The sequence below is a fragment of the Ursus maritimus genome, unplaced genomic scaffold, assembly GCF_017311325.1.
Source record: "Ursus maritimus isolate PB19 unplaced genomic scaffold, ASM1731132v1 scaffold_1, whole genome shotgun sequence".
NCBI lineage: Eukaryota > Metazoa > Chordata > Mammalia > Carnivora > Ursidae > Ursus > Ursus maritimus.
In genome coordinates this window covers 52,996,679-53,138,813 of record NW_024423343.1, presented here as the reverse complement: position 1 = coordinate 53,138,813, position 142,135 = coordinate 52,996,679, and the positions used below count along the sequence as shown (strand labels likewise).

The 142,135-nt window shown below is 40.5% G+C and overlaps 5 protein-coding genes across 17 annotated transcripts in view; 2 read left to right on the top strand and 3 right to left on the bottom strand.

Annotated features, from left to right (window-relative positions):
- Positions 1 to 30,176: 30,176 nt before the first annotated feature.
- Positions 30,177 to 49,369, bottom strand: PRKRA (protein activator of interferon induced protein kinase EIF2AK2). 3 transcript variants are annotated; one of them, XM_040643410.1, is made up of 8 exons: positions 49,157 to 49,369; positions 48,437 to 48,606; positions 45,236 to 45,317; positions 43,056 to 43,134; positions 41,911 to 42,028; positions 39,770 to 39,864; positions 33,813 to 33,987; positions 30,177 to 30,882 (listed from the first exon to the last, which is right to left on the bottom strand). In XM_040643410.1, exons 1-8 carry the CDS (start codon positions 49,219 to 49,221, stop codon positions 30,725 to 30,727), a joined length of 942 nt encoding a protein of 313 aa, XP_040499344.1. In that variant the 5' UTR covers positions 49,222 to 49,369; the 3' UTR covers positions 30,177 to 30,724. The 3 variants fall into 3 exon arrangements, with proteins under 3 accessions (XP_040499344.1, XP_040499346.1, XP_040499345.1); XM_040643412.1 differs by lacking the exon at positions 48,437 to 48,606 and adding an exon at positions 44,036 to 44,145 and having other exon boundaries at positions 49,157 to 49,324; XM_040643411.1 differs by lacking the exon at positions 48,437 to 48,606 and having other exon boundaries at positions 49,157 to 49,316.
- A 342-nt stretch (positions 49,370 to 49,711) lies between these two features.
- PJVK (pejvakin) lies at positions 49,712 to 59,397 on the top strand. 2 transcript variants are annotated; one of them, XM_008687194.2, is made up of 7 exons: positions 49,712 to 50,113; positions 51,524 to 51,591; positions 52,842 to 53,037; positions 53,817 to 53,958; positions 55,070 to 55,187; positions 56,585 to 56,683; positions 56,898 to 59,397. In XM_008687194.2, exons 1-7 carry the CDS (start codon positions 50,100 to 50,102, stop codon positions 57,188 to 57,190), a joined length of 930 nt encoding a protein of 309 aa, XP_008685416.2. In that variant the 5' UTR covers positions 49,712 to 50,099; the 3' UTR covers positions 57,191 to 59,397. The 2 variants fall into 2 exon arrangements, with proteins under 2 accessions (XP_008685416.2, XP_008685415.2); XM_008687193.2 differs by lacking the exon at positions 49,712 to 50,113 and having other exon boundaries at positions 51,028 to 51,591.
- Positions 59,398 to 59,935: 538 nt separating this feature from the next.
- Positions 59,936 to 70,671, bottom strand: FKBP7 (FKBP prolyl isomerase 7). Of its 2 annotated transcripts, none has more exons than XM_008687195.1 (4): positions 70,364 to 70,671; positions 68,944 to 69,095; positions 63,932 to 64,065; positions 59,936 to 60,263 (listed from the first exon to the last, which is right to left on the bottom strand). In XM_008687195.1, the coding sequence occupies exons 1-4, from the start codon at positions 70,570 to 70,572 to the stop codon at positions 60,102 to 60,104; spliced, it is 657 nt and encodes a 218-aa protein (XP_008685417.1). In that variant the 5' UTR covers positions 70,573 to 70,671; the 3' UTR covers positions 59,936 to 60,101. The 2 variants fall into 2 exon arrangements, with proteins under 2 accessions (XP_008685417.1, XP_008685418.1); XM_008687196.1 differs by having other exon boundaries at positions 63,932 to 64,062.
- Positions 70,672 to 72,624: 1,953 nt separating this feature from the next.
- On the top strand, positions 72,625 to 97,754 carry PLEKHA3 (pleckstrin homology domain containing A3). Of its 5 annotated transcripts, none has more exons than XM_040643380.1 (8): positions 72,625 to 72,982; positions 76,844 to 76,960; positions 82,668 to 82,781; positions 85,347 to 85,483; positions 87,225 to 87,389; positions 90,609 to 90,652; positions 93,007 to 93,122; positions 95,714 to 97,754. In XM_040643380.1, the coding sequence occupies exons 1-8, from the start codon at positions 72,943 to 72,945 to the stop codon at positions 95,839 to 95,841; spliced, it is 861 nt and encodes a 286-aa protein (XP_040499314.1). In that variant the 5' UTR covers positions 72,625 to 72,942; the 3' UTR covers positions 95,842 to 97,754. The 5 variants fall into 5 exon arrangements, with proteins under 5 accessions (XP_040499314.1, XP_040499313.1, XP_008685419.1 ...); XM_040643379.1 differs by having other exon boundaries at positions 72,629 to 72,982; positions 82,626 to 82,781; XM_008687197.2 differs by lacking the exon at positions 72,625 to 72,982 and adding an exon at positions 80,151 to 80,323 and having other exon boundaries at positions 82,626 to 82,781.
- Positions 97,755 to 112,539: 14,785 nt separating this feature from the next.
- The window catches only part of TTN (titin), a 266,895-nt gene continuing 237,299 nt past the window's right edge, over positions 112,540 to 142,135 (bottom strand). For all 5 annotated transcript variants that reach the window (XM_040643349.1, XM_040643355.1, XM_040643369.1 and 2 more), the window contains 35 exons: positions 140,877 to 141,164; positions 140,481 to 140,780; positions 139,917 to 140,219; positions 139,515 to 139,820; positions 137,631 to 139,397; positions 137,028 to 137,321; positions 136,049 to 136,336; positions 135,632 to 135,931; positions 133,483 to 135,549; positions 133,084 to 133,386; positions 132,673 to 132,978; positions 132,282 to 132,572; positions 131,888 to 132,184; positions 131,455 to 131,760; positions 130,079 to 130,384; positions 129,716 to 129,997; positions 128,948 to 129,541; positions 128,541 to 128,828; positions 128,144 to 128,443; positions 127,394 to 127,696; positions 126,538 to 126,840; positions 125,842 to 126,426; positions 125,408 to 125,713; positions 124,993 to 125,292; positions 123,756 to 124,331; positions 123,341 to 123,646; positions 122,393 to 122,986; positions 118,538 to 122,256; positions 116,606 to 118,504; positions 116,329 to 116,485; positions 115,701 to 115,831; positions 115,059 to 115,619; positions 114,799 to 114,952; positions 113,974 to 114,276; positions 112,540 to 113,841 (listed from right to left, as the gene is read on the bottom strand). In XM_040643349.1, the coding sequence (XP_040499283.1) occupies positions 113,543 to 113,841; positions 113,974 to 114,276; positions 114,799 to 114,952; positions 115,059 to 115,619; positions 115,701 to 115,831; positions 116,329 to 116,485; positions 116,606 to 118,504; positions 118,538 to 122,256; positions 122,393 to 122,986; positions 123,341 to 123,646; positions 123,756 to 124,331; positions 124,993 to 125,292; positions 125,408 to 125,713; positions 125,842 to 126,426; positions 126,538 to 126,840; positions 127,394 to 127,696; positions 128,144 to 128,443; positions 128,541 to 128,828; positions 128,948 to 129,541; positions 129,716 to 129,997; positions 130,079 to 130,384; positions 131,455 to 131,760; positions 131,888 to 132,184; positions 132,282 to 132,572; positions 132,673 to 132,978; positions 133,084 to 133,386; positions 133,483 to 135,549; positions 135,632 to 135,931; positions 136,049 to 136,336; positions 137,028 to 137,321; positions 137,631 to 139,397; positions 139,515 to 139,820; positions 139,917 to 140,219; positions 140,481 to 140,780; positions 140,877 to 141,164 (19,682 nt within the window). In that variant the 3' untranslated portion in view covers positions 112,540 to 113,542. The remainder of the gene's footprint in view (positions 113,842 to 113,973; positions 114,277 to 114,798; positions 114,953 to 115,058; positions 115,620 to 115,700; positions 115,832 to 116,328; positions 116,486 to 116,605; positions 118,505 to 118,537; positions 122,257 to 122,392; positions 122,987 to 123,340; positions 123,647 to 123,755; positions 124,332 to 124,992; positions 125,293 to 125,407; positions 125,714 to 125,841; positions 126,427 to 126,537; positions 126,841 to 127,393; positions 127,697 to 128,143; positions 128,444 to 128,540; positions 128,829 to 128,947; positions 129,542 to 129,715; positions 129,998 to 130,078; positions 130,385 to 131,454; positions 131,761 to 131,887; positions 132,185 to 132,281; positions 132,573 to 132,672; positions 132,979 to 133,083; positions 133,387 to 133,482; positions 135,550 to 135,631; positions 135,932 to 136,048; positions 136,337 to 137,027; positions 137,322 to 137,630; positions 139,398 to 139,514; positions 139,821 to 139,916; positions 140,220 to 140,480; positions 140,781 to 140,876; positions 141,165 to 142,135) is intronic.

Here is a 142,135-nt window from a genome sequence, read left to right as displayed (position 1 = left end):
CGTTATGCACGGTTGCAGGGAACCACTGCATTTAGCCTCTGGAAACACTATTTAATGTTCATGGATTAAAAATTGCCCCAGAATTATGTATTATTCATTTCCTTGGTTTCTTCAGATTGGTAGGGAAAAAACATAAAACAATTTCTTATTTTCTGCAATTTTTTCCTATTATGCCTGCCTTCTAACTATAAACTAGGGCAATGGTGATGAAAAAAATCCTGAGTTTTCAGAAAATAAGGTATAATTCTATTTGAGGCCACCTGTTTCTTCGTACTTTAAGCTAATAAGGTAAGCAACAACTTAATACTGTTAACTAGAAGACTGCTGAAACTATGACTTCTTTTATCTTAGGCACCAACTTCCCTGCACCCCCTATTTATCGTCATCCAGTTATTTCTTTAGGAGATGATGTAGTTGTTAGAAACTTTTTCCAGTCATTTCCAGCTTATTGAGATGGGGCTAGCATAAACATTCCATATATGAATGAGTAATTTGATACATTTTGACATATATGTACACTTGACACCATCACCACAATCACAGTGATGAACTCCATCACCACCAAACATTTCCTCTGCCCCTTTATCATCCCTCTCCTGCCCCTCCCCATCTGCCACACCGAGGCAATCATTGATTTGCTTTTATTACTTCTTAAAAATCTGCATAATTTCTTGTATTTATTGCATATGGGACTTTTCTAGAAGACTGTGTGCCTATGGTAGACGCGTGCCTCCAAACTCCTGAGCCGCGATCCCGGTATCCACCACCAATACTAACATATTATAAGAGGATCTCATTAAGTTCTAGGTCTGGTAGCCCAGTAGAAATTTTAGATTTTTAAATAGTTAGAAGATAATAAACTATTTTTCATATCAAAATGGCCGTGTAAGTTAATGAATTCATTTCCATCTTTGTGGTGGTGATGGGGGGGGGGGGTTCCAAAAGAATGGTAACAAAGAACTTGTTGGCAGTGTTGTGGAAACCCTGGGAAGGGTTTTCCTCTTGTTTGTAAGGAACGCATCACTGACAAAGCCGTGGGAATCCAGAACGACTGCTCTCGAAATGATGGCGTCTTGATAATGATGACGAAGGAAGCAGGATTTGCTTCTTTCCTTATTTGCCACCCTAGCCCCACTTTTGGGTCACAAACGTTGGAAAGCGCCAGGGCTCAAAAAGGCTGCCTGTCCATCTTTGCTAATGCACGCAGTCCTCATGTGAAGATCAAGTTGTTAAACGTAACTTTCAGGAGGAAATGGAAATGAATAGCTGCAGTCCAGGGAGCGTCTCACCACCGGCCGCCGTGCAAGGTGAAAGCTTAGTCCTACTTTCCTGCCCCGCAAATCCTGTTGCTCAAAAGCAGAAGACTTTTCCAGAGACTGTCAACTGCAGCATGATTGACATGAAATGCTAATGAAGGAAAAAGCCAAGAATGAATAAAAGAGAAATGGGATCTGAGAAAGAAAAGTAGGCTCCCTAAGTGGGGCGAGGGTCATGTTCCTTCGGGGGCGTGTGGATGGATTCCCAAGGAGCCAAGTTATTGCCTTGGATGTTTATTTACAGGCAGATTTCTGAGCTTCCCTCTGTAGATTCTGAGTCCCTAGATCTCGGGTGTGGACCATGAGTCTGCATTTTGCCAAGCACCCTTGGCCCCCAAGAAATTTTGAGGCAGATGGGAAACCTCCGTGAGCGTGGGCTGGCCCAACCACCCACTCCCTGGTCCCTGCTCCAATCTCAGGATTTTGTTTTTCGTCGTCTCATTGCAACATTTAGGAGTCAACAAGAAAGTCGACTTCCAGAATAAAAACCGACTAGAGCTTGGTGATTTGTGACTCACCCTGCCATGCGTGACTTCTTGTCACTTTGATGACTTCTGTCCCGAGGCCAGTGCTGTGATACAGAGGTGAAGAGGAGGGAGGACAGAACTCTGAAGCCTGAAAGATGAGACTGTGTTAACTAGGGATGGTAAAATCTGTTCTGGGGGCATTCTAACCAGCCCAAGTAAACAGAACTTCTCCTCTTCAAAGCCATGGATCAACCCCTCCTGCCTTCCATTCCCTCTTAGACCTGGTTCATGCCTCCAAGGGAAGTTCTAAAATTGGGCTGAGGGGGGGCCTCCTGGCTGGTGGAAGGCCACAGGGAAATTCCGTGGCGAAGCGCGCTCCTGGTCACCTGACAGATTTTCGATACAAGGTAGAACCACCACCTCTTTATCCACATCAGCTTCTTCCCTGAAAGTACTATATTTTTAAAATTTTCATTTGAAAAAACTCCACTGTGAAATTATTCTGCTTATAATTGAACGTATAAAGGCAATAGTCATACTGTTAGTTTGCATATGGTCATTTTGAGATAAAAAAATTAAATTTTATCTTATATTAGGAGTAGAATTTCAAGCAACTTTCTACAGGAAAAAAATAGCTTGTAGTTAAATTTCCTACTGAAAGAGTGATTATTCACTGAAAAATATTGTCTAATCTGTGCCACCTCGAAATAAGAATTGTGCCTCTTCAATGAATGTTGTGTACCAGAATGTTACATTTGTAAGAGCACAGGAAACTCAATAAATTTTAAACTACGTAAAGAGGCTTGAGTTTTGTGTGTGGCATGTTCTTATTTTTTTTTTTTTTTTTTTAAGATTTTTTTTTTTTTTTTTTAATGATTTTTTATTATATTATGTTAGTCACCATACAGTACATCCCCGGTTTCCGATGTAAGGCTCGATGATTCATTAGTTGTGTATAACACCCAGTGCACCATGCAATACGTGCCCTCCTTACTACCCATCACCGGTCTATCCCATTCCCCCACCCTCCTCCCCTCTGAAGTCCTCAGTTTGTTTCTCATAGTCCATAGTCTCTCATGTTTCATTCCCCCTTCTGATTACCCCCCTTTCTTTATCCCTTTCTTCCCCTACCGATCATCCTAGTTCTTATGTTCCATAGATGAGAGAAATCATATGATAGTTGTCTTTCTCTGCTTGACTTATTTCACTTAGCATTATCTCCTCCAGTGCTGTCCATGTTGTAGCAAATGTTGAGAACTCGTTCTTTCTGATAGCTGAGTAATATTCCATTGTATATATGGACCACAACTTCTTAATCCAGTCATCTGTTGAAGGGCATCTCGGCTCCTTCCACGATTTAGCTATTGTGGACATTGCTGCTATGAACATTGGGGTGCATATGGCCCTTCTCTTCACTACGTCTGTATCTTTGGGGTAAATACCCAGTAGTGCAATGGCTGGGTCATAGGGTAGCTCAATTTTTAACTTTTTAAGGGACCTCCACACTGTTTTCCAGAGTGGCTGTACCAACTTGCATTCCCACCAACAATGTAGGAGGGATCCCCTTTCTCCACATCCTCTCCAACAATTGTTGTTTCTTGCCTTGTCTATTTTTGCCATTCTAACTGGCGTAAGGTGGTATCTCAGTGTGGTTTTGATTTGAATTTCCTTGATGGCTAATGATTTTGAACATTTTTTCATGTGTCTGTTAGCCATTTGTATGTCTTCATTGGAAAAGTGTCTGTTCATATCTTCTGCCCATTTTTTGATTTGTTTATTTGTTTCTCGTGTATTGAGTTTGAGAAGTTCTTTGTAGATCTTGGATACCAGTCCTTTATCTGTAGTGTCATTTGCAAATATATTCTCCCATTCCGTGGGCTGCCTCTTAGTTTTTCTGACTGTTTCCTTGGCTGTGCAGAAACTTTTAATCTTGATGAAGTCCCATAAATTCATTTTATCTTTTGTTTCTCTTGCCTTTGGGGATGTGTCATGAAAAAGGTTGCTTTGGCCGATGTCGTAGAGGTTGCTGCCTATGTTCTCCTCTAGAATTTTGATGGATTCCTGTCTCACATCGAGGTCTTTCATCCATTTGGAGTTTATTTTTGTGTATGGTGTGAGAGAGTGGTCAAGTTTCATTCTTTTGCATGTAGCTGTCCAATTTTCCCAGCACCATTTATTGAAGAGACTGTCTTTTTCCCACCGGATGTTTTTTCCTGCTTTATCAAATATTAGTTGCCCAAAGAGCCGAGGGTCCATTTCTGGGCTCTCTATTCTGTTCCATTGGTCTATGTGTCTGTTTTTGTGCCAGTACCATGCTGTCTTTGTGATCACAGCTTTGTAGTACAGCTCGAAATCCGGCATTGTGATGCCCCCAGCTTTGTTTTTCCTTTTCAACAGTTCCTTGGAGATTCGGGGCCTTTTCTGTTTCCATACAAATTTAAGGACTATTTGTTCCAGTTCTTTGAAAAATGTCCTCGGTATTTTGATCGGGATAGCATTGAAAGTGTAGATTGCTCTGGGTAGCATGGACATTTTAACTATGTTAATTCTTCCAATCCATGAGCATGGAATATCTTTCCATCTTTTTATGTCTTCCTCAATGTCTTTCAAGAGTGATTTATAGTTTCTAGAATATAGGTCCTTTACGTCTCTGGTTAAGTTAATTCCAAGGTAACGTATGGTTTTTGGTGCTATTGTAAATGGGATGGATTCCCTAATTTCTCTTTCTTCGGTCTCGTTATTCGTGTATAGAAATGCAACTGATTTCTGAGCATTGATTTTGTATCCCGCCACGTTACTGAATTGCTCTATAACTTCTAATAGTTTGGGAGTGGCTTCTTTTGGGTTTTCCATATAGAGTATCATGTCATCTGCAAAGAGAGACATTTTGACTTCTTCTTTGCCAATTTGAATACCTTTGATCCCTTTTTGTCGTCTGATTGCTGTTGCAAGGACTTCTAGTACTATGTTGAATAATAGTGGCGAGAGTGGGCATCCTTGTCGAGTTCCTGATCTTAAGGGAAAGGCTTCCAGCTTTTCCCCATTGAGAATAATATTTGCAGTAGGCTTTTCATAGATGGCTTTTATGAGATTGAGAAATGTACCTTCTATTCCTACACTCTGAAGGGTTTTAATCAGGAAAGGATGCTGTATTTTGTCAAATGCTTTTTCGGCATCGATTGAGAGGATCATATGGTTCCTGAGTCTTTTCTTGTTGATATGATGTATCACGCTGATTGATTTGCGAATATTGAACCACGCTTGCATCCCAGGTATGAATCCCACTTGATCGTGATGGATAATCCTTTTAATGTACTGTTGGATTCTATTAGCAAGTATCTTGTTGAGGATTTTGGCGTCCATATTCATTAGGGAAATCGGTCTGTAATTCTCCTTTTTGAGGGGGTCTTTGCCTGGTTTGGGGATCAAGGTAATATTGGCCTCATAGAATGAGTTTGGTAGCTTTCCTTCTGTTTCTATTTTTTGAAATAGCTTTAGGAGAATAGGTATTATTTCTTCTTTGAATGTTTGGTAGAATTCCCCAGGAAAACCGTCCGGGCCTGGAGTTTTGTTATTTGGAAGGTTGTTTATCACTGACTCAATTTCTTCATAATTAATTGGCCTGTTTAAGGAATCAATTTCTTCCGGTTTCAATCTTGGTAGTTTATAGGTTTCCAGGAAGGATTCCATCTCTTCCAGATTGCTTAGTTTATTGGCATATAGCTGTTGATAAAAATTTCTAATAATCCTTCCAATTTCAATGGTGTTCGTCGTGACCTCTCCTTTTTCATTCATAATTTTAATAATCTGGGTCCTTTCTCTTTTCTTTTGGATAAGTCTTGCCAGTGGTCTGTCAATTTTATTGATTCTCTCAAAGAACCAGCTTCTAGTCCTGTTGATCTGCTCTACTGTACTTCTGGTTTCTGCTTGATTGATTTCAGCTCTAATTTTGGTCAACTGCTTCCTCGTGCGTGGATTAGGCCTGTCCCTCTGTTGCTGTTCCAGCTTCTTGAGGTGAGAATATAAAAACTGCATTTTAGATTTTTCTATTCTTTTGAGTGAGGCTTGGATGGCTATGTATTTCCCCCTTAGGACTGCCTTTGCAGTATCCCATAGGTTTTGGACTGTTGTATTTTCATTCTCATTGGTCTCCATAAATTGTTTAATTTGATTTTTGATTTCCTGGTTTATCGAGTCATTCCTGAGCAGGATGGTTCTTAGTCTCCAAGTGTTTGAGTTTCTTCCAAATTTTTCCTTGTGGTTGAGTTCCAATTTCAGAGCGTTGTGGTCTGAGAATATGCAGGGGATAATTTCAATCTTTTGGTATCGGTTGAGACCTGTTTTGTGTCCCAGAACATGGTCTATTCTTGAGAATGTTCCATGGGCATTAGAATAGAATGAGTATTCTTTGGTTCTGGGGTGTAGTGTTCTATATATATCTATGAGGTCCAACTCGTCGAGTATGGCATTCAAAGCCTTTGATTCTTTGCTTAGTTTTTGCCAGGGTGTTCTGTCTATTTCTGAGAGTGGAGTGTTGAGGTCCCCTACTATTAATGTATTTTTATTTATATGTCTCTTTATTCTGGTTAAGAGTTGGCTTGTGTATCTTGCTGCTCCCCTGTTGGGGGCATATATATTTATAATTGTCATATCCACTTGTTGAATACTTCCCTTAAGAATAATATAGTGCCCTTCTGCATCTCTAACTATAGTCTGTAGTTTAAAATCCAATTTATCTGATATGAGAATTGCTACCCCAGCTTTCTTTTGAGGTCCATTTGCGTGAAAGATGGTACTCCATCCCCTTACTCTCAGTCTGAATGCATCTTTGGGTTCGAAATGAGTCTCTTGTAGACAGCAAATGGATGGGTCATTTCTTTTTATCCAATCTGCAACCCTGTGGCGTTTTATGGGATGGTTCAAACCATTTACATTAAGACTGATTACTGAGAGATATGATTTTAATGTTGCCATGTTGCCAGTAAAGTCTTTGTTTGTATTGGCTGTGACTTTCTGTTCTGTATCACTCTTGGGGCCTTTTTACTTTTATAGAACCCCCCGTAATATCTCCTGTAGGGCTGGTTTCGTGGTTACAAAATTGGTTAGTGACTGGCGATTCTGAAATGTCTTTATTTCTCCATCAATTCTGAATGACAGCCTTGCTGGATAAAGGATCCTTGGCTGCATGTTTTTCTCTGAAAGAGCTTTAAATATGCTCCCCCAACCCTTTCTCTCATTCCAGGTCTGTGTAGACAGGTCTGACGTAATTCTGATGCTTTTGCCTTGGTACGTGAGAAATTTCTTTGCCCTGGCCGCTTTCAATACTGTATCCTTGCATCTAATATTTGCGAATTGCACTATGACGTGACGTGGCGTAGGTTTGTCGTGGTTGAGCTTGGGAGGGGTCCTCTCTGCCTCTTGGACACGAATGTTTGTTTCCCTTGCTAGATTAGGGAAGTTTTCAGCTACAATTTGTTCAAATATCTCTTCTAGACCTCTGTTTTTCTCCACCCCCTCGGGGATGCCGATGATTCTAACATTGGATCGTTTCATTGAGTCAGTAATCTCCCGTAACCTACATTCGTGGGCGTGGATTTTTTTAAGACCATCTTCTATTTTCATTTTTTCCTCTATTAACCCATCCTCCAATTCACTAACCCGTTCCTCTGCTTCTGCGACCCTGGCCGTCAGAGCCTCTAGTTTTGCCTGCATTTGGCTCATAGAATTTTTAATTTCTGTCAGATTCGCTCTCATTTCTGTCCTTAGGGATTCTATATTCTCAGTAACCTTTTCGTTAATAGTTTTTTCAATTCTACTCATCATTTTGACCATCGTTACTCTGAATTCCATTTCTGATAATTTGGTTACATCCATATCCATTATTTCTGTGGCAGAGGCCACAGACTCACTGTCTTTTCTTTGCTGGGGGGGGCTTCTCCTTCTTGTCATTCTGATGAAGAGAGGTTGCGGGGTTTCCAGAGCCCAAATTATTGACTGGGTCCCAGGCCGTGCCCCTTGTTTTATAGGGATCTTAGGGATGTGGGCTTCTTCTTTAAAGATTTTATTTATTTATTTATGTGGCAGCCAACCAGCGAGAGAGGGAACAGAAGCAGGGGAGTGGGAGAGGAAGAAGCAGGCTCCCAGCGGAGGAGCCCGATGAGGGACTCCTTTCCGGAACGCCGGGATCACGCCCTAAGCCGAAGGCAGGCGCTCAATGACTGCGCCACCCAGGCGCCCGGGTTGTGGGCTTCTTGATTTTTCAGCCTGCCTTCTGTGTTCTGGGGGAGGGGCCTGCCGCGCCGATACTCAGGCAGCCCTGTTTGGGTAGAGTCTCCGCGTCCCCTGCGAGGGGGGATGGGGATGGGCACTCTCTGAGCCGGTATTTCCAGGCTTTTGTTCTCTGGCGGCTTTCCCTGGCGGTTTGCTGTGCCTCTTCTGAGAGTCAGAGCAGCAGCGGCCACATTTCAGCCTCTGTCACAGAACAGAGGGATCGCGCGCCTCTTACCAATGTTCTGGCCACTTTAACTCTGTTTCTGTTGGTGCTGCTCAACCCTGCAGCGTCCCGGGATGTGCGCCCCACACCCGGCGTCCCAGCCCTCACTTCCAGGGCCGGCGCGTTTCTGTCCTTTGTGTTTCTAATGCCGCCAGCCGCCAGCCGCCCCGCGCACGCTCCCGGATCTCCCGGTCTCAGTCTAGATCCAGTGAGCGCACCGGGACTCCGTACCATGAGATGCCTGGTGGCGCGCGCACCCGGCTCACGGTCTCAGTCTGCTGTTTTGTGGGTGCCGTCCGCGAGCCCCGCCCGCTCTCCCGTGCAAGTGGCTACCGCTTCCCGGTGCCCGAACGCGGCGGCTCCCTCCCCCTTCCGTTTATCTTCTGATATCTGTGCACAATTTCATGGCTCCCCGCTTCGTACCTCAATACTCAGCGCTGGAGATGTTCATTTGTAGAGATCCAGATGCGTCTTCCTGCGTCTCAGGCTGGTTCCGTGGTTGTTTAGGCTGGTCTGGTACCTATCCAGCTCGACTCGGAGGACCGGCTGAAAGCGGTGTCTCCTACTCCTCCGCCATCTTAACTCTGTGTGTGGCATGTTCTAATGACTTGTCCACAAAATGAGTAAATAGTTGTATCTCCAGCAAGAGACTTCAAGTTGAGTTTAAAGAAAATTGAACACTTATTCTGACTACATTCCCAGCTCTTTCTTCGTGTAGTAGCAGTGCAGAAACTGTTTTCAAAACAAATGCTAGGACAGAGGACTTCTCCCTGAATATCGAACTTACATGTATGAAGACTTAGGAAGCTGGTTTCAGTTTTCTATTTTATCTCTTGATTATAGGAGTAAAACTGTGTGTAGTTCTTAAAGGTTGCAGGGAAGTCAAGTCCTCACAGATGAGTTTTCCCATTGCGGGCCTCTTGGGAAAGCCTCTAGGGAATGGCTTTTCTTCATCCAATAGTCTTCCCTCAGAAAGAGACTGTTCATAGGGAGTAGTTTCTGTCACTGAGGAAAATAAAATATAACAGTGACAGTGTATTTTTTAATCTTCATACACATCGTAAGCAGAAGATTTATCAGTCTTGACCTCCAAGTCTCTAATTTCTTATAAAGAGGTGGAGGAAGAAATATTTTCAGAGGCGGTGTCAAAGCAATATGCCAAACCTTCAGTCACTAGAATCCCCAAATCGGTTTCCTCTAAAAATATTGGCAGTCAGCCTCTTTCGATCCTGCTAGAATATGTTAAGCGCATAGGCCCTGGGGCCTTGCATCAGCCCGGTTCACTGTGGAGCGGTCAACCACGGAGTCCTGGAGATGGGGTCCAAGGATTAAAGTGAGAAACGTCCCTGTGGCTGGCAGGAGTGCACAAAGAAATCTTCCCTTGCGTCCTCTTCTGCGTACACACCAGAAGTTCTTAAAGAGATGGAGGGAGGGAGGAAGAGAGGGAGAGACAGACTGAGAAAATAAGAACTCCAGATGCCAAGCATATGCCCCTCCCCTTGGTGTATGGAGTAAGCAATGGGAAAGCAAGTGGAAAATAAGCAGCAAAGAGACACAGTAGCTGAGACTTTTATTGCATCGTTTGTGATTATAGAATCAAGGTTGCCATGTCACTTCCCTGGTCCAAGGATGAAATCATGCCAGACAAGGAACCTCTTACGAGTACACATAGTCCCAATTACATGACACTATTGTGGGTTTGTAGGTAGTGATTTCTTGGTTTCCTTTTAGCTTCCTGGGTACAAAATGTGGATGCACACTGGGTAAGTACAGACTAAGTAGGCCGTGTCGCGGTATCTGAGCACGGGAGGCTGGCAGGGCTGCAGCGCCCCCAGCGTGGCTTTTCTCAGCTTTGTGGTCTCAGCCTTGAGTGTTCAAACTCATTTTCTAAATTCCTCACAAATTTGCCAGACACAGTTAATGATATTTAACGGAACATTCTAAACTTACTTTGTGCAGAAAAAGATGTTTTTCCACAGGCAGTCCAGCTCAACTGATGAAAATGCCTAAAGTCAGCATGGTTAGAAGCCCTCAGATTATTCATTATTCATGTAGATGCTTTAGTTTTAATTTGTTAGCATTTGGGGCAGATCCTGATGACAAATCTCTGTAGGTGGTATTATCCATGCTTTAACGTTGACAATTCTGGGAGAGCCTGTCTCTCCGGCGCGCCATCTCGCCTGATGCTGCCTTCCCAACAGATTTGGGGAACCACAAGAAAGAAATTTCCTTCTTTCTAGCCAGTGGGGGAAATTTGCAAAGCTGCTAATTTATGAGCAGCATTAGTGATTTTAGAGATACCCCAGACTCTACTTTTGTGAGTCACAATTATGAATTCTAAAACCTAGACCTGTAGCTGTATGAGTTTCCTATTGGTGCCTTAACAAATTACATAAGCTTCGTGGCTTAAAACAATGGATATTTATTCTCTTACAGGTTCTGGAGGGGGAGGAGTCCAAAATGAGTATTGGCCAAGCCGGTCTGCTCCTCGTCTCTTCCAGCTTCTGATGGAGGCCTGCATTCCTTGGCTTGTGGCCACATCCGTCTTAACCTCTGCTTCTGCAATCACACGGCCTTCTCCTCTCATGTAGTCAAATCTCCCTCCTTGCTTTTATTAGAACACTGTGGTTATATCGAGAACCCGCCCAGATAATCCAGGATAATCTCCCCATCTCGAGATCTCTAATATAATCAGATCTGCAAAATCCCTTTTGTCATATGAAGTAACATTCACAGATGCAGGAATTAGGACATGAACATCTCGGGGCCATATGCAGCTACCATAATGGATGGACAAGCAGGAGGTGGTGAGTTGCACAATGCAAATGCAAGGGAAGTAAAAAAAAACTGTCATTAAATAGCATAGAATTTAGTAAGTAGTTGCTCAAGTCAAGACATCGAAAGCGATCCTTTTACAAATCTACCACCTTTATCTTAAATAGTGCTTGGCATATTGTAGGTGTGCAAGAAATATTTATGAATGAATGAATGGATGAATACGGCTCCCTATGGAGATTGCAGACAGAAGAAAATGAAAGTCTCTGAAGAAAATAACTTTGAATTTTTTTCATTACATTAAAAATAAGCAAGTATGCGTTGAAACCTTTTTTGTAAAAAGGATTTTCCAGTTCCGTGAAAGTGACTGATTCTGTTCATTACATGGGAAAATGAAATAGGGAGCTTCGGTAGCACACATTCCTGAGTAGACTCATTCAGTAAGACAAACACCTCTAAAGATAAAGTGGGAACATAGAACACCCCATTTTCAGGGGGACCATCTTGAACAATGGCCTGCCTCTAGCCTTTTCTTCGGGTTCTCCATCATACCGTACTGCATCTGGCCACTACGCTTATGAGGGTGAGTGACTAGAGCTATCTTCTAGACTGAGACTCACGTCATTGCAATGACTGGATGACTTCATATGTCACTAAATAGATCTGACTTCGGAATAGCCAACTCCTATCTCAATTAAACCCTGGTTTAACGCAGAAGGAAAACCAGACTCCTCTAACAAACTTAACTTGAAAAGAGAAAAATGTTTGTTTGAATTGGAGAAGTCCCTTTGTTTGTAAAGGAGAAAACACTTCTCTCAGCCCTCCTCTCTAAACAGACTCACTTCCTATTCTCATGGACATGTGAGCTTGTTGCCTAATGAGACAGTGGAGATTGAAAGGTAATTTACCAATCCCGTTCTTGGGGAGCAGAAGGAAAATGTCACCAAAAAAAATCACAAAAGGGCCTGTGTGAACTTTAAATAAAGCCCTTGTAAGTGAGAACATAAAGGTGGTACGGAAACCCCGTGCGAGCAAGTACAGGCCTGTGCACTCAGTCAACCGCATCCTTACGCAAATGAGAATCGACAGCGCGTGTGTTCTGTGCTAAGGCCAGAACCGGGAGTGGTTCGTGTCGAGCTAGTGGCATCTGCTGTCTAATCACCAGGAGCAGAAATCTGAACAATTCTGCCGGTACAGATGGGTTTTGTTTTGATAACCTGTTGGTGAAACAGAAATACTGATGTTTCAACATAGTGGGTTTTTTCCTTTTATGTTCTTCCCTTGGCAAAAATCCAAACAAGGCAAGAGCATTAGAAAATCAGTTTTGAATAACAGGGGCACCTGGGTGGCTCAGTCCGTTAAGCATCCAACTCTTTTTTTTTTTTTAAGGGAGGTTTTCCTTCTTTTTTTTTTCCCCCTAAGATTTTACTTATTTATTTGTCAAAGACAGAGAGGGAGAGCCCAAGTAGGGGGGGCTGCAGGCAGAAGGAGAAGCAGGCTCCCCGCTGAGTAAGGAGCCCAATGTGGGGCTCCATCCCAGGACCTGGGATCATGGACCTGAGCCGAAGTCAGATGCTTAAACAACTGAGCCACCCAGGCGTCCCACCATCTGACTCTTGACTTCAGCTCAGGTCATGATCTCCGCACCCTGAGAACAAGCCCCAGACTGGCCCTGGACTCAATGCAGAGTCTGCTTGTTCCTCTCCCTCCCCTGCTTGCCTTTGCATGCACGCTCTCTCTCTCCCTCTTAGATAGATAGATAGATAGATGATAGATAGATAGATAGATAGATAAAATCTTTAAAAAAATGATGACAGAGAATGCAAGTGTCTGTGTATTTCTTCTCATCCCCACTACCTTTACCACCTGGAGCCATTGTACTGATATATTTCTCTGTGGAGTCTCTTTATTCCAAGTGGTGTCTTTTCCTCAGTGAGCAGTCAAAACATGAAATCAGCATTTCTCTTTCTCAGGAAATTTGATGAAGAATATGTGACTTGCACAAAATGTTTATCAGCATTTATCATCCACCATTGGCAATTTCATCCACTGCGATGGAATCAATGAGCACGTGTGGAAACAAGTGAAGACCACGCACGTGAGAACAGAGGCTATTTACTCAGAGCTCGCTTTAGCAAGGGAGCCACCATCACTCGTGTTGGGCAGAGACTGACTCAGAGGGAGTTGGAAAGTTCTATATCGAAAAAACTTTCCTATATGCCTAGATGGAAAGCTGTTGGTATGGGGAAGATGGAGGCAGGCTCTCTAGAAGCAACAGAGCTTCATTGGTTTGGGGAGCATATTTGGCTTTCTCTGGTCTCAGTTGGAAACTGAGGCAAAAATAGGGAAGCTGGAGCCGTTGACTAAGTCCTGACAGTTCTGGGCCAATTGGGCTGATGGCTGCAGAGGTTCTGGGTGAGAGTTCTATTGTCATATACGGTCTGGCCATCCTCCGTACGTTCTGGTCTTTCAACCAGATTATTAAAAAAACAAGAACAACAAAGCAAAACTCCAGAAGGTTCAAGTCTGCTGAAGAGGCATCAGCATATACTTGAAAAGTGATTAAGAACATTGAGGCTGAAGGTCTGATCGAACCATCGGGCAGCAGAAGGTACGTTTTCATCCTCTGTGAAGCACAGCCTTTCATTCAGGCCACGCGTCTCTACTTCTAACTTACTTTTACTCGTTGTGAGCCCAACTTTCTGTGTGCACGTTCACGTGAAGCAACAGCTGTTAGTGTGTTGGCATCGTGAGCTGTGCCAATTTTATACCACTGTCATAAGATGCTTCAAGTAGAAAATCAAATGAAATAATTCCAAAAGTAGTTCAATTTTTTTAATTCAATTCATATGATTGAAGTAAAGCTTTTAGGAGTTAATTATGTCAAAAGTGAAATATCTGACCCCCATTTTTGTGAATGTTACCATAAATTCCGTTTTAAAATGCCATTTTCCTATACAAGGAAAATATTAGGGGTTATAGTATTGTGGTGACAAAAATGTTCTTAATAAGAAGAAATCGCCACAGTACAAATATGCTAGGAATTGGCTAGAGTACAAACACAGTTTATAATTGTGTTCAAACACGCTGAGAAATCTTACCAATTAGAGTTGTCAAGTTAACAAATATTTATATAAACCCAGTTAAAGTACCTGAATTACAAAATTTTTGTAACAAAACTGATGTTGAATTTTTAAAAAATCTACAGTATTCAACAAGGTTATATGCCATTTACTATCAGTCATCAGTTGAATTTTAAAATGTCTGGTACTTTGAAGCACTACTTTGTAACAATCATTCTAAGTATCCTACAATGCATTGAACATTTTGAACATTGTAACAAGTTCTCTAAATTTTGGTTGCAGTATGCTCAAAATAAATTGGAAATGATTCATCTAAATATTCAATGAGTAGAGAGTCAAAAACTTCAGCTTTTGAAGTTTTAGTGAGTTGTAATTATTGAAAACAAAATTTCCAAACAGGAAGACACTGAATTTTATCCCTTCAAGCGCAAGGTAGGAACTGAGCAAATTTAATGATGAGAGCTCAAACAATGTAGGTGTAATCCTTAAATTCTCCAACTGAGCTTTGGAATATCTAGACTAATAAGAAGAGTCTTTTGATGGAATTCCTATTTTTAATTGGATAAATGTTTATTCTTTACTTGAATGGAATGAACAGAAACACCCAATGGTTTTGCAGCATCTAAATTTGGCAAAATATTCGAAAGAATCATAAATAGAAACAATTTGACACATTTTGTCCTGTAAAACATTTTTGTAGGCACGCCTGAATGGCTCAGTCCATTGAGCATCTGACACTTGGTTTCGGCTCAGTTCACGATCTCAGGGTCATGAGATCAAGCCCTGGGCTCCACACTCAGTGTGGGATTCTCTCTCTCCCTCTGCCAACATCTCCCCCAACCCCCACTGCAACTTGTGCATGCTCTCTCTTAAAAAAAAATCAAAAACAAAACAAAAAACACCCCACCACCTTTTTGTTGCTTATGGCACTCAGATTGACGGCAAAGGGACAGTATCTGTGAAAATATTTGGGCTGAAATTTTACACATTTCGCAACAAAGAAGTATTCGATCTTAGAATATCCTTCATTTAGCAGAATTTACCCCAAATTTACCAAGTTCCTTAACACTTAGAGAGAAAGAAGTTTCTCAGTTAAAAATATTATGGTCTATCAAGGAGAAGTAATTGAAGATTTCAATATAATCGTAAAAAATCTACAACTTCACAGAATACTGTAGGCAATTTTAAGGGAAAAAAAAAAGAAAAGAAAAAGAATAAGACCATACTAAAAAATATACACTTCAGAAAATGCCAGTGACCCACTATTAGAAAGACAAATGTTTAAGAAACTGATTAATGTACACAAATATATGCCCAAAATAATTATTCTGATGAGTTTTTTAATATGCAGATAATCAATATGAAGATATTTTTAAATCTTTTTATTTTAAAGTACTTAGATATGTATTTTACTGTATAAAGAATGTGTAAACTGTTCTAGATTTTTATTTTTAAAAAGAATTTTATCTTTGAATTAAAATTTTAAAAAATTTTTACAAGTTTCAATATTATAGAAAATACCATTTAGAATATGGGAAAAAGCTGGAAATAACTATGCACATAGAATTTAATTACAAATATGATTTTAAAAATTGAAAAAAGACTTCCTGGAAGTATACAAAAATATTCATTATGATTTTCTCGAGGTGGAAGATTATTTGTTTTTAAATTGTTATTGAGTAGGGGCACCTGGATGGCTCAGTTGGTTAAGCCTCAGACTCTTGACTTCATCTCAGGTCATGTGATCTCAGGGTTTCAGGGGCTTGAGATCAAGCCCCATGATGGGCTCCATGCTCAGTGTAGAGTCTGCTGGAGATCCTCTCTCTCCTTCTCCTGCTGCCCCCTCTGTAGGCTGGCGTGTTCTCTGTCTCTCTCAAATAAATAAATCTTTTAAAAAATTGTTTTTGAGTAGAACTACTTTATAGGTCCACCAATACAATAAAATGAATTTGTTGGTCAATAAATAAACATTTCAAAAAACATATAATTGTAATTATTTTTAGCACTCCCTTCTCAAATACATCTTGGTTTGGACAATAAATTATATAGTTACCCTATATATTTGTATCCCCCATTCTTTCCAAAATCAGGTTCCTTGAAGCCTTTTCTTCCTGCTGGCCTTTGGTTTTCTGAGGAGTTAGGCCTAAAATGAGGACTTTTTAAAGATAAGAAACGGGCAAAGGACTTGAATAGACATTTCTCCAAAGAAAGTACACGAATAGCCAACAAGCACATGAAAAGATGCTCAGCATCACTAAATAGAGAAACGCAAATCAAAACCACAAGATACCATATTCCACTTATTAGGAGGGCGATTCTTAAATAAAAAATAAAGACAAAATAACAAGTGTTGACAAGGATGTAGGGAAATTGGAACCCTTGTACACTATTGGTAGGAATGTAAAATGGTGCAGCTGATATGGAAAATAGTATGGGAATTCCTAAAAAAAAAATTAAAGTTGAATTACCATATGATCCAGCAATTCCACTTCCGAGTATATACCTGTAAGAGTTTGCCGTGGCCGCCATAACAAAAGGCCACAGACTGAGTGTCTTAAACAACAGAAATTTGTTTTCTTATGGTTTTGGAAGCTGGAAGTCCAAGATCAAGGCACAGGTGGGTTTGGTGTCTCCTGAGGCCTCTCTTGGCTGACAGATGGTCACCCTCTTGCTGCCTCTTCACATGTGGGTCTCTCTGTATATGCAAGCAACTGCTGTGTCTCTCAGTGTGACCAAATTTCCTTCTTAAAAGGAAGCCAGTCAGGTTGGATTAGGGTTCACTCTAAGGGCCTCATTTACACTTAGTCACCTCTTAAAAGGCCTTTTCTTCAAATACAGTCACACTCTGAGATACTGGGGGGTTAGAATTTCAACATATGAATTTGAGGGGGACACAATTCAGCCGCTAACAATACGCAAACAATTGAAATCAGGGTCTCAAAGAGATATTTACGCATCCATGTTCATAGCATTATTCACAGCAGGTGGAAGCAATGCAAGGGTCCATCGATAAATGAACTGATCAACAAAACGTAGTTTACACATAAAGTGGAATATTATTCAGCCTTAAAAAGGGAAGACATTCAGATATATGCTAGGACATGGATGAAACTTGGGGACATCATGCTAAGTGAATTAAAACAGTCACAAAAAAAGACAAATACTGCATTCTACTTCTATGAGGCACCTGTAAAATTCATTGAAGCAGAAAGTACAAGAGTGGTTGCCAGAGGCTGAGGGGAGGAGGAATGAAGAATTGGTGTTTAATGGGTATAGAGTTTCAGTTTTGCAGGATGAAATAGTTCTGGAGATCAGTTGCATAGCAATGCAAACGTACTTAACACTATTGAACTCTATGCCTAAAAATGGTTAAGATAATACAGTTTATGTATATCTCACCACAATTAAACATTTTTTAGATAATAAAATGACACAGATGTATACAAACCTTGTACCATTGTTAAATTTCCTTGATTTGGTATTGTACAATAGTTACGTAAGATGTAACCCTTTAGGGACACTAAACCCTTTAGGGTGAACACTACAGGGAACCTCTCTGTACTGTCTTTGCAACTTGCCCTAAATCCATAATTAACTCCAAAGCAAAAAGTTGTTTTGAAAAATTGCACTCTTGTGTTTAAGAAGAAGGAAGTTATAGATCGCCAATTCAATCTCTTGGACCAGCATAACAGAACTTCACGGAGACAGAGATTAAAGAGTCTATTTAAGCACAGCCTGCCCATGAGGGTAACTTTGATCGGAAAGAAGCTCACAAGCTGGGACCCAGCAGGACCAAGTAACCCATGTAATGATTATTACAAGTTATTAGCCATCAAGGGAAGGAGGATTAACATGCTTTCTCACTGGCATTGGAGGCTTGGTAATGGCTTCCTACTGAGAAGAGTCCCCAACAATAATTCCGCATGTCGAATGCCTTGTTTACCCAACAGTAAACCATGAGCTATAGCCCAGATTCTGTTCACGTGCCTCACTCAATATCACAGTGTGAGGGCACAAACGGTAACATGGTTTCTAGCCAAGGCCAAAATGCAGGGCCAGGGTTTTCCCTCCAAACTCAGACACAAGATCTACCCTTTCTCTTAAAAGAGAGTTAGTTTCCCCTCCCCCAAACTGGGGTCTAGAAATGTCTAAAAGTTATGGGTGCGATCTGTCTCAACTACCAACTTTCTCAGTAGGGGCAGTTCCGATTTTTTTAATGGCAGAATCGGAGATGTTATCTAGGACTTTATCTAGTTCTTTCACCTATGATTCAAATTTCACATTCTCCACTGTAATGACTGCTTCTAGAAGAAATATTCCCCGTTTCCTGGCTCTGAAAAGAACTCTGACATAGGGCTAGTTATAAAGAAAACTAAAGGAAGATCTCTTCCTTCAAGGCCAAGTAACCAGGGTCATTTCAAGCATATGAAGGAGAAACATACTTCCCCATACCTCCTAATTCACCATGAAAAACATCACTGTAAAGGGCCATTTTAGGGCTCGCTATATGGATTAGGCTTCCTTATCTTTCCATCTTCCAAACTAGGGTCCCCCATGCATGGCATTCAATATTTATACAATAATAATGATGATTATTAAAAAGCCTTCTCTGCACCAAGTGCTTTAAAACATTATCTCTAATGCTCCAACTATATACGTGGGAGGTAGCATTACTCTAAAGTCATGGAAACTGAGGCTCAGGGAACTCAGTTGCCCAAGTTCAACAGCAGAAGAAAATTCAACAAGAAAACAAGTAAGGAAAATAGAATTTTTAAAAAAGATTTTATTTATTTATTTGAGAGAGACTGAGAGAGAGAGAGAGAGAGCATGAGCTGTGGGGAGTGGCAGAGGGAGAGGGAGAAGCAGACTCCCCGCTGAGTAGGGACGAATGTGGGGCTCAATCCCAGGACACCGAGATCATGACCTGAACTGAAGGCAGATACTTACCAAACTGAGCCACCCAGGCGCCCTGGGAAATAGAATTTTTTAAATGGTATGTATGGATATGGTTGCAACAAAAAGAAGAAAAACCATAGATGTAAAAGGAGACTAAAATTTTAAGTGTAAACAGTGGCCATTAGGAAAGGGTTTTTTGTTTTCCATTGTTGCTATAGAAAAATTGCCACAAAAGTAGTGGCTTAAAACCACACACGTTTGTTATCTTACAGCCGTGTGGACGAGAGGTCCCAGGAGATCTCACTGTGCTGAAACCAACTTATCAGCAGGGTTCATCCCTTCCTGGAGCCCCGAGGGGAGGATCCACTTCCAGGGCCTAGAGGCAGGCCCCTTTCCTTGGCTCATGGCCCCCTTCTTCCATCTTCAGCCAGCAACAGTAAGCCAAATCCTTTTTGTGCTACGGTCTCCGTCTCATTCTCTCTCTTCTGCCTCCTTCCTCTTCGAGACCCCTGTGATTACGTCCAGCGCAGCTAGATAATGCAGATGCATCTTCCTGTTTGAAAATCAGTTGACTAGAAGCCTTAATTCCATCTGCAACCGTAATTCCCCTTCACCATGTAACCTCGCATTTTCGCAGCTTTAGTCCTGTCCGCATCCTCGAAGGGCCATGAGTCTGCCTACCGCGGAGGGGCTTAAAGACCGTGGAATCGGTTCACGCTAAACAGACGAGCGGCCGTGGGAGTTCACTTTTCCATTCTACCATTACTTATGGAGTACTTGCACGGCGTCGGGAGCTCTTCGGGCTGTGAAACCAGGCACCAAGCTAAAGGGTTAACAGCGCTAATAAGTGCCGCTGCAACGTTTGACTCTGACCCTTTCTCCTTTGCCTTTAAAGCACCTGGACGTGTGGCTATAAAGGCCCGGCCGGAGCAAGCCGGGCCTTCGCGCCGGGCTATCACATTGGGATGGACAGGTCCTATCAGAGCTGCGTGAAGAAGTCACTGGAAAGGTAAGATGGGACCTTTGGGCAGATAGGGAGCCGGGATGACCCAAATCAGCGTATCCCCGACTCTCCCCGTTCGGGGAGGCCCGCGCTCCGTCTCCTCCTCAGGCTGCCTCTCAAGTAGCCGGAGTCCCCGCTGCCTACGCCCCGTCTCCGAGATGCCTCCGCCGCCTGGCGGCTTCAGTCACAGGCGCCGCAGATGAAAGCGAGCCCGGGGCGGATTGTTCTCGGTTTTCATTGGGTTTACAGTAGAGTGCCCATATACTGGTACCACATTTTTTAAAAATCCCTGTTAAAATGAAACAGCATAGCAATAAAAATGACTTTTACTGAAAATCTTTAGCCCCCATGGGTTCGTAAGAGAAATCGTCTGTAACTGCCTTTTCTTATCCTGTCTCGATTTGATTTGATTTCAAGGTTACTTAATAGTAGTTGCCCCACGGGGCGCCTGGGTGGCTCAGCGTCTGCCTTCTGCTCTGGTCACGATCTTAGGGTCCTGGGATCGAGCCCTGCATTGGGCTTCCTGCTCAGTGGAGAGCCTGCAATCTGCTTCTCTCTCTCTCTGTCTCTGCGCCTTCCCTCCGGTCATTCTCTCTCTGAAATAAATGAATAAAATAGTAAAAAAAAAAAAAAAAAAAAAAAAAAAAAAGTATTTGCCCCAGAATAGTAGTTGAATAGATTCCTTCTATTTTCTGGAATGATTCTTATAAAACATTTGTTCTCTGAATAAAATTATTTGTTGAAAATTTGGTTGAACTCATCTCTAAAATTGTTCAGGCCTGGGTTTTTGTTTTGTTGAGCTTTTCATTCCCAATTCAATTTCTTTAATGGTTATTAGTCTATTCAGATTTCTGGGATTTCACATGTTTTGAATATTTGTCAATTTTATCGAGGTTTTGAAAGTTACTGCTGCACCGTCGCTCGTAATATTGGTTTATTATTTCTTAAAATTGGCTGTGTCTGTAATTACTTCCCCCTTTTTATTATCCATTTTGTTTCTGTGCATTTTCTCTCTCCCGGTTGGTTTGTTGGTTTTTCTCTTAAATTCCGTCAGAGGTCTATGAGGGCTGTCTTTGGTTTCATGCATAATCCCCAGGATTTTTGGTTTCCTTAATGAATTTCTTTGCCCTTATGGTTATCATTTCCCTCCTTGTTTTCTTTGCTGTATTTGTTGGCCTTTTGTAATCTCATTTCCTAAGCTTATTTCTTGTGTTTTCAGTCAAATATACGCTTTAGGTACTGCTTGTTGTGTTGCACGAATTTTCACACAGAGTACTTTCATGTCACCTGCTCCAAATATTTTGAGATTATCCTCCTAATTTTGTCTTTAACCCAAATACTATATCTTTAAATTTCTAGACGTGTGAGATTTAGCTTTCAACCTGCTGTTGATTTCTAGTTCTATTTCATCATAGTCAGAAAGAATAGTTTACGTGATGCTGATTCAAGTCATGATCTCAGGGTTGTGAGATGGAGCCCCCATGGGGGGGTGGGGGGGTCTGTACTCAGCCAGGAGTCTGCTTGAGATTCTCTCTTTCGCTCTCCCTCTGCCCCAGTGCTTTCTCTTTCTCTCTCTCTTTCCCTCTCAAATAATAATAAAAAAAAATCTCTAAAAAATTTAAAAAAAGAAAAAAAGGAGAAGAATGTCACATGCACAAGAGGCGGGACTGTGCCGTGGTAGCTAAAGAGTGTGTAGGAATTTGAATTCCTGTTTTCTTACGAGGAATTTTCAGGAAGAATTCTCTTCACCGTGAAGTAAGTGCAGTAAATTTCAATATTGTCCTGACAGTAGCAGATCACTATAAAGTAGCATCAACAGGGGTTTTCCTTCAGACTTTATGACACTATACAAGGGTCAGTACCAATCCTTCGATGGGAAATTGCTTCACAAAAGTACCTGTGTGGTTGTCGATTGATACAGTAAGGTGCGTTACCTTGCCTTACCCAGCGTGGCTGGTGTTGAGCCTCTCTGGCAGGGCTTAGAGTGAAAGACTCATAATAACTACCCTTTTAAAAAGATGAAGGTCTGAGATTTGTTCTCTGATTTATAGAGCGTACAGGAATGATCAGTGAGAAGATATACCAAGTTTTTACTCAACTATAAGAAAGGATTTACCATTTTAATAGCCCTTTCATTTAACTAACCTGGAGGAAAGACTGAGTTCTCTTTCTATTCTGTCTATAGAAAATATTGCAAAACTGTGGTCATACAGTGGGTTGTTTCCGTGAGGGTTCAGACTGAGCCTGGGAGATTTGATGATGTGTGGTAAACAGAATCCAAACATGAGATTGGAACTATACCTGATAACCTTTAAGTTAATAATTCAGAGCACTGGCTCAGAAATAAAACATACTCTGTCCAAAAACCTCTGCCACTTTCTATCTATCATGTATAATTTTTAAATAATTTTCACTCAGTGAAAGAGACTACATATGTTGTTACTCTTTTCATTTTAATTGTGATGTTAATCATTTTTATTTAATGTAAGTATTGATATGGTTGGATTTAGTTCTACAATTTTATTCTGTGTTTTTTGTTTGTTCCATCTGTTTTTTGGCCTCTGTTCTTCTTTGCCTTATTTTGGGTTAATTACACATTTGGCCAAATACTAAGCTGCATATGTGCAAGCTGAGATTCTGTAGGTCCAGCAGAGAGCAGCTGCTGGGGTGGGGGGGCGTGGCAGAACAGAGATTCAGAGGTCCCCCAGTGCTAGGAGACATAGACATTTAGACCAGCCAGAATGGGGAGACCTCACAAAACACCAGGCAGTTACTTGGCGTCTTGGAGGGACTATACTTTAGAAGTAAGATTTAGAAAAGACCCGTGTTATCAAAGCTTTATAACAGCCTCAAAAGAATCAAGGTGATACATTAGTAAATTAACTGCTTTCTGGGGGTGGGGGGAACCATTACTCTCAAAAGGAAGACAACAAAATCCAGATTCATTGCAGCATCATCCATGTCCAGTGAGAACTGCAAAATCTTGGCACGAACAATTTCATCCAAGCACCCATCCCCCTTCGCCGAGAGACCTGACCCAACTTTATCATGACTTGTGGCATCCCAAGGCCTTGGCCCTGGAACAACCTAGAAGGCCTTGGGTGCCTGTCTGGGAAAACTCATGGATGCCACCAAAAGAATTTCTTCTCTGATGCAGCTAACACCTGACAGAGGCGCCTCTGACCCTTTTCTTAGAACATTTTTTTAGAAAATTTACAAGGTGGGATCCTTTCTCTGTCCCTTTGAGATGTATATGAATCTGCTAAACCCCAGAGGGTGTCTTTTTCAAGGACCCGAGAGCCATTCCTTGGAAATGTCATCATGGAGAAGGATAGGGCCCCTGTCTCCCAGGCCCTGCACCCGGGTAAGGGCCTCTAGCAGCAGACACAGACAGCGAAGCGTGGCCTTAATCTCCTCCAGCGCTTTGCCGTCAGCACACGCCGGTGTTTACGAGGCCTTCAGGTTACACTAGCGTCACCTGCTAGGGCAGTAGTATGAATAAAATCTGTCTTACAGCCTTTAACTAGTGTTTGAGACCCTCATTTAACAACTAGCTTTGTTGCTCTTTGACAGCAGCATACTCTAGATTAAAAAAAAATGATAAGAGAGGTTAAAAAAAAAAGGCAGGAAATTGTGACCCCTTCTGAATATGTGTCACATATGCAAGCCAGTGTTGACCACCAATGGTTGTTTCCCAGCCCTGGAAAACCTCTGCAATCCCCCTTCTCTGCTCTGCCAGGGCCTCAGGGAATCTTACCCGGCACATGGACGCCTTGGTGCTTCGGTCCCTGTGCAGGATTCGGAGGCTTCTTTCTACACCTCCCTTCCCTCTGGTACCTGGCCCTCCAAACGCTCACCAACTCAGCATCTCTTAAATCTCCCAGACTCAGGGCATCTCCACACTGCAGTCTGGAATGTACCCTCCAGCAAAAGGCTAGAGCGCCTGGGGCTCCCTTCCTGCATTTCCCCCTCTCAGGTTAACAGTCTGTGCCGTTATCCAAGGTCTGAAAGCAGCCTTGGGTCTTCTGTGCAGTGTTATAGTTGCTTGCAGTGAGAAGGTTAGGCCAGAACCTGTTACGTCATCATGCTAGAAGTGGATGTCAACTTCTCTTACAGTACAGGTGAGAAAACAGAGGAAGGTAAGGTTAGGCAGCTCATCCGAAATCACGCAGCAGTTTACGCACTGGAGCTGGAATTCAAACCCTGGGCAGCAGTCTGCCTTCAGAGCGGCTCACATAATTGCTGCGTGACAAATGGCCTTCTATAGGCATGGTAGATGTTTGGTTCCGTGTCAGGAAGCATAGTATGTCCTTAATAAAGTCTAGTTGCATTAGTCTTAAAATTCCCAAAGCTCAGTATGAATTTGTATCAAGCCTAGAGCTTCAAGGCAGAAGTTGATCAATAGGACATTAGCACTGCTGCATGAACTGTTTCTTGATTACCAGGAATCTTTATTACTGTCCTACCATTAGTAAATGAAAAGGGGGCATTTGCTTAAGTCCTTTATTGCTTGAGTCCTGTTTATTTGCATGAACAAAATACTAAATCCTTAGTCTGCTTTCTTTTGCCATTAAACTCTACCTTTATTCATTAGAAATATAAAGCAAAACAAACAAAACAAGCCATCAGGCGTGGATGGGGACTCCTATCAATTTCTGAATTTCAAATCACTAAATACTGTGCAGTAACACCCCCATCTGGCCATGAAGGAGATTGCAGCAGAGGGAAGGCACAAGCTCCCGAATAGGAATGCAAATATTTGTAATAAAACCTTCCTCTTAATCTACCATCTAATTCTTAATTCTTAATCTACCACCTAAATGAGCTCTAATTTTCCATCTTATAAAAAATTATGATGAGACCTCTTTAAGCCCCTGCCTTTCTTCGGTTTTAGCCCATGTACTTGTAAACAGTTTGCAGAAGACACGAACAGACCTTTCTCCAAAGAGGACATACAAATGGCCAAGAGACACATGAAAAGATGTTCAACATTACTCATCATCAGGGAAATGCAAATCAAAACCACAATGAGATACCACCTCACACCAGTCAGAATGGCTAAAATAAACACGTGAGGAAACAACAAATGTTGAACGGTGAGGATGTGGAGAAAGGGGAACCCTCTTGTACTGTTGGTGGGAATGCAAGCTGGTTCAGCCACTCTGAAAGACAGTTAAAAATAAAAAGTTAAAAATAGAGCTATCCTACGACCTAGCAATTGCACTACTTTGCCCAAAGGATACAAATGTAGTGATCTGAAGGGGCAGCTGAACCCCAATGTTGATAGCAGCAATAGCCGCAATAGCCAAACCATGGAAAGAGCCCAGATGTCCATTGACAGATGAATGGATAAAGAAGATGTGGTGTATACATATACGACGGAATATTACTCAGCCATCAAAAAATCGAAATCTTACCATTTGCAATGACGTGGATGGAACTAGAGGGTATTAAGCAAAATAAGTCAATCGGAGAAAGACAATCACCATATGATTTGATTTCACTCATCTGTGGAATTCAAGAAATAAAACAGAGGATCATAGGGGAGGGGAGGGAAAAATAAAATAAGATGAAATCAGAGAGGGAGACAAACCATAAGAGACCCTTAACTACAGGAAACAGGGTTGCTGTAAGGCTGGCGGGTAGGGAATGGGGTAAATGGGTGATTGGCATTAAGGAGGGCACTTGATGTTATGCGCACTGGGTGTTATATGCAACTGATAAATCACTGAATTCTGCCTCTAAAACTAATAATACACTATATGTTAATTAGTTGAATTTAAATTTTAAAGCTTGCCTCTGTCTTCTGCCTCTTCCCCCCCCTCCCGCCCCCAAAGATACACGTAAATTTCTTCCACACTTCAGTTACATCTACTAGCACAAGATGCAATAGACACGTTGCAGGTGTGCACTCAGTCTGATTAACCTAGGAAGAACTAGCTTGTTCAGGTCCTCTTTCCACGCCGTTCTTGCCCCAGACCAAAAAAACCCAAACAAGCAAACAAGCATATATTTCTTTCTATTGACTCTGGCCTTTCTGATGTACAGATTAACTGAGTAGCACCTGTCTAATTATTGCACATGTTCTCTGTAAATGACCTTTTGATAAATCCTAACCTTAAAACAATTACAAAGGGAAATGAAGAAATCAGGAAATGTTAAATTAAATACATTAAATCAAGGCTTGCTTTACTGTTATCTTCCAACAAACCCAAACTTCCCTTTCTATTTTTCTTTGCTCTTTTTTTAAATTGCAGTATAATCAACATATATTATATTCGTTTCAATGTATGGCATAATAATTTGGTATTTGCATATGTTGCAAAATTATCACAATAAGTCTTGTTAATATTCATCATCACGCATAGTTACAAATTTTTTCTTGTGATGAGAATTTTTAAGATCTCCTTTCTAAGCAACTTCCAAATATAGAATACAGTATTCCTAACTATAGTCCCCATGTTGTACCTTACATTCCCATAACTTATTTATTTTATAACTGGAAGTTTATAACTTCTGATCCCCTCATGCACTTCACCCACACCTACCCCCCACCTCTGACAACCCACCAATCTGTTCTAGGTATCCATGAGTTCGACCAAACCTCCCTTTTTTGATACTGGCTTTATCTGGGGGCAGAAAGCCATCATGATTGCCTCTCTGTGAATAATTCTGAATAGGATGTCAAGCTAATAAAATGTTTAGAGTGGACCATACCTTCAATAATTTCCACACGTTTGCAATTTTTCAGGTAAAGCTGTACTTCAATGTGTTCAAATAAATTCATTTTTCTCTCCATCTATTAAGAGCTGCTGCTGCTTTGTTCTAATATTGGAAGCTTTCAGGCTGGGAATCTGTACTTTTTAGAACTCATGGTACAATATGGGCGCTTTCATGATTTTTAACTGTTCTTTGGCCTTTGAAGTACACTATTATTCTAGATGTAGGCTTACCCATGGTGGGCTTTGTCCTTAAATTAGGATAATTTATATTTCATTTCCTACATATCCTTTTAGATGTCCGGAGGAATCTTTTCCAAATGCAAATATGCCTTGCCACTGGAGAACATACACAGACCACCCACAGAGGCCCACAAAAGAGAACACTGCCTACAAATTCACAACCAGCCCTCTCTCTAGAAAGTTTAATAAAAGGCAAAAGATATGTCTAAAGAGAAACTATAGTATCTCAGAGTTGTAATTTTGTGTGATTTGTAAATTATACAATTGATCTGATTTTTTTCCTATTAATATCTTTTCTCACTAAGCTATACTCTCTATCTTTAGTTGGGCTCCTGAGGGGGCAGACGCTGAGAAGGAGACAGTGGGGCTGGAGAGGGAGGTTTATTTAGCAAATGGTTTTGGGATCACCATCCATGGAAAGAATGGGACGAAATGGAGCATTGGACAGAGGAGCCGGCTTGTAATGTAGTCTCAACCAAATTCTCAGTTGACCCTGTGAAAAACTCCGAAGCTGAATGGCCCTTGAGAATTGTCCCAAATTAGAGCTGGAGGGTCAGATCTTTGTTTGCCCATCATTGGATTTAGCCTGCCAAAAGAAGGGGATGTGGCCACCCTTGAATGAAGTGACTCTTTTCACCTTCTGAATGACTTCCCAGGGCTGATAGCCCCGCGGTGCCGCGGATGTGTGACTTGGATAGTTACACAGGGATCCATGCTTACAAAGGCCTCACCCTTTGTTTAATACTCTGCTGCCTCTGTCTTAAAATTCTTCATTTAATTGCCAATTAATCACCCTTTCTTTTGTTATCTTTTTCCAAGACGTCATTTGAGCTTAGCAGTCACAGTCAATTCTATTGTCCTTAGTTACTGTTTCACTTCCTGTTTCTCAACTGTCTGATACACTGTGCCCACCACTGGCATCCTATCCCCGTTCACTACTGGTCAAACTGTTAACAGCTGCACTGTCATGTGTGCGAGGGGATATCTGTGTCCCACCTACCACCATGGGGGAGGGTGGTTGTCTCATCCTGTAAGCCAAGGGGCAGAAGAACCAGCTCCAAAACCCAGTTCTAGTATCTGCTTTCTTGTATCACTTCTGGTACAGGTGTCATAGGTTGGGTTCCCTGGAAAGCAGATTCGGGGGTAGAGATTGGTGGGTAGGCAGTTTATTGGGGAGTGCTCTTGGGATTGCCACCTGGTGGGGGTGGGGGAGGAAGCTCCACTGGGCAGAGGGAGAATATGGGCTATGATGCAATCTCAAGAAGGCCTCAGCCGACCCTGTGGGGACGGGACCTCTGAAACTGGATGGACTTCCAGATTGTCCCCAAAGGGATGAGGGGACCATTCTTTGAATGCAGGCTACTAGGAAGGGAGTGTGACACTGGGCGTGAGGGGATTCTCTGAATCAGAGATCTGACAGCTGCGGGTGGTCTGCCAGCAGCCCTCCCAGGGCAGGGGAAACAAGCCAAGTCCTGGAGGGGAACCTGCGTGGCAGATCACAGTACTCCCTGAGAGCAGGGAGGGGGGCTTTCTCACATCATGTAATGTCAGTCCACACTGTAACCCAGAAGCCTGTTATAGCGCTGGGCACACTCGTGTTCATCATTTATTGAACCCATAGTATCATCATATTGGACTATTGCTATCTTTATCATTTATTCATCACCTGGTGCCCGTCACGGGTTAGAACTGATGCCACGAGGATGTTTGTGGCAGAGCTGCTGTTCAAAGCCTATTTGGAAAATTCATCTAATGTGTTTAACGGGCAAGAATGATTTGATAGGTTGAGAGCCTTAACATAGGGGTGAGCGAGAAATGCTATTAAAGATCACCTGCTGGTGTAGCTAACACCCTAGAAGTTTCCAACAGAGGTGACATTTGAACAGTATCTTTAAACATGCATATTTCCTCCAGAGCCAGAAGCAGGAAAAACCTAGGCAGCAGGAAGAGTAGGACTTCTGGGCGCCTTAGACTCAGAGACTCATTTCATCAGTACTGTTTAGAACTGAATTACATTGTCCTTTCCCCCACTTGGATCTCCTCTTCTTCCAATGCCTTATGAAAGCTTTCCTCAATATATCCTTTCCGAAGTCAGCATTTTACTGTGCAGAAGTCTGTCATCTCTAGAGTTCATTACGCCCTTTCTACATTCCAGAGCATTCATAAAAACCTAAGATCAATCCAATCTTAATGACCTACGAGCTTCTGTTGATGCCTAAACTTTGTTTCCAGTCTGTGTAATCCTTAACATCATCAAAAATAGCACCTAAAATTCCATGATTTAATACAGATGATAACGTGAAACTAAGTGCTCTTCAGAGTTTTAAATAAGTTACATGCATTGGTTTTCCTTTATGATGTTGTTTTATTCTTCTCAAAGGATTCCACTCAAGTATGACTTTTTTTCCAGACAGAAAAATACTTGTCATATACTTCTGCTGGATTAACACTTGAGATTGTCAAAACCTGCCTTTATCATTCAGAGCTCTCTGAAGTGTTCCGAGTTCTGAAAACAGGCCTGAGACTTCCATCTAATCTACAAAAGTAGCACTGTCGCCTGGTGCTGGCAGAGGGACCACTGGAGGGGTTCCAGGATGATAGAGGGAAACAGAAAAGCAAAAGTTAAAATTTGCTCCTGAGGCTGATCTCCTATCCTTCCAATCACCCATTGTTTTGCTTGAAACACTTGTAACTGAACTGAGTGCACTGGGAAGTTTTGTTTTTGTCATTTTACTAATGCTTTTTCACTGCTAACTCCTGTATGAGTGGTTATGTCAAAGAAAAAGACAACGTTGCATTTGCTTGGAGAAAATATGGAATGGACTCATCACATATATATTTGTACGTTTTTGCTTAGGCCATGGGTGTTTTTTTATTTTTTGAAGATTTTATTTATTTGACAGAGAGAGAGAGAGTCAGTGAGGCAGGGAACACAAGCAGGGGGAGTGGGAGAGGAAGAAGCAGGCTCCCAGCAGAGACCAGGGAGCCCGATGCAGGGCTCGATTCCAGGACTCTGGGATCATGCCCTGAACCGAAGGCAGATGCTTAAGGACTGAGCCACCCAGGCGCCCCCATGGGTGTTTTTTAAACTTTGACTTTCAGAAGTACCCTAGGGATAGGTGAGTACCAGAGCATCCATATCATGGCGCTCCCAAGAATGGCTACAAAGAAGGGGCCACGGTCAGGTCAGTAACACTTTAATAAAACGAGCAGAACCCGTTACAACAACAGCTCTTTATTACATGGATTCAAATGCACACCAGACCAATCCTGTTCCCTGAAATTCAGTAATCACATTCAATAAACGCCTGTGAGCGCGTTCTTCCAAACTCTAAGGGGCTTCCTCCGAATTCCCTGTACAAAGCCTTGCGCGAAGAAGAGGTTAAAGCACCAGTAAGAACGCCTGTTGCTAGCAGTAGTTTTGTCTCTTCGCCGTCTTCATCATCAACATACATGCAGTTTCTTCCCTGTGTGTACGTGGCGTTGTAACATGGGCGCTACACTCTGCCTATGGTACAAAGTTTATAAATTCAATATACCAGTACAAAGTTGAAGCCGTTAAAAAGAGCTTGATAGCTACCAGGAGATGATGAAATCTGGAGTGTTGATGGAATCCATGAACGGATGCAGAAACAACACACAAACGCAGACGTCGTCAACATATTCCTTGGGAAGGGACGGAAGGGATGCTGCTTCTGTGCTCCCGAGGGCTTCCGGAGCTGCGCCCGGTCACTTCCTCTCCGCTATTATCTTTAAATACTGCAGAGCGTTGTGCGCCGCGTCGCTCTGCGCGTTGCCGCAGGAGATCCCGGAGCCGTGGCAGACCGTGATGGGGCTGGTGGAGAGCTCGGCGAGACACTGATACTGTCCGTTGGCGCTCAGTTCTTCTGTAATCATGGGTTCAAACGTGACAGTTAATGCCAAGTGTATGGAAAGCGGACCCTTTACGGCAACAAGTTTCTACGACAGTCCTCCTGGACTACAGACGAAATCTATGGTATGCTACTGCACTCCCTCACCATCTTTATCGTTCTTCTCCAATCTAAAACCAAAACACAACTGCTCAGCGCTGTGGTTCTGAAACACAGCTGCGCTTCAGAATCACCTGAGGGAACGTGAAAGAAATGCAGGTGCCTTGGCCTCACTCCAGCTCGCTCACTCAGAAACCCAGGGATGGGGTGGGAGTAGCCGGATTCTTGCCTTTTCTTTTTAAAGCTCCCAAGACCATTCTAATGAGGCTAGCTGAGCAGGCAGTGTTTGCAAATTGAACCATAGCCAACTTTTTTTTTTTTTTTTTTTTTTTTTTTAGAGGGGAAGAGACCATTTGGCTAGAGAACTGGAGAGACTGTTTTTCACTGTGAAGTCTAGGGTCACTGTCGGGAGACATCTGAACCAGGAAATACATAGCTCAGGGCAAGACCTCTCTTCTGCGTTCATGTTCTTGCGTTCTACATCTGCGCAGATAGCCTAGTTCCATACTGTATACCCAATACCTAAGCTCAGGAAACAAACGTTCTTCTCATCAACGGATGAGTCCCTGTCACTAAAGATGGCTGGATGACGTAGGGGAAAGAGGCAGAAACGGATGAGTTACAATACGTTAAAAGTGGCCATGATTCAATGTTATTTCTACCAAAGTCAATATAATAGGAAATATCCAGATACAGTGGAGGTGCTTTAATGTGTGAAGAGGCTTTCTAGTTCTATCACCGAGATTTTTTTTTCCTTTTAAATTGAGGTAAAATTCACATAACCTTAACCATATTAAAGTAATATTTAGTCCATTCACACTGTTGGGCAACTGCCACCTCTATCTACTACAAAACATTCTTATCATTTCATTTTCCCAAGAAGAAACACCATGCACGTCGAGAAGTTGCTTCTTCTCTCCCCTCCCCTGCAGCCCCCTGGCAAATACCAATCTATGGATTAAACTATTCTGGATATTCATTTAAGTGGTATCATATAATATAACCCTTTTGTGTCTCGCTTTTCACTTAGTATGTTTTTGAGGTTAATCCACGTTGTAGCGTGTATCAGAATTTCATTTTCATTTCTTTTCATGGCTGAATATTTAATTGCATGTATATATGACAACTGACTTATCCATTCATCCACTGATGGACCTCTGGGCTGTTTCCACCTTTTAGCTATTGTGAACAGTACTACTATGAACATGTGTGTATTTGTCTGAATACCAGTTTACAATTCTTTTGAGTATACATCTGGCAGGAGAGTTGCTAGGTCATACAGTAACCCATTTGAAGAGCTGCAAAACTCCTGTTTCCCACAGCAGCTGAACCATTTTACATCCCCACCAGCAGTGTGGGAGGGCTACAATTTCTCTACATCTTTGCCAACATTCGTTATCTTCTATTTTCTTCATCACAGTCATCCCAGTGGTATGAACTGGTACCTCACTGTGGTTTTGATTTGCATTTCCCTGATGACTAAGAATAGTGAGCATCTGTTTGTGTGCTTGTTGGCCATTTGTGCATCTTTTTTGGAGGATGCCTAGGTTCTTTTGAAGGTAACTGCATAGAAGTTAGCTAAATTAGCTGATTGTGGTTTTTAGACTGCTGTTCTATATTGAGAAGAACTACTTAAAATTGGTAAGATGCATTTCAAAGGCCCATCTCAAGTTTCTTTCTTTTCCCAGATTCACCCATCCATAGTCCTGTTCATGACATGGCTTATTCATCTCTCTGTCTTAAAAGCCTTAAAAAATGTGGGTACTTAATAAATATTTACCGAATGGTCTCCCCTCAGCCGCCTCTTCTGACCACGTGTCTGTATTAAATTCCCAGGTTCTACATCATTCTCAGTATATTAAGACATTGCACCTGACCCATCATTCAATCCCAAAGTAGCAGAGAAAACCAGAAATTCTTTAAGCACCTAAACACCGGAGCTGGCAGCTCCTTCAAGCTGGTCCCCACAGCCCACCGAGGATGGAACAAGGGATATCAAATTCTTCACAAATTACACTGATGTAATCAGTTAAAATCAAGACACCACACATGCGTGTGCACGTGCCAGCTTTATAAAGCAAATTAAAATCCAAAGTGACTTGCTTTCTAATCTATCCACATTTGTCTACCTAAACAATTAAGGGCTAGAGGAAATATAGAAGAGGACAGCTGGGGTGGAATAAAGCTATAAAGTACTTGTCCCACTGATCTCCTTAAATTGGCAAACAGTGACAAAGTGGAGAGAAGTGGTCTGGCCCCACAAACTTAGTGCTTGTTCCAGAAATGAGGCTCCTTTTTATTTGTCAAACTCTCCATGAGGGCTAGTTTAATAGACACTGTATCTGTAGGGACTCTTCCCCTGATTGGATTCTACCGCTAACCAGCTGCGTCCTCGCAGGCAAGTTTCTGAACCTCTCTGTGCCTTCCTTTCTTTCCTTACATGTAAGGATAATAAACCTACTTCACAAGATTACTTTGAAAATTCAGTGAGCTGAAATATGTAATATCCTTAAAACAGGGCCTGGCCTATAGTAAAACTATAACTATTAGCTACTGTTTTTTATTATTATAACTGTTTAGATGTTAACTATTAATATGTATAAGAATGGGACAGATCAGTGATATTACTGCTCTAATTTCATATATATAAATATATAAAAATATTATATATGTACATATATAATATGTGTGTGGGAGAGGGGTGTGTGTGTGTGTGTGTATTTATCTATCTATCTATCTATCTATCTATCCTTGGTCAATGAAATAAATTGTAATACAGGCTTTGTTTCTGAAATACATTTTAAAAAGAAACCAGTTTTGAGATAAGCCAAAGGAAAAAATCATACCTATATCCAAATACGTTATATTAAAACCTTGTTCCTTGGCGATTTCACTAAGTAGCTGGATATAATCTGTATTTGGAATACTGAGAAGGCTCCTTTTCAGTAAGTTGATCTTTTCACCAGGAGAATTCCTCAAGGAATGCCAAGTACATCCTAAAGAATGTCCTACTACATTTGTCTGAAAAACAGAGATGAAGATTAAGACTCGTAACTCAGCCTGAGTTCTAATGCTATGACATAAGTAAAAGTATTTATTAGACACTCACATTTAATCCTCTATAATGCCTCTTTAAATGGATACCATTTGGTTAACTTTCCCATTTTAAATGAGATCACGCTAATAAGCACACATTTAACAAACACCGAGACGTCAGAGAAAAAAGAAGCCCATGCAATAATATACCAGAAGTACTTAAAAATACTTCCATATAGGACAAAGGTCTCTCAGTCAAATTTTCTGATGACCACATTCAGATGTAGAAGATATTTTAAAAAAGATATAGAGGATATTTAAGAGCAGGATAAACCAACCTATAAATAACTGAATCTGCCTAATGGAGCAATTTACAAATTAAAATATAAAACAATTTTATCTTTATGACTTCTTGTATTAAGTACCAATCACTCTGACAGCTCTGATGCAGAAGACAAAGAAACCATAGAAAAGGTGCAATGTACAAGTTAGGTGTGAGAAGAACAAGTCGTTCAAATGAATGGCAGGACGTCATAAAGTTCTTACCAGACTTTTCCCGGAACCCAATAGAACTTTCTCCTTTTTCTCTTTTCTTTATTCTCCCCTATACCCTTCCCTTTCTACCTCTGTTCTTAGAATGCTTTACATTCCATGTCAGTTTATTTTTCTCAAATTGCCTTCATATATTATGCCAAGAAACCCCACAAACAACAACAACAACAACAACAAAACTATGGCCCTCTGAAGTAGGGCAACCTATCCACAGTCTTATTTATTAATGAGACGGACAGAGGTTAAGGGATTTTCCAAAAAAGATCACAAGGATGGCCAATATACAGAATAATCTGCAAAATTTGCAAACCAGAATGTTGTATTCCTTGGTTGGAACTTTAAAACATTTTGTTTTTTAAAAATTGTAATTCACTGGGGCACCTGGGTGGTGCAGTCGTTAAGCATCTGCCTTCAGCTCAGGGCGTGATCCTGGGGTTCTGGGATCGAGCCCCACATCAGGCTCCTCTGCTGGGAGCCTGCTTCTTCCCCTCCCACTCCCCCTGCTTGTGTTCCCTCTCTCGCTGGCTGTCTCTGTCAAATAAATAAATAAAATCTTTAAAAAAAATGTAATTCATTGATAGAGTAATTGCAATAAGAACAAATAAATAATGAAGAATAGTCTCTTTTCCTTACCACTCCTTCCCAGAAGACATGTTTCACTCCCAAAAGGTACTTACTGTGAAAACTAGTTCTTCAATATCCTTCTATAATTCTAAATTCAAGCACACACACATAATCTTTTTATTTATTTTACTTCTTAACTTCCCTTTTCCTCCCTCACCCCCACCTTCTTTCTTTGTAGCTCCACACCCAACCTGGGGCTTGAACTCAGGACCCTGAGATCAAGAGTCATATGCTCTACTGACGGAGCCAGCCAGGCGCCCCCAGTCTTTTTAAACAAAAATGACAGCTTCCTCTTCTATATCTTATTTTGCTCATGTCAATGCATGTATAGGCACTATATTTATCTTAACCAGTTTTCAGTTATGGCTTTTGGGTTATTTCTGACTTCTTGCTTTTACTAACAATGTTACAATAAAAATCTTTTGCACTTGGATGACTTTATCTGTAGAATAATTTCTAAAAGTAGAACTGAGTCAAAGAACACGTATGCTTTTGATTTTGATAAATATTTCCGGACTGATTTCTAAACCAATTTATACTACCATCAACAGTCTAGGTGGGTGCTTGTTCTCTGATACCCTCACCAACACCTGGGACTATCAAACTTTGTAGGTTTTATCAGTCTAAAAGGTAAAAATAATATCTCTTTAATTTCCATGACTGAAGCTGATCGTTTTTTTTTTTTTTAACTACTTGTATCTCTTCTACAGGGTTATCATTTTTTATTGATGTGTAAGAGCTTTTTATGGGGTACTGAAAACAGTCCATTTACAGACCTGTGTTAAAAATAATTTCTTCTTTGTTTTGATTCTTCATTTTATTTACAGATTTTTTTTTTTTTGCTGTGTAATGGGTTTTATGGAGTTAAATTTATCAGTCTTTTATTACTTTACATCTTCTAGGTTTTAAGTTATACTAAAAAGGTTTCCCCTATGCTAAGAATTTTAAAAAAGAAAGTTCTTCCGCATTTTCTCATACTTGGTTTTAATTCTTATGTTCAAATTTTTGATCCATCTGAAATTTATTTTGATATAAGGAGTAAGGAAGCAACGTAAATACGTCACACACATACAGATATATACATCCTCCCCTCCCCTCCACGCCACTGCAAATGTGGCTGTAAGTTGTTTCTACATTATTTATTGAATAATCCATCCGTTTGCCCACTGATCTGAAGTCTCACTGTTGTCATATACTCTGCTTCTATGTGGATTATTGTCTATACCTGGATTCTTTGGTGTGTCTTCTATCCCTGTACCCGTACATGTTTCAAAACACTGTAGTTTTAGAGTATGTTTTATTCTCTGGTAGGTATAATCAGTTTTCTTGGCTATTCTTGAGAGTTTATTTTTCCAGATAAACTTGGTAAAGCTGTATCAAGATCCAAGATGAATTCCGGTAGGTTTTGAGTGAGACTACATTACAATACATTTTCATATATTTTACAATATTGAGTCTTCCTACTGAAAATAGGTAGCTTTACATTAATTCAATTTCTGTTAAATCCCTCAGGAGAGTTCTGAAGTTTTTTTCACATGGGTCTGCACATTTTCAGTTTATTCCCCAGCACATCATCCTCTTTTCTATTATTGAAAATGAGATCTTTTTCATTCCACCTCTTAATATTTGTAAATAGAAAAACTATTGATTTTTTTCTAGTATACTTTTTTAGGACAGATTTTTATTTCGCTATAAAATGATCAGTGTTACCTAGTTTCATAAATTTTGTTAACACAACATATACCACAAAAAGTCAGAGAGTACAGAATTATAAAAGCAACAATCTTGAGCCTCCTTCCATCCCTACCTTCAGTCCCCTTTCCAGAAGCAATTTTTAACTCTCTTCTTTAATTATTCTAGTGGTTACCTTCATAATCCTAAATACAAAAAAGCTATTGATTTTATATATTAATTTTATGATCAGTTACCTTGATGAATTCTCTTATTCTAGCAGTTTTTCTTTTACAGGGACACAATCATATTATTTGTAGTTAACGATCATTTTTATCTCTTCTTTTTAAATTTTCAACCTCTTATTGTTTTCTCTTGTCTAATTATATTGATTGGTACTTCTAGAACAAGATTTAAAAAATGGTCTCAATGAATACCCTTGTCTTTCTTCTGAAATTAATGGGAAGGGATGTAATATGTAAACATGTAACTATGATTCTGATTTTTTTTTCTGAGGTATATATTTTGAATCACAGTAGGGAGATTTAAATTTAAAATTTTTTATTTAAATTCAATTTAGTTAACATATAGTGTATTATTAGTTTCAAGGGTAGAATTTAGTGATTCATCAGTTGTATATAACACGCAGTGCTATGACATCATGTGCCTTCCTTAATGCCCATCGCCCAGTTATCGCATCCTCCCCCCCACCTCCCCTCCAGCAACCCTCAGTTTGTTAACTACAGTTAAGAGTCTCTTATGGTTTTCCTCCCTATTTTTTTTTTTAATATTTTATTTACTCATTTATTTGTCAGAGGAAAGAGCGCACAAGCAGGGGCGGCAGCAGGCATAGGGAGAAGCAGGCTCCCTGCTGAGCAAGGAGACTGCCTTGGGACTCGATCCCAGGACCCTGGGATCATGACATGAGCTGAAAGCAGATGCTTAATTGACTGAGCCACCCAGGCATCCCCCTCTCTATTTTCATCTGATTTTACTTTTCCTTCCCTTCCCTTCCCCTATGTTCATCTGTTCTACTTCTCAAAACAACAGCGATATTTTAAAAGTGTTTACCAATGATTGCCAAATATCTTTTTGGCATCCATTGACTCTTTTTCTCCTTTGACCCATTAAGGTGATTAATTATAGTAAGAGATTTAGAGAACCTATCCTTGCATTCCTGAAATGCAACAGAAATATCCTTGCATTCCTGAAATAAGCCCAACTTGTCTATGGTGTATTATTCTTTTACTGTTCTACTAGATATTTTATTAAGGTGTTTCACTGTAAGGGAGATCCATAATTTTTTCCACTGGGATTTGCTATTGTCAGGTTTTGGTGTTAGTGTTATGTTGGTTTTGAAAAATAAATTTAGAAGCTTCCCCTATGTTATATATGCATTGCCCAGAAGAGTTTAAATAGCATTGGAAATGATTTCTTCCTTGAGGATTTAACAGAATTGACCTATAAAATCACTTATAAATCTATCTGTGCTCTGTGATTTTGGTGTCATCTCTGACCCAATGTTTTATCTTTTTCTACTAAGAAGGTAAAACCAAAATTATATTATTGTGTACAGTCTTTGACTTTTTTTCCTACAGGATGAGTCCTTATTTTATTATCATAAACCAGGACACCGCTATAGCCCTCACTTCTCATTCCCCACCTAATAAATCCTCAGATAATGTACGAGATGTACCTATCTATGAGCATCATAATCTCAAGTAATAGGTCATGTGGAGCTCAAGCTTTAAGCTCTATATTTGTTTGCCCAGCTGCCTACTCAGTATCTTAACATATTCCACAAACACTTCAGATTCAATATACCCTACTCAGTGTAGGTATTAACTCATTGTAGATATTAACTCATTATCTTCTCCCCCTCAAATCCCACTCACCTTCTGCGTTCCCCACATTATTGAATGGTACCACCATCTACTCAGGTGCCAATCTAAAAATGTTTATTTTCTCCTTTTTCCTTACTCCCCACATCCAATCAATTACCTTGCCCTATTCACTCCAGTTTTCTAAATAATTTTTAAACTAACCATGTCAACTGCCACTAGCTTAGTATAGGCCACCATCATTTCTCATCCATTTTCTGTAACCACATTCTATAGGTCTCTGAGTCTAAGACTCATTCACTCACAGTAGTCCAACCCCTTCTAATCCTGTCCTTCCCAGATTAAAATTCTTTAATGACTTTGCTCTACTCTCAGGATAAAGTTCAATCTCTTGACTATAGGAGTCCTGTCCAGATTTAATCCCTCTTTGCCTTTCTGGCCTCATTGTTTGAGACCCCCCTCCTCCAACCCTATGCTCTAGCCACCGCAAAACCATTTAGGATTTCTAGATGGCATATAATGTTTTACTCCTGGTCTTTGTAGGTGTTCTTTTTTCTCTTTGGAATTCTTTTCCTCTGTTGTCATCAAGCAGGTCTTGGCTTAGATATTACCTCATCTAAGAAGTCTTCCTGAAATTCCCAGTCTTGGTTGGATCCTTCTATGTTCCCAAGCCCTCTCTGTAAGGACCAGTCTCTCGGGTTCTTTTCTCTTTCAGTAGGCTACGAACTCTCTAGTGGCAGAGACTGTCTTACTCACAGTGTGCACAGAACCTGGCACAAGTCTGGCACACAGTGTGAGCTCACTAAATGTTTGCTTTACTGTCAAAGTGAAGGCAAAAATGGCACTACTGGCTTATCATCTTTAGATCCCATTATGTGATTCTGAATTTGTGTCTCCCAAGGCCTCTTACCTGGTCACCTTGTGATAGCTAAAATTGGGGTCATGTACATCTGAACAGCGAAGAGAGTTTTTAAAATTACAACTCTAGAGTGTCTATACGACAAGGAATCTAGGGAAGTTTCCTACAGCAAGAGATGCTTAATCACGTTGACATCATAGGTGTCTTGATCATTACTCACTAAAGAAATGTGGTTCTCTGGAGAAATATTACTGAATTTGGCAAGAAATTTCTCAGCAGCGTTTCTCTTGGCTTGTTTTTTTGATGCCCCCTTTCCTAAATAAAAAAAAAAAGAAATGGTAGGTTTAGAGAAGAGATTAGATGCATAAAGTTTTTTTTTTTTTTAAAGATTTTATTTATTTATTTGACAGAGAGCCAGCCAGCAAGAGAGGGAACACAAGCAGGGGGAGTGGGAGAGGAAGAAGCAGGCTCATAGCAGAGGAGCCTGATGTGGGGCTCGATCCCATAACGCCGGGATCACGCCCTGAGCCGAAGGCAGACGCTTAACGACTATGCCACCCAGGCGCCCCCATAAAGTATTATTTTTGATCAGAGAACAATTTCATGATTTTTATATACTATACTTTCGCTGATCTGACATCTTTGCTTATTGTGTTTCATACAACTATTAATTTTTTCTAAAGATTTATTTAGAGAGAGCGCATACATGAGTGCGGGGGGAGGGGCAGAGAGAGAGAGAGAGGGGGAGGGAGGGTCCCAAGCAGACTCCATGCTGAGTGCAGAGACTGATGCAGGGCTCGATCTTACAACCCTGAGATCACGACCCAAGCTGAAACCAAGAGTCGGGTGCTTAACCAACTGTGCTGCCCAGGTGCCCCCATACAACTATTAATTCTCACATTTTTGAAGGCATTTCTTTGACAGTTTATCTTTAATAGTTACACTTTTTGTTTTTAACAGGTATATTTCCCTGTCTAGCTTTAATGAATCATATTTGGTTTAATTCTGACCAAGTATTCAAATTTATCAAGGTACATTTGAATTACAGCTCTTATCTCTTAAAGTCTACTTCTTGCTTACAAACTTCTATAAACTGATAGCTATGAGGAATTTTTCTTTAACGTGAGTAAGACACGCAAAGGAGATACTGCAGTTGAAAGACACTATAAGTATCATCTGCGTCCATGCTTTTTGTTTTACAGATTTAAAAACTGAGGCCTGGAGAGACTAAGTAATTTGCCTACCCCCACAAACCAAGGGTGCATCAAGAATGGATGCCAGGTGGGGTGCCTGGGTGGCTCGGTCGCTTAAGCGTCTGCCTTTGGCTCAGGTCATGATATCAGGGTCCTGGGATCGAGCTCCATGTCGGGCTCCTTGATCAGTAGGGAGCCTGCTTTTCCCTCTCCCTCTGCCCAACTGCCCCCCCAACACACACACATGCTCTCTCTCAAATAAATAAATAAAATCTTTAAAAAAAGAATGGAAGCTGGGGTTCCCACTTCCGGTCCAGTGCTTTCTGCATTGGCCCGCACTGCCTCTCAGGGCAAATGGATGCTGATTACTTGAAACAGATATCTAGCCTATTCCATTTCATGTCATTTTAAGAAAGCTAGAGAAGTTACAATAGGGACCCTCAGTTAGTACTCTATTAAGTGACTTTTTTTGCATAGTTTCTGGCCCTTACAACATGGAAGTTGCTATCATTCAAAGGGATAATTTCTACTTTATTTTTATCTCATGCTATTTTTTGCCATCTAGCCTCTTACTAATCATCTTGTTTTCAAATGTGATCTTCTAGTCCTCCAATCTTCTAGAACAGCTGTTGAAACTTCCAAGAAGAGATTTACTATTGTTTTTTAAGTCACTAACACATCAATGCAGGCTATGTAAAGTCAATTATTTACTTCTTTCTGTTAACAAGCTTTTCCATGATTTTTAAAAATATCAAATTAAGAAGCATAAGTATTCTTTTTTTTTTTTTTTCAAGATTTTATTTATTTATTTGACAGAGAGAGAGACAGCCAGCGAGAGAGGGAACACAAGCAGGGGGAGTGGGAGAGGAAGAAGCAGGCTCCTAGCAGAGGAGCCTGATGTGGGGCTCGATCCCATAACGCCAGGATCACGCCCTGAGCCGAAGGCAGACTCTTAACCGCTGTGCCACCCAGGCGCCCCAAGAAGCATAAGTATTCTTAAGCCAAATATTTATACTTATTCAACTGTAGAAAGAGTAGAATAGGAGTGTATCAATTTTTCCCCCCAGAAATATTTGAAAGGATATCACAACAGAACTTTCTATGTTCATTCATCATCTGAAAATATTTCAAATGTCTTCAGGTTATGAGAGTAAAAAGAAGTAATTACCAGTTTCCATAAATGACTCTAGCCTGCAAATTGTGGTATATTCTCTCTTATGTGCAGGTCCTCCCTCTTGGGAAAGGGTATATTCAGGAAGTCTCCAGCCATGATGAATAGCCAACTCCTAGAAAATTCAGATGAGGCTTTAGTAGTAACTTTTATTATGCAATGGCTTAGTCACATAAATGATACTCTTTCATGATGTTGATCCCATTTCTATTTCTATGTTTGAAAAGAATAATGATATTCTGCAATGGAAAAATGGGGGAAGACCTTATATTCCCCATAAATATTCCTGCATCTTATATCTTGCAAGCTCACAATACCAAAACTGAAGCAGTTTACTGCTAGGATGGGAATGGTGTTCTTCCATTAAGACATAGTGAGCAAATATCAAAGAGTCAAAGAGAAAGAGGAGCTACTATCGCCCTCTTGGGGAACATCTACAGGTCTCACTGTCATCAGTTCCTAATGCCTCTCCCTCCTAGTTGCAGACTTCCTGCCCACAGCCGGCTAACTACTGCACTGGAACAAGAGCAGAGAGCAAAGGCAGCAAACAAACAGACTCGGACAAAGCGAGGACAGATCAGGGGAAGAAAACTAAACAAAAAGACAGCAAGAAAGGGACCAAAGGACGGGCTGGATAATGGGGAGGGGAGTTGTTCAACAGAGCACATGGATAATCTGCAAGAAGGATACTCTGCATGCAAGATTCAAAGCCGATTTTTTTTTTCCTGTAGAATAAGCAAATAGACTACTACTTTCTTGAGGCAGGTTACCCAATTTGGGTTCTTCATAAAATCTTCTGTCTTAACAGAAGTAGAAAGAGGTTTGTCACAAGAGTGGCAAGAAATATTCTTAAAGTATAAAACACTCTACCCATGTGCACTGGGGTCCTGTTGATCTCAAATGAGAATTCCACAAACCAAAGGCAGATACTGTATATGGAAGAAAATCCAAAACGTAAATAAATAGGAAAATAATTTCAAGTTAGTGCTGTAATATCTAATGATCATAACCAGGAAAACAAAATATTATACCATCTTATCTTTAAAAAATTCAGTCCTTGTTTCAGCCTTATCATATTATCAATTTATGACCTCTTTCTTCAACAGACAAAATGTTATGTAAGGAAAAACCGTGTGACTTACCTGTAATGAACCAATAGGGTTAAGCTGGTTCTTTGGTTGCTTAGAAGGGTCAGGCATTAAGGGGTCAGGAACTGCAAAGCTAAACATTTTTTAAAATGTTATGAAACAAAATAATTTCCCCAAAACCATTCAATAATGACAAGCATTTCTTATTTAATCCTCGATGCCTCTGCTGTTCTCCATGGAATGCCCTTCTCTCCCACTTCTATGAGAATATGACCTACCCACTATCCAAGGTACATCTCATATGCCACTTCCTCTAAGAAACCTATCCTGTTACGTGAATGGAACATAATTTCTCCCTCCTTTGAACCATTATTAATATTTAGGTTGACCCTTTCTTAGGCAAATTATTTTACTGTCAGTTATACACTCTTACAAATACCTGTAACTTGTCCATCCCTCACCACACCTCTCCTGTGTTCACACTGTAAAACCCTGCATCACTTACCTTCATAAGCCTTTCAGGACTGTGCATATACAATAGGTGCTTCATCAAAACGTATTTAAATAAAGCATACTACTGTTACAACTACACAAAAAGGGAAGACTAATAATTGGGAAATTTAGCCTGGTAATGTGAATGATACAGATTATAAAGTTGTTTTTTCACTCAAATAATTATGGAAGAAAAATCTGTTTGAGCTATCATCTGTTCTATGCTAGAATAATCCTCCTAAGATTTGTATGTATCCTGCATCAAATAGATGGCCTGCACGAATCTGGTTCCAGCATGTGGGGACTATGATTAGGGAAAAAGAGAACTATGTCTTCTAACTAGTCTGAAATTACTAATTAGTGAGGTGATGACTGGTTAACACTGAGTAAAGCTACATTCAAGGTCACTACCACTAGGCGACTGAAGAGTCACTTCTTCCATGACCAAAGAGGCTCAGTTATTGCCGTTTCTTCAGGTTGTTTTTCCACCTGCCAGGATTTCAAGCTTTACGTAGGCTGATGAGATATGAATATTCACTTACAATGCTGCACGCCGAAGCTACCCAAATAATTGTGATGGAGATGTGAGAAAGTCTCTGTATTAAATCAGGCCACTTTAGGCCTGATTACAGCTTAGTAATTCCCATCTTATCTGTCAAGAAGCACAAATATATAGTAAAGTTTGTTAGCCTTTTTTGCTGACAAAGTGAAGTGCTCATGTGCAGAAAGGACACTCTGTACGCTCATTTCTACAAATATACTCAACACTTCGGGTTGACCTTTGGGCTGCACAGAAATAGCATGGTCATCACCAGCAAGGGGGGAATCCAATACCTGCCAGGCCATTTGGCATGTCTACAAAGCCAGCATAAATCAACTATAATGTATGACCCCAGAGAATCAAGCATCATTTTGTGAGATCCAAAACGTGTCAACGCTTCATTCTAAACTACTCAAATGGTTTGGAAGGGCTTAGAAAGGGGGAGGAACACTGCATGAGAACCTAAGTACATGCTAGACCGAAAGTGTTGAAGCTGGAGAAAAACCCTCCTAAATTCCCACGGGCCTCTGCTGTCAGCTCTGAGCAGGTACACCAGACTGTACTCCAGGAATAACTGAGTGCATGTAAAGAGAGGAATTTAAAGGCTCAGCATGCTCCAGAATGTGTCCATTAGAAACCAAAGACGGCATTCTATGATACATGAGATGCTCCAGGACCAACATTCTCCAAAAGCACCTGAAGTGACAACAAATTTATTTTGGAAAAATACCATCAAGCGTTAACATCCCACTAAACACCACTTAACATCTTCTTGTATTTTGTATACATTCTATAATAAAAGGAAATCTCTTTGTCTCCTTCCAAATTAGAATCTTCCCAAGAATATTTTCCACTGATCTTTTTCCACTTCATAACTTATTTTATGTAGTGCAGAAATTATTACAGTCTTAACACAGTAAGCTATCTGCCAGAAAAACTGGGTTTTTCTACTGTTGCATCCCATTGAGGGGGAAAAAAAGCCTAGTTCCTGAGAGCTTTCATTTAACAGTTAATTGCCGGATTGAATTTCTTAAGGATAAAGTTGTCTTTAACAGATGACAGGTTTTCACAAGGAAATGGAATTTTAGAGCTAGATACTAACAACTATTCACTTTGTTGCTTTTGTGAGCATGTTCAAACTTTTAATCTTACCTCAGCCATGATATTTTTGAGCTGCAGAATATAAAGAAATTTAGCTCACCAAATACTTGCATTGGCTTTCAAAATGTTTATGGCAGCCTCTGCAGCTCTGTGTTTCGCCAGCTTCTTACTTGTACCTTCACCTGAATTAAGGTTAAGAAAAAAATGTCTTTATGTGCTGTGAAAATGTGAGGCTTGCAGAGACATTTGGATAATGCAAAGCAGTCACTACAGTTCTTCTATACATACACACACAAAGGTAACAAAAATATATACTATGTACTGTAACAAAATATTCACCACAGGAAATTCATACCTTAAAAACCCACAATTTTAAGTTTTATGTATCGAATTCTACATACACCTATATTAAAAAATCCTTGTGTATATTTGTTTATTACATACAATGGTAATAAAGTAGACCATGTCATACTTCCTGAAAAAACTGCAACTTAGTATTTTACTCCTCCTTATTCCTAGACAGAGAGGAACTTCTTCCGCGACAAGAAGTCTCCTTTAAGGGAGCCACTTATAGCAACACTGTTTGACAGCAAAATGTGCACAATTTTATTCTAATCGTCTATCGTATACTGCATTAAACCCCTCTGTTTGGCTGAGCAGTCCTGGCTACATGTTGGTACAGTGGCAGAAGGTCTATATACGGAACGTGAGCCATTACGTTATGTGTCTTCCATACAATCTATATCCCTTACCTAAGTAGCTAACAGGGAGGCAGGGGATAGGCCTGACTCATCACCGAAACCGCAGCCTAATTTCAGTAAGCCATCACACCTGTTAAATGGTAAATTTAATCTTTTTCCTTCTGAGTTCAAGCTAGGTGCTGAGCACCTTTCAAAAGTGGTACCAGAGTGCTGATGTCCATTTCTCTGGTGTGGAGGAAAGAAACAGGATATGGGATAAATTTCAGCCGTGACTCTCAAATGTCAGAGGACATACAAACTATACGTGTTTATCCACTAACCTAGGGACTTAGGGCTACAGAGCAGTATGAAACAGAATCCCTGCCCTTCAAGAGCACACAGCCTAGTGCGGGATTTTGTAAAGAGGCATCTGAAATACAGTCGTATGTGTTACAATCGGCCTAAGTACAGGCTGGAGGGGAAGGACACCAAAGGGGCAGCTCCCCTCCTCTTGGCAAGGATTCAGAAAGGTTTCAGGAAGGAAGAGATAACGGAACGAAGACATAAAAGAGCAGTAAAAGCTAGTAAGGTGAAGAGAGTTGGGGGTTAGGAAGAGCATTCTAGGCAGAGAAAAGAGCACCTGCTAGGGCTCAGAGGCAACACCAAGCTTGGTGTTCTCAATACCTCCAAGCAGCTGGGGAGGTAAGAGCTTAAGGAAACGAGTTTCAAGGTAAAAGGCTACAGGGTTAGCAGGGTAGGAAGAGAGGTCAAACAACAGTCTTCTAAATTTGTGCTTCTCAAACTTTACTATGCATAGGAATCGCCCGTGACTTTTGTTAAAATGCATCCTCTGATCCCACAGGTCCAGTGTGGGGCCTGCTATTCCGGAGCGTTTGCATCAAGTGCCCAGGTGACAGTGATGCTGTCGATCACATCTCAAGAAGCAAGGTCATTAAGTCATATTAAGAAATCTGTATTAATCAGAGGGTGATGGGCAAACCACCAAACGGATTTTAAGAGCAAAAAGCACATGAACAGATCTGAATGTCAGTGTCATACGGAGAATGGACAGCTGGAGACTAGAAGCTGAGAGAGCAGCAGCAACACAGCAGCTGTGGTCCAAGTGCGAGACGACGGCGGCCCAGACAGCAGCAGTGGGAAGACAAGCAGAGCAGGCAGATGCCAGAGCTGCTTAAGAAGTAAGACTTGGTGGAAGAGTGGGCAAGAGGCAGAAGAAGGAGTTACGAAAATGAAATCCAACTTTCTGTGAGCAAATGGGTGATGGTGGTGCCTTTAGTGAGCTAGGGAATGCCAGGGAATTGACTTGCGGGAAACGAGAGGGATTCAGTCTGGGACAGTGAGAAGCTGAGGTGCTTTTGGGTCATCCAAGTGAAGATAACCAGCAAGCACGGGTGGATGGACTGTTCCATAACCGGACCTGGGCTGAATGAAGACAGATTTCAGGATATTCGGCCTTTAGATAGCATGTGAAGCTGCTATCTAACCTCACGTAGGAAGTCAGGGCAGTGCAAGGACAACAGGGGACCGAAGCTGAACGCTGGTTGCCATAGGTTGTTAATCCCTGGCCTAAAACACTTTGAAGGGAAAAAGACTACTTCGTTTCCTAAATTTTCACTGAATATTTAAAACTAGACCTGCTAAAGGTGTAATGCAACGAGTCCATGGTTCATTAAACTTCCAGCTAGCACCTACAATCCACCTGCCTCCTATAGATAAAAAAGAGCCTCAAAATTTTCTTAAAGTCGTTTCAAAGAAAATAGTGGAATCCAGATTTTCAGGGACCTAAACAAACGATGCCTTTAGATTACCAGATGGTGCAACTCCAGCGTTCCTGTTGAATTGTTTTCTCCGCATTCTTCCGAATTAAATTTAGTATTCATCATTTTTTGTGTTTGCAGTTAAATAGGTACATAAGAAACAAAATGCCTACATTTACAAATGGCAACTTTAGTTATCATTTGTTCAAGCTCACAGACCATAAGGGGAGTCTGAACTCTGAAACTTCATTGCTATGTGACTTTGGACGTGTTAACTGATAATCTCTCTGAACCTGTTTCCTCATGTATAAAAAAGGAGATGACTTCTTACTAAAACCCGTACAGTGTTAGGAACTAGATGGTGCTATGAAATATGGTACTTGAGCCGTTGTCCTCATTTTGCCTGGATACAGAATCAAGTGTGGTACAATGGGCCCAAAGTGCCAGATGAGTCCATACAAAGAGGGGAGAGATTCAGAAAATTCTGGGCTCATGTCTCCTGGCATCTTCTATAATCTATGAAACTATGAAACTTGTCAGCACCTACTCATCCAGCTATGGTTGCTCCAAGAACCTTTCCTGATTCTCCCTAATTCTTGAAAGAACCCTAGGAGGATCCTAGGGCATGTTTCTGAGCTTCTCTTGGTATCTGGAGAAGAGAAAATTAGGGAGAGAAGCAGATGAAGTTGGAAAGTCTCCATGACCTGAGATGAGAGGTCTCAGTTTCAAGAGCCTGCTCCTCACAGCTGTCCCTGGTAAAAAGGGCACTTTTCCGAACTGAAAAGCAATACCAAGTCTTGCCGGCCAACCCACATGATCATGGGGTTAATTGTGCATACACACCTGTGCAGGTTATGTCACCAACGGTTACTCTGAAGGTGAAAGTGGGTACGTGTATTTGCACATTCGATCTTTCACATTCATAAACCGGGATGTTCTTGGTCTTCATGCCGTATTCGTGTAATACCTGAATTGGTGTTTTCCCTGGCTTAGCTGTAATCATCTTCCCCAAACTGCAAAAACCAGAAAAGTGTGCTCTGCATGCCAAAGCGGGGAGGAAAGCAGAAGCATACAGAGGCTAGTTTTGACTGTCACCAACACTGATGCGGGAGGCGCCGAATCTCCTCTGCGGCCAGCGCCTGAGATGGCAAAGCGCACCAGTCTCCCGGCCCCGCTGCGGCGGGCAACCGGCAGGGTGAAAGAGGGCTTTAGGGAGATAACTTGAAGGCGGGTAGGAGGGATACCCCGGGGTTTCGGGTGCTGCAACCTCTCAGGACCAGGTCCACATAACCCCCTTTCCGGGTGGCGGCGGCGCGCCACCTTCGCCCACCCCGCGCGCAGCCCGAGGCCGCAAGAGGGGCGGGGCCAGGCCACAGACCCCAGACCGCGCGCGGCCGAGAGGGCGGAGCCGAGTGCCCCCGGGTCCGCCCGCAGCCGCGGGGACAAGAGCTACGGGAAGGGGCGTTACCCAGAATGCCGCTGGAGAGCGGGCTCCCCCGCCCCGCCTCTCGGCCCACCACTCCCGGCCCTGCCCGGCTCTGCCCCGACTATTCGGGTGCTGACCTGAAGGTCCCGCTGTCCTCGCGCTCCAGCGGCGAGGCCGCGGCGCGATGCCTGCTCTGGGACATAGCGAGAAGGGACAGCTTGGCGGCAGGTGGAAGAGCGGTGCGGAGAGATGTCCTCACTCCCCGGGTCGGCCGGTGCCCAGGAGGAGCGCTCCAGCGCCGCCGCCGCCTCCTCGACTCCCTCTTTCCTCCCGGCTTGCGTCCCTCTTGCGAAGGGGCCGGACGGAGGCGGAGTCTCGGTGCAGTAGCGCCGTCCACGCCCCCTCGCTGCCGGGCAGCTGGCCATACTCCAAGCCGGGCCCCGCCTACCGGCCCTCGGGTCTTCTGGGCGCCGGGCCCCGCCTCTCCCTTCGAGACTCCGCCCCTTTCCCAGTTCCGGCTCTTCTCGCTCTATCCGGTTCCCAGCCTTCGCCCCGCGGATTCCCAGCGCTTACCCCCCACCACTGCCTCGGCGTGGCCGCACTTCTGCGTCCTTAAAAGGAGGCGGTTTCCGGCCCCGAGAGGCGGCTTGTTGGGAGTCCAGCTTCACAGTGTGTGAGGCCTGAGGCTCAGTTTCTTTTTCCGTAGTGGGGCTGAGGGAGGTTAGGGATGGGGCTGCGTCACTTTAAGAAAAAGATTTCAGAATTCTAAATGCAAAATTGCTGCGGAACGTCCCTGAACCTGGCCCCGAAGCTTGGGACTCGCGGTATATCCGCTTTGGGGGCTGCAGTGGGCTCTTCTGGTCTGAGCCCTACCTTGAGCTCGCAGGAATGTCCGGGGACCCCACTCCCCCAACCCCCACTTCTCTCCCGCCGGGTGGTTTTCCATTGTCTCTAGGCTTTCTTCGCGTTCGCGAGCGGATCTGAGCAAGGCTTCGGTGTAAACGAAGGCTTTTCTGTGGGCTCCAGTTAAATGCTGTTTCTGTACACCTGTGTTGTTAGTCGTAATTGCGTTTGCCTGGGATGCACCACCTTAGGTGGGGATCAGACAGCGACGGTAGATCTGTTGCTTAGGGGTTTGCTAGCCACTTGCAGAAATGACTCCCTGTGCTTTCTCTGCGTCGTGGAAGATTGCACAGTGCTGTTCACACAAAGGGGCGTTATTAAAAACTTTTTTTGGTTTTTGGGGTTTTTTGTTTACACGAGAGCCTTGGATACTTGCAAGCAAATGAAAACAGCTGAATCTTGAATCTAGTCAAATTGATTTATGGTATTAGAGGCTTGAATTAGGCCTATTCTTCTTCCCACTATCCCTTCTGTACATGTATTGCGATTACTACCATTATGTTTTAATGAGTATGTTACTGTAAGTGCACATAACCACTTTTTCAAAATAGAACATCCACATAACTATGGCAATACAATATTTCAAGCATTCAGATTTGTTTCTAAAATTTATTTTTTGCCCTGATATCTTAAAAACAAGCCCAAACTTGATATAGCTCTCTTGAAAAGTTGAGTAACTGAGGTAATAACGATGAAACAAAATAAATGCAGCACTATTTCAAAGAGTTGTCTATGTGCCAGCTACAGAGTAAGAAACCCCTAAGTAATAGTTTATAGTTATTTATATATGTTAGTATTATATAGTTATTTCTTCATTTATATATGCAATCTGGCTTTCATTTGTTATCTCATAAAAATCTGCATACAGTTGCTTCTCTATATTCTGTGAATTTATGTTTTATATTAATCACTTGGTTTTGTAGCATATAAGAAGGAAAATGAATGAACTGTATACTACAAGGATTCAAAAGAGCACTTTACTGTTGCCACAATTGGCATGGTGAAGTTGTGAAGGAATTCCCTTTGGACTAGGTCCACTGTAGGTGGTATCCAGGGCTAATTTTAGTGTCTAAATTGCATTGTTCCCGTAGAGCTATAGGTTTCCTCAAAACTGGCAAACTACTATCAACAGTAACCCTCATCAAGGACACTGGTAGTATTTTAAAATTAGTAGTTTTCTGCATATGTTTTAGTGCTTATAGACCGCAATTCCAAATTGACTTTCTCTTAGTATATCATTTAACACCGTTGATCTATAATTCATTGCCTGAGCACCCCAGGAGAGGCAGTGTTGTGAATTGTACACTGGTAAGCTACTTGGTGAAACCATGCTTTGTATTTTTAATGTGTTCAATTATATTTAAAATCGAGCAAGTCTTAGGTTTGTGCCTGGTTTCTTTGAAAGTATGGATTGTTATCTGAGGGTTGCAGTAGATGACATTTTCATATCATATTAATATGTTTGCTGCTGCTACCAAGAGCTTTGTCAAGCAAGTTGGAGATGGAGGGAGATTAGTTCCTGTTCCAAGCCTCAGTGAGGCTGACAAATACCAACCTCTAAGTCTGGTGGTAAAAAAGAAGCGATGTTTTCTCTTTCCTAGATATAAATTTACCTCAACACCTTTTACACTGAAAGATATTCTTCTAGGAGACAGAGAAATTTCAGCTGGTAAGTTTAAATACCTGTTTGGGAGTAACTACTCATTCAGCTATATTATTGACAATCCAAACTTCGGTTGTATATACTAATATTTGTAATATTTGCACATTGATAAAAGCAACTTATGATAGTAGTAATAAGATTAATAATACCTAAATTTGTATAGTATCAAATCTCTTATTTGTTGAATGATTTTCCAACCTAGTTTGTGAAATTACTTATTGTATAATTTTATTTCAATTATGTTATAGACTGTTTTAACTGAGCCAAGTTAGAATATGACAAAATAATATATTTCTTCATCTATAAAATGGGATACTACTTAATCTTACCCATCTTACAGAGCTAAATGAGATGAAAGTAATTTACATTTATTTCTTATGACTCAGTTATTGCAATTGATAAACTGAAATGTATTTTACAGGCTAGATTAGAAAACAAATTGACATTTTGACAAATTATTTGTTATAAACACTTGTTTTTCTTTCAACTACTCAGTGGATCTTACAGTGTACAGAGTTCTTTTGGTGGAACAAAGAGCTTGAGTTTTTTTTTAGGTACTCTATTTTTTTGTTGTTAAATTAATTGAGTTGCTATTTAATTAAAATTTTTTTTAGTTAATGTTTTAGTAGTATTATATGGTGACAGATGGTAACTACATTTGTGGTAAGTATGGCATAGCACATAAATTCGTCCAATCACTATGTCGTATATCTGAAACTCATATAACATTGTATACTTCCTACACTCAAATAAAAAAATTAATTTTTAAAGAAAGAGTTCATTTTCTAGCAAGAGGGATATTTTACATGTTTTAAGATGTTTACATGTTTTGGGGAGCCTGGGTGGCTTTGTCGGTTAAGCGTCTGCCTTTGGCTCAGGTCATGATCCCAGGGTCCTGGGATAGAGTCCCGCATGGGGCTCTCTGCTCAATGGGGAGCCTGCTTCTCCCTCTCCCTCTGCCTGCTGCTCCCTCTGCCTGCCACTCCCCCTTCTTGTGCTCTCTCTCTCTCTGTCAAATAAAATCTTAAAAAAAAAAAAAATGTTTACATGTTTTAACAATAAAGTCATAATTCATGCAGATATATTTATTTTTTTTTTAATTTAAATGAGTTGCTATTTTAAATCTTGGCTTGAAATGTCACCTTTCTCAACTTTGGTGTAATGGAGTCTTAAATAGTAAATTAATGCATTACTATATGTAATCTATACTAGATGAATTTAAGACATTTAAAAATATTGATTTCCTTTTCATAAAGGTATTTCATCTTATCAGTTACTGAATTATGAAGATAAATCAGATGTTTCACTCTATGGAAGGCGGGGCAACCATATTGTGAATGATGTTGGGATTAACGTCACTGGATCAGATTCTGTTGCAGTAAAAGCCTCATTTGGTGTGGTAACCAAACATGAAGTGGAAGTATCAACATTACTCAAGGAAATTACTACCCGGTCAGTAGAATAATACTTAATCTACTTCAGTGTTTTCATTAAATATTTTAATTGTATAAATTTCATTACAAAGAATGCTGAAAACATTCAGGTTATATATATTGTCTAACATAATTTATTTTTTTTATTTGTTTGAACTACTACAAATTAGCAATATATGCAGACTTTAGGTAAGGGTAGATATCCAAAATCAGTTGGTTTAAACAGAAATTTTAATTGTACCACAAAATTGCTTTGGCCCTGTACACATTTACTAAGTTATTAGATTAAAAGAATACACGGGGGTGCCTGGGTGGCTCAGTCAGTTAAGCGGGCAACTCTTGATTTCAGCTCAGGTCATGGTCTTAGGGTCCTGGGACTGAGCGCTGTGTCTGGCTCTGTGCTAGGTAGGGAGTCTGCTTGAGGGTTCTCTCTCTCTCTCTCTCTCTTCCTCCTTCCCTCTCCCTCTGGCCCTCCCCTTGCTTGTGCACTCGCTTTCTTTCAAATAAAAATAAATAAATCCTTAAAAAAAAAAGAATACACTAATCTGCTTGCAACAAATATACTAAGGGAGTATCTTCCAACAGACTCCTATAATAAGCATGTTTTAAGAAAAGAGAAAGGAGAGGCAGATTATTAGTGGCTATCGAGCATACTTTCTGATTCGTATTAGACCTGCCTTGATTTACTTTTTGTTAAGGTGGACCATGAATGAGTAACACATGACAGCAAAAAATGTACCCTATTATATGTAATCAGATGTGACAGATTCTTGTGAATATCTCTGTTCTTTATTCTAGAAAAATTAATTTTGACCACAGCTTGATACGTCAGACAAGGAGCAGCAGAAAGGCAGTATTGTGTGTGGTCATGGAAAGCATTCGAACCACACGACAGTGCTCACTGTCTGTGCATGCTGGAATTCGCGGGGAAGCCATGCGGGTAAACCACGCTCATTAGGTTTCTCTTACTAAAAATGTGCAATGGGAGTTTTTAACAAGTACTAAATTTCTAATGAGATGTGTGTATTTTGTCAAATGTTAAGATTAAAGTGGTACAAGTGTATATAGGATTTTGCACAGTAATGGTTTTGTTTTAGAATTTTTAAAAAATCCAAGAAAACTGTGATTCTCAATGTGTAATATGATGCAAAAAAACCCCACTAATCTTTATGAAATAATGCATCCTAGAGTCCCTCCTATGACTATTTAAATGATGTTTTATGAATAAATTTGAATGCTTATATTGAATTCTTGATTTCATTTTTCAGTGATGTACTTAATACTCGAATTTTTGAAAGTTGATTTTATAATATTTTAATTTTTACAATAATATTGTGCATAGCCAAACATGCTTCATTCAACGTTAAATTCCTTCAAAAAACAAAAAAAACAAAAAAACCCCACAAAAACCTCTTGGAAGTTATTTGTGTTTCGTTCTTAGCTTAGTATTATTTGTCTTTGTCATTCACATAGTTAATGACCCATAATCATAACTTGACTGGTTTTATTAAAATGAATTGTTAGAAAGATAGAGTTCAATGAAAAACTTTTGGAATCTTTGCAAATAAAAGTTCTGTTTAGTGGCTACCCTTAGCTGTCCACCAAGTTGTTTAACACTGGATCATTCTGGGGGCACAAAGTGAAACATTTATTTAATTGTTGGAGATTATTTTGGTAAATAAGTTGATGATTGCTTTGGAAAGCTGCTGAAAACTCTGGGGGCTTTGGAACAATAGAGTAGGCTAAAAACGACTGTAGCACTTAAACAGTTGGTTTGTGGTTGAAAGAAAAAGTTGTCCTAGAGCCTTACTGTTGTGGTAGCACTAATCTTTGGCCCCAGTACCAATGTTAGTGAGAAAGTGGTAAGTGGTATTCCCTAGATCGTGAGACCCAGTGGACCACGTGGACTTCTGGTATGAACAGTTAAATTCAATGGGATAATTCATTTGTTTTTGTCTTAATAGTAAGGTTGTACGAAATGTTTTGTTTCTCCAAAAAGCTATCCTTACATGGTATGCTCCTTAATAATGTTATTTACTTATTTACTATAGTTTCATTTTATGGATGAACAGAATCCCAAGGGAAGGGACAAAGCTATTGTTTTTCCAGCACACACAACCATCGCTTTCAGTGTTTTTGAACTCTTCATTTACTTGGATGGTGCCTTTGGTAAGTGAATGATTTGCATGAAACACTGAAATAATTATACTTTTAAGAAGAATTTAATGGGAAACAAACACGTACACACTCTCTCTGTGTAATTGTGGAAGAATGATACTCTCAGTACTGTCAATCTTACACTTGGGTAAAGTAGCTGGGAAAGACCCTCTGGTTGCTACTCGTACCCACTACCTCTTCTCTGCTTCTTGGTGAAAGCTGCAGACTCCCCTCCACTGCACTTTTGATTATAGATAAGAGCTTAAGTGCAATCTACTGACAAGGTATTCCTTGACGTTTTTGATGATGGCAAATAGAGGAATGGGTAGATAGTTAAGACGCCTGTCGGTGTCAGGGCGTCCAAACTAAGATAAGACAAGCTTTTTTCAGTTTTACCTCTCACAGACTCAGCTTCCCCCCAACTCTCCCTAAAAAATAACTTTGACAGTATAAACGCTTGCCCTAAAATTGTCTTTATATACCTTACAGAATACCTTATATACCTTATATCTCAGTGCAGCTCACTTTAGACTTTGACATTTCACAGGTCTTTAAGATTAGGAGATCAGCCACCTCAAAGGACTAGGCAAGGGAGCCCCCTAGCCATGGTAATTTATAAACATTTTTAGACCTGTTTTTGTTTCTGTAATTCTGTGGGAGGAGAGAATAGGAAATCCAGAAACATGACAAAACATGCTAATTACAGGCCATTTGGGACACTTCAGATATAGGTTTTTACGATTATATTGATTCTTAGGAGGGGTATAAACTGATAGAACTGATATATCCATCAAAATTTAAAATGTGCATACGCTTTTGGGAATTTATCCTAGAGATATACTTACACGTATGGGAAGTGATACGGGTATAAGGATATTCGGTTTGTAATAGCGAAAGGTTGGAAATAACCTTAAGATCTATTATCAGTAACTAATTGAATAGTGGTGCATCCATAGCTACGGAATGTTATGAAGCCATTAAGAAAATGAGGTATGGACCCTGACATGGAATAATGTCTAAGAGATATTTTAAAGAAATGTGTGTAGCATATAACTATTTGAGCCTAAATAATTTTATGTACATACATACATACATATCTATTCCTTCATGCTTAAAAAATAATATGGAGTATTTCTGGAAGTACACTCAAGAAACTTGACAGTGGTTATTCCGGGGTGGAAAACTGAGGCTGGGGTGCAGGGTAGACCGGAGACTTATTACTGTGTCCCCCTTCTGTAGTCTGGATTTTGTACCATGTAAATGTTAGCTTTTCGAAAAATATATAAAATTTAACTTAAAAAATACAGTGAATGGCATGTACCAGAATTCATCAGCCACAACTAAAACTCCCAATAAAATATGAGTTGTTCAAGTTATAACATCTTCTAAAAATTATTTTTTTTTTATAGACCTTTGTGTCACTTCAGTGTCAAAAGGAGGATTTGAGAGGGAAGAAACCGCGACGTTTGCGCTGCTGTACAGATTGAGGAATATACTATTTGAGAGAAGTATGTCCGTTGAGGAGTATTTCAAATGTTTTTTTCTTCTTGGATTAACGCTTGAGTTTATCCAGTCAGGACTCCTGTCTGTTAAGGAGGAATTTAAATCCAAAAGCCAAATCATTTCATGACTCAGGGTTTAGATTCATGTATGTCTGAATGCGGTGTGGTTATGTATTTCTTATGGGACTTCTAACACATTTCTCTGTTTTTGTGCTTTCAGATAGAAGAGTAATGGATGCCATTTCTCGTTCACAGCTTTACTTAGATGATCTTTTTTCTGACTACTATGACAAACCTCTCAGCATGACTGATATTTCTCTCAAAGAAGGGACTCATATCCGAGTTAACTTGCTTAATCACAACATTCCAAAAGGACCTTGCATACTCTGTGGGATGGGGAACTTTAAAAGGGAGACAGTTTATGGGTGTTTTCAGTGCTCTGTCGATGGGCAGAAGTATGTGCGACTTCATGCAGTTCCTTGTTTTGATGTCTGGCACAAGAGGATGAAATAAAACGGAAAGTGAACATAGTGTTTTAGGTGCAACTGTGCCACACACCTTTCCAAAATCATCTAGGTATGCTTTGCTGAATTGTGGCGAATTAAAGAGGGAGAGGCAAGAGAAATTAACCCATCAGGGCATCGATTTCTTCATCTATAAATGTGGAGATGATAATAGTATCTGCCCTATAAATTGTCATAAAGATTAATATTGTTTATGTGAAAAAAGGTTTAAATATAAAATTCAAAATATAGACGTTCCTTCATGATATCTACCAGTTACTTTAGAATTATATTTGGGATTTGGCTATAATTTTAGATAACTTTACGTAGTGATTTTTCTAAATATCAATTTTATCTTTAATTGACTTTTAATTCAACATTTAAGAATGACAAGAGGTTAAAAGTGGTGACTTTATGGTGCTTTAACCATTGCCTTAGGTCTGGTAAAATGAGAAAAATGTGTTAATAATTCAATGTAATCCTAAATGTTTAATTGTGGTATCAAATGAAAAGCACACGGAGCTCAGTGTGGGGTTTTATGGACACAGTTCACAAGGTGACTGATAGCAGTTTCCCTTTGTGTGACGTACACATGCTCACTAGTTTTGTCTTTATAAAAACTCACTACTGTCATTTGAAAGTTAAGGCAGCTAGGACACCTTTATCTTTCTCCTTTGAAAATGTTTAAAATATTTAACATATTCAGTTTGAGAGATCTTTTTCATCTACTCTATAAGACGTCTGAGATTTTTCATAAACAACCTAAATTATTAATTTATTATATACCCTTATTAAAATAATTGCAAATATAATGCAAATTCTAGAACCCAAAATGTAGGAACAGCACTCTCTACTAGGTATATGCCTGTGAAAGCATAAAGCAATCGTGTAACTACGAAATACCTGATTATGTATGTAGGATGATTAAAATTTTATTTATTTGTGATCAGAGTTTTAGAATCAATCTCCATTTTACATCATCTATAATTTTTAAAAACATAAGTTTAAAAGCACTTGGAAAACAATGGGACAGAAAGGATAGAATTATGAACAGTTCGTACTTGGAATGAGTTCCACGTGTATCTTCTTCTACTATATTTGTGTTTTGAGCAGAATATATGAGTCAAATGCAAATATGAGTATACTGATTACAAAATGCTCTAGCGACTTTTTTTAATGTAGAGAACAGGGGCAGTTTCCAAACCAAAACATAATATTGAGTCACCAATGGAGCAGGTTTTCCTGAGGGAAGTCAAGGAACGAGAATTGGCGATTGAGCAAGGGAGGAGTTACAAAATTGGGTACAGCCACGAAGCCCTCTTGGGAGGAAAGGATAGACAGCAAAGGCTTTGGTTTTATGAAGTGTCAAACTCTGTGCTATGCATACGTGATATCCGTTAATCTGGTGGTTTTTTTTTTGTGTTACCCCTGAACTTTGAGATAATAGAATTTCTGGCAGTGTATCTAAAGAGCGTATAACAGATGAACACTGAACAATGGTTTGGAAAGAGCTTTGGTTTGAACTCACTTGTTTGGAGCAGAGCTATTTAGTGCCTGACCATACTTTTCTACATACGCAGTGGGCAAAACCTTACAGGGTCCAATAAATAACGTGCATTTTCTTTGACACCAGTGTGAGATATCTTCTACAGCACCTCTTACCTCCTATTCTCAACAAGTCGGATGTTATGATTTGACCATGACACAAAACTGCCATGGCAGTGTATTCCCTGCTTGTATCCTCATGAAATGTCCTCACCTATAAAATAAATTCTACAAATTTTCAAAAATTTGATGGGGTGCCAGTTTGCAATGCTCATTCATGATCAACAACAAGAACACTGTAAAATGAAGTGACCTAGGATAGAGGTACATAGAGAAAGGGAACCGGAAACTAAGAAATACCATGGCATTAATTTAAAACTATCAAGACAAAAAGTTAGGGATGGTAGATCCAAAGGCCTGCAAAAGGGAAGAGGAGGTAGCACGTTGGTAATGATATCTGAAGGAGTATGGACTCAGAGCAGTGTAGATTTTATTATGTCTGTTAGGTAAGAGGCACGAAGTCTTTTGTCAATTATCTTTAAACATTTCCCATTAGAATAATGACCAAAGGCCAGAGCTTGCATCAAAAAGTACAGAGACTGTGGGGCGCCTGGGTGGCACAGCGGTTAAGCGTCTGCCTTCGACTCAGGGCGTGATCCCGGCGTTGTGGGATCGAGCCCCACGTCAGGCTCTTCTGCTATGAGCCTGCTTCTTCCTCTCCCACTCCCCCTGCTTGTGTTCCCTCTCTCGCTGGCTGTCTCTATCTCTGTCAAATAAATAAATAAAATCTTTTTTTTAAAAAAAAAAAAGTACAGAGACCGTGTTAAGGTGCTCTGTGGGACAGAACTGTACAACGAATATTTTCCAGTGTGCATACAAAAGGAAGATTTGTTTAGTCCTGTGATTTTATATCCTTCTACTTGTAATGCTGGGAAATGTATAAACAAATGAAATGTTAATTCTTGGGTCCTATTGAATATTTTCACTACATGGGACATTTTTACAATTAAAATGTTAAAAATTCGATATTTAAATATTTATACATGTTGTTAAGGTTAGACCTGGGAAGAACTTGTAGATTTTGACCTAGGTGTCCTATTTCCTGATGGGGGAGAACTACCCACTGGGACATGGAGGTCTATTTCGTGGTGCTGCAATTTGTGTTCACAGAATAAAGCAATAGGAAACACAATTATAGCTTTCCTGAAGGTTAAATTTGCAAAATAACACATTTATTTTGTCAAAATTACATGTATCGAGGGGATCAAAATATGTCCTCGTGGGAGGAAAACAGAAAATATAAGTTCTAGAAAAGTGACCTTGTTTTATATATAAAGTACAGTAAGTAGCTAAGAAAATTTAGAAATAAAAATATACTATAGTTCATCATGTTGATACACGTTGTATTCCTTGGAAGAAATGAAGCCATCACCATCATGGTCATTCTTCTTAAAAATATCTTCTAAAACTGCATTCTGATAGGACTTGTCATGTGGCTTCTCATCTTTTTCAAATTCCCTTTTCAGGTAGTGATTTATCTAGAAGGCCAAAATAATGTCTTTAATAAAAAGGTACCACAGTAAATTTCAGTAACTTGAAAGAAATGTTTACATAAGGAAACTCAACTCTAAGGCTACTTATCGTAAGTGATATAAAATTTTTAAAAACTGTTTGAGGTTTTATCCTTTTAACATTTGAAGCAATTTTTCTGAAAAGGAACATCTTCAAATTAGGTTCCCCTGAGGTTATAGGTGGTTAGTGGTACATACTCAAAGATTAACATCTGAATTAAATTTTGTGGAAACTAAGTGTTTTCCAATAATCTATACTGTCTATGTTATGAAAGGAAAATCAGGAAAATCATTCTTGAGGATTTCTATTAGTGAATAAAACCCAAATTGGCATTTTTATAATCTCTAAAATTACTGCATATATTGTATTATCAATAAAACTCAACCATAGGTTTTGAAATAAAATTTAATTTTCTTAATTTTCCTATGCTTCTATAACTCTCCTTCAAATCTACATAACTATGTCAATCTCTATGATAATAAGGTCAAATAAAAAACAGGTATTAAGTATTCTTTCTCTGTGTAATATGACATTTCTCCTAGCCACATGGGACTACTAAGCACTTGACATGCAGCTAGATCAAATGGAGATACGCTACTCTAAGGGTTAAATACACAACAAATTTTTAAGACAATAAAAAATACTGATAATTTTTTACATTGATTTCATGTTGAAAGGGAAATATTTTAGATATATTGAGTTAGACAAAATAGTATTAAAATCATTTCACCTGTTTCTTTTTGCTTTGTAAGATGTGGCTACTAAAAGTTTTAAATTATATCTGTGATTCAATTATATTTCCATTGGAAAGTGCTGATATATATATATAATAACTAAACAAAGCAATGTGCAATAATCTGGAGATACTGTTCAGCAAGGCTAGGTATTTTAAAGGCAAGAGTATTTTTGAAAGCTAAAGTTGAACTCTCAGAGGTTTTTAGCAGTATGTATCCAAACTCAGTCCATCATGAGTAGACTTTATTTTAGAATGATCGATGGATCTTTTTTTTTTTTAAGATTTTATTTATTTATTTAACACAGAGAGAGACAGCCAATGAGAGAGGGAACACAAGCAGGGGGAGTGGGAGAGGAAGCAGCAGGCTCCCAGCGGAGGAGCCCAATGCAGGGCTCGATCCCAGAACTCCGGGATCACGCCCTGAGCTGAAGGCAGACGCTTAATGACTGAGCCACCCAGGTGCCCCTGATCAATGGATCTTAATGAAGGATAGACCAACTGTTCTCAAGTGAGACTTCAGTCCTATTGAGGGAGATTCATTTTTTTTTCTTCCAGTTGAGCCTTAGTAATCTGGTGTAGGTGAAAAGAATTTTAAAGAACCTCAAATATTCCTCAGTTTCTAAGTAAATATATTTTCATAACCAATATTACTGACTCTTCTAGTACAGCGTAGTGGAGAGGTACAAAGAGGCAGCAGGTAAGAACATAAGCTTAATTTTGCTAGCAATGAGTTCCACACTATTTCTACTTCATAATTTAATAAAAATACTGTGTTCCTCTTCTTTCCTACCTTGTACTAAAGAAATAATTGACTCAGTCTTTCTGATGATGAAGGGAGGTAGTTTCTTTTAGTTCATGTTTCAAATCTAGTCTTTGTCACGTACTCGCTGTGTGGTCTTGGACAAATAATTTAACCTCTCTGGACCTCAATTTTGTCATCTGTAAAAGGAGGGAAACAGTATCTCTATGGTAGTATTGATGTGAGGATTAGAGTAACATTTATAGATGTCAATGAAAGATAGCTATTCTTTTCAAGCATGTGAAAGTCACTCTTACCATTTAGTGATAATGCAGCTGATACCTGAGAGACATCTGGACAGACTGTTGCTAAGCAGGTCACTGTTTTGGACTTTCTCTACTTTTATTTTCCAGAAAGAACTAAAGATCCCATAAGGGCTACTGAAGAGTATTCACACTGCAGAATGTGCCTCTTCGTGTGCATTTGATAGCGAATGGTCTGTGTGCACAGGCTGAGCTCTTTGGTGCTACGTGAATTCCTCTGCTGTTGTTCACTCTGAAACTCGTAAGGAGTCAATGCAAAGTACGTACTGGGATGGATTTGCCACCCCTCTAATTGTCCTTCTTAAGGAACGGGGGATATTTTCATTCACATATCTGTCTTTCTCTGCTGAGCAACCAAGGAGCTTCAGGGGAAAGTCCTTACTAATATCCTGGAGGAGGAAGTAGAATCAGGGTGGGGGAAGGACTGGAAAGGGAGAGGAAAAAGAAACAGAGAAAGGGGGCTTACTTGTCTCTTGAAATCAATGACTCAGGTACCTTTTGTTACTTAGGTGGTAGAGTCGTATGTTAAACTGTCTCCAAGCAAGAGGGTGGCAGACAAATGGGTTACTCGATTTAAGCAAAAAGGGTCGAGTCAGTGGGACTCAGCCAGGCACCAGCCTTCAGCAGTACAAACATTAGCCCTGAAACATCCATGCTGGAAATTCCCTGAAACAGGCAGGGCAGGCCATGGTTAAGAGCAAAGTTGCAGGAGCAACTGGGTAGCACAGTTGGCTAAACAGCCAACCCTTGGTTTCAGCTCAGGTCATGAGATTGAGCCCTGGGTCAGGTTCCATACTCTGCACAGTCTGTTTGAGTTCCTCTCTCTCTTTCTCTGCCCCTTCCCTCCCTAAAATAAATAAGTAAATCTTAAAAAAAAAAAAAAAAAAAAGCAGCAAAGTAGTGGAACCAGACTGCTAGGTTGTAGTCTGATTTTGCCACTTGGAGTGGTATGACCTTAGGCCAGTTACTTAACCTTTCTGGGCATCATTTCCCTCTTCTATGGCATAGAGATAATGACAAACTGTCATAAAGATTAAGTGAGTTCACATGCTAATGTGCCTACAGTAGTACTTGGTACTGAGAAAGTACAAAAAAAAATTACTATTATTGTTCCGACATCTTTATTAATCCCTCAATTCATATATAAGACTAACTGGAGGGATGCCTGGGTGGTTCACAGTCAGTTAAGCATCTGCCTTCGGCTCAGGTCATGATCCCAGGGTCCTGGGATCGAGTCCCACATTGGGCTCCCTGCTCCGCTGGAGCCTGCTTCTCCCTGTGCCTCTGCCTGCCGCTCCCCAGCTTGTGCTCTTTCTCTCTCTGACAAATAAATAAATACAATCTTAAAACAACAATAACAACAACACAAAAACCTAACGAACACAGAAGCTAGTTAGTGACCTCCTGGCTCCTGCTTACAATTTTCTAATGCACACAACTCAAATTCTTGCTATCTCTTTTCATAATCTCATGTAATCCCCACAACCTTGTGAGGTAGAAATAATTTGCACTGTTACAAATTCCTACGGTGCTGCTCGAACAAGCTCTGTTCTTGTAGTCTAGAAGCTGTAGTCTAGAATGCCCTATAAGATTAGCTTGGTATTTTAATGACCCTCTGGCAGGGAGAAAGGCAACTGAACGGGATGACTCAGTTACAAGTTTTATATTGAAAAAGCACATTTTCTTCTTGGAGTTTAGAGTTTTTAGTAACCAGCTCTATAAAAGCAAAGTAATCAGCCCATGCTTGGTAGAACTAAAAAATAACAGATGTAACAGAGATGTATTTAAATTGTGATGAAAAAATTAGACTGCACATATGGAATTTGTTTGAATTACCTCAGCTTTAGAGAGTTGCCTGTCATTGTCCGTGTCTATCTGTTTAAATGTTTCAATGCTTCGTGGTCCTTTGGTCACAGCATAAAGTTCAATCTCAAAAATCAATGTTGCATCAGGTGGAATCTTGCCTTCTGCTAAAGGTATAATTTTTAACAGTTTAACTTACATGAAGATAGTGTTCAAATATTTATTCACAAATAGCCATTATAGCATTATGATTAGATTATTTCATATTTGTAAAAACCACTTACTAAACACTTTTAAGAAAATTTTTTCCACGTTTTTAAACCAAATCAGTTTTAAGGACCTAGTGCGCCATTATTTCCTGATTGAATTAAAATAACGACAACTGGTGTAATTTTTATTAATATACCCCATCATTATATAGGAGAGAGCTACTGCAGAGAAGAAATGCATGGGCAGAAAAATGTCAAAGTGTTAATGTGTAATCTTTTAAAAAATGATATTCTATAGTTATTTGGAAGTATAAATAAAACATACGCTTCAATATAATCATCTTTCCAATCCTTTATAGACATTACAAAATAAGTACAATGAGAAAATAACACCGTAACAATTTTATGAAATCTCTAATAACAATAAAAAAGTTAAGTATTAAGTTGAATAGTCCTCTTGAATAAAGTTAACCTATTCACTCACTTGTGATGTCACAGATGATCTTAGCAAGCTATGGGCTATTTCAGATGACCATTTCATAAAAATAACCTACAGAAATGACGTGCTAAGAGGCAGGGGTTGGCTTGTGTCACCAGTATTGCCTAGATACTCATGATAGGCACTCAAATATTTGTTGAATGAATGCCCCTATGGTTTATTTTTAAAAAGCCTGTTTGTTCTCTGAAGGAAATAGTAATTTCTTTAATGAAACAGTGGAGAATTCTTGCTGAAGTATTTATATAACCCAAAGAGAAAAGAGCTTGAAAGTTATAGCCAAAAGGAGAACTGGATCAGTTATCTCCAAAGCTAGGACATAGAAAAATCTACTCATGCATTCTATGACTAATGAAGTTGTAAGCAATGTAACCACCTATCACCTGACTTCAGAGTAAAAAGTGGTAGAGATTAATTCAATGATAATTTTTATAAAATCCATTCTTATTCTGTCCAGTTACAATCTCCTTACAACATGGAAACAACTAATGATAATAAAGACAACCTCAAAACACAAATTCAAATTTCTTAAGAAAAAATATTACAATTACCTATGAACTTTCTGAATAATTCTGTAAATACAGAAAATATTGCCAATTAGGTTTTGTCTTACAAAGATATTAGAGCATAAAAAGGAGAAAAAAGTGAATTTGCATAGAATTACTTGTATTTAGAGAAGCAGATCAAAGACGTAGGAGTTAATGTAAGGAATCTGTACGTACCACGTGTACTGTTAATTAAAGCACTGAAAAGTCATGCATTTCAAGACATGCAGGGTGCTCTGTCACACGAAGCAAGGATATTGCACAGAGAAAGCCTTCTTCAAGTGCTACCTAAAATAAAGTTATAGCTGATGTTAGGGCTCGATAACAACTCATTTAAAAGAGCTTATTTGACAGGACTCCTAGGTGGCTCAGTCAGTTGAGTGTCTGCCTTCAGCTCAGGTCATGATCCCAGGGTCTTGGGATCGAGTCCTGCATCGGACTCCCCGCTCAGCTGCTCCCCCTGCTTGTGCTCTCTCTCTCTGACAAATAAATAAATAAAACACTTTTAAAAAAAGAGCTTATTTGACAAGAAGTGGTTTGTTAGGCAGTTACAAAAGGTCTCCACTGCAATTTTTATGTAATCTAATCTTACCTATTGTAATGCAGGTAAGCCAGCAATTAAGTATGTTCCAAAGAACATACTTTTGCTGGGCCACAGTTTCCTTAAAACAAAAGTGCTGGTGGTGTTACTAATGAGATTCATCGTTTTTAGGTTTATTGGGGACACCTCAAATTGAATGTGAACTAACTTCTTCAAAGTTAAACTTGTACCTCTCTGCAGCAAGGGTCTGGATTCTTAATAGCTTAGGCAGCCTGGGTAGTCATTCATAGCTAAGCATAACCTAGTTTACAAAAAGGAAACTAAGTGGTCATTTGCTATAGGGGAAGGGGGCCCAATAGGATGGATGAGTGCCTCTTGGTGCGGGATATGGTTACAATGAGATTGAAGAGTCTAAAAGGCAAACTTTGCCTGTCTCATCTTGGCTAGAATCGGCCTCAACATATGACAATATTTTTGGGCAAGTACTACATTCAATTAAATTTATCTTCAATTTTTTTTCTCTCCCAGATTCCTCTACAACTAAAAATAGGATATACAAATTACGTACGGTTCCATGGGAGCTATTTTGATGGGACCAAATGATTGGCCAAGAGCATTGAGAATGAAGCTGTAGTTACCTGAAACTGTCTCTTTAGGAGTTTTCAGTCTGATTGGGTTTGCCTTGTGCCACTAACCTCCCTGCAATCCAATTTGGGGCAGTGATCCTCTGCTCTTGCTGGAAAGAAAAGGTGAGGGAATCGCTACTATTAATGAGTTAATAACACAGCCTCAAAGAGATAGGTATGCCATTCAACGAAATATTTGGGAGTAATGACAAGATTTAGAAAAATAATCTTTAGTGACTTTAATTACATACTAAATATTTCAAACAGGTGGAGTTAGCAAGGATTCTAAATAGTATGAGGAGGGAATGATTATAGTCTTTACACAGCAAAAGAGAGCAAGGATCTAATTGAGAATGCAAAGTAAAAACCATCCCTCTGCCAGGCTGACCATTTTCCCCCTTTTAAAAACTTTCCCTCTTTATTCAGCTCCACTTTTAACTTTGGCAATTTAAAAAATTTTTGATTTTAGAAAAATTGATACATGCCCATGGCAAAAAAATTAAACAGTACAAAATATTAGAGAGTAAGAAGAAATCTCCTTACACTTGACCCTCAGGTTTCCTTCTCGGAGCACATAATGTCATCAGATGACTGTGTATCCTTCCACGTATAATCTGTGTAGATTCATGATGCATGAACCCCTCATAGGTAAGATCTCTGAGGAGAGGAAATTGTTTCTTCTTTGTACATTGGCTTTATGCTCGATGCCTGGAACAGGGCCTGGCATTGATGCTCAATAAATCTTCCTTGCATGAATATTCTATCCCACTTTCTTTATTTTATTTTAATTTTTTAAAAGACTTTATTTATTTATTTGAGAGAGAGAGAGCAGGAGCAGGAGCCGGGGAGGAGGGGGTGGGGAAGAGGGAGAGGCAGAAGCAGACTCCCTGATGAGCAGAGAGCCCGATGAGGGGCTTGATCTCAGGACCCCAGGATTATGACCTGAGCCGAAGGCCGAGGTTTAATCAACTGAGCCACCCAGGCACCCCATCTCACTTTATTTTTAGCATATTAATACATATGGCTCTATGGCATTCTTTTTATTGGTTGCACCATAATCCATTGTATAGATATACCATATTTAACTAATTCCCTATCGATGGATACTCAGGTGGTTTCCATTTTTTTCTACAAAATAAAAATCTGTAATGAATATTCTTTTATATATACCTCTGTGTACATTCCTGTAAATGGAACTATGGGGTCAGAGGGTATGTGCTTTTAAATCTTGATAGAAATTGCTAGAAAGGTCGAGTGACTTACATTCCCAACAATAATGCATGAGAATGCTGGTTTTCTATACCTGTGCCAACTTTCATGCCTTTGATAATCTGATGAGTGAAAATGGTGTCTCATTTTGTTTTAATATCCCTTTCTTTAAATTAATGAAACTAAGTATTCCCATAGATTTAAAGGCCATTTGTATTTTCTTTGTTAGTGGGCTGCTTGCCTATTTCTAGGGCTAGGTTCATTTTTATTATTGATTAGTAAGAGTCTTCATGGTAGCTGCAAAAATTTTCCCCATTTATCTGGTTTACCTGGGTTCTCAGATCTCACAGTAGGATTTTAAAAATAGGTAAGATATTGAAAGAAGCAGTTCATTTCTTCCACATTTCAAGGCTGCTCCTGAATTTGGGTAATAGTGACTGACAGCTTTTTATATTCAGATGCTCTTTTTACTACGTTCCAGTGCTATCCTTTTACTTTAAGATCATGTTGCAGTTTCCCGAGTTTTATGAATTTGACTTTGGTACTGCTTACTGAGGGTATTTGCTATAGACATTTATGTCATAATTAATAAAATAACATGTACTAAAGTAAAAATGACTAAGGTAGAGCTTATAGAATATACAGGATCTTTATGAGTACTGCCAATACGTGAGGGAAAGAACCTCTGGCCAGAGAGATGTCTTCCAATGATGTCTTATTTTCTTTATATGTAAAAAGTGGGGACACAAAGCTGGATTGGACTAGATACAACTAATTTATTGGACCTTATGATTCTGTAACTATTTCCTCTGTGTTTTTTTATTTTACTTGGTTTTTTTTAGTGATTCAAAAATTTTTAATTGTGGGAAATACATGTAACATAAAATTTACCACTCTAACCATTTTAACTGTATAGTTCAATACAATTAAATATATTCACATTGCTGTGCAACCAGTCTCCAGAACTATTTCATCCTGGGAGAGTTGAAATTCTATACCCATTAAACCAATTCTACCTATTCCACCCTCTCCCCAGCACCTTGGCAACCAGTTTTCTTTGAATTTGACTGTTCCACATACCTCATACAAGTGAAATCATACAGCGTTTTTGTGTGATTGGCTTATTTCACTTAGTGTAATGTACTCAAGGTTCATCCATGTTGCAGCATGTAGAATAATTTCTTTCCTTTTTAAGGCTGAACAATATTCTATTGTATGTGTACACATGTTGTTTATCCACTCATCTGTCAATGGACACTTGGGTTATTTCCACTTTTTGGCCATTATGAATGGTGCTGCTATGAACATGAGTATACAAATATCTCGTTGAGATCCTGCTCTCAATTCTTATGGATATACACCCAAAGCTGTGATTTATTTTTCAATATAACTTAGAGATATAATACTAAAACACCTTACCATAGCCTTCCTTTCCATATGCAAATGAAGGAGGTATAATCACTTTCCGCTTCTCTCCAGGGCACATATCCATCATCGCAATGTCTAGGCCTTTTATAACTTGTCCAACACCAAGAACAAACCACTTGGGGTGGCCTTCATTTTGTGTCCGGCTACAATATAAAACAACACTTAGGTAAGCTGATTTTAAGAAAAATGAAATCAAACTTTAAAATACACCTGGACACGATGCCTGGATGGCTCAGTCAGTTAAGCATTTGCCTTTGGCTCAGGTCATGATCCCACGTTACAGGAATTGAGTCTGGCATTGGACTCCTTGCTCAGCTGGGAGCCTGCTTCTTCCTCTGCCTGCTGCTCCTCCTGCTTGTGCTCTCTATCTCTCTCTATGACAAATAAATAAAAAATCTTAAAAAAATAAAATACACCTGGACATGAGGTTATAATTTAAAATTGGAGTCCTCTCTCTTTTCCCATATTAGTATTCATTCTGAACCCCCTGGTGGGTTGTTTGGCTCAAACTTCTTTCATAATAGCCAGAAAGAAGTCTGATTTGCCTAAAGCTAGTCATTAGGAGTCATGTCATTATCTTTTTTTATTGCCATCTTGCAAAAACTATTCAATAGTTACCTTTTTAATGGGTCTCCGGCCTCTAAGTAGCTTCATGGTCTATCCAAAAACTCATTTAACCTTTCTGAGTTTGTTCTAAAAAATGATGGTGCAGGTTTAGCCTCAAAAAGTCATTTGAACAATAATTAAAATTTGTATCTTTTCTTATTAAATTTATGTATTTTCTTCCAAATGGAAAGAACTAATTTTACCCAATCCTACCTTTATAGGGTAATAGCACAGATTAAGAAAAGCCATTCTTCCTCTGAGTAATAAACGATCAATTAAATCAGAGCAGACAGTGGTGAGATGAGGGGGCAGATGGGAGAACATAGGGCCCAGAAGACGCCAGGGAAAGATACTGTTGTGGTTTTTGGATACAGTTGAAAAGTGGCCCTCAGTCTGTAAATATCATGCTTCTGGAGGCCAGATAAAATCTCTTAAACTACCCTAGCTAATCCTCTGTAAAGAGACTCCAACAAACAGAAAAAAAAAAAAAAATGGTGAGAACATCCTTACAGACAGTACCATCACTTACCCTTGTATAGATCCCAAGAGTGGTGGCAGTGGTCCGGGTGCCTGTGTATGTAGTGTATTTCTGATAATCTCTTGTTTAATAATTTAAAAAGTAATAGTTCACCAGGGAACTACTGAATTTCAGTAGGAATTTTCCCCCCTAGGAATAAAAGGCTCAGCTCTTACTGTTAAATAACAAGAACAAACCAATCAACCAACCACTTAGTTTCTGGTTGATAGAGGGAGCCTAGATTTCATGCATCAACTGGATGCCGGAGCAGTTCATAGCATTTCCTACCTGCAGTAGAATTTCGAACCATCTTTAGCCAAGTAGCCGTCGTAATGGGCATTTAGCAGGTCTCCCTTCTTGCTCGTCTTAGAACAGTTTTCTGGACGATGCAAAACTTCGATTTTCACTTCTTCTATGCTCTCCTCTTCCTTTTGTCCCAGAGCAGTAAAAATGCCCGATACATAAAAGAAAACGATTAATCTTAATAAGAACTGCATGGTTCCTGAAGTTGGCCTCAGATGACCACGGCGTTCCTTCACGCGTGTCACTTGTGCCCCCGCGCTGCGAAAGCTGCTGAGTTCCGACGCGTGGCAGGCATTGTTCTACGTCACAAAAGGCCCGGGGCGGGGCGGCCCATGGCCCCGCCCTCTTGGGTTTCGCGCTCAGCCACAGAATTTTCGTCTCTCGTCTTGGGTTCTGCCCCTCTGGTACCCGGCGCTTTGGATGGCTGTCATCAGTGGTTAAGGCAGTACTGAACACAGCACCGCTTCTCGTTAAATCCGTACATTTTACAGAAGGTTTCCTCAGGGTTCGCTGGAAATGATCGCGTTTCCTAAAATGAAACCCGCAAAAGAAATCTCCTGGGAGTGGGATGTTGTAGTCAGAGAATACGGCTGTCATTTCTGGGCGTAAAAGGTTTCTCCTCAGACCTCTAGGGCACTGGCGGGCATCGAGGGAGGCATTCTGCTTCTGGCGTGTCCTTGAAACACCGTCTCGGGGTAGAGTCCCGCATTAAGAGGTTCCAGGCTAAGCCACACACAATCTGACGGCCACCTGGTTGCGAGTAAACAGAAGGGCTGCTGCTCCTCACCCCCTTAAAGGCGATTCCCACCAGCCAACTCGAGCGATTTGGGACCTGCTGCTGGTGTGTGTTGCTCTCTCCTCGCCCCTCGGGGCCGCTCTCGATCTGAGGGCCCATGGGAGTTGGGGGAAAACCTGACGGTGTCCCTTCTCTTACCAACTCTGCGAGACGGGGAGATTGGTAACCATCCGCTGTGCACAGATGGGAAAATGAATTTATTTGAGTATTGGGGCCTTTTGTTCCAGTCTCCCAGCCAATACGCAGCAGGGATTTGACCAAGTGTCACACAAAACCAGCCTTTGCCCCATCCAACATTTTGGGTTGAAGTTGAAAAACTTTCAAACATACAGAAAAATTGAATTTTATTTACCCCATCACCGCGGCCTTCAACCATCACTTGGATTCTATCATTAACACGTAACTATATTTGACTTATTACTCAACCACCTACCCATCTCTCTACCCATTCACCAGTTCGCCTGATTTCCAAGTGAATATCCAAAGACTTTTTACCCAAATCAGAAAAGCTTCAGCGCAGGCCTGGATTTGATTCTGGAAACAGTGTTCGTTCTTCCTAGTCTACCTCGGCTATGCTAAGCAAAACCGCAGCACTGAGCCTGCTTTGCTTAAAGCCTGCAGCATTTCATAAATCTGAATTATTGTCATTATGTAAGATGACCATTTCCAAACAGGATTTCTTAAAATCATAAAAGCTAGGGGAAAGCCCTTATTTCTAGAATAAAATAAATCTCAAAGTTTGGTTCCATGTTTTATATTGTAAATGAAGTAGTGGCTATCTAAGGTTGATTGTCAGCGTGGTGACTGTTCTTGGGGTCCCTCGCGGTTCCCTGCTGGAGGACTCTCAGAGGCACACTGAGAGATACCTTCCGCAGAGATAATTTCTTGCGCCCCTTGAATGTGGGGAGGGTACGAGGGAAACAGAAATGGGTAGTCTTTTACGTTCTTGAAACAACCACCGGAAGGACCTGAGGCTTAGCAATAGGAAAACCTGAGCGGCCCACGTCTCCCGCGGGACGAGTGCGCGAGCAGCTAGTCCTCGGGGCTGCGGGGGGCTGAGGGCGCCGCGGGGTCCGAGTCCGCAGGCCCGGGCTCGGAGGCTTAAACCCCACGGCGTGGTAGGTCCGGGCCTCTCCGGGGCTGGGGGAGAAGTGTGGGGAGCCCCGGGAGCGCCGGCCGAGGGCCTGAAGGAGGGTGAGGAGGAGTCTGGTAGCCTGGCTGGGAGGCCAAGGGTGCGCGGCGCCCGCCAGTCCCCTCCCGCAGCCTCTAGTACCGCGGCTGGGCGGCAGGCCGCGCCCGCTCCTTCAGCCCCGCCGCCGGGGAGGGGTTTCCCGGGACGAGCCGGCCCCTTTCATCCAGGAAGTGATAGCGACGTCGGGGTCAATGAAAACAAACGGGGAGCCCGGGGGGAAGGAAGGCGGGCGAGGAGGAGGGAGCGCCGGGACGCGGGAGGGAACAGCTGTGTGGGTGAAAGCGCGAGCCGAAGGCCGGTTGCGGTCGTGATTTTGTCGCCGCCGCCGCCGAGGCTCGCCCGGGGATGTCTGAGACCACGCCTGACGGCCCCCGAGCTCCACGCGGCGGCCGCCGCCCCGGCCTCTAAGGGCCGCCACGTCCCGGCGGCGCGCGCGCGGGCTGAGGGCGGCTAGGTGCCGGCGGGGTTGCCCGGGGAGTGCCCGGGCGGGCCGGGAGGGGCTGCCCAGGCTCCGCGCCTACCCAGCACCGCGGCCGGCGTCCGGCCAGGAGGATGCGCGACGCCGGGCTCTGAAGCATGGAGGGGGTTCTGTACAAGTGGACCAACTATCTCACAGGTCAGAGGGCTCGGGTACCCCGGGGGGCGGCGGGAAGAGGCCGGGGGCCTTGGGCGGGTTTATGTGGGGGCCTGCGGAAAAGGAGGGTCAGGGGCCCCTCCCTTTGCCTGGCTTGTAGTGACCCTCACAGAGAACGGGTTCCATTTGCTTCCCGGGCTTAATCCCTCGCTCTGTCCCCTGTTAGAACTGGCCTCTGCAGGGGACGGTTCGAGACTGCGCACCTTCCTAAGGGTGGGCAGTGCGCCTGATCACTTCTTTCCCGGTGTAATAATACTTAACTTCCTCCTGTGGCTTCCGTAACAATTTCCAGTCACTCTGCGTGTGTTGTTGCAATCTCCATCCTTACTCACACTTGATTCGGCATTTTGTTAATAACTGAGTTCTCAGGGTATAGGACTAGAATGGATCCTGTAGGATCAAGATTCAGTTTTAAGAAATCTTGTCTATATTTTTCACATTTATAGGAAATTTTAGCTCGGTTTATTTTAAAAGTTCTCTTGTTTAAGTGGTTAAATTGTCCCCAGATAACGTTCTCTTAAGAGTTGGTTGTCAGTGAGCTATCTTTATGTTTTGGAATTAAGGTAAGGGTGAGAAATAGCGGCAATACACAGAAGTGGAACAGTCAGTGTCATGTCACCCATGAAGTGGGTTGGAAGGAAAAACTCCGAAGAATTTGTGTTTCTTTAGAAATGAGAGGCCAGCCAGGAAGGGTCTTTTTCCATGAACCCAACAGCCTGGTTCATTAAAAGATCCTTAATTCAGAGTTGTAGGCCCATCTCTGCCATCAACCAACAGTAAGGACAAGTCACTTAACCCTCTTAAGATCTCAGTTTGTGAAATATAGGATGATCAGTTAGCGTATCTTGAAAGGTGTCTTCCAACTCCAGAATTCTATGATCTCACCACATTAGAGGAAAGGAAATAGGTTTAAAGTAAGATTAAGTAGCAAATAAATTTCTTGTTTCAGTATAATAGGCATCTTGACTTGCTATCCACTTACTTACTCTGCTCAAAGTATTGAACCTCTTGGTAACTGAACTGCATGGTACACTCCATTTGTGTCCACCCTGACCTTGTGCAAAATCTGCACATAAACACTTTAAGGCATAATCATTGAGCTATGGTTGCCCCTTCCTCCCTTCCTTCCTTCCTTCCTTCCTTCCTCCCTCCCTCCCTCCCTTCCTTCCTTCCTCTCCTTCCTCTCCTTTTCTTTTTCCCTCTTTCTTTCTTTCCGATTAATTGGAATGCTAAAGCCTGATTTTATAGCAGCAAATGATTTAACATTTTTGATACATGCATGTTTTATTTTGCTCACACTAAAATGTCAAACATTTTGTTTCTATAAATAACATGTTTTAGCAGGAAACTTTTAAAAAACGAGGTAAATATTTTTTCCTAAGCATTCTCGTTTGGGCCGTTGTGAGAACAGTTAAGCTGTTTAGTTGAGATACGGTATTAACTTTAAAGACAGTGGTTTCTGTGCTTTGAAATGCAAATGATCATCTCATTGCAAACTCTCATAAGCAATGGTGTCAACAGTGTCTTGGGAGGAACCACTTATGCCTAGCCTAGAGCAATGGGTAATTACTGAGATGACTCATAATTTATTCCTGTAGTGGAATGTGGTCTTGGTGGCCATCTTTCTCATCTAGGGCACTGAGCCCCAGCTGGTTGAGCTTTTAACCACATGTGCTTAAGCTTTTAGTCTTTGCAGAGCATTTAAGCAACTTGCTAGTATGCATTGTAGAAGCTTGCTGAAATGAAATCTTTTGTTTGGAAGAATTCCACTTTAAAAATATAAATTTGACTCAGTGGCATACTGATTATTAATTTTAGTTCATCTTAGGTCAGAAGAATGAGCAGCTGTTCGTACTGAATGATTTTGAAGGAATCTTTCAGTTTCATGACAGTGTTCTTTGAGACTCCTTTGTAGAGATTAAGGATTTCAGTAACATTTGGTAGTTGAAATAAAAAGGAAGTTTTGTGTTTTTTTTTTTTAAACAACGCCTATGAATCTTTTTCACAAAGATCTAGTCCTCTGTTGTATAAATGTGTGAATCAATTAGATTGTTTTAAATATTTCTTCAAAAAGGTGTGTAGAGATAACAGTCTTAATTATTTTAATATATTTAACTTTGGTCACCTTTCAAATTACTACAAATTCTACATGAGTCATTTTGCTTATTATTTGTTTTAAAGAGATATTGAATCACAATAATGCAGGCTTACAAAGTCACAATTTGTCTTATAGGCACACCGGACCTGAAGTGGAGTGTACTTTTACCACCTTGCTTATAATTTGTTTGCCTCGGTGAATTAGTGTTTGGAAAGATAATGGTTTCCTCATTTCTGTGCATGCTCAATATACAATATACTCTCATGGAATATACTGCATATCTTTACTCGCATGGATAACGTGCAATATCCCACTTTTTTGGCGTTTAATCACTCATTTAATCACTTGAGAAATACATTTTTTTTTTATCACCTGTTATGTGCCAGGCACCATTCTAGATGCTGGGAATGCAGTGACAAGCAAGATAAAGTTCATGTACCAGAAGAACTTACCTTTTGATTTGTTAGGATAGGCCTCATTAAAGGTTATAGTGTTTCATAATAAGAATTTTCCAAGTGTTTGAAAAGTTTTTAATTATTTTGGATATCCATCTTTCTGAACTGTATTATGACATTCCCTCTTGTGAAATTTAACCTCTTTATGATGTCATTTCAAAAGTGTTACAGGAAAAGCTATTTGGGGGGATAAGTCCTGGGTCTTTATCAGGAGGTAAGAATGAATCTCCCTGAAAACTATTTGATACTATTCGGCCCTGGAAAAACTGAATTGATTAAGCATATAGCAGGCTATGTCTAATGTAACCAGGCTGAATTGTGATTTAATAGTTACAGAAAGAACAAGGATAGTCACACTGCCTTCAGTGAGGCACTGTGCTCATGGTCACTGTGTTATTAATCAGTGAACTGTTGTAAATTAGTAGCATGCTTGATAAGATTTTAGGGAACACTGAGTTTGGCTTGCAAGAGTGGCAGTTGAACTCTGAGGAAAGCCATCAACCTCATCCTCAGCTTTGCTGTAGAGCCAAGTCTAGGACGGTTGTGTGATCTAGTCACTGAGTAAACGCAAATGAAATGAATGATTGCAGTTTCTAGCTTTTCTGCCTGAGCTGTGCAGTAGCCGGGCAAGGAGAGAGGGAGTGTGGGGAATCCATGCTCCCACCACAGACTATGCAGCTTCTGTGGAAGAGATTAGAATTCATTTAGCACTCACTTGTGCAAGGGAGTTTGCTTAGGCAAAATGTGAAAGAGGGGAAGGTCACATTGCAGAATTAAAGGTCTGGGTGGCACCTGAGAGGTCCTCTTGTTCAATCCAATCATTATGGAGACTGAGAATTTTTTTATATATATCGAAATGAAAAGATTTGTTTCAGTTTATCTAACTAAAGAGTGAGAATAGAGCTGGGGCTAGAATCTGTGTTTCTGTTGCTTTTTCAATTGCATTGAAACCCAACTCTCTTCCCTTCAGGAAAGGGGGAAGCCATGTTTTACCTTGTGTAGGGTTATTATTGAGGATGGGTCTCATGGGTTGTTAATGAGAAGGTTGTGAGCCAGAATAAAGGTATTACTCCCTATATCTATGCTGATCGACAGATTTCTGCAGAAGGCTCTCCCAACAAGGTGGGACTGAGGCAAGAGCATTTTGGGTAAGCCTTGGCCATTAAAAATTGTATTGTCAGAATGTTACTTCAGACCCAGAAAACATGGATGGCAAATTTTGAAATCATAGTTTTCTATGTGAATTAAAGTAATTTCTTATTAATCTTTTGTTATTTATAATCTTTGTAGGTTGGCAGCCTCGTTGGTTTGTTCTAGATAATGGAATCCTGTCCTACTATGATTCACAAGATGATGTTTGCAAAGGGAGCAAAGGAAGTATAAAGATGGCAGTTTGTGAAATTAAAGGTAAGTGAATATGTGAAATTAGAGAAATTTGAAGTTAGGCAAGTAAAGCGTTCTTCACTGCAATCTAAAAAGAGGGGAAAAAAGTATTTCTAGTCCGATAGGGCTCTTCTAATATATTTCCTTAGCAATTACGAGTGGCACTTAGCATTGTTAAGCACAGTTTTTTGCATTTCTCCTTTTATACGTGTACTTTGAGTTGAAATTCAAAAATCTTATAGTGTTAGTCTTCCAATTTGGACCTGAAAAATAATCTCTTGAGGATGCTACTTCAGTGTCCACATTGAGTCCACAGGTGTTCTCTTTCATTCTCATGGTAAAGGTATTGTGAGATGAGAAGCTGAGCTTTACAAATGATGAGGCAGGGGTGCCTGGCTGGCTTAGTCAGTAGAGCGTGCAACTCTTGGTCTTGGGTTCATGAGTTCAAGCCTCACGTTGGGCATAGAGCTTATTAAAAAAAAAAAAAAGCTGAAGATAATGAGGCAAGCTCTGTAAGGTTTTTGATAAAACATGAAGTCAGAGTCATAAACTCTAGTTCTTTGCTGAATCAGAGATAAGCTCTTCTGGGTGATAGAGATATTTTCCTTTTCTCCCAAAAGAGAAGAAATAAAGCAATAGGTCATGCTGTAATTTTCATGGTGGAAAGTTTCATGGACCATTGATTCATTTGTATGTGAGGTTGGGTTGTGTGGGGTGGAGGTAGGTAGGAGAGATCAGATAAAATGATAACAAAAAGTACTGAATTCTTCAAGGTATTGAAGGAAAAACTAAAGTACTGGAGGAGTGAATATCAAACACCTACAGGCTTTTTTAATTTTTCTTCTGTAGCTTGAATACTTGTCTTTCCTGAAGGGTACTTTCTTTGACACAGTGAGCTCTTGGTCATAGCTATCAAACGCTTCAGAGTAATCTTACTGCTCTGTGCATTTTCTTATTCAGATTAAACCAAAGCACCAGCTAATGTGTTATGTTACATTTTCCAGGGCTGGATTGCTAAATTTGTGTGGTTTCATGGTGGTTCTTAGTATGATTTAGCCATGGAGACAAAGTAGAAGTTTTGCTTGCTACACATCTGATTCTTCACATTCATTTAAGACTTCTTACCACTAGGGCTCTTTCCACAGCAGTGATTCATAACTTGGGGTAGATCAGTGTCATCCAGAGAGCTTTCTCCATAATGCACGTCTGCCAAGTGATTGTAACACGCTCCCGTTAGTTGAGAATTACTACTATTCTAATGGAAGGAAGTCATAGCTATCTAAGTTACAGAAACACTTCAGTCTAGTGTATTGTTACTGCGTCTTCTCTGAAATATTTGCAGTATGATTTTGTTGTTTATTTTTAACAAACATACTGAAATGGATACCAGTAAGTGTTGGCCTTCCAGCTACTCATTTTTGATGTACTTATTTTTAATTGCACCATCATCACCTGTAACACTTTAGAACTCCTCTTTTAGAATTGCCATCTGGGGGCCCCTGGGTGGCTCAGTCGGTTAAGCTGCTGCCTTTGGCTCGGGTCGTGATCTCAGGGTCCTGGTATCGAGCCCTGCGTCAGTCTCCTGCTTGGCATGGAGTCTGCTTCTCCCTCCACTGTGCATGTGTACTCTCTCTTTCTCTCTTTCTCAGGTGAATAAATAAAATCTTCAAAAATAAAAAAGAATTGCCTTATGAACCAGTTTATAAATCGCACAAGAAAAATACATTCAAAGCATGAGTTTTTTTTTTTAAAGGATGGTTTAATCTCATTTTATTCCCCAGATTTGATTCCAAATGATACTTGGTAAAAGTCAGAAATCAAACTACCAAGTTCAAAGATTCTCCACCCTTGAGGATATTTAAAAGACTTAGTGGCAGAATCCTAAGGCAATTCTAAAATGTTTCAAGCTATAGCAGCGTTTTTACTGTTGTTGTTTGTTTGAAGGAATCATTCTGTTCAAGAATAACATACAGAAGAGGAAACAAATCTTAAATATTCAGCTTGAAAAATATTTACAAAATGCATACATTCATGTAACCACCAATCAGATTAAGAATTCGAATATTATCAGCATCCCAGATGCTGGGATATTATCCTGTCTCCTCAGCCACTAATTCCTCTAAAAAGTAAACATTAATCTTTTATTGCCATAGATAAATATTACCTACTTTTGAACATTTTATACATGGAATAAATCAGTATTTTGTGTGTGTGTTGGCTTCTTTCACTCAACATTGTGAAGTTCATCCATGTTGTTCTGTGTAATAGTTCAGTCATTCTTATTGATTTGTAGTATTTCTGCTGTATGATTATCCCACAATTTGGCTATCCATTTTAGTATTGTTGTATATATATATTTTTTCCATTTGGGATTATAATGAGTAAAGGTGCCATAAAGATCCTTATATATTTCTTTTTTTGAACATATGTGTGCATTTCTCTTCAGTATGTATCTGAAAGTGAAGTAGCATTGCTGAGGCATTGGACATATTAATACATTTAGCTTTAGCAGTATTAAAGAGAAAATTGCTCTTGATACTTGCTAGTAAGACCAACTTTATTCCAGTCTCTCTTGATAAGTATAGGGAGTACGGCAGTGGGGTTTTGTAGTAGGGGAAAGAGATTGGGCTCAACTCAGAATATGATAAGGAAAAGTGGGAATTTGTAGCCAAGGGGTCGGGGGGGGGGGGTCGGTGGATGGAAAATTACTAAGATAAAACATCAGGGAGTAGGGGGCATTCTTGCTAAACTGACCTTTAGGATTCTTGCTGAAGGCAGGCTGGGTGATCAGATATTACCTGGGGGATGTTGGCGGTAGAGGAATTTTTTCAGAGATTGGGAGTAATCAGATATTGATGGTGGAGGATTCTGGCTAAACTGACTTCGCAGAATTCCTGCTAAAATTGGACCGTGTAAGGACAGAGATGGAAGCCCAAGGCAGGCCTAGTCAAGCAGAGGGCTCAGAGGAGCTTGACTGAAGTTTGACCAAGGAGAGAATCTTTGTCGTAGATTATGCCAAACTGTTTACCAAAGTGGTTGTGCCAATTTATTCTTGAACGAGCAGAGCATGAGAGTTCCAGGTGCTTTGCATTCTTGCCAAAACTTGCATTATCAGTTTTAAGATTTTGAATATTTCTAGGGTATATACTGGTATGGTAGTTTTAACTTGTATTTCTTTAATAACTAATGATGAGTTTTTTTTTTTTTCTTTCAGATATTAATTAGCCAATTGAACATCCTCTTCTTTTGGAGTCCCTTTTCAAGTCTTTGGCCTAATTTCCACGTTGGGCTATCTTTCATGTTGATTTGTAGGAGTTCTTTATATAGTCTGAATGAGTATATTGTGTCTTCTTCCACTTCGTGGGTTGCATTTTCTTTCTGTTAAAGGTATCTTTTGATAAACAGAAGTTCTTAATTTCAATAAAGTCCAATTTTTCAGTTTTTTAAATTAGAACTTTTTATGTCCTGCTTAGTAAATCTTTTTTCTTCTTGAAGTCTTACTGTTTTACCTCGTCTAGTTAAGTCCATATTAGGTCTGTGATTGACTTAAAATTTATTTTTATATATGGTATCAACAGGGGTTAAGATTCATTTTTTCTTGTAGGGATATTCAGTTGACTGAGTATCAATTATGGAAAACAGCAGCCTTTCACCTAGTGCACCATAGGAACATCTTTGTCACGAAGTGAGTGACCGTGTACATTGGGTCTTTTTCTAGACTGTCTTTTGTTCCAAGGGTCTGCTTTTCTATCCTTGTGCCAATATCACACTGTCTTAATTTCTTTAGCTTTATACTTCTTAGTATCTGATAGTCTAAGTTTTCTGACTTTGTTCTTTTTCAGGATTGTCTTGGCTATTATTGGCCCTTTGCATTTCCTTAAGACAACTTAGAATCTGCTTGTAAATTTCCACAAGAGTCTGCTGGAATTTTGACTGGAATTATATTGAATCTATGCATCAATTTAGGGAGAATTATGTTCTCCACAATATTGAGTCTTATGACCTATTAACATGGTATATTCCTGTATTTAATTAGGTTTTTAATTTCAGTAATGTTTTACAGTTTTGCATATAGAGGTCTTGTCCATTTTATGCTAAGAACTTGATGTTTTGGGAGCCTTGTTCTTAAGTTTGTTGTCTTCTCAGGTGACTGCTCTGGAGGGGACATCTTTGATTAACAGACCAATTTTGGTATGCTTAAAAAGGAGTCATCCTCGAGTGCCTGGCTGGCTAAATTGGTGGAGTGCTCGACTCTTGATCTCAGGGTTGTGAGTTCAAGACTCACATTGGACATGGATCCTACTTAAAAAAAAAAAAAGGAGTCCTTTTATTTTCATTTGTAGCAACAATTATTAGAAATTAGAGCTTTATTTTCTTTTGAGGTAGCTATTGGTGCTTTCACTAGTATTAACAAGTAGCCAAAAAAAAGTTACTCTTGGAGCCTGGGGATTTCAGTAGTTTTATCCAAGATTGGAAATCTTTTGCACCCATCATTGATTATTGCATGTTTATATATCTCACTATGTACATCCGAGGATGGTCTTTATAAGTAGAATAATAAGCTAGCAAAGCTTTTGTGGCACTATTTGCCATAGTACATCTGGTCAATATTTTCACTAATTGATCATATAAATTAGGGCTTCTGTCAGACTTTCAGGGCCCCTGAAAATTTGGCTCAACTCAGCTTGTCCATTCATGAATATCATTACCATGTAATACAACACGAGGCTGTATTTACGCTTATCTACTCAGGATTATGTTTATTATGTTTATTTCCTCATCTAGGCCTCTTTAGTGGAGTTTTTCCCTTAACTAAATCCTACTATTGTCAAATCCTTCTTCCTGAGGCCTTATTTCCTACCTCTTCTTACTTTCTCTCATTTTAATTACACCGGATGTCTCTGTACCAAAGAGTTTATCATTTACTTGTTTCAGTTATTTTTGGTGTGTCAGTTTTTTTCCCTGGTTAAATTGTCAGCTCTGTTAGAGCAAAGACTCCTTTCTTTCTCCTCTCCTGTCTTCCCCCTTTACCAGCTCTTCTGAGCTGAGTAAATGCTTGTTGATTAAGGACAGTGTACCACAAATTTAATCTTAAAGCAAAGATTGAGGATTGGCTTGGTATAATCCTTGATTAGTTCTCTTTTGTCATAGTATCAAGGCAGGGGTGGTGTAGGAGAGGAGGAGCAGGATGTGGGGGGGAGAGGAGAAGATCTCAAATACTCATGCTTTTGGTGTGCCCTTAGTTCTGGACTGCTGTGCTAATGGAAGGTGGCCATAGGTACCCTTTATTGTGCTTCTTCTGAATGTCAGGCACTGTCCTAGGCTTGGGGGATACTAAAAAACAGACTTTGCTTTCAAAGAAATCGATAAAACATGTCTGATAAGTGGGACAGTGCCTGTGTATTTAAAGTAGTACAGGCAGCCCCCAGAGAGGGAGTTTTTAGTTTTTAGTGCTGTTTTCTCTTTCTCTTGCCACCGCCACTTCGGCCCCCCAGCCAGCGTGAGTATATGTGAGCGTGCGGTTTTGAGGGGTCGCCAGGTAGCCCTTTAGGGAGAGGCAGTGCCTGCATCCTGAAGCGCGACTTCTTGTCTTCAGTGTGTCTGAAACATCTAATACTGTGTGAGAGTGATGGATTCTCCCCAAATTGCTGAAGTTCGTGACTGTATCCCCCCGTGTTTATCATCATAGTCCATTCAGCAGACAACACAAGAATGGAATTAATCATTCCAGGCGAGCAGCATTTCTACATGAAGGCGGTGAACGCGGCAGAAAGACAGAGGTGGCTGGTTGCTCTGGGGAGCTCCAAAGCCTGTTTGACTGATACGAGGACGAAAAAAGAAAAAGGTAACTATAAATTTTTCTTTTGTGATGAGAATATTTTGTTAAACATAAATGTAAAGTGTCCTTTGCACTTTTAGTAATCTATCCTAAAGACATAATCAGAAATGTAGATAATTTACATGCATAGATACTCATCATAGTAAAAAAACTGTAAACGATGCAAAGGTTGAAATTTAGGGGAATGGTTCAGTAAACTAAAGGCTGACAATAAGTTGATACGTAGCCAGTAAAATGTTTACAAGGAATTTTAATAATGTGAGAAAATGCCCATCGTTAAATGATAATTGCAAAAAAGCGGGATTCAGAATTACATATCTAGGAGTGCCTGGGTGGCTCAGTCCGGTAAGTGTCTACCTTCGGCTCAGGTTATGATCCCAGGGTCCTGGGATCGAGCCCTGTGTTGGGCTCCCTGCTCAGCCTGGGAGCCTGCTTCTCCCTCTCCCTCTGCCTGCCACTCCCCCTGCTTGTGCTCTCTCTCTGTCTCTCTCTCTCTGTCCAATAAATAAGTAAAATTAAAACAAAACAAAACAAAATTACAAATCCATTCATTGATTAGCTCAGGAAAGATATGTAAAATTGGTCAAGTTGTTCCCTTTGGAAAGGTAATTTGTGGGAAGGAGACTCACTTTTCAAGCATCAGGCTCCCTGCTCAGTGGGAAGTCTGCTTCTGCCTCTCTCTCTGTCCCTCCTCCTGCTCATGCTCTCTCTCTCAAATAAATAAATAAAATCTTTAAAAAATATATATATTTTGGTAGTGAGTTTGCAGTTGTTTGATTTTTCTTTTCTATATTTTTTGGTTTTCCAAAATTTTTCATTGAGAATATATTTCTTTTATAATTAAAAAATAGTAGAAGTTAGTTAGATTACTGAAAACACTAAATTATGGGTATTGAAAAATGAAGGCCCAGAATTGAATTTATAATAATTTAAAAATATATGAAAGAACATCATGGGTAGAGTATGGCTAAAGGTAGGATAAGAAGGAATGGAAATTCACAATAGCCGAAAGGTGGAAATAACCCAAATGTCCATAGACAAAGAGATAAACAAAATGTGTATACATACAATGGAATATTATTCAACCTTTAAAAGGAAGGAAATCCAGACACATGCTACAACATGGGTGAATCTAGAAAGGTAAGTGAAATAAGCCAGTCACAAAAGGACAAATATTCTATGTTTGCACATACTGGGGTACCTAGAGTAGTCACATTTATAGAGACAGAAGGTAGAATAATGGTTGACAGGGGCTAGGCGGCAGGGGAGATGGGGCTATATTGTTGAATTTCAGTTGGGGAAGATGAAGAAATTCTGGAGACTAATGGTTGTAGGACATTGTGAATGTACTTAATGTCACTGCGCTATATACTTAAAATGGCTAAAACGGTAAATTTCATTATATGTATTGTACTACAATTAAAAAAAAAAAAAGAAGGAATGGACTTACATTTGAGTAGAAACTAATTTAGGGTAGGTCAAATGGGCAGATAGAGCTGGTTTGGCCCACTGTGGCCAGAGTGGCTTCGTGGCTAGTATCACAAAAGCTGTGCCACTGATTCAGGGAACATGGAGAAATACCAGGATTTACTACGTGTATTTTCCCCTGCTTCCTCTGCTATTTACACTGCTAGTTGAGAAGGTGTTGGTAAGTGAATGGCTGAGATTATGGCTGTATATTTACTGTGTCTGGACATATTAAAGAAAAGGAAGTAAGCTCTTAATTCTGAAAACAATATAATGTGAAGGCAAAATGATGAAAGGAACAGAAGAAAATAAGATGTTTATGTAGTAGTTTTAACTACATAAAAATTAAAAACTTCTATAGGTCAAAATGCACAATAAAGAAAACTGAAAGAGAACAGATAAATCTGGAAAAGTGCTTTCAGTATCTAAGACAGGGGAAAGATTGCTCTCTTTAATGTGTAAGAACTTTTATAAATTATTAATTTGTATATTATTAAGAGAAAAACCGAACATCAGAACTGGAGAAATATGTAAAGGTTAGAAAAGACAATTTATGAAAGAAAAAATATAAGTACTTTTTAAATGAAAGATGAGTAATGGAATGGGAATATCCTGTATAAAACATCCAGTGGTTGGGGCTCCTGGGTGGCTCAGTGAGTTCAGTGACCAGTTCTTGATTTTGGCTCAGGTCATGATCTCAGGGTTGTGAGATGAAGCCCCGAGTTGCGTTGGGCTCCATGCTCAGTGTGGAGTCTGCTTGAGAGTCTCTCTCTCCCTCTTGCCCCTCGTGCCGCTCACGTGCTCATGAGCTCTCTCTCTCAAAATAAATAATATCTAAAAAAAAAAAATCCAGTGGTCATCACCCTGCCTCTGGAAATTAATCTACCTAAACTTCATGTCAGATATATGACTCCCATTTTTTTCCCAGTTATTTGAAGAGAAGGTATTTCTTTAAGACCCTTGTATCCTATGTCCAAGAGCTCCCACCTCTTAAGCTACAGGTATTTATATCTGTTGCCTTACTTTTTAAATGATTCCATTTTGTTTTATTGCTCAAAGGATATAAAAACAATCTAACTGAATGTTTATATATGTTCTTTTCAGAAATAAGTGAAACCAGTGAATCTCTGAAAACCAAAATGTCTGAACTTCGCCTCTACTGTGATCTCCTAATGCAGCAAGTACATACTATCCAAGAATTTGTTCACCATGATGAGAATCCTTCATCTCCCAGCATAGAGGTATATACAAAGATGATCCCTTCATGTCTGGTTATGCTTTTTTTTTTTTTTTTGAAAGATTTTATTTATTTATTTGACAGAGAGAGACAGCCAGGGAGAGAGGGAACACAAGCAGGGGGAGTAGGAGAGGAAGAAGCAGGCTCCCAGCGGAGGAGCCTGATGCGGGCTCAGTCCCGGAACGCTGGGATCATGCCCTGAGCCGAAGGCAGACGCTTAATGACTGAGCCACCCAGGCGCCCCTGGTTATGCTTTGTAATACCCTGGTGGGTGAGCTTCTTCCCATAGGATGGCAGAGAAGCGTTTTCCAAATGAGCTATTTTTAGCTATCCTGGGCTGTCCCTACTACAGACTCTGGATATCTGTAAGATCTAGATTATATCTATGCAACCAGCGAAAGTCAAGAAGCAGCACGTTTCTCTGGGGAATCAAGGCTTATCTTTGCAGCCAATGATTTGGAGTTTGGGGTGGGGAAGAGGCATTCCAGGCTTTGTTCTCTGGGCTGGAATCACTGGGCAAAGGCTGTTCTCTTTCTTTTGGTAATAAGGTTTCAGTGACTGAGAATTGATAATTTAGCTTTATCAAAGAACTTTTTAAAAATGTCCTAGAACAGTAATGTAGGAATCAATTTTCAGATTTGTGGGGCCTGGCTATGAAATAGGTTCACACTTTCTGATAAAGGAGAATCGGTGGGCCCTACTGTTCTCTGGGTGAAAGGCCGGTATGGTTCCCAGTCTCCTTTTACCTAACTTGGGAGAAATGGGACAAGATATCATCCTGCCCCTCCTGTGGCCTTCTCCTGGTAGGGAGCAGTCTTCTGTGAGGTCACCTTTAGTTGCAGGCACGTTAAACCCTAGGGGCATTTACCATTCCACCACAAGCGCTCTGGAGGTCGGTGCCCTCAAATTTGCTCCAGCAGCTCAGTGACAGTGTCAAGGACCTGGGCTTGTTCTGTCCTTCCACTCTGCCATTCTTGGTGTATTTGGTTTTTCCCCTTATGCCCAAGGCTTCAGGGTGACTGCCAAGGTCACAAAGATGCAGGAGGCAGTTGGGGTAACCAGGGTGGAGAAAGAGACCTTCTCAACTTGCTGCCCCGGGCTTTTATCTGGGAACAAAGGTCTCAGCACCTCCTCAGCGGACTTCTCTCTCTCTCTCTCTCTCTCTCTCTCTCTTTTTTTTTTTGGTCTGGGTCAAAGGAAACTAAGAAATATCAGTATTTGACAGAGGGTCATGGACTAGCCAGGACTGGTTCAGACCAGTCTGTATTCATCCCCCAGGGTCAGGCCACACTGCTGTCTTAAAAAAATATCAGGGGTTGTATTCTAGCAAGGAAGAAGTGGGAGAAGGGGTTTCAGGGCAGATATGAATTGTTTCTGCCACTAAGTAATTCTCAGGGTGTTCCACTGCTGTCACCTCCTTCGGAATTCGGATACTTAGAAAATTATTGTTTAGGTTAGGTTTATCTAAGATACATTTTTGTACATAGTTTTCAATATGGTTGGTATTTGGTTTAAAGGCAAAACTCATTTTTTCTTAGACTCTAATTTCATACATTGTTTGCTTGAACAGACATTTCTTATTCATGTATTGCTTTAATTTTCTAAGGTAGTATATTTTAAGTAGATTTGCATGTAAGCTAGTAAGGTGTCTGTTGGAGATAATGTTTAGTCACTTGATTAGAATGTGGTGCATGATTCCATATAGTTGTGTGTGAGTCTGTTCAACTCAGTGTGTAATTTTTCAGAACATGAATGAAGCCTCTTCTCTGCTTAGTGCCACATGTAATACATTCATCACAACACTTGAGGAATGTGTGAAGATCGCGAATGCCAAGTTTAAACCTGAGATGTTTCAGCTGTCCCATCCGGATCCCTTGGTTTCTCCTGTGTCACCTTCTCCTGTTCAAATGGTTGGGAATTGTTTTTCTTCCAGTGATGTTGCATGTTTGTTTTTGTTTTTGTTTTTATTTTTAAGGGAGGAAACTGGCAGTGGGAGGGAAATAGTCAACAGATTGAATTTTTTTTTTTTTAGATTGTATTCATCTTTGGTGTTGGAGGCTTTCAGCTCTTTGGGCTCAGCGTGTGCCAAGGTCCTGATTGCCTCCCCTTGGAGGGCTGTGCCATTTACCCCAGTGTGCTGGGAAAATATTATAATGCTCTGTGGGTGTTGTAACACGGAAGAGGTTGGGGGCACTGCTCTCCTTGGGATAAAATTAGGGATAAGATTAAGCAAAGGGATAAAATTAAGGAAATCTTATAGGAGTTTTAAGGGGTTTGAAGCAACACAATATAGGGGAAACAGTATTTTGTAGTCCGTATTTGGAATTGAGCCCTTTGAGTAGGCAAGTTACTTAATCTTTCTGGACCTCATTTTCTTCATCTGTAAAATAAAGAGTCTCCTCCACCAGCAGGTCGTTGCAAAGGGGCTGACCTCTTTAACACGGGTACTTTGTGTTAGCTTCTTTCCTCCTGATTGCCCTGGACAACAAGTACTCTTTGCTGGGGGCGATGGACTCGTTGTCCTTCCTAAGCTAATAAACTTGCTCGGGCAAGCTGTGCAGAACTAGTAGGTGAGACAGGGTTTGATGAGACTTTACATTTCTTTCATCTAAGTGTTTTCAGGGGCCCTTTTATAGAAGGAAAAATGCCACCTGGCTACTATTTTAGCAATTACTTGAAGGCTCATTTGTTAGAAGAAAGAATAGTGTACAACTTATTTCTACAACTTATTTCTTTAATCCACCCCAGCCAAATTAGCTATATGAGGTTAAGTAAAGATGACTACCTAAATTTATTTAGATCATTGTTTTCTAATCAATGTATGATGGGCTAATAATGTCCTCTGGGATAGGTGTACTATGAAAATGCGTTTTATGGGCAAATTATTTTGGGAAGTGCTAAGTTAAATGAATTGGGTTTCTCTGTCATAGGACTTCTTAGAACCTCTTTTATGCTGACATATTATGAATCTCTTAGAAGGAGAGGTGGTGTGCATTGTTTCTGAAATTTATTTGACACCCATCTTGTCTATTTTTGAATAACATCTCATAGGACAGTAGTGTTCAGTAGAACAGTTTGACAATATTGCTTTATAAAACAATTATAGATGTATTATGAACTGTGAAATAACCTATATGGTTGAACAAGAAAAGATCTTTTGAGATGGATGTATACAGAGTGTTCTATTCCGAGATCGGGCACGTTCGGGATGGTATGGCCATAGATGTCGGTTCTAGTGCTCTGTTCCTGACATTGATATATAAGGGCTACACGTTTTTTAAGGTGTCAAGTACAGACTTCACTACAAATATGACTGTATTTGACTTTATAGAATCAAATGCAATGAAACCACCTCAAAGCTGCCTTGTTTTTGTATTGAATTTCTGAGGAGAATCCTGTTACAAATGCTCTGTAGTCCAGAAAGGTCATACGTGTATTTTCTGTCTATGAAACTATAATAACTGTCTGTTTTTAAATCAGAACCTTTTATCAGTAGTGCCATTACAGAAAGTCCAATAAGCTAATCTAAAAAATATTGGTTAGAGGCTGCTTATTTTTACTTGCTTTGCCATTTTACTTCATACATCAAGCAGAACTTGTGGCTTATGATAATTAGTTCTGGAGGCACAGTGTGGAAAAAAGTTCAGACAGTCTTTGTGGGAAAATCTTTTTTTTTTTTTTAATAGTATGAGTAAATGGAAAATAAAACTGAAGGATTTGGGAATTCTAAAACTATTTAAACTGATTTTTAAGCTACTTTATGTAGTCAATCTCATTGTGTCCCTCCTAGAATAAATTTGCTTTCAATTTTATTTCAAATCATAATCAGAAATTCAAACAATCGTCATTTTGACCCACAGATTGAGTGATAATTGTAGTGGGGATGTCCTTGGGTGAGGAATCCTAAAGGACTTGATTTCTATTAAAGGAGGTGTTAATGTCCATTTGCATCTTGATGTCCATCATATTAGTGTTCCTGGACTATAAATTGGGTTGGTCATATCTGTTGTCATTTCAGCTGGGACTTCTCAGAGCAGCTGGTGGCTCCTGTTACAAATACAGTAGGCATTTACATAACACAGATGTTAGACTTGGACTTGTAAGACCCTTGAGCCCCTGCATATAAAAGCAACTGTCCTTAGTTTGTAGCATAAACTTTGCTTTTCTAGTACTTTGCTAAACGTTGAAATAATCTGTTTTAATTGGGGACCTTCTTCTATTTTTTGGGGGGAGTAGTTGGATCTTTTAAATTAAGTTTATAGTATTTGTTGTATTTATTAATGCTTTTATTTTTTTTTATTTTTATTTTTTTTTAAAGATTTTATTTATTTATTTGACAGAGATAGAGACACCCAGTGAGAGAGGGAACACAAGCAGGGGGAGGGGGAGAGGAAGAAGCAGGCTCATAGTGGAGGAGCCTGATGTGGGGCTCGGTCCCAGAACGCCGGGATCACGCCCTGAGCCGAAGACAGACGCTTAACCGCTGTGCCACCCAGGCGCCCCTATTAATGCTTTTAATCAGGTTTTTAAAGTTTTTAAAAAATATATGTTTTAGAGACCTATTTGAGACTTAAGGTTCTTCTTCTGAGTTCTTTAAAGACTTGAATTACTAATGCCATCTTCCATGAAAACCATACTTTAGAACATCTGTGTAACAGCTACCTGAATAATGAATTATAAAGAGAAGCTTTGCTACCAGACTCTTTTTGTGGCATTTAAGAAAAGAGAGGGAGAGGTAGTTACTAGAATATTTTCTGGCTTGCTAGATATTACTTTAAATAGTATGGTTTTTTGGATTGGTTATATACGTTTTAAATATTTTATATATATGCACATATATACACACACACATATATATGATACATATAAAATATAAAATTTTTTTATTATTGAGGAAAGGATCTAGCATGTTTTTGATATGTGTTCAGAAGGATTCCAATTAATGGTTATTAGGGACAAAGCTTGACATTGTGCTGCTAGTGTTGCTCGAGTCTGTAAAAGATAAATTTCTTGGCCAGTCTTCTTTTCCTCTGAGCAGATTTGTGTTAATTATGATAATGATAATACGTTAGAGTTGTATTATTCTACTTAATGTATGGATTATGCTCATTTTCTTTTTAAATTTCTAGATGAAACGTTCTGTCAGCCATCCTGGTTCTTGCAGCTCAGAGAGGTAAAATAACCTTTTCTTTTAATCAAGTTCTTTCAGAATTATACCTACTTAGAGAAATTCTTTGGGCCTTTAACATGAAGTAGTGTGGGATGGAAACTCTTTAGAGCTGGTTCTGATTTGCTTAGCAAATCTAAGTATGTCTAAGTATAGGGCCTAGCCCCAGTAGGTAGTTAGTGAAGATAAAATGAATGAATAAATTAAAATTAACCAGCAAGGTAAGCACCTTGTCTGCTCTTGTACCTTTTTAAAACGTTTGAAATTGTGTCAAATGATGGTTAGTAGAAATCCATTTTTGAGGTATCAAGGGTCCAAAGTTTAGGTTCATTTTACTACATCTTTTAATAGTCATATATTCATGCTGATCTGCTGTTTCGTTAAGAATTAAAGATCTTACTGAAAAAGAGAAAAACCAATTGATATTTTAAAGTATATATTCATATCAACACATTTAAGACATTTGTCTTCTAGATAGATCTTGCCAGTATCCCAGGCTACTAAAGTGTTCTTCATCTTGGTGGGTCAGTCTTTTAAGTTGCTCTGATTGTCTTATTTAGTTCTTTGGAAAGTGACGAAATTATAATGACAGTAGCTTTTATTTCTCTACATTAAGAAAAAGTGCTAACTGAGCCCTTAATATTGTCACTCTTCCCCACCCCCTTTCATGATTATGTAACCTCTGAACTATCATGTGCTCAGACGAGCCCTGTGATGTATATATATCCAATCCTGTCAGGGAATGAAGAGTTTCACCAGCTGAGTTTCCTAGAAAAATAGAAGCTTGATCCCTTTTACAAATTTTTATTTTTATGACAGAAATTTTTCTGAACTGTATTTTATCCTTTCTTCCTTATTAGATAAAATATAATTAGAATTCTTTTAAAAAGTTATTTATTTTAGAGAGAGGGAGAGAGAAAGAACATGGGAATGTGCAGGAGAGAGGGACAGAGGGAAAGGGAGAGGGGGCAGAGGGAAAGGGAGAGAGGGACAGAGGGAAAGGGAGAGAGGGACAGAGGGAAAGGGAGAGGGGGCAGAGGGAAAGGGAGAGAGGGACAGAGGGAAAGGGAGAGAGGGGCAGAGGGGAGGGGAGAGATGGTTTTAGGCAGATGTGCTGAGCGAGGAGCCTGGTGTGAGGATTGATATCACAACCCTGAGATCAGGACCCTGAGATCAGGACCTGAGGCGAAACCAGGAGTCAGACATTTAACCAACTGTGCCACCAGGTGCCCCAAATATAATTATAATTTTAAAATTATTTTTTTCTTGATAAATCAAGATTGTCATCACAAACAGTAATGCTGGGCTTTCCACACGTGGTAGCTGAAGTGCTGTTGAGTGGTGATGATTTGCTTCTGTGTTGGATATTTTAGATTGATTTTTCTAGTTTTCTGATTTTCTAGACTATTTTTTATTTATTTGTTTTTTAATACTTATTAATTTATTTGAGAGAGAGAGTGTGTGCACACGTGCATGCAAGCCGGGCGGGGTGGGGCGTGGCAGTGAGGAGCAGAGGGAGAAGGCCAAGCTGACTCAGCGCTAAGTGTGGAGCCGGACATAGGGGCTCAATCTCACCACCCTGAGATCATGACCTGAGCTGAAATCAAGAGTTGACGCTTACCTGACTGAGCCACCCAGGAGCCCCACAGACTGCTTTTTAAAATAGTTTTTGTAGCCTCCATTTGCCATGTCTGTTTTTGCTGCTGTCAGTGAGTTGACCTCTAGCATGTTCCTTACCTACTTGCCTGTCCCCTTCACTCTGCTTTTTTTGATCAGATATGGATTGACACTCGGTACATGCACTTGTGAAGTCATAACTTGTAGTTCTCAGACATTTGTTAACCCTCTGATATATCTATGGTCTCGCTGGACCCTTCTCTATAAAAGAGATTGCTTTATTTTACCCTCTTTCCATTTAGTTTGGCTCAGAGGTCATATTCAGGTTACCAGCTGGATTCTACATGTTCTGACTTGCCTGTGGCCTGACCTCTGAAGGAGTCGAATGTTGCTAAAATAGAAATTTGGAAATAAAAATAGTTCCTCTTTCTTTTGAAGAAGTCATTTAAAACTCCAGTTAAGGGGCGCCTGGGTAGCTCAGTCCATTAAGCGTCCGACTCAATTTCAGCTCGGGTCATGATCTCAGGGTCATGAGATTAAGGCCCATGTCTGGTTCGTGCTGACTGTAGAGCTTGCCTAAGATTCTCTCTCCCTCTGTCCCTCCCGGCCTACCTGTACCCTCCTCACATGCATGCTCGCTCTTTCTAAAAACAAACAAAAATAAAAAAACCATGCCAGTTAAGTTGAGGGTGTTGTCATTTGTTTAAGGCCTTACAGAATAATGAGTTTTATTGAATTTGTAGGAGTAGCCACTCTGTAAAAGAACCAGTGTCTACACTTCACCGACTCTCCCAGCGACGCCGAAGAACCTACTCAGATACAGACTCTTGTAATGATATTCCTCTCGAAGACCCAGATAGTAAGTTACATGGGGCTCTGCCTCTCTCTTTGGCTTATTCTCCAGAATCGTTGTGGCACTCTTCAGGGTTGAAATAAATGAAGGATACTGATAGTTGGCACTGTGCTTTGCTCTTGGACTCATTCCTTACTTCAGAGCCAGGCGAACAGCACACAATGAACAGAAGCTCGTATTTCCTCTTACAGACATTGTTATTACGTTGTTATTACCTGAGAAGTGCTGAATACCTCTATGTAAGTGCCATATCTTTGATTTATATATATAACATCAAAATTTCTTCCCTCTACATTTTAGTAATCTCTTAGTAATGTTCTACTCCCACTATATTTACATTTCAAAAACATTTTAGAAGAAAGTGTGAATTGTGGGTAGGATTCTAGGGGAAAATAAAGGCAAGTTCTAAGATCAGAGGAAAAAAATCAGCATTGTTACTTAAATAATTTGAAATGGACAAGGAAAGTAAATTTTTCTGGTGGTGGTGCTAAATTGTAGTAGCATTTATTCCTGTACCTTTTTCTCCCTTTCTCTTTAAAGAGGCAGCATACTATGATTGAATACTTTAGGAAAGGTTTTGTGGTTTATGTTCAAATTTAGTTATTTTTCTCTTCATAGAGAAAGCTTTGAAAATATGTCAGAATATCTAGTTAGACAGTAGTGACCATGATTTCCAGTGAACACAAACAGGTCTTACTATTACAACTCCGTTAGTAGACTTTGGCTTTTCAGAGTCTTTACTCCTGCCCATGAAGCATGTGTGATGGAAATTATATACAGTTCCTAGTTTGGGCATAGGTCGTGTTCCAAGAATTGGTAAGTCTGTTGTTTGGAACACAGATTTTATTTCTCTTGTGGAAATGACATGATAAATGATGTTTAGATTTCTTTAGGTTGCCTGGAAAAGTCCAGCAAATCCTTGATTAAGGTAGAGCTGTTTTACTGAAACAGAAGGTTAAACAGTTTAATGAGAGGGCAAGATAAAGTTCATGAAGATTGGTGGAGTTTGGAGAGGGACTGCTGGTCATTTTCAGATTTTTAGAAGGTGATGGCCTCTTTTTTTTGTTGTTGTCCATTTTTCTTCCAGAACTGTATATTGATAGAGCACAACTCTATGCTCATTGCCATTTTTGAACTTAAGTTGGGACAGTGGGTAAAAGAAGGAAGGAAAAGGGGTGAGGGTGGAAAGGGGAAGGGAGAAAGAAACTTTCCCAGGCCAATTTAGTACAACTTAGAAGAGATAAGAGGAAGAGGGTTATAGGTTAGGCGTGGGAAGAAAAAGCCAGAGGCAGGTAACGTAGATTCTGATTTACCTTGTTCTTTTTGCCTGGTTTACATGACCCTTTGAATCTAGAGCCCATGAAAGAATTCTGTATGCTGCCTTGTACTTCTGTCTAGATGCTGTTCCTTTTTACTTTAAGGGGATCATTTTCATTTGTGATGGCGAAAATAGTTTTTTTTAAAAAAATCCAGCCATTTTTCTTAGCTCTCTTAAGCACCCTGGTTTTGAATTTTTGAAAACAATTTTCATAAGCTCTCAGTGTGCATGTCTGTCTCCATTTAGCATTCCCATGGTTAGCTGTTAAGGAGTATAACAAAACTAGTCACATATACCTGCACACACATGTACACACATACACACGTGTGTCCGTATTTATATACATACATATATCTCAGTTCTCTAGGACGTTTTTTAAGTTGGGAAGTGTGGCTAGGTCAGAAGTTTTATCCTTAGATTTCCTTCTGTTTATCCTAAAGTTTAGTGTCTTAGTTAGTTGACAAAGTGGAGACTGAATTAGTGCTCTTCTTTAGAAAGTACGTGTCTTCGTGGCTGCCCCACTAGGAATATTTATCTTTTCCTTGAGAGAGAGAAAGCCTTCTATTTTCTGTTAACTAGATCTTAAAAAATTACAAAAGTAGTAAACATTCATGGTAAATTCAAATAATATATACATATAAAAGTGCAGTTGTTTTGAAATGGGGCCCTGCCAGTGTGTTTAGCTGTGTTCAGTTGGAGCTGCGGTGATAGTTCTGTGAGTCATATTCCAAGTGGAAATATGGGAACTTTCCGTGTGAGGTACCTTGTCAGCTTTGCTCAGAAAGTCTTAGATGAAAAGAACAAGACCTGAATTAGTCCTAGTTCTGTTACCAATTGTGGGATCTTGGGTTAGGCATGTAACCTTTTTTGGGTCTTGTTTTTCTGTTGTTGGGTCCCCCCCCCCTCCGAAAACAAGGAGGATACTAACAGCATTACAACAATCAGGCTGAAAAATCATTAGTTAACTAAGACGATATTCACTTCAGCATGCATTTACTGACTGCCGTTATATGCCGGCCATGGTTCTAGCAGTGAACAAAACAAATAGCTCTCCTTCTGGTAGCTTCATCATCTATTTCATTAACTGTGAAGTTTCTCCTTATGACTGCCAGTAGTGGGAAAGTGAGATTTTTCTCTGTTAAGCAAACAATCAAAAAATTAATAGGAAACTGAAGGAATTTCACGTTCCTAAATAGGAAATTAAAAAAAATTTTTTTTCCACGGAGAACTGGAGTTAATATTGATAGGATGTTTAACCTTTTAATTAATTTCTTAATAGGACCTGTTCACTGTTCAAGAAATACGCTTAATGGAGATTTGGCATCAGCAACCATTCCTGAAGAAAGCAGACTTATGGCCAAAAAAAAATCTGAATTGGAAGATCCTCTTCCATCCTTCTCCTCCTGAGGAAATGGAAGTGTCCAACTTCCTCTAAGTATTGCTATGCAAAAGCTGCTGTAATTAAACTATGTTATAGGGAGTAGTTTTTCCCTTAGGATTTCTCTGCACTTTATAGAATACTGTAAAACAAACAAACAAACAAAAAAACAACCCACATACCTTTGAAGTGTATTTTATCTTTATATAGTTTATTTGCAAGAGTATTTTCCTAATAACTTCACAGTATGAATGTGCATCTTTTTTTTTTTTTTTAAACAAATGATGGTGTAACATTTTGACCTCCATAAGGACAAATGTAGATATTTTTCTAAAAAACTGTGAGGGACTGACAGATTAGTCAGTGTGTATTGTAGCTTATAAACATGAAATCTTATAAACATAAGGTTTCTGTTTGACAGAAGTGTGATATATGTAACTTGTGCCATGGACCAGATGGTCACTTTACCCCAGCTAAAAATGAGTTACGATAGCAGCTTGATGGTGACTCTATTGTATTCCTTTAAGCAAAAGGAAACATTTAATATTCTAAATATTTTTAGCCCAAATACCGTGACATATTGAGGATTTTTTAAAAACCAGACTGTGCTGTCCTTCATATGTGAAGTTGACACTACTGATTTGTCAATACCAAATGTTGGGTTAAAGTATTTAACTTTTATTTATTTATTTTTCAGTTGCATCAAAAAATGATTGCATCCTAACTTTTATGACCTACCAAATTTAAGAGGTGTATACATTGTTATTTACATTGTTCTAGAAGAGAGGTTAATGTTGTAGTGACCTTGCTCACTTACACCAGAGAAATAAACGCCTTTCAATGGAAGAGGATTTTAGTGCTTTTTTCCTAAAATAGACATTAAGCTGCTGTTGTAAGGTATTATGTTTGCAGCTCTTTAGACTATCTAGAGACATTTTTTTAATTTATGACTATTTATACAAAAAAGGAATTCTGTCAAGGTGACTGCCCTACATCATTTGAGAATGGCATTATTTAAAGAACAAATAGCGTTTTTTGGTAGTGCCTGTCCATACCCATTGTCAGTGTTTGCCTTGTAAACTGTTTTTTTTTTTTTTTTTAATTCACTTTGGAGTGATGGTTTTGTCCAAGGTCTTGGATGAGGAGCACTTTAAAACAAACTGGTTTGGTGTTTTTAAGTTAATCACATGTTTAATAAATACATGGTTTTTGCATTCAAATGCATCATATAATACATTGTATTTTTTACATTGTTGATACTCTGTCTAATCTTTATCAAGTGCTATTAGTGTTCTTTATTGCTTTGATTTTGTTTATATATTTGGACCTCCCAGTGAATGCACAAATGGGGCATATTTTTAGGTTTGTTGCCTATGAGCTTAGAATAGTGTGGCCTATTTCACTTTAAATTTCTCTCGTAGGTTTATGTGGGACATTTTTTTAAAGAGTTAATATTTGGTATTTACTTCACTAAAATAAATCTGTAATTGTAAGTTTAAAGTGGACGTAAACAATCTAAATACATTAATACGCATTTAGATAAACTGTATGCTCCTTAAAAGTATTTGTGGTTTTAAATAGCATACAGGTCATTAGACTATATTAAGTGGAATTTTTCTTCTGCTCCTATGTTGTATTTCATATGTTTAATTTGAGAAAAGTTTAATAATGTAATAAGTTTCATGTTGAGTAATCAGAGTTTTTGCTTTTTTTTGTGGTAGTAAGAATTTGCATAGTGCTGAGATCATGAAAGTCAAGGTGCTACTGATAGGGAGTTTTTCAGGTCGGTATTTTTTTTTGAACCAATAGGTTTATAATGAAAACACTATAACAGGCTTTTGAACTCATAGGAAATAAATCCATTTTTTATTGCTTTATCCAAAAAGATGAGTTCCTGAACCGTTTTCTGTAAATATTTTTTAAAATAAAATACTATCATTTCTGGGTCGTATCATTTTTTCCCCCTTGAAACAGGTGCTTTGAATAGGTGTTGCCATATTCCTCAGTATGGCTTTTATTGTTACTGGGACCTGCTTTTTCACCTTAGGAACCAACACATTTGTGAAATCCTCTTTTGGGGGGAGTCTAAATATACCCTGAATGACATCTAGGTTTGGATTAGTGGATTGATAACATGAAGCAACCTATAAAGCTTCAGTGAACCTTGTGTTTTGAGGAGCCCTGTGTTCAAGTATGGCCTGACTTTTCTGAATTTTAAGAAAAAGGTAAACCAAGTAAGAACAATTCTGTAAGAATTTTAGCTTGTCAGAATTTTCTATAACGTATAGATATTGGTTATTCCCTTGTTGCTTTGTCTAGGCCTTCGGGTTATGGAGGAGTTTGGAGACTTTTGGTAAATCATTGATCTTCTAAGCAAAGTCTGTGCTTGCTTTTCTAAGTGCCTGGTTTCTGTTGTGTGGGAACCCAGGCCTCCGTGGTTAAAGTGACTTTGATGCGAATTCTTTTCTAACTGGACTAAATTTGAATTCTGTTATGTTACATTGAATTATCGTGTTATCTTCAATCAGGACAAGTTGAGAAATGGATGCTGTCGCTTGAATTTAAGTTCTAAAGCGGGGGATGAAGTATCTTCATTTCCACAGTCACCAGGGAACCTTTGACCCTGAAGTGTAGGATTGCAGTGTGCATTATTACACTTAGTATTTAGAAATCATCACGACAATCTCAGGAAATATATCTTTGTATTATATTACTATTAAACTGCTGTTAATACTAATTCCACATACATTACTATATCATTAATTTGGACTCTACCAGTTTTTCCCTTTTTTTATTAAATGAAGTGCCTCCAGGTCTGTCCTTTGGCCACTCGGTGTAGAGGGTGTGTGCTGGCCTGAAAGAAAGCCCAGTGAGGCTGCTGGAGCTCCTTCCAGGAGGTCTCTCTTTCAGTAGCCCAGGTGGGGTAAGCAGGTTGTAGCTGGTAGAGAGGGTTTCCTTTTCTTGACTTCCCAGTTCCCCCGTTCTCCTTTCTTTGAATTCATACCAAATTTGTTGATGAAAAACATTTAAAAAAATTGAGCTTTCTTTTTATTAAAAATAACTCATGCACATAGTTTATAATGAAAAAAAAAAAGTTCCTCCTGGCCCCAGCTTAGTGCCCCAGAGGTAAGCACTTTCAACTCTTAGTGGTTTGTTCCTATTTGAAGATATATTGTGTTCCTTTTTCTTGATTTATCAATTGCAGAAATTGTTTCTTGAGTTCCTTTCAGGGCAGGCAGAATTTGCTTTTCTTACATCTCTACCTCCGCCCTATTTCTTCCCCATCTCTCCCAGTCTCCCAATACAGGTTAGCTGCAGATTTTCATAAAATTATTAGCTATACAGTTGTTCCCCCTTAACTACTGTTTTGCCTTCTGTGGCTTCACTTACTTTGGCTTCAGTTACCCGCAGTCAGTGCCGGTCTGGAAGCAGGCGATCTCAGGTCAGTAGTAGACTAACGCATCGTCGTCACAGCACCTGCGTCATTCACCTCCCTTCGTCTCATCACGCAGGCATGTTATCATCTCATGTCATCACGAGGAGAAGGGTGAGTACAGTACAATATTAGAGAGACCACATTCGCTGAACTTTTATTGCAGTATATTGTCATAATTGTTCTATTTTATTGTTAATCTGTTACTGTGCCTAATTTATAAGTTAAACTTTATCAGAGGTGTATATGCATAGGGAAAAACATAGTATATATTGGGTTCAGTGCTCTGCAGTTTTGGACATCCACTGGGGGTCTTGGAATGGGTCCCCCAGGGTTAAGCGGAGGGGGGGTACTACTGTAACTGTTGGTCACTCATGAACCCCATGGTGATCTATCATTGTTTCTTCTCTACTAGAACCTTATTTTCCCCAGAATTAATAACTGCCTGATTTTAAAATTTTGCTTGGTCTTTTATGTACCTATCACAAAGATTATCCGAAGGCTTTAGTGTTCAAAAACATATAATCTATCAGTTCTTTTTTTTTTTTTTTTTGGACCTTTGGAGACCTTTCTTCCACAATCCTTTGTCTTCTGCCATCTGGACTGTTGCTTTCCAGGCTGGTGCATGGCTCAGCAGTCATTCTGGGACCTCTTTCGTTTTTTAGGCTTAGGTTGGATTTTCTGTTTATTGGATCCTATGACTTCCTCTTTCTTGATTCACTGCCCCCTTTTGTTTTTTTTTTTTAAAGATTATTTATTTATTCGACAGAGATAGAGACAGCCAGCGAGAGAAGGAACACAAGCAGGGGGAGTGGGAGAGGAAGAAGCAGGCTCATAGCGGAGGAGCCTGATGTGGGGCTCGATCCCACAACGCCGGGATCACACCCTGAGCTGAAGGCAGACGCTCAACCACTGTGCCACCCAGGTGCCTCCACTGCCCCTTTTTTGCTAAAGTGTATCCACCCCTGAAAACTTCCTAGGAGAAGGTGTGTGAGAGGTAAAGATTTTGAGCCTTTACAGGTCTGAAAATATCTCTACTCTTAATTTATTGGTAGTTTGGAGTATATGTTGAAAATAATTTTTTCTCAGAATTTTAAAGGCAGTGAGGCATTGTCTTATTGTATGTGTTATTTTTATGAGGATTCTGATACTAATTTTTACATAGACCAGCTTTTATACTCTAGAAGCTTTTAGGAGCTTCTCCTTACCCCTGACATTTCATGACGTGTGGGTCTTTATTGATTCATGTTGATGAGTACTCTACTTGGTGGAGTCTTTCAATTTGTAGACTTGTCTACCTCAATTCTGGGAATATTTTTGTGTTATCTTCTGATAATTTTCTCTCCTCCATTTTCTCCATCCTATCTTTCTAGAATTTCTGTTTTTTTGAATGTTGGATCTTTCAGATTGATCCTCTAATTTTAAAAATCTTTCTGGTTGCTCGTTGAGTTGTATTTTCTGGTTGCTCGTTGAGTTGTATTATATATTATCTTCCAGCTCTCTTGAATTTTTTTTAGCTATGTGTTTTAATTTCTTTTTTTTTTTTTAAGATTTATTTACTTTAGAGAGAGAGAGAGAATAAGAGGGGGTGGTGAGGGGCCAGAGGGAGAGGGAAAGATAGAATCTCAAGCAGACTCCCTGCTGAGTCCGACATGGGCTTAATCTCATACCCTTGAGATCATGACCTGAGCCCAAATCAAGAGCCAGATGCTTAACTGACTGAGCCACCCAGGCGCCCCTGTATTTTAATTTCTAAGATTTTTTTTTCCCTCTTCCTTCCTTTTTTTTTTTTTTTTTTTAAATATATAATATCCTGTTGCATTTCAGTGGAGATCTTTTCTTTGGATCCATTCGGTTTCTCTAGAAACCTGGGTTTTGGTAGCAGGGTAGAAAAAGAGGGCTGAGGACCCCACATTTTATGTGGTGACTTTTACTTAATCTCCTACTTTCAGCCTCTCCATGCACTATCTCCCCCCCCTCCCCCGGGTTCTTCTATGAATGGTGACCCTTAGGTCACCTGTGGATGGAGGTTGGGCGTAGATGGGTTGTCTGGCTAGGGAGAGGACCTGGGGTCCTGTTACTTTTTATGCAGACTTCTAGTCCTATGTTGAGCCCTATACTTCCAAGTCCTGAATTTGTTAGGTGTTTGGTAGAATGTATATGTGGCTTCTCTCTTCTGAGTGGTAAGGCTTTAACTTCCTCCCTTCTGCTAGGTTAGTTACCACGCCTCCTTCTGGTTTTTATTTTTACAAACTCTGTTAAAATCTCATGGCTCTGTAGTCTGTTCTCTTTGTCTTTATGGATTAATACCGTTTATATTCCTTTAATGTCTTTTTGATGGGGTTTGGAGGTAGAGAAAATAAATACAAGTGGTCATTCTACCATATTTAACTAGAAGTCTAGATTTGAATTCAAATAGTAGAAGATAAAATTTCCTGAGTACTCTATAATTTATTGTTTCCCACTCTCTAATGATTTTTGATTAATACGATTGATTCTACTGCACTACCAACCTCATAGGGTATTGTGAGGATTAGAAGAGTCAATGCATATGAAGTGTTCAGAACAGTGCCTGCCTGGCACACGGTATGTGTTAAGTCAGTGTTAGCTATTGTTAATATTGTTGGTACCATTATTATTTTTACAACTATCATGCTTAATTCAGTAATCCATTTAGACTTGGATTAAGATGTTTTCATCATAGGAAGAATTATTGACATATGGGAAAATCTAGTGTTTAATAATATTGACCCTATGTTTAACTAGACTTTATATGAAATGTTCAGGTATTAAGGGTTATCTTTCTAAGACACATTAAAGCCTTAAAAGTCCAATCTGTAATTATTACTGTGTAAGTTTTTTAAGTCTATAATAACAATTTTGATGTGTTTTTAAGCTTTATTGGTATTGCATTTGGTCATCTAAATATGAGGCATAGAAAATAAACTTATGGAGATAATTGTTTATTATGCCTTATCTACAGCCAGTAGATGTAATACTCTTTGAATATATAGGGTATAGAAATAGCGAAATGGTGGACTCCAATCCCAGGATTTATGACCTTGTGAATGGTTGTAAGTTTTCAGAAAATGTTGTGAATTTATACATCAGAATGTCTGCATTTGCTCAATTTTAAGTATCTCCTTTGTATCTACATTGACTGTGTGCTATTACTGAATTCTAATTCTTAGAGGTGAAATGGGATTAGGTGCTCACAATCCTGTTTTTATGGATAGTGAGCTGCATACTTTGGAGAAGGGTTTTTCTTTTTTTGAAGGATTTTTATTTATAAGGAGATTTGAATTCTCTCTCACTAAAATAGAGTTCCATGGTTGTGACAAATGGCTGTAAATATTAATACCACTAGAGATGAGGAATTTTTCTACAAAAGGAATGGCTAGTTTCTTAGTGTGAATAAACCTCTTTGCAAATTATCAGGTTAACTCTGGTAGTACAGATGAAACAGGGAGACATGGCCAGGGTGAAGACCGTGCCTGCTCTTAGCTTGACGCAGGCATTTCCCCCTTCCCTAGATGTGAATGTAATTGTGCCCCCTGACTATTTGCTTTGATATTTCCTCTCTAAAGCTTTGATGTCTACGGCTTTGGAGCCCTTATGCTGCCTTTTCTCCAAATGCAGTAACTAATCTAGTATATTTTTATAGGATAGAATTTTTCCTTTCTGTCCCAGAATGTGCTTTCCCCAAAAAAGTCTTTTGTTGGTCTCTCTGATAATAAAACATTTGTAATACTTAACTACAGGCCGGTTGCTTACCTCTTATACCCTTTTAACAAAGAGAGTAAAGTACGGCATACAGAACACCGAAAATATGCAGAACCAGGATTAACTCGTACAGGACTGATCAGCATGATGAACATTTTGTTACTAGATCCTGACATTCTAAGTGTTTATATTATCCGTTTATTTTATTTAGTATTTTTAGTTCCTATGCTTCTGGACTAGTGTTATTTGCTGAATAAATAACCCACAAAAGCCAGAATTTATAGATAGCAGGGTGGATTAGATTTTTATTAATTGTGATGGACAAAACAAATGAATTAATGTACAGGGATATTAACAAATTAAGCAATTCCTTTGACATCAGTGAAGGACTCGTTTTGTATGGGTGATGTATTCAGAATATCAGTGATGATTAAAATGTATGACTATAACGAATTCTTTCTTAGTTTTAGTCTGTCACAGTGAGAGGAGGATGCTGTTGATATTCTTTGTGCTTTTGAAAATTTGTTACAAAGACTGTTTTACCTGCTTAACTCTCAATAGAAAGTATATTACCAGATTTGGTAGTACAGGGACAGTTAGGAACAAAGGAGAGAGAATAGTGTCATGAAGGGAGCCACAGCCACCATGAGCTGTACCCACACACTCTTTTCTTTCCCAGCCTCTCTTGGCATTAGCAGGCAGCGGTGTCATTTTGGGTGAGATTAGCAGTTTGGGAATAAAGACTAACGAGTTATGTGCAATGAAGGGGAGGCATTCTAGGGAAACTTGTCAGCCCCACTCCGTGCCATCATCTTCTCCCAGGACTCTGGACTTAATTTCTGAGAGAGCTGGGTTATTTTCCACCCTTCCTCTTATTTTTTTTTTTTAAGTTTTTTTTAAGCAGTACCTGAATATATTCTCTTTATTAAATTATCATTTAGACAATACAAAGAAAGTGAAATTTCACCTTGACACCCCCATTTCTCCTGAGATAACCACTCTTTTTTTGGGTGTGTACCCTTAGAGACCTTTCCCGATGCACTAACTTGTCTTTTAGGTGGGTGTATGCAGTTGTTCACATGAGCTCTTCAGTAGCAAGGTGGCGTGTCTCTGTGATACAGCTGGTAATAAAGAAGGAGGTAACTCTATGTTTCTGCACAAGTATTTTTGGTGTGTGATGGTAGAATAATTCTGGCCTCTGCCATTGTTGACCTGACCAGCATTTTAGCTCTTTTATTTTCTTTTTAATCCCCCTGTGCAAGGAGCTATGAATTGACTGCTTTTTTCTGGATAGTTAGAATGAGCCCATTTTCTTTTGAAAGGCAGTCATAGAATTTCTAGTGCATTTCTTTAATTGCGTGTGCACAAACGTGTGCATGTATGTCTGGGCGTATGGTTTCTTGGTTGTGGACAATGGAACCTGGAATTGTTTTGTTTTGAGATATGGCTTTACACTGAGTTTCACAATTGATTTTACAAGTTGAGCTACAAAGAATAAAACCAGTCTGCTGGAGAAATTACCATGACTCAGTCAAAACAGAGTTGTGTTTTTTGTTTGTTTGGCAGCAATCAAAAGCGTGGCCCAGAGACAGTAAGTGTGAAGCATCCAGATTTCTGTCTTGGAATGTATACATGTCCATGTGGTTAATTGACAAATTTACATGGTAAACGAACATACAATAAATATCTTTTAAGTCTTATCACCCGACTGTACTTGAATTAAATAGGAGATTTCTATACTGCACCCTTTTCTGTGGTATTTGTGGTTGCTAGGAGTTGCTAGGTTCCGAGTGTGTCAGCACGCCTTCAGGGGTAGCAATCCCAGAAGATTGTGTGGAGTCCCTTGCTATGATGCCTCATGCTGGGTGAGGCCTTACAGTATATGCAACTGGTATTTGGCTCTTGTTTGTTTGTTTTCTTGTTTTGCAGTGGTTGGCTGGAGAGAAGTGTGCGGCAGTAAATAATAACCTGTCGTTCATAGCATTGTGACCATGGATGGCAGACTGTCTTTTTTCCTTCGTTCCCACTCTGACCAGTTAGCTGTAGCTTCCAGGGGTTCTGAGTTTGAGGCTGGGACCAGCAGAGAGAAACCCACCTACTTGATTAATGATGTCTGCCATGGGCTTGGTGGGAGGGCGTGGGGAATGGTGGTAAGGGTATTCTGTCATCCAGAAGATAGGGCAATGATTGTGGCTCGACTTTGCATAACTTTGCTAGATTACATTTTTTAAGCACTCAAAATAAACAAAGTTGAACAACTCATCATTGATCCTTGTTTTCAGTTTACACCATCACACGAGGAGGAATTTAACCATATGTATATATTTTAAATGGGAACAAAACTAGCCCATCACCTATTCAGGCCAAGTGTGTACGAGTGCCTAAGTAACACACGCCGTTGACTTACTAGCAGTGCCTTTGTGAATGCGAAGCCCTTTGCAACCTTGACGTGGTGCTCAATCAGGAAAAAGACCCAAAACAGTGCCATACTTTTAAAAAACTTGAAAAAGTCTGAGATTGGCACGTGAAATTCAATAGCCTACCAGTGCTTTATGTAAGTCACCTTTTGTGTCAGTCGCCCTTGGTCATCACTTGAGAGAAGAGTTCTAGTTCATCTGCAGTTTTGTGTAAGTAGCAACCCTCTTTAGAGTTGTCCCTTCTCCTTGCTGTTTTTTGTTTTGTTTTGTTTTTTTAAATAGAAGCCATGGTTTTTGGCGGTAGGCGAGGAGAGGGGGCATTTGTAGATTGAAACTTCTTTCTTGCTTTTGTGAATCAGGCCACATTGGCCACACAGTGTCCTTGAATATGGCTTGAGTAATGAAGCCTAGCAAAATGTACCAGTGACCTACTGTTTTTTGGCCTCCGAACAGTGTATTTCGAGGACACGTGGCTTCCTTTACCATAATGTTTGTCACTTTCCAACTCCTGTAGGTGTTTTTTCTTTCTTTTGCGAGAGTATGAAGGAAAGAAGTGAGTGGGTACAGTTTTAGATGAGGTTTTTAATAGTTCAGATTCATTACTAGCTTGATCTAGAGAAAATAAGACAAATGATCTTTTTTTTGCCCTCTGGTTTTCAAATTCTGTATTTTATCTCAGCCTTTCCTTTTGCCTGCTCTGAAGAAATCATGGTTGTATGTTATGTTATAAAAATCATGGTTGAATGTTAATAAGTTTCTAAGAGCTTTACAATATTATCTAGCCAAAGAGAAAGTCATAGGAACTTTTCCCATTCTGCTTTTCCTTTTTAAATATTCTTATTCCCTTTATCTTTTTCTCCATTTTTAATGGCTCAAACAAGATAGAAGTATTTTTTTAATTGAGATATAATTGACATATAACATTATATTAGTTTCAGATGTTTAAGATAATGATTCAATATTTGTAACTTTTTCTCCATATTTGATTAAGAGTACAGAGTCCCCCAAAAGAGCCTCCTCAGTATCTCCGTATTTGGTGGACTGTTTTGGAAAACAAAAGAATCACTTGAGAAAGGTGGTGAGTTCAAGAGGGCACTTAAATTTAGGATAGCTTATATATTTATTCAATTTAAAAAATTTGTTCAGTCAATATTCATCGACTACGAAGTACTGTTTTGTTAGCATTCCATCTTTGCTTTGTAATTTTTTAAAAAAAATATTTTATTTATTAGAGAGAGAGAGCACAATCAGGGGGAGAGGCAGGTAGAGGGAGAAGCAAGGAGCTAAGCAAGGAGCCTGATGCAGGACTCGATCCCAGTACACTGGGATCATGACCTGAGCAAGGCAGACACTTAACCGACTGAGCCACCCAGGTGTCCCTTTGCTTTGTAATTCTTGAGTGCGCTTAAAACTCAGTGCTTTATTTTTAATAGTTTAGATAAATTGACTGCCTTAAATATAACTGGCTGTCCTAAATTTTCACCTTTTTTTAGTTAATTAAATAGTATTTATTATTCACATTTGCACACCAGCTGTTGTTTTACCTCAATGCAAATAAGCAAGCATTGGAAAATAATTATGGTTGCTTGAAAATAGCTTTTTCTTCATGTGTATAAATGTTATTAAAAACATAAGCACATGATTTTTTCTTTTTTGGCCTTTGAAATGTTTTTATTTTGGGTTAGTCATAACTAGTGCACATAATGGTTCTTGCAGCAAGAGATTGTGGGTATTTAATGAACAGTTTGTAACTTAAGAAGTTAAATCAATCGGAAATATTGAAACTGATAGAAAAACTAGTCTCTATATAAAGCTTAATGACCTAATAGCAAATATGGCTTTAGATTGATATAACTAAGCACTTTAATCTTGAAACATTCTTAGAATAGGATTTTGTTCTCAGGGGAAAAATAAACTTCATTTTAAAGTATATGTATACTTACTTTGCGAGTATTCTTTTTTCTCTTTCAAATGCCAAAAGGTGTACTCTCTATTTTTGTTATGAAAATTCTGCTTGTTTAAAGTATTGTAGCAATTTTATAAATCAATAAAACTGAGCCATGTCAACAGCGTGGGGGAAGCTTTAATAAATTTGCTACATCACTAAGAAAAACTTAAGAACAGCATGTATTGAAAGTTTAGGAAGGCAATCCTTTGCTTTTAAAATAATGTGACAACTGGTTTGCTGCACACTTAAATGTAAAATCTGATTGGCTAAATTAAAGTTAGTGCTGTGACTTGAGAAAAGATAGTAGTAGAAGTAATAGTTAACATTTAAATGAAAACATTTAATGGGTCACCTGATTTGGCCAGATCAGGGGTTCTCCCCCTCAGCTGTACATTAGAAACGCCCAGGAGCATTTAAACTTGCTGATGGTTGACGAGACCAATTACAGCAGGATCCTTAGGCCTGGGACCCAGTTATCGATATTTTTAAAGCTCCCCTGAGATTCCAATGAGTAGCGAAGGCTGAGAACCACTGAGTTAAGTGGAAGCTCCCTCTCCTGATTGTTACATTTAAGAGATACATTAGAGAGCATTAAAGTTTGGGGCCATCATGTAACAGCCAGAGAGCCAACCATTTTTCTAGGTCCTTAGTAGTGTGGCCTGAAGATCAGCAGCATCGGCTTCACTTAGGAGCTTATTGGAAATGTCGAATGTCGGGCCCCTACCTCAGATCTGCTGACCTCAGGTTCAGCTGTAAAAAGGTGCTGAAAGCTTGAGAGATGCACTGTTACAGGTGGTATTAGGGTAAATGTAGCTCTTGATACATCCTGCCTTCTGCTGCTTTCTCTGGCTTTCTGTCTTAAGTAAGTCGTGATCTTTCCATACAGGGTTGGAAAATGAAATAGTACTGTGTGCTCACGTCAGCAGGTTACGAGCCAGAGATGATTTTTCTAATCTGGAGCACATGTGAAGGAAATGGGGCCCACTGTCACATCACCACCGAGCTCCACGCTCCCCAAGGTAGGGAAAGAAAAAGGCCCTGAAAGAACGGTCGCGGGCTGCAGGCTACGCTCTCTCAGTCCCCGCACACAGCTTTCTTATGTGTTAAGGAAAAATAAGTTGTAGTCTCTGCAGGGATATAACCTTATGCACATCTTTACTTTGATAATTCTTTGGAAAGAGAAAGAAATTTCCCTTTAAGTAAGAAATTTACTCATCCCAGTGGAAATGAAGAAAACCAAATCTTCCAAGTGCTCTGGAATAATGTCTGTCTAGTGCCCAGCTCTCAAAACCCCCCTTACCATGGCTGGGGTCCCCTACCTTAAACATTCCAGGAACTCTCCGTTGGCTTCCCTCCGTCTAAGGCATCCACAGAGACCAGGCAGATTGCCTCCTTCCTTGAAGGTGGGAAAGGTTCTTTTCTGTTACTTCCTTAGAGCCCATAACGTGGTGTCCAGAGAGCTGTTGGCTCTCTTACCCGCTGTCTGTTCACATGACATCTTGTTGGATCAAATAAGCACCCTATTTCCTGGCTATACTGCAGATGCCAGTGAAGAGGAATTTTCTACACTGGCACTGAGGAGCCTTTTTATGGGGAGTGACCTGAGGGCATCTTGCTGTCTACCCTGTCCTGGAACCATAATGACCCTGAAAGGTGGAACAGAATCCTCTTCTCCCTCTCTCCTGCCCTCTCTCTCCTGCTCTCTCACTCTCCTGCAGGTTTGAATTTTGGTGTTGTGAAGGGGTGGCAAGACCATGCTGGGAAATGGGGAGCTGGCCTCTCATTCCAGTTCTGCTACTATGTGGCTTTGGACATGTTATTCAAAAACCCTAGATGTCAGTGTTCTCCCCTTGTAGCTTTCTTTCTGTTGGATCTCTCCACTTGGGGCTCCATTTTCTTCTCCTTAGTGGTCCTTCCTTTTAGTAGATAGGGGATCTCAGCCTCCCATCTGGTCTTGGCCTGATGGACCTGGTGGTGTCCCTTCTCTGCATCTTCTTCAGGTTGTTCTAGGCAGGGACATAAGATTAGAGGAGGACGTGGGCACAGTTCTCAGCAGATCGGGGCTGGGGGGAGTGCCCGTGTGCCTCACCTGACCACAGTGCTCTAGACAAAACTGGCAGCTGATTTCAAAGAGCTGATTAACAAAGAGCCGATTTCATTCGTGCAGTTACAACTGCAGGGAAGACTTCCGCTCTCGTGTTCCTCCCTAAGGCTGAGACTGGGGTCAGATAGGATTTCCTCAACAACCCTAGAAACCTCCCCTACAACTCAGGAGATGTGTACGTTCCATCCTTAGCAAGGAGCACTTGTCGTCGAGGCTCTACTGGTTTAGGAGCATCTGGTTTGGGGGGGCCCTCCAAGAAGTACTCATCCACACCAGGCTCATCCTCAGCCCCCCTTCTGGCTGCAGAAGGAAAGGAATCCTGAGCACTAGAGCCCTGGATGGGTTTCCAAAATGGGGCTCACCACTGCCTCTTTCTGTGGGAGCTATGTGTGGGTATTTCTCAGATGCCTTGGCATCTATCTGCCCTCTGAAACATGTAGGGCAGTATTTCTTAAGCTTTTTGAATCACTGACATCTTTAAAAATGAAATGAAAACTAGGAGTCATAATCCCTAAAAAAATATACATAGGCATAATCTCAGTATGTTCACAGACCCCTAAAGATTCGTTGATAAGCATGAATTTCAGGTTTGAAGTACTGACTTTCAGGACATGCTGTCTTTTCCACAGGATTCCTGACACACTAGAAAGCACTGCATGCTCTCTGCCCTTACTTGCTTCCTACCTTTTCTTAAAATGGGGTAGGAGTGAATGGCGGTCATCCCCACAAGCCACATTCCCACACTGCATCCTCAAGGGAGCTCAGCTTGCTGGGCTGGACTCTTCTACCTCCCCACTGGCAGCTCCGTGGCAGCAGTCATTGTCACTGAGAAGGCTGTGGGCAGTGAGGTGTCCTATCATCTCCACAGGGTCCTTCTTTCCCCCACCTCTTGTGTACCCACAGAGGCTACCAGCCTGACTTTATCATTGTATTCCTAAGACCCCAACCTTAAGAAAGACCTTTCCAGGTATGGTTATAAAGCCCCAGAGGTATAATTACAGGGCCATTATGGGCTAGAAATTTGGTGGTAGGTAAATGTCTTCCTGTGAATGGTTCCCCAGGAGGAAACAGGCTCTTTGATGTAGAATGGCAAATAGACATCATAGCTATCTCAGACTAGCTAAAGACTTTGTAAGATTTGATCAAGTAACTACTTTGCTTAAATTTCCTTCATGTTTCTCTTTACCTCTTAGGGAAAAGCCCAAACTCTGTAATGTGGTTTATGAGGCCTATTGCAATGCTACCCTGCCTCTTGCCCCCAGCCCTCCTCCAGAGGAGGACGAGCCTTACTCTTTTTTCTACCTTTTTGAAAGCAGGGTGCTCTCCCTTGCCCCCAGGCCTCTGCAAGTGCAAAGGTCCTCTGCCTACAAAGCCCCACCCTGCTTCTCCTTATCTCCTCCCTACTTCCGGGGGAAGCTTTGACAAGGAACTCCCTCGCCCCAGCAGTGTGCTTTCAAACACTCTGGATTTTTTTTTTTCTTAACCGTAGCACTGAATTTCATTTCTTAGGTGATACTCAGTTCCTCTTGTGAAGACATAGTCCTGTTTACACCTTCCATGTTTCCACCTGCTGTAGCCTGGCTCAGCCTGCATGCAGCATGATGAAAAGTGTTTGTTCCGTCATCAGTTAGCCTAGCTCTGTATCACCTCTTGGAGAATCACAACACGTTTAGCCTATGATAGCCCAAGTCCTAAGTTTATTTGGTTGAGGAACACTTTTTTCACAGCACCTACCAACATCCTGAGGAAAAAAGTTTGGGAAATACTGATACAGAGATACCAAAATGCATAAAGTTAAGCTGTAAGCTTTCACTTTTTGTAACCTTAGACTAAAAATTGATGGGCCAAACTATTTTTAAAAATTCTTCTATTTATCTAGCAGACACTGTTTTCTCCTATTACAGGGAAACTGGACTTTCTCTGAATTTTTCAAAGGTATATTTGGGGCAGAGTAAACAAATACAAATTTCTCTTTTTGGAGCACAAGCATAAATCATTGTTCTTGAATCAGTCTCCATAGAGGCTGTCAATTGAATTTGTTACTTTACCAGCTGTTTGCGATTTACGTCCCTTTTCCCCCCCCACCTGCGTCATCTATATAATGAGCTACTATTGAACGCAGGTAACTCGTTCACGTGGCCGCCCCACGCTGCCTGCCTAGGCCACGGGCTTCTGCTAAGGTATAAATAGAGGTCAGACCTTGCCTCTGGCATGGCTGCCCCTGGCTGGATAGGCCGTTGCACTCACACTCTCTCCCAGGCCCAGCCTGGCTCTCAAGGCCTGGGAGCTGCAACTACAGAAGTGTGAAATGCTTTCGACTTTAGAGTTCTCATGAGTATGGACTGTATCTCAGCCACGGATGGGACATGTGAGAATATTGGCACGTTGGAGCTGAGCATCCTCCCCAGGAATCACCCAGCAAGTTCTGCCTCTCATTTTAAGGTAAGAATAGGCATTTAAAATGGTTACGTGATGTTGCAGATGCTGTTGGTACCGCCCAGGCCCCCAGGGTAAGTGTACCAGACCAGGTTTCTTGAGTGGTGGCTCTTTAGCTGCTCTGGTCTGCAGAGACTGCTCTGGCCAACAGGTGTTCCTCTTTGGGAGGTTATTTCCCTCCCCTCCCTCGGCCCCTCAAACTCACAGCCTGCGGCCACTGACTGTCCTTGTCTCTTCACTACATTCTTCAGGGATAGGGTCTACGTTATCTTACTCATCTGTGTTGTTTCCAAGGGTGTCTAACACAAAATATTGTGAATTGTAGATGTTCAGTATTTTTGATGGATTTAGTTGAATTGGTCCCCATAAAAATATTTTTCTTGATAATCTAAAAAGATTTAAGCTGTTATTTTGGGGGATTTTTGTTAAGTTTTGAGAATAAATTTATCCATGAGAATCAAATCTGTGCTTTAAAAATTGTTGACTATAGTTAACACAATAATTCAAATATTTGCTTTAGAGAACCTATTGACATGGGCCATTTTGAATTCGATTTACTCTATCTTATCTGTGGTCATTTCTGTGATTTGTGAAGTCATACTCCCCAACCCTAGAATTTCACAAAAAAACCAACCACACATTTTGAGGTGCAGATAGCTTGCTTTATTTTGTTGTTACTATTTCTCAAGGAGGTCCAACAATTGTAACTAACAATTGAATTTATACCTGCATGAAAGGAACTACATCAAATTGACATTTTGGGCAGTTAGTGATGGTGTAGTTGTTTATAATTTAACGACAGCCTTATTTTGTTGTTGTTGTTTTGTTTTGCTGTGGCTCATTGCTTAGTTGCCCCAGTTTCTCAGGTTTAAATTTAAATTTAGAGCTACCACACGAAGGCGTTGGCTGCACCCCAGAACCTCCAAGAGTTGACACTGCCCTGGCATAGGAATACTTGAATAGCTTGGTGAAATGGAGGGATGGCCAGGCGATGTTACTTTTCCAAGCTATCCCCGCACTCTCTATGGTCAGAAACAGTGTAGAGGAGCGAACAGAGTGTTGGCCGTTACACTCTGCTCTGGTAGTATTTAAGTCATGATAATTTAGAGTGTGACATCATCAGAGAAAATGTAAGACGTTAAAGTGTTGCTTACAGGAGGGTAAATGCAAACATCACCAATGCCTTACATTTCTGATTCAATAGGTATTGGTGCACATGTCCGGTTACGTGCATGGCATCATCTTTTAGGTGGATAGGACTTCTTCAGTGGGGAATTTCTCAACCCATTGAGGCATACTTAGACATCAACATTATGTTGAGGCACAAAGATTGATTAAGTGTTGAGCAGGGTATTCGTTCCATAAGAAACTTTCTCCTACCAACAGTTAGTTTCAAAAGTTACATTGTAAAATGTCATAAAATAAATGGTACAAAACTTTATAACCGTTAATCCGGCTATGTACAGTATGTACATGTCACTAGAAAATGTATAATATTCTTAGGTCAAAAATTATGAAAGATTGAAATGTCTAATTTTGAACTTTGACTCATTTAGGTTGATACAAAACTACTTTTTCTTTTGAATATTTACAGATCAGAAAGAATAGTCCATGTGAATCATTTGTGAAAGGTTAAGAATGAGTATGAATATGAGGAGCACAGGCCCTCTTACATGGATCGAATATTTATATTCACAGTGGCAGAGTCAGATCCAAATTCATTCCCTAAGCTCAGGGTATAAAGTCCACCATCTTGTTTCTGTACGTCCATGATGATGAGAGTTGTCAGGTCATCTGTGTTTTCAATGTGGAATCGCCCGTGTTGTTCTTGGTTTTGAATTTTTCTTCCGCCACGGGACCATATTATTTCCGGGGTAGGCTCACCCGTAAAAGCACAGGCTACTGTTAAAACTTTGCCCTCATCAATGCTGATGTCAGAGGGAAGCGCTTCAATTTTAGGTGGAATTCCTTTATGGAACAACAACAAAAATGTTTTAGGATCATTGAAAACATGATTTGCTTTCTACTAAATTATATGAACTAAAGACTATACCGTGCTACTAGGCTTATCTACCTCTACCAGTAATTTTTATTGCTCACCTCTTACGCCTGCTTTAAGCATTCTACTAGTTGAGCTTTCCAGTTGTGTCATACTAGATTTTCCCATAAAACTGCTGGAACTCATTTCTACAAAGGACTCTTGCATGGAGGACATGCTTTGGGCAGACATGCTTGCAAATTTCATTTCAGTCATGCTGCTAGCACTGCTGCTGCTGAAACTGCTGAAGGACGCCTCCTGCTTGGAGGCAGACATTTGGACTGACTGAGACGAGAAGCTTCCTTGCAAGCTTGTGTCACCACTTGTCCTCAATACTACCTCTCTGGGAGGTTCTTCAACTAGAGCTGTGGAGCATAGCAGATACACAGTGAACATCAATGACATCTGGTTAATTGGTGACATCTGACATTGACTTGCAGAAATGGAAAACTTACACACACACACACACAAACATAACCCAAACAGTGTGCTGTGAAAGCATAAGCGAATACATACATTTGTCAAGAGCTAGCTCAATGTCTCCAAGAAACGAATCTTTAGATTTCTATAATTACAATATTACATGCAGGTGCTAGAATAACTAGGAGAAAAATGATTAGTCATATAGAAAATCACAGAAATACTGTGCATTCTGAAAATAAAGCTAATAGGGCACTTGGTGGCTTGACTTTGAAAGTTAATTTATCCACATATCTGTTTAGCTGCAGAGAAAATTTGACCATAAGGATGAATTCACACGGGAGGCCTGTGCCTCTTACACATGGGATTTAATGAGGCTCCTCAGAGTTGGCTCTGCTCAGAAGACAAAGGGGGAAAAATAGATAAAGGCCTTAAGCAAGTGAGAAAAATGGGAAAGGGATACTTACGAAGGACCGTTAAGGAAGCAGTAGCTGAACACTGGCCACGGAAATTTTTGGCCTTAACTGTGTACTTTCCACTGTCGCTTACTGATGCATTTCGGATTTCAAGAGAATATACATTTCTGGAGCGACTTACACTGATATTTGAAGAAACAGAAATCTAAAATGTAAGGGGGGAGGTAAACAAGAAGTGTTTCTTTGAGCTCTTCAGGAATAGATGTGGCATTTTAAATTTTCTTCGATGATCTATTCATAATTAAACTTACCGGCAAGTTGTTTTTAAACCATTCGATTTCCGGGGATGGCTCACCGCTGATTTCACAAGAAAAGACAACATTTTGTCCCTCGTTAATATTTTGAGATCTGGGCTGGGAGATGAAGGCTGGAGCATCTGAGAGTTCTTTGCTCAGCATCAGATCATACTGACATTTAATGATCCCTTGGCTGGTTTTGCCTATGCAGGTGAGGATCCCTTCGTCTTTGTGACTGGCCTGCTTGATGGTCAGGGTCTGATCGCTGCCCGAGACACCGTATCTGTACTCCTCAGAGTTAGCGAGCTCTACGCCATTCAGTACCCATTTCACATCAGTGGCACCAGCAATGTTGGCTTTTAAGGTCACTTTCTGACCATCAGTTATGCTCATCTGAGTAGAAAATGCTTTAATCTCTGCATGCGTTCTGATTTCTTCCGATGCCTGTGATGTTTTAGTGATTTCCTCATGGACAATGGATTTTTCCAGAGAGGTTGCTTCTGATTTCTTGACTTTTTCAGAAATCCGAACCTTCGAGGCTTCCTCCTTGAGGGCTAACTGTTCTTGAGATTTCATCTCTGATTTTTTCATTTCTTCAGAAATTAGAGCTTTCTGGGAAATTTCCTCTTGGACAACCGCCTTCTCTTGAGATTTTACCTCTGCTAGTTTCATTTCTTCAGAAATTAGGGCTTTTTGGGAAATTTCCTCTTGGACAGCCGCCTTCTTTTGTGACGTAATTTCAGAGGTCTTTTGTGTAGATACTTGCTGTGCCTCAGTATCTTTTACAGCTGAAAAAGAAACCTCTGTAAGGCAAACTTAATTGGAAAGAGGCCCCACCCTTTACTCTTTTTTAGATTCTCCAAGCGAATAAATAAGACACAAAGAAAGAAATGTTGCCTCTTGTATGCAGTATAGGTAATATTTAATTCTTTCTCAGTCCTAGTCTTGGAAAGTTGTCATGCATGACTTTGAGATCAGTATAATGATTCTTTAAACTAAATTGAAGATGATTCTTACGACTTGAAAAAAAAAGTCTTGAAAAGAATAGTCAAATATTTAGGATAGGTGTGGATTTAGGAAATTTTGATTAAAAATTGAATTATTATGCTTTCTTTAAAGATGTGTATTTCTACCTTTGTGTTCAAACGGTATTCTGGAATTTGTAAAACAGTTTAATACTTTGTGTGTGTGTGTCCGTGGTATGTGTGTTTAAGGGAGAATGTTTAGAAAACTTTCGTTAATATCATTTTCTAAAAACTGTTGGGAAGAATGAAAGCCAACCTACCTTTTATAGTTAATTTGCAGCTAGAGGACACAGATCCAGCTGAGTTTGTTACTGTGCAGGTATAAAGCCCACTGTCAGAAGTATCAGTCTTACGAACTTCTAAGAAGTAAGCTCCTTTGTCTTCAGAGAGTTTGTATTTACTTCCTTGTGTAACAGCCTATAGAATGCAAGTGATTTGAGTTTTAAAAAGTAAGTTAAGTTTAAACATTTTTTGGGAGACCGAGAGGAAGGAAGGGGTTAGACTTTTAGAATTGAGAGACATTTAAGAACTGGTTACCTTTCCATCCTTTGTCCAGATGACGGTCGGCCGGGGTTCTCCAGTGGCTTTCACCGCAAACTTAGCGACGCTGTCTGAAGAAACAGTTGTATCCTGCAGCCCAGTGACGATTATTGGTTTTGAGGAAATTGGCTCTGGAGCTTTTGGTTCAGTCTTCTTGGTTTCTGTTGACTCCACGGTTTTCTGAGCTGCCTTCTTAGTTTCTGGTATCCTTGACACCTGCTCATGGATACTCTTAAAGGCTTGTCCCATAAAGTGTAAGTTCGTTTTAGAAGTTCCACCTTCGCTAGATATCTCACAAATGTATTCTCCATTATCGGATTCCGTGAGGTTATGGATTTTGAGCTCATAGGTACCATCTGCTGAAAAATGAAACTGGAAATGCCCATTTTCCTTCAGTTTCTTGCCATCTTTATACCAGGTGACCTCTTTTGCCCTTAATACACTACTTTCAACTGCGCAGGTCAGCTTCACAATATCTTTAGATGCTTCTGCTTTCAGGGACTGAGTTATCTTGGGTGGGACAGACACTGGTAGCTGCTGAACTTTCTCTGTTGGTGTGGGTTTTGTCTCTGTGGGTGATACGGCTTTTGGGTGAGTAGTGACTGGTTCCGGGGACTTCACTCGTTTTGGAGACTTAACGGCTTCTGGAGATTTCACTCGAGGCTCTGGGGATTTGACGCTTGGTGGTGACGTCACAGCCTTTTCAGTAACCCTGGCCTTCTGAACAGTCAGAGTGAACTGAGCTTCTTGCCTGCCTTCGCTGTTTTCTACCACCACGCTGTAGTTGCCCTCATCGGAAGCCTGCACCGAAGAGATCTCAAAGGTTGATTTGTACTTTGTGGTGGTCACTTGGTGGCGGGCAGAAGAGCTTATCGCTTGGCGTCCACGCAGCCAGGTTACAGTGGGTACCGGCTCACCGTCTGTGTCGCAAGAAAACCTCGCGGACTCGCCTTCATACACAGTTATGGACCTTGGCTTCGTCAGAATTCTTGCTCCCACCAAAGTCGTCTTGATCCTTCTGTGTGTGGATTTTTCTTCCAGTGACTTCTGTTCTACGGCAGCACTTCTCTTTTCTGCAGATGCGTGGTGTTCATAGGCCGAGAGACTTTCCCTTGTCTCTGTCATCTGTGACTTCATTTCCCTGACGGAAGAAGAAGCTTCCATCTCAGAAGTTTTCTTAAACGACGAAACTGCGTATTCCTCTGTTCTTGTCAGCTCAGGGAAAACTGACGGAGGCACTTGTTCGTCTCTGCGCCGGGAAGCGTAGGTAGTGTAATCCCCGCCTGTGACATCCAAGGTCGCGTAGTCCGAGGCCTCACCTTTGTAGTTGGTGCACACGGCACGGTATGTTCCGCTGTCCTCAGCTTGGCAGTCCAGAATTTCTAGGGTCAATACCCCGCTCATGTTGGTGTAACGAATCTTACTGCTTTCCTGGAGTTCGACGCCATTGTGGTACCATTTAACCTCAGCGGTTGGCTTAGACTGAACATTTAAGATAAAACGCGTATTTTGGCCACATGGTGCCCTGTGGGAGCGCATTCTCAGTGTGATTCGAGGGGCATGGTCCAGCGTAAAAGGCTGCTGACTCAAAACTTCATACATCCTTTCTGATGTCTTCTGAGTCTTTAAAGCAGCTTTCATGGACTCATACCTGGAAAAGATATCAAATCTTGCAGACCTCTCAAATCTTGAGAGTGATCTCTCACTAGACACAGGGCTGGGGGAACGTGGGCGAGTTCTCTCTGGAGTAGGGGACCTTCTTTCTGTGTCATCTTCATATTCCTCCTCTGGCGGCCGACGTGGCCGGATTAGCTCGGACACAGGCCTCATTAATTCGATATAGGTTGGAGACAGGGAACGTCGCCGCCGCAGTAGCCTGGACACTGAGGAGGAGGACTCGGACTCCCTTTGAGCATGTTTTGAGGAGGCCTCCCTTTGAGCGTGTTTTGAGATTTCATATTCTTCCTCAATTTCTGTTATTTCTGTCACTTCTCTCTGTCGCCCTGATTTCTTTCTGGACTTTTCCTCCTTTGACATGTGGTCAAGCTCGCTTCTGTATTCTGAGAGTCGCTGAGTGGTAGTAACTGGGCGAAGCAACTCTTCCTCCTCTTTCTCAGCCATGATCCTCTGCCGTTGTTTCGGCTGCCTGTAGGAGGCCCGGGCGTGCCGTTCCCGCAGTTCCGCATAGCTCGTGCTAGTCTCAGCCCTGGTGGGGATGTGATAGGTTGAATATCTGAAGTCTTTTCTTGTTTCCTCCACCTTGACGTGAGCTTGTGGTGAAGAGTAACGCAGACTAGAAAGCTCAAAACGTGGAGGGCTTCGGCTTGGCGGTGAAGCTGAGAAACCCAGCTCAAGCTCTTCTTCAAGACGCAGCCTCTCTTCCTCTGTTCTTTTCATTGCCAAGTAGTCATCAATGGGAAGGAGTAATTCTTCGTCTGACATGTCGCCAAGAGAACGTCTTCTTGGTCTGTAATAAAAGTCATAATCAGGAGAAGGTGTGCGGCGGCGGGCTGGTCTCACCATTTCAAGATCATCTTGGGAGAGTTTGGGAATACGCCATTTAGGTCTGTATTGATCTGTAATGCGTGGAAGAGGCATCACATAGAACTGTTCCCATCTTGAAAGGCGAATGCGCTTGGGTCTTTTCTGTACAACTCTGTCAATTTTCCCAGGCATTTCAAATTGATCACGTATCTTTTTGTACCATTTCATGTCGGACATAGGCACAAATTGCTTAATGCGTTGGTCTTCTTCTATGGTAGTCTGTTTGTACTTGCGTGGTTCCGGTACCTCATAAGGCATACGGAGTTTTCTCTCTTCCTTCTTTTCTTCCGTCTCAAGTCGGAATTCCCCTTTTACAGTCTTGGTGCTTACAGCCGGTTTGTAGAGAATGGCAGCTTCTCTCAGAGCCTCTTGGGCTACCTGTGTCAGTGGCACCGTTTCAGTTCCAGAAAGAATTTCAGCCATTCTTAGTGTCTTGTCAATTTGCTTTTGGACGTGTCGTTCACGCTCCTCCTTAGTCTTAAATTCTTGCTTGACGTACCTTAAGCGTTCCACTTGGAGGTGAGCCTGGCAGCTGGTGGATCCAGCTGTGTTCGTGGCTGTGACCCTATAATAACCTGTGTCTTCAGGCAAAGTGTCCCTGATGTGCAAGGCATAATAATCCAGGCCTTCGTGGATAATTTCAATGTTAGGCCCAAGGGACAGTGGCTGGCCATCTTTCTCCCATTTTAATTTTGGTGGGGGGATGCCAGACACTCTGATCTCAAAGCAGACGCTTTGGCCTTCTTGGCATTCTGCGTTTGCCAGCAGCCGTTTGAACATGGGTCTTAAGGTTGTATCTGTTGGCGGTGGGTGTGGGGTTACTGTCAGTTTCGCCCTGCAGCTGTCCTCACCATATTTGTTCCTTGCCACAACCGTATATTCAGCATCATCATCTATAGTTACACTGCTGATTGTTAACTGGTAAAGACCCTTGTCAGATTCGAATGTGTACTTCGCATCATCATCACCTGGTTTGATTTTCTGACCTGATTTATACCATGTTACACGAGGCTCTGGGTGGACAGTTATAGTTACTCCAAATCGGACATTTTCACCCACATAAGCTGTCTTGTTATAGAGAGGCAAGGTAAATTCTGGTGGCCTTTCCAGGAGTCTCATTGTGTCAGTTCTGCGCTTAATTTTCTTCATGGTTCTACGGCAGTAATAGTCGTAAGTTTCTCTCACACCTTTAACAAATAGTTCTGCATAAGAACTATCTTCACCGTAGTCATTGACTACTTTGCATCTGTAGGTGCCGTCGTCAAATTTGGTAATGTCTTTGATGTACATGGTGGCTACTCCATCTTCATAGGTGATTTCATATTTCTCACTGTTCTCCAGCTGTCTGACTCCAAAGTACCAGGTCACTTGGGTAGACTGATCATAATTTTCAATTTTGCATACATATTTGGCATATCCTCCTTCTTCACCAACTGCATGCATTATCTGTCCAGAAACCGGGCCAATTTCAATGGATGCTACTTTAACTTTAGCAACACTCACTCCCTTCTGAGATCGAATTGCACCACCACAAGAGATTCGGGCTGCCGACACAACCATGTTGAGGTCTTTCTTGATCAGAGTGTGGTAGTAACGCCGGTGTTTTAATGTTCTGATAACTTTAGTACTGACTCTTTCTATCTTCTGCTTCAGCCATGGATGCCGGAGTGCCTCGGATGCTGTCATGCGAGATTTTTTCTCTTTCACTAACAGCCGGTCAACAAAATCCATGGCCTCAAGGCTAATCTCTTTGAATGCTTCTTCGTCGAAAGTATATTCAGCATTCATGATGTTCTCAATCATCTGTTGGTTAGTTTCAGCCATGAATGGATTGGTACCACTTAACAGCACATACACCAGTGTTCCAAGTGACCACATGTCTGTGGCGGTACTGACAACGTCATGCTGGTGGACTTCAGGTGCATAGTATTCGGGGGCAGTGAACAGAAGCCTGAAGTTGTCCCCTGGCTTCAGCTGACGGGCTTGACCAAATTCTATGATTTTAATGGTGGAGCTCCTTCTTGTTTGGTAAATGATATTTTCTGGTCTAATGTCGAAGTGTCCGATATTATGACTATGTAAGAACTCTAGTGCTTCGCAGACCTGGCGAACATAACTTACAATTTCTCTTTCATTAAGTTCAAAAGCACTTGTGTTAATGCGTTCAAATATGTCAAGTCCTGATATGAACTCAAAGATCATAACTAATTCTTCCATGCTCTCAAATGATTCATGGAGGTATAAGATATTTCTATGCCTGGCAATGTTTAGAATGGAAATCTCCTTCTTTACCAAAACCTGATCAGTTCCCTTAACTTTAACAAATTTGGCCATGTAAGTCTTCTTTGAGGATGTTTCAACACAACGGTGGACAATTCCGAACTGACCACGCCCAAGATCTTCAGCAATCATATATTTCTCATACAGTTCCTTAGTTGAAGAGTGAGATGCTTTAGTCATGGAAACTTCCCTTGTTTCGTCTACCTCTTCATCATAATTCATGGCTCTGGTCTTGTCTTCTTTGGTTATGGTTGGTTCTGAAGGCTCAGAAGGCTTGCTCAGGCCAAATTTATTTTCAGCTATTACACGGAACTGGTAGCTTGTTTTTCCAAATAAGTTGACCACGGTATAACGTGTTTCTCGGGCCTGTCCTACACGGAGCCATCTTTCTGCAGTAGTTGCACATTTTTCAACAATGTAGTTGGTGATTTTGCTGCCACCATCAGAAGCTGGCTCAGTCCATGTTAAGTTGACAGAATCTCGTGAGACGTCACTAACTTTGACTCCTCTGGGTGGGTCGGGAACATCCGCCACATCCAGTTCGACGGTCTTCTGATCAATTCCAAATCTGTTTTTAGCACAGACCACATAGAAACCAGCATCTTTTCTCTCTACTCCATTGGGGAAAACAAGTGATGTGAAAGATCTTGTGACAATAACTTGGTAGTGGCCATTATTGTCGATGAGATCTTGTCCTTTCTGCCAGGTGATCACAGGATCTGGTTTGCCACTGAAAGGGATCTTAATGCTGACCACCTCACCTCGGAGAGCATGAACTGCTCCCATGCCTTCAAGAGTTTTAGGCAAGTGTATCTTAGCTGGAACTGTAGCAGAATAAAAGAAGAAAGAATGTAATTTAGCAACACCCAACACTATTTAAGTGCAGCAACCCCCCCCCCCCACCAATTAGCAATGTGTCATCTAGCACTAAACTGATTTTTATAGATTTGAGGAATTTACCTTCTACTTCCAAGGAGGCAGTGCCAGACACAGATCCCCCTTGGTTGGTAGCTCTGACTTGGTAAACTGTGGCATCATCGTCTGTGACACTTGCAATGATGAGCTGGTGGTAGCCACCCTTGAACTCTTGAATCCTGTACTTCAGTCCATCTGCAATGATTTCTTTGCCTTGTCTGTACCATTTCACAATAGGTTTTGGATGACCAGTTACTTTGCAGACCAAAGTAGCGTTGCTCTGATATCTGACATTTAGATTTCTCAGTTCCTCTTTAAAGTGTGGTGCCTGAATTGGGACATCAGATTTGGGAGTGGCAGGTTCTGATATTTCACTCCATTCACTTTCCCCACCTAGATTTTCACATTTCACACGGAACTCATATTCAAGACCTTCAATAAGGTTTTGCACTGAAAAGACAGTTTCTCGAATTTCTTCTGTTGTCACAGCAATCCATTTATTCTGCTTCTTCTCACGTTTCTCAAGGTAGTAATTTCTAATCTTTGCACCTCCATCACTGGCAGGTGGCTTCCAAGCCACAACACAAGAATCTTTTGTGAGAGCAGTGATAGTTGGTTTGCCAGGAGCACCTGGCTTTTCTGTTACAAAGAAGAAAGATTTGAGTCACAAGGTGAAACAAGCAGCTTTATTAAAAGCTTAGTTTTTAAAAAGAAAATCTTATGAACCCAAAGGTCTAAGAATAGCTATTCCAGAAAAATGAAATGGGTCACTTGATGCTAAGAAACTTACAAAACACAAAGCTCTTTTTTAAAGAAGAAGTAGGGTTTGTATTTGCCCTTGTAGATGTGCAGAAGTTCAATTTAACTGAGATAAAAGGCACTTTTACTTTATCTGAATCTTGGCTATTTCCTTTCAAAGGTTATTTCTGTTAATAAGAGTTTTATGTAAGCATGGAATTTTGCCGTAGGAAGATTTGTAGAGGTTGTACTCACCAAAAGGACTCTTAATGATCACAACTGAGGCAACCTCTAGAGGCTCACTGATGCCAAAAGTGTTCTGGGCTGAAACCCTGAAGTAATAGCCAGCATTTTCTGTGAGGTTTACAATTCTGCAGGTTGTCACCGAGATGGCTGAAGACACCAATTGCCATTCAGCCCCTTCCTTGGCCTCACATTTCTCCACCACATAGTTGGTGATCCAGGAGCCTCCATCATCTGCGGGTGGTTTCCAGCTGATCACTGCAGAGTTCTTCAACAGAGCTTCTATCACAATTGGTCCTGTAGGTTTGTCTGGTTTATCTGTTGGGAGAAAATACAATCATAGTGGTTTTTTATAATATGTCACCTGAGACCTCTTTTTTCTTGAAAAATTAAAAAAAAAAAAACACTAAAAACTAAAATAAAATACCTTGTATGTCCACATCAAGGATGGCATCAACTGTTCCAAGAACATTGCTGAGCTGGACTTTGTATTTCCCAGCGTGAGTCTTACGTTGGACATTCTTCATGACAAGATGAGTATAGTGCTCGGTGTTTTCAATAGTAATGTTTTCTGAGTTTTGCAAAAGTTTCTGGCCATAGAACCAAGTGATGGAAGGTACCGGACGACCAATGTACATAACATGAAGTCGAAGTGTCGAACCCACAGCACCATAATATTTCTCTTTCAGTGGGTAACCGGGATGGAACTGTGGTGTTGCTTGCAGGAGAAGCTTACTACTGGTTTCTACTTCTCCAACCTCATTAGTAGCTATGCAGGTATAAACGCCTTCATCTTCTTGTTCCTCTGTCATTACTGTTAGCGTATGTGTGCGTCCGTCTGAAGACATTTTGTACTTCCGGCTTTGTACCAGCTCCTTACCAAATCGGTACCATTTAATGTCAGGAAGAGGCCTTCCAACAATCTGGCATGAGAGTTGAGCAGCTTCGCCCAACTTGGTGGTAACATCCTTCATTTCTTTGCGCACTCCTGGAGCCTCTCCAGCTGAAGGATAGGAAAGATAGTATTAATGCATTGTTATTACCACTGAATCTGTAATCCTCTGTCCCTGTATATCAGGAATGAATTTATCCTTTTGACTAACACTCTATTAGATGCCATGATTTACACATGAGTCTAGTTCTTAAAAATTTCATAGCGCTTTTCCTGGGGTCCTATGGAAAATAGGGATTCAGTGAACACATCATCACATTATTAGGTAGAGTGACTTTTCTCCTTATCATTGGGAGACGTCAACAATGATAGGGGTTTAAGTAAATATGAATTCTCTCTATAAATCTATAGAGAGAATCTTTGCCTTACTTCTTAGGTTTACTGAAATGCGATACATTTGTTGACCCTTCTGGTCTTATTAGGAAGCATAAAAAAAAAAAAAACCAACACAAACTACTGCATTTGAAGGACAAATTGCTCTAAGATTGTGCTCAGGTCACTGCATCTAACATCTGAGGTTACGGGCTTGGAATGACTTCCTGTAGAACACAGCAGCTATTCCCTGTGTGCGTATATGCCAAAGTGAGTGATTCTTTCCAAACACTTGCTGCCCAGTAAGGTTTTCTGTACATCTACTTAATATCAAGGAAGAATTAGCCTTAACACGTTGCTTAGGTTATAGGTCATAAGCAGAGAACTAATGGCTACTTACATGTTAGTTTAGTCTTTATAGACATAGCAGTTCTTCGAGGTCTGCTAAGCCCGGTCTCATTCTCAGCAAAAACCCTGAATTCATATTCAGTGGCTTCCAGCAAACCCCCTATTGTGAATTGCCTGTCCTTGATGCGCTCCTTGTTGCTCTTCTTCCAGGCACTGTCTCCAGACTGCCTGTATTCAACCCAATATCCAAGGATTTCTTTGCCACCATCACATTCAGGTTTCTCCCACTGTAAAGTGACACTATCTTTGGATATTGAAAGAATCTCAAGTTCTCCAGGTTGGCTTGGCTTATCTGAAATATTTTAAAACAATTGAAAAGGGAATAAGCTTTACTGCTGAGGTAAAAGAAAAAGACCAAAGATGGCTTGCCTCTTTAGTTTGAACCCCTTTAGAAACTCTCTCCTTACCAAATGGATCTTTGCAAACAACTGGTTCAGAAGCAGGGCTGGTCTCACTTAGGCCAACATCATTCTGTGCGATGATGCGGAACTGATACTCTGCATCAGGAACAAGCCCGGTGACAGTGTACATTGTGGTGGTTATCTGAGTCTTGTTGTGCCTGACCCACTTGTCAGTCGAAGTCTCCTTGCGTTCAATGTAGTAGCCTGTGACTCGAGAACCACCATCGTCTTTGGGCCGGGACCAAGACAGGCTGACAGAACTCTTGGTCACATCGAGTACTTCTGGAGGATTGCTTGGAGGCTCTGGAGGATCTATGGATATAAAGTAGAAAACATGTGTTAAGAGTATGGTCCCATATCTTGTAAGCTGATGGCTTTCATTTCAAAATGAAAGAGGACTGAGAGAATTTTTACAGTGTTGTGGTCGGAAGAATACTTACTCAGTGGTGTTTTTGGTATGACTGGTTCTTCAGATTTCAAGGGTTTGCTTATGCCAAACTGGTTTTCAGCTGAAACACGGAAATGGTATTCCACATTCTCTTTGAGGCCTTTTACCACCAGAGATGTGCCTCGGACTCTGGAATCAATTGTATACCAGGCGGCTTTAGACACTTCTCGTCTCTCAAGAATATAGCCTAAGATGTCGGCACCACCATCATCGGCAGGGGGTCTCCAACTGACCCTTACAGAGCGAGCTTGTATGTCGTCATATTCAAGGGGCCCTTCAGGAGGGTTGGGGTTTCCTATCACCCTGACTTTGATGTAGACAGCCTTCTTGCCACACTTGTTTTCCAGAACCAGGTCGTAAGTGCCAGAATCATCCCTGTCTGCTTCTTTGATTACAAGCTCAGTGTGTGTCTCAGAGGTTGCAATCATGGCGCGCTTACTAACATCTTGGCCTTCCTTAGTCCATTTACATATTGGGAATGGTTTTCCTTTGATTGGTATGGTAAGTCTGATGACTCCACCTTGTCTTACAAAGATACCTTCTTGGTATCTTTCATCAAGTTCATAATCAGGATATTCTGGGGAAAAGAAGATCCAGTCACAATTAGCATTTTTTGGGCGGTGGGGAGGATGGTGAGAAATAAATCTTAAGGCAATTATAGCAGAAAGTAAGTGATCATATGTCTTACCAAGCATTTCCGTGACTTTGACTGTTCCTGGTACCTCAGCGGGCTCCCCAGGTCCACCAGCATTACAGGCTAGGACACGGAATCTGTATTCAGCACCCTGAGGTAGATGTGTTAGGGTATACTCCCGAATCTTGGTTGGGGTGGTGTTACATTTGGTCCATTCGTGTTGATCTACTTTCTGCATTTCAATCAAGTAGCCTGTGACTTTAGATCCTCCTTCATCTTCTGGAACACTCCAGGCCAGAGAGACTGATGTCCTTGTTGTATCAGTAACTCTTGGGTTTTGTGGCTTTCCTGGAGGCGCTGGGGTTAAGAATAAGACAAGATATTGTTAAAGTTGCTGCAAAGCTGAAACTTGGCTGTGCCACCTAACATGCAATGAATTGTGTAAACATGGACTGTTAGCATTAGAATATGGTTCTTTGTTAAAATTTTATTCATTTTTATCAGTTAAAAATACTTAAAGCTCTAGCTTTTTCCTTTGTCTTAAATGTGCTTTATTTATGATCACTATTACCATCTTACATTATCATCAGCTTTTAAAGTGCTTTCAGAAATATTAGCTTATTCAAAGAATTAAACACTGGTATAGGGCATGTATTGTAAGTCCCACTTTAAAGAATGGGTAATAGATTCAAGAGGAGAATATGAAAAGTTACTTTCTCAAAGCTGCTAGGGGCTGGAGTGGGGAGGGGATCCACAAGTGAACTTTTTGGGCTGATGGAAGAATTCTATATTTTGACTGTGGTGGAGGTTATACAACAGGACCTCTTCAAAACTCAGATATTTCAGAAGGATAAATTTTACTACATTTAAATTATACCTCAAAAAATTGACCTATACACAATGTATTTACCAATTGGATCCATGGCAACGATGGGTTTGGAAGGACGACTTGGTTTCCCAGTCCCTCTCACATTAATGGCTGTGACACGGTGTTCATATTCTAAGCCTTCAATAAGGCCAGTGGAACGGTACCGTGTCATCGTCACTGGTACTTTATTTACACGGACCCATCGATCTGCTCTCACTTCTTTGCGCTCTATAATATATCCAGTCACTTGGGAGCCACCATCGTTTTCTGGTGGATACCAAGTCAGTGTCATGCCATCACGGGAGACATCAAATATTTGTAATGTTTCTGGAGGTCCAGGAATACCTGCAGTAAGACAGAGGTAAACACATTATCGCAATGTGAATAAATTGAAATAAAGACTCACACATTTCTGTAAGTACGTCATAGCTTTTTAAATAGCATGTAAGACTTGTGACAGTTTTTCCAATTTTTTTTTGTACTTTTCTTGAGGTTACTCATTTTCTTCAATTTTATAAACATTTATTAAGCACATTCTGTATTTTTTTTCCTCACTATAACCTAGCCAGTTTCTCCTGTCTCCCTCCCTCCTTTACTCCTTCCTCTTTTTCATTAAAAAAAAAAAAAATTAACCATTTTGAAAACCTCCAGGAAAATTTAGAAAACTTAGAAAGACCCTGGGGTTAATTTTGGGACCTCTTTTTCCTTAGGACATGATAAAAACAAATTCCCTTCTGCTAACATTCAGAATCAGGTGGGGAGAATGGTGGCCTTAACGGTCCAAGGACTTACTGATGCTGCTGCGACATTCTATGACCTCAGACTGCAAGTAAGAGCCAATGCCGAAGCGGTTTGTCGCAGCCACGCGGAAGACATACTCATTTCCTTCAGTGAGTCTGGTAAACTTAAATGTCTGTCTAGTCACTGATTCAGACACTGGCAGCCATCCTGGACGATGGGCATCACGCTGTTCTACCACATAACCGCTCAATGGAGCGCCACCATCCAATTCAGGTGGTTCCCAGGAAATGGTAATTGAAGTAGCATCAATTTCATCAATCTTAATAGGCCCAGTTGGAGGACCAGGCTTGTCTATGAAAGAGAAAGAAATCCAGAAAATTAATTTTCACTTCACATCACCACTGGGTGACATCAACAACGCACATGTGTCTTTGTCACACATCCTTACCAAGAATGATAACTTTAATGGTCTCTGAAGTAGTTCCAGTTACATTCTTCAATTCAAGTGTATATTCTCCAGTGTCTCTGATAGTGGTTTCACGGATGGTTAATTTAGCTACTTTAGTATGCGTTTCAACTGTGACACGCTCTGATTCTCTTAGTTTAGAACCAGCAAAGAACCAGGAAGCAGCAGGAGGTGGGCGACCAGCGATTGGTATCACGAGCTCCACTGGTCTGCCGGCTGGGACATGAATGGTCTTCTGAGGCATTGTAGAAAGATCGATTGTTGGCAACACTAGGAGAAAGAAAGTAGGCCTTAATTCTTAAGCGTTATTTCTATTGACGAAGTACCGTGAATTATGACTGTTTTCTTTACTTCACTATTATTGATGTTTTTGGTAATTTGGTACATACCTCTGAGGTCTTGTACAGTCACGGCTGTGATGATCTCTCTTGGTTCTGACACGCCTTTCTCATTTTGCGCCCTTACTCTAAACAGGTACTGTTCACCTTCATTTAAGGAAATGACAGTGTGCTCTAGGACGGTGGGTTTTAAGGTGACGACCTTCATCCATCTCTCAGTGCCAGCTTTGCAGGCCTCAAGAACATATCCAGTGAGTCGGCTACCACCATCGTAGAGTGGTTTTTCCCAGGCCAGAGTGACAGTTGATTTGGTGACATCGACCACTTCTAGCTTTGTAGGCACCAGAGGTACTTCTGAGACCAGAACCGCATCAGATGTTTCACAGGGTTCCCCGATGCCGTAAATGTTTTCTGGCAACACTCTGAAATAGTACATGGTTCCTTCTACAAGTCCGGAAATTCGGTACAGTGTCTTGCTGCATTTGGTAGTTACTGTTTTGAATGCTCTCATGGCAGCCTCACGTTTCTCAATAATGTAATTGTTGACAGGAGCGCCACCATCAATTGTGGGAACTTCCCATGTAATGGTCACAGAATCTCTCGATACTTCTTTAACTCTCACTGAAGGACAGGGACCAGGAGTATCTAAAAAAATAGAAAGTAAGATTCATACTTATTTGCCTGATTGGTGGATAGCTTTTTGTTTTGTGTTTTTCAGGAACATGGTTTCTCTCTAGAGAGGTGATCAATCCTAGGTCAAGGGGTGTTTTTTCTAAGAAATATACTCACAGCATAGTCAATTTTAAGACAAATACTTACCGTATACTTTAACAAGGACTGTTGCTGATTTCTTGCCAGATTGATTTTCGGCTTCAATGGTGTATTTTCCAGCATCGTACCGGTTAACTTTGTCCACAATAAGTAAAGAGTAGCTGTCAGTGGTGTCAATAATTGCCCGGTTTGCAAGGTCAATGCCCTTCTTGCTCCATGTGATGACAGGAGGTGGTCTTCCAGATACAGACACCATCAGGCGCAATGAGGCCCCAGCTCTGATGGTCACAGTCTTCTTTAAATCATCTGCAAGCTCTAGGTCTGGTATTTCTGGAAAGTAAATGTCAAAACTTAATTCATGAACAGGTGTGACGAGAAAATAATTAACTTACAAGCTTATATTATAAATACCTAGTCTTTCCACGGGCTCAATTTCAGCAGTTGACTCGCTGTATTCACTCATACCCTTCGCATTCACAGCAGCAACCCTGAAGGAGTATTTCTGGCCCATTTTAAGGTCTGGCACAGTGAATTCATTATTTCTTATTGTGGCATTGGTGTGCACTCGGTACCAGTGATCAGTATCCTTCTCTTGCATTTCAAGAACATATCCTAGGATGTCAATGCCACCATCATACATGGGCTTGGTCCATGCCAAACTAATGCTGAACTTGGTGGTATCCACAACTCTTGGAGCAGAAGGTGGTCCAGGGGTATCTATGGAATTTAAAAAGGGGGATTCAGACATTATACAAATAAGGAAGCTTTGAGGTTTATATTTTTGGTTTTCAAGACTCACAAAGGCATTATTGTTCTCCCCCCCACCCCCCAGTATTTCAAAAGGTCTTTTAATAAGGTTTAGGGGGGAAAAAGCCCTGTGATTGATTAAACTCAATATTGTAAAAGGTCTTTTTATAGTGTAGTAAAGGATTAAAATTTTTTAAAAAGAATTCATTGAAGATGTATCCTTATTGGCTATAAGAAATACAAGTTACCTTATGATCTCTGCATCTTAACCCACAAGTATGTAGTCGCCTTCCCTTTCTTCTGATTCTCCCACCCCCAGAAGAGTAAGGCATTTTTGTTCTTTGTCCACACTCACCAAGATAAGCTGTGTAACTGAGCTCCTCTGATATTATAGGACAACACTTTATGCTATATCATTATTAACATCATTATTATTTTATTTTAAAAATTACATTTCTTTAGAAAGGTAGATGGTTTTTTTCCTGCTACTTTGGCTAGCTATGTTGGGTTCTTCTAGCTCAATTCATTGCTTAAAATACCTATTCTCAGGGACTTTTCCTTAGTTGCTCAGCTTTCACAGGGTTAATGTCACTTGTCACCTCTATGTTTCTAATGAATACAGGAAGTGGTTTCTTCTTCCCTTGTTCAGTCACAATGGTTTATTCTTTTTAGTCGGGCTCAAACTCTGTACAAGGATTTGCCACTTAACTTTTGAAGCTCTTTCAACAATAATTTTGTTAGGTACTTATTAGGCACTTAGGGATATTTATAAAATACATCTCTTTCATATTGGTAGTAAAATTATTTTTTTCATAGACTGGAAAATACTGTGATGATTTGTAGCAATGTAACTGCTAACTTATCAACAGAAGTAGTGGTTAAAATGTTCTGGCTTGACTATATTTAAGATCCCTCTAATAAGCATATGCTTTTCTAGATCATTCATAAATTCTAGAGGTTCTTGGAAATGGCATATTGGAAAATTATTTGTAACATGGTTTTGATGGGCATTAGGTTTATGTGTGATTCTTGGAACTCACATGATGGTTCTCTGCATGAGATAAAGTTGGAAGCTTCGCTGGGTTCACTGTTACCAGCAGCATTCACCGCGGTCACTCGGAACTGGTAATCACAACCTTCCATGAGGCCAGTCACCTTCAGCCTTGTATCATATACCACATAGTCTTTGTTGACACGTGTCCAGCGCAAGCTCTTTTTCTCACGTTTGTCTACTAGGTAGTTGTTGATCTCATTGCCACCATCAGATTCAGGTTTTGTCCACTGAATGATGATATGCTCTTTGCCGGCCCCAACTTCTTCAGGTATGCCCGGTTGTGATGGAATAGCTGTTTATATTTTTGTGAAAATGAGGATGGTCAGAATTACACAAAATCACTATTGATAGGATTGCCCCCCTCTCCTTTGAGCCCATTATATTTAACTACCAAGTTGTTTCAAAGTGTTAATACTCACTGAAAGAGTTTCTGGCTACAATTGGCTCTGATTCAACAGGCACACCAGGGCCATATTTGTTCACTGCCCGCACTCGGAATATGTATTCATTGTTCTTGATGAGTCTGGTAACTACATGGGACAGGGTTGGGCATTCGCCTTCAACGATCACCCAGTTGAGCCTGCTAGTCTCTCGTCTTTCCACAATGTAGTGAGTTATTTCTGCTCCTCCATCTTCCTGAGGAAGGCTCCAGGCTAAAGTGCACTTTTCCTCTGTTACTCTGCTGACGGTGAGGTTTCCACATGGGCCAGGGGAATCTGAAACAGGTGTCAATGGCAAGCAATGATTCAGATCTTTTTTCTTCTACCCACACTTGAAAATGCTGTAAAAAATAAAAGAATTTGACATGCTTACCAAGAACTTTGACCATGACAGACACGGCCTTGGTCCCACTGGCATTCTTCACTGTTAACGTGTATTTTCCGCTGTCACTTCTGTCACAGAACTTGATCACAGCAGTTGCTCGTTTGCCTGTATACTGCAAAGAGACTTTTTCACAGAGATCTAGTTCCTTGTCCCCTTTGGTCCAGATAATTTTGGGTTCAGGTTTGCCACCAACTGCAGCATCAAGGACAAGATCCGAGCCTGCTCTGATGGTAACCAGATCACCCTGTAATCTGGCATCCAGTTCAGCTTTGGGTGGAGCTGTCATAGGCAAAATGGATATGAATAAATATGACAGTTTATTTTCACAAAAATTGTGATCATTTAAAAGGAGTACCTTATTATTATTATTATTATTTACCGTATTCATCTCTGCAAGTGACAGGGCCTGTAGATTCTGATCCTTTGCTAATTACTCCCGCTGCATTCTTAGCCAACACACGGAATTCATAAGTGTCTCCTTCACTGAGAGCAGTCACAGTGAAGAAATTGTCGGATACAATGGTATAGTTGCACTTTAGCCAGCGACCATCTCCAACCTCACTGACCGGCTTACGCTCTACGATATAGCCCACAACCTTGCTGCCACCATCATACACTGGGGCAGACCAAATCAGTGACACTGTTGATCTTGTGACATCTGTCACCTCTGGTCTTCCTGGTGGATCTGGAAGGGATGCAAAAGTCAAGTTTAAAAAAAAATACAACTCTGAATTCTAGTGTAGATGATGATGGTGATAAACAAATGTACCCATTCAATTTGGATGCATACCAACTGGGTTTTGAGCCATCATAGGTCTTGAAGCTTCACTGGCTTTGCTAACACCTGCGGCATTGAGTGCATATGTTCTGAACTGGTATTCTAGTCCTTCCACCAAACCACTCACTTTGTAGTTGCACTCTAAGCATGGCACTTTGTTTTCTTTCACCCAAAGAATGGTATTCCGTTCTTTCTTCTCAACCCAGTAGCCAATGATTTTACTGCCACCATCATGGTAAGGTTCTTCCCAACGAATAGACATGGCATTGGCAGACACATGGTAGACTTCAGGTCTGGTAGGAGCACTTGGTGGGACTAAATATAAACAAAGATATCAAATATGAATACAATTTTATAAAATTCAGGGGAAATACTTAATAATTGAGTTTGAAATATTTTTATTTTTCTTACCGAATGGATGCTCAGCAATTATTGGTGCTGATTCTAGAGGCTTGCTGACACCAAATCTGTTCTCCGAACTGACACGGAAAGAATATTCCATGTATTTTGTGAGATGAGTGACTTTAATCTGAGTGCGCTTGACACTGGAATTGACAAGCTGCCAAGCTGTTGTACCCGATTCACGCTTTTCAACTATGTAATTAGTAATGTCAGTGCCTCCATCATCTTTAGGTTCAGCCCATGACAGGACACATGATTCAGCTGAGACAGATGAGACCTCAATGGGGCCAGTTACAGGACCTGGCCTTCCAATGACCACAACGGTGATGGTAAATGTTTTAACACCAGCTGTGTTTTCCAGGGTCAAGAAGTATCTTCCAGAGTCACCTCTCATGCTATCCTTTACAGACAGGGTGGTTCTGTCTTTTGTTGTTATGATACTCACTCGATCTGTATCCTTAAGTCTCATTTCTTCAAGCTTCCATGTTACTTTGGGAGCGGGACGACCAGTGATTGGGACATCAATGGTAAATGTGCTACCTGCTTTGCAAGTTATGAGCTGATTAGTAATTCCAGTGAGATCAGCAGTGGGCTCAATTTGAGGTTCCTTGATGATGACGGAAGAAAAGGCTTCCCTGGGTTCACTATAGCCAGCATCATTCTTGGCCTTCACACGGAATTCATATTCAGTGTTCTCAACCAGGCGCTCCACTGTGAAAGTCATCTGTTTGGTGCGACCAGCCTCAACCCAGAAGTCAGATCCTTTTTGTCTCATTTCGAGAAGGTAGCCAGTGATCCGGCTGCCTCCATCATGGTCAGGTTTAAGCCAAGCTAAGACTGCAGAGGAGTTGCTTGTGTCAATGATATCAAGTCTCTTAGGTGGAGCAGGCTGTTCTGTGGCTACGATTGGTTCTGGCATTTCATAGGGTTCACCCACACCGTACTCATTTTCTGCAGAAACACGGAAATAGTATGGAACACCTTCTGCCAGGTCACTGACCTTGAGGATCTGACGAGTGCATTTTTCACTGATAGCCTGCCAGCTACGACGACTTGCTTCTCGTTTTTCTACCACATAATGATGGATTCGGGCACCACCATCAAGGATAGGAGCGTCCCACATCAGTGTAACAGATCCACGGGTCACATCCTTGAAAGTGATTGGGCCAGGTGGGCCTGGAGTGTCTAGCACCTTTACAGTGAATGTGATTGACTTACTGCCACTGTTGTTTTCTACGGTAAGGGTGTATTTCCCTGCATCATTTCTGTTGCAGTTTTCCACAGTGAGGGTGCTGAAGGAGTCTGTTGTGTGGATATCAGCCCGAATGCTGAGGTTGGAGTCAGGTTTGGTCCACACAGCCGTAGGAGTAGGTCTACCCTGGTAGGCAATGAAGAGGCGAATACTGGCCCCAGCTCTAACAACATGGGTCTGCTTGAAGTTTGCATCGATATCTAACTCAGGAGCTGCTAATCGGTCAACTGCTTTAATGGCGCCAGTCACTTCACTGCTCTCTCCTTTTCCAGCACCATTGATAGCACTAACCCGGAATTTGTATTCTTCACCTGCTTGTAGATCAGTGACTGTATATCTTGTTTTCACACATGCTTCTGCATTTACCTTGTGCCAGTCTCCTAAGTCAGCTTTGCACATTTCAATAATATAGCCAATTATTTCCATGCCGCCATCAAACACTGGCTTAGACCATTCTAAGCTCACAGTTGTCTTGGATGTGTCTGTCACTTTGACCACAGTGGGAGCACTTGGTGGGCTAACTGGCTCTCTACATTTGATTAGTCTTGAGATACCACTTGCAGGTCCTATTCCTGCAGCATTTTCAGCCATGACGTGGAATTCATACTCATTCCCCTCTATCAGACCAGTGACTTTGAATCTTGTCTCAGAGATTGGTCGTTTGCTGATCACTTTTACCCATCGTGTGCTTTTCTTTTCTCTCCTTTCAAGGATATATTGTTGAATTTCATTGCCACCATCTGACTCTGGCCTTGCCCATGTCAGGGTAATGCTATTGCCTGTTACATTGCTAGGTTCTGGAGTGCCAGGGGCATCGGGAACAGCTGTAAAATGAAAACAGATTAGACATGTTGATTGGAAGTTAATCTTACGACACAGTACCACTCGGGAAAAACAGATACTTACTGTATTGTATTTGAGCAACCACTGGGTCAGAGTCAAGTGGCCTCCCGACACCAAACTTGTTAACTGCAGAAACACGGAACTGGTATTCATTGCCATTTATTAGTTTAGTGGCAGTATAGCTGTGGGCTTGGCAGTTATCCTCAATCAGTGCCCAAGCAAGTCTGCTGGTTTCCCGTTTTTCAATGATGTAGTGAGTGACGGGAGCACAGCCGTCATTGAGAGGAGCATCCCACCACAGGGTCATCTTCTCGCCAGTAATATTGGTGAATCTTATTGGCCCAACTACTTTTCCTGGTGTATCTATAAGAAAAGGGTTGCAGAGTTCGTTTATTTTCCCTTGCCCCTTAGAATGCAATCAGGCATGTCTCTAACCCAAGTCCTGTAAATTGTAAGATTAAGAAGTTATTGCAGAAGTACCTTGTACTTTCACTGTGATTTCTGCTTTTGCGGAGCCAGATGCATTTTTGGCTTCCACGCTATATACACCACGATGGTCCCGGGTAGCATCTCTAACGAAAAGGCTGGTGGATCCTAGGACATCAGTTATTTCCATATTCATCTTCTTTTCAATTTCTACTCCATCTCTGAACCAAGTTACTCGAGGTACTGGCCGTCCCTGCACCAAAGCTTTAATTCTAAGGCTCTCTCCAGACTTAATAATGAGACCATCAAAGTACTCAGGGCCAAACTCAACAGTTGGTGGAACTATAAAAGAAATAGAAATAATATGCATTAGTTTGGCTAACTAAAAACATAAGCATGTTTTTCATTAGCACCATATCCTAAAGCCTGGAAGGGTAATGTTTATCCTGTGTTACCAAAGGCTATTGTGAAAGCAGGATCGATAATTGAGAATTTAGATTATGCGGCTGAACATCTGCATGCTATTAGGTTATCCCCCTTTTATGTCTGTCATGTTATTAATCTTGCATTGCCATTTGTAAGAAGAAAACACTTACAGATCATTTACTTCCTAATGCTGCTGTATAGTCAAACAAGTTCCTGTAAGAGGTCATCAGCTGCACTCAGGCAAGGTGATGACAGCACCACTGGGTGTATGTATTTTAGTAACTTCAGTAAAGCTGGACAGTTATTCTTGAGAGTGTTTTTCTTTATTATAAATGACTGCAATTACAAAACTAAAAACTCATTTCCATTTGCATGCTATTTATATGGGAACAGTGAAACAATAGTCATGGTAAAAAAAAAATCGATGCCAATTAGCTTTTTTTTTTCTTTTTATGTGAAAGGTAGAAAATCTAATTCATCCACATAACAACCCATAATCTGTATGAAATGATGTTCTTGTTCCCCTTTTACAGACCAGGGGCCAAAAGTATCTTTAAAAAATGTGATTGCTTTTAAGCATATTTGGAGATCAGTTGTAAATGCTTACCGTTTTCGTCTCTTGTCATGATGATGCCAGAAGACTGTGAGGGTGGACTTATAGTACCGACGGCATTTCTTGCAATTATTCTGAACTCATATCGGTCCCCGGGACTAAGTCCCGTGACTGTGTACTGACATTCACTGACATCGGTAAAGTTGCATCTGACCCAACGATCGCTCCCTTGCCGTTTCTCAATGCTGTAGGCCACGATCTTACTGCCTCCATCACGCAGTGGTGGGTTCCATTTAAGTGTGATGGTTTCCCGGGTGACATCAATGTAGTCAGGAGTGCCAGGTGGGTCTAAAAAATTATGTGGAAATTAACTATCATTTCTGTAATCCATTTCTGAAATTAATTCATTCACAATGGAAGAAAAAAATGCTCATTTTAATTTCAATTTTTGTCAATAGCTAAGCTTTTAAGAAGAACTTGAAATTACTTTATTAGACTGACTTAAAATCCTCCCCCTTGCTTTACTTGACCAGCTCTCCAGTGGACAAAAGATAGGTGAGAAGGTGATATGTGGAAGAAAAGCAGGGTTTGATTTACTTGTTAGTAGGAGATTCAGTTGCTGAACTAAATATATTCGATTAATACTCAGTTACTTACCTACTGGAGAAACAGCTAAAGTAAATTTGCTTGGGTCACTGGGCGCGCTTAGGCCAGCAGAATTTTCAGCATATACACGGAACTGGTAATCTAGGCCTTCCATTAGTCCGGTAGCTCGGTATTCTCTACCAGATATTGGCGATGTGTTAACTCTTTGCCAGAGGATGCTATTTCTTTCTTTCTTTTCAACATGGAATCCAGTAACTTCTGAACCACCGTCATAAACTGGAGCATCCCAAGTTAGTGACATGCCATCGGAAGTCACATTGTATACAACTGGCTTTCCTGGGGGGCCAGGAATCCTGAACTGGTGTTTTGCCACAATAATGTTTGAGACAAGTGGCTGGCTGACTCCGTATCTGTTTTCCGCCCTAACCCTAAACTGGTACTCAGCATCTTTGACTAGATTAGGAACTTTGAAAGTTGTCCTGGCAACACTTGAACACACCATCTTCCAATTAGCTTGTGAAGCTTCCCGCTTCTCAATGCTGTAACACGTAATTTCTCCTCCTCCATCATCTTCGGGCGCGTCCCATGACATGATGACACTGTCAGCCTTGATTTCATCAAATCGAATGGGCCCTTTGGGCTTTGACGGTGGGCCAAGTGTGATGATTGTAATGGGATATGAGTTTCTGCAAACTGCATTATCAAGAATAAGGGTGTATTTCCCTCCGTTCTCCTTCTTGACATTCTTAATACTCAAAGTAATTTTGTTTTCGGTTTTACTGAAACGAACATACTCGGTTTCTTTCAATGGCAAACCATCTTTCAGCCAACTGATAGATGGTTTGGGTTTTCCTTTATAAGGTAATTCGAGGTGCACATTATGCCCAATTCTCACAGCGACTTGTGCCCCAGGGATATCTGACAGGTCAACTTCAGGTGTAATCACAAGTTCTTTCACTGTAATTGGCCCAATAGTGACAGCATCACTCAGTCCTTTGTCATTTTTGGCAAACACTCTGAATTCCAGGACTGACTGTTCCTTAAGTTGGCTAACTTCAATTTCACAGGTCTTACTTACACCAGCACGTGACCATGTTTGTTCACCTTTACCTTTCCTTTCCACAACGTATTCTGTGATGACGCTACCACCATCAAAATCAGGCTTGGTCCAGCTCAGGGTAACAGATGTTTTTGTTGAGTCTTTCACTGACAGATCACGTATGGGAGCTGGGACTTCAGCAGCCTTCACTGGCTCTGTAGTTTCACAGGGTTCCCCAATTCCAATCTCATTTTCTGCAAGAACTCTGAAGAAGAATGGAGTTTTCTCTGACAAATCTGTTATCTTAAAGGATGTACTGGTACATTTGTGTGATACTGAAGACCATGTTCTCTTGGTGGCATCTCTCTTTTCAATGACATAATTAATTATGGGAGATCCTCCATCAATGAGAGGAGGATCCCAGAACAAAGTGACTGTGCCTTGAGAAACATGTTTCACCTGTAGTTTCTGGCAGGCGGCTGGCGTATCAAGCACTTTAACACTCACAGTTGAAGACTTTGGTTGACCAACGCCATTTTCTATTGTGAGAATATATTTTCCTGTGTCATTGCGAGTGACTTGAGGAATTGTGAGTAATGAAGATGAATCGGTGTTTTGAATGTTATATCTGGCATCACTGCTGAGATTCTTCTCATCTTTTCTCCATATGACAGTAGGTGGAGGTCTGCCTTTGAAGGGAATCAACACTTGTACATCTTCACCAGCTTTAGCTATAACAGAGGTTCTGAGAGCCACATCTAGGTCGATCTCTGGTTCCTCTGTAGACATAAAATGGACAGATATTTTGAATTTAAAAGCAAGAAAATGAATGATTTCCTAGAAGCACTGTCATAAAAATAAATAAATAAAACACAACCCTTCCAGTAGGTACATACCAAGTATATCTTTAGCTTGTACAGCTTCAGTCATTTCTATAGGTTCTCCTTGTCCGGCACAGTTTACAGCAGATACCCGGAAGTAGTAGTTGATTCCGGGTGTCAGGTTGGATACCACATATTCTGTAGTTCTGACCTCTCCCTTGGTAGAGACAACAGTCCATTCCTCTTCCTCTCCTTGCCTCATGGCGACAACATATCCAGTAACAGCACTGCCTCCGTCATAGACGGGTTTACTCCAGCCAAGAGTGATGGAGGATTTGGTTGAATCTGCGATTCTTATCTTAGCTGGTGGGCCTGGAGGGTCTGGAATGACCATTCAGAATACAGTGATTACACGATCAGGTATAATTTAGGGACATGAAAGACACGGGTGAAGATGCTGCATTTATGAGCGCTTACCAATGGGATCAGCAGCTTTGTAGAAGTCAGATGGTTCAGAGAATGGACCCTGACCAGCAGCATTTACAGCGCAGACTCGGTATTGGTAGTCACTGTTTTCTGTTAGTCCAGTCACTTTCTCTCTGGTGTCACGGATAGTCTTCTTTGAGACCTTAAACCATCCTAGACTCTTCTTGTCTCTTTTCTCAAGGAAATAGCCGCTTACTTCACTACCACCATCGACAACTGGCCTGCTCCAGACAACAGTCATTGAATTCTTGGTAATCTTGGTCACCTCCGGTACGCCTGGAGGCCCAGGAGTAACTATTTGGAAAGGAAAAGGAAAATGAGTTTGAAGGATCGACATCATTGATAAATTCTACCATTCAATCTTCAAATCCTATGCAAGAATATTAGTTTCACTGACTACCCTTTCCCTGTGACAAAGATGACAGTGAGGGGAGATGTGAGACAAAAGAAACATTCTAAAAAAATCATTCTAAGAAAACATACAAGCTAGCACAGTAGTTCATTTGAAAAACTTCAAGCATTTGACTTCAGTTTCCTAATGAACCCATGTCTCACCAAAGGCATTCTTTGCTACCACTGGATCGGATTCCAGCGGATCACCAATTCCGTATTTGTTCACGGCTCGAACCCGGAAGATGTATTCATTTCCTTTGATAATTTTGGTGGTGGTTATGATGCATTCTTCCAAATTTTCAGACACAATAGACCATACAACACGGCTTGTCTCACGTTTTTCCACGATGTAGTGAGTGATTTTTGCACCACCATCATCCGCGGGAGGGCGCCAGAGAAGGGTTATTTTTTCAGCAGTGACCGTCTTAAATTCAATGGGACCACCTGGAGGTCCTGGTTTGTCTGTGAATGAAAGAAGAAAACAATAGGTCAGTACTTTTTTAAAATTGCTAAGTTTTAGGCAAAGAAAATATGACGTTGGCTATACTCAGCACCTACCCAGGATCTGTACTCTGATGGTGGCTGAGGCTGAACCCATGGCATTCCTTAGTTTTAGTTCATAGCTTCCACTATTAAGGCGACTTGCATCTTTGATGAGTATAGACGCAAGGTCGGTGGTATTTTCGACACATACCAGTGCGTTGGTTTGTAACTCTTTATCATCTTTATACCACTCAATCGTAGGCTCGGGTTTGCCAGAAATGCCAGCTCTGAGCTTCACAGATGTGCCTGCTCTGTATTTGACAACTTCTGTATATTCTAGAGGCAAATCAATTACGGGTCCACCTGTAGGAAAGACAGATGAGAAATATTTAAAAGATCACAAGGATGGAAAAAAATAATTGCAACTTCAAAGTAAGGTCATTGGCTTTTATTAAGTAATTATATGTATGTAGTAGTTCTAATTTGATTTACCTATTATTTTAAACATTTAAATTTTAGAAGCTGCGCTTCTATCCAGATGGGGAAGAGAGGTTGTGAGGAAGCTCTGTCCTCCAGTGATGCTGCACTAATCACACAGGACTTCACCGCCTTTGAAATGTATTTTAAAGTCTATCAGGTGTTTAATTCCAGGGACAAAGTGGGATACGGTAGTGAGAACATCCCTGAATAAGCTGCGGATTACATTTTCTCTCATTCTAGGTTTCTCCTTTCTTTTCCTCTGACTCCCCCCTATTTTTGCTATTTTCCCTTCCCAGTTCACTGACATCCAACTGTGGGCCATTCACGTCTGACTCTTAAAGTCTGAATTCTTTATATATTTCACTGGACAGATTTTCTGCCAGGCTGCTTAGAACTTTTGAGAAACAGAACTAAATTTGACTTGCTTCACAGTCTCACAATAGTGTCCCAAAAGCCTGATTCATAAAGAGCAGCCCTGGGATTCCGAGCATGAGGACGGGAGTGGATACTTTTCCCAGATACCAGAGAGACTCCTTGAACAAGGGGAACTTTTAGAGAAAGTGTCACAGAGTACCTAACCCTCATGAAATTTTAATTTTGAAGCCATTGTTGAGTTGAATGTGTTCCTGATTTTCCAGAATGGACAAGTATGAGTATTTTGGAATGACAGCAATGTAGAGAGAGTTCTGAAGGCTCTTTGAATTCCCACTCTACACTAATGAGCTGGTCCATGTTAGGGAAGTTACATAAGCACTCTAAACCTCAGTTTCTGTTCTGTAAAATGGACTCATGTTAGGGTTGTTAGAATTAAGGGAGAGAATTCATGGAAAATACCCAGTAAATGTTATCTGCTG

Excerpts from the sequence above, each read along its gene's own strand:
- PRKRA (XM_040643410.1), bottom strand. The coding sequence starts at position 49,221 with ATGTCCCAGAGCAGGCATCGCGCCGCGGCCTCGCCGCTGGAGCGCGAG. Across the intron at positions 43,135-45,235 it reads AAAGCCAATGCAAGTATTTG|CTTTGCAGTTCCTGACCCCT; the intron begins GTGAGCTAAATT and ends AAAAATGTTTAG. Across the intron at positions 39,865-41,910 it reads AGAGTCATTTATGGAAACTG|GAAAGGGGGCATCAAAAAAA; the intron begins GTAATTACTTCT and ends TTTTTTATTTAG.
- PJVK (XM_008687193.2), top strand. The coding sequence starts at position 51,357 with ATGACATTTTCATATCATATTAATATGTTTGCTGCTGCTACCAAGAGC. Across the intron at positions 53,038-53,816 it reads CTCAAGGAAATTACTACCCG|AAAAATTAATTTTGACCACA; the intron begins GTCAGTAGAATA and ends TCTTTATTCTAG. Across the intron at positions 53,959-55,069 it reads TTCGCGGGGAAGCCATGCGG|TTTCATTTTATGGATGAACA; the intron begins GTAAACCACGCT and ends TATTTACTATAG.
- FKBP7 (XM_008687195.1), bottom strand. The coding sequence starts at position 70,572 with ATGCAGTTCTTATTAAGATTAATCGTTTTCTTTTATGTATCGGGCATT. Across the intron at positions 69,096-70,363 it reads GGTTCGAAATTCTACTGCAG|CCGGACACAAAATGAAGGCC; the intron begins GTAGGAAATGCT and ends TTTATATTGTAG. Across the intron at positions 64,066-68,943 it reads ATATGGAAAGGAAGGCTATG|CAGAAGGCAAGATTCCACCT; the intron begins GTAAGGTGTTTT and ends TTATACCTTTAG.
- PLEKHA3 (XM_040643379.1), top strand. The coding sequence starts at position 72,943 with ATGGAGGGGGTTCTGTACAAGTGGACCAACTATCTCACAG. Across the intron at positions 76,961-82,625 it reads GGCAGTTTGTGAAATTAAAG|TCCATTCAGCAGACAACACA; the intron begins GTAAGTGAATAT and ends TTATCATCATAG. Across the intron at positions 85,484-87,224 it reads CTTCATCTCCCAGCATAGAG|AACATGAATGAAGCCTCTTC; the intron begins GTATATACAAAG and ends GTAATTTTTCAG.